A 110,723-nucleotide genomic window follows, 5' to 3' on the forward strand; every position below is an offset into this window, starting at 1 on the left:
CCACAGCTGAGAAGTGCAGAGTTGCTCTGCATGAAATCCCGGCTTTAACACGGTGCTCTGTACCTCCCTGAAAGGAAGGAGCACAGCAAAGCTGCCCCCTGCACACACCTGGCTCCATATAGGTATAGGCAGCTTGTTGCCCCTGTCTGTGGAGAAATGAGAGGCAAAGCCTGTGGCAGGGGTAAGGGAGGACAAGCAGAGGCAAACACCAGTTGGACCTGAGCACCTCGGATCCTGTCCCTGAGCCCTCAAGCCCTCCCATAGCCCATATGTACAGAGTACGTATCCCTAATAGTTTTGTGATAGTGTAACGTGTACTTTCACCACTGTAAAACTGTGCTTTCCAACAATGCATTCAGTCATACAAAATTCTTTCAGGCTTAAACAAAACATGGAAATCTTAGTTCAGAAGTGAGTCACTGGTTTGTTCACATTTTAGCACTGATGTAAACAAGGTGCTTGGAACTTGTCTTGCAAGAAAGCATTTAAATAGCTGACTTGCTTCAACACCCAAATCGGTGATTACTGTAGGTGCGAGCACACAGCAGCCATGGGCTGATGGTGCTCAGCCTGCAGCAACAATGGGAAAATCGCCAGTCCTAAATCACGCTCTGCAGCACTGGCACATTTTCTGATTTATTGCCAAGGAAAAGGAGAAGAAGGAGATGCAACCTCATGGCTTGAGGGCATCTTAATTCTGAATTTCCTTCATGGTAGGTTACTTACTTCAATGCTGTCTAGCATCGCATTTACCATTTATAGGATCATTTGGACTAGCGTCAGTCCCTACTCAAATCTAAAGCTTCATTTTAACTACAAGCTCATTTCAATTTATTTGAGAGCACATTAACAGTGCCCCAACATGACACCAGGGACTGACCTGGCAGTCCATTGTGGGGGCTTTGACTGCATTTGTAATACCTCGCACCTTTTTCTGCAAGCCCTCCTCGTCTTCAAGGCCATTGCATTGCAAGACCCTTAAGCTGAATTTGGCCATACTTATTTTTAAATTACACATATGTGTGGTGGTCTAGGTTGTGGTATTGACAGTCCAGATTTGAGTGACATATTTTTTCCCTACCATTATCGAAAAAATTACCACAGAGAACTTCAGGAGAACTGCAGAATGAAAAGATACACTAATTCCAGAGATTTACAAAAGTCTGATTTCCTTGTCTTTTACGTGTCTTCCATCACTGACATCCAAAGGCTTTTTCAAATATAAGGATTTCCAATAGGCATAATTAAGCAATGCTCTTGTGTTCCCTCACATGTAAATGGAGCTTAAATTCGAGGTGCTAAATTTTGACACTGTGCACTGCAAGACGGGTTTCACAGCAATTTAAGTTCAAAAATGGAACTTCTTAATTAGTGGAATATGGAAAAGAATAACAACATCAACACAGCTACCCCCTGCTGCTTACTTTGATATTAAATTCAATTTCTTTCATGATACCTCCCAGTCATCACACACTCTTGACTCTTACATCAGCTGCACAGAGCTACATTAAAGAAGCTGCAGGGCAGGGAGCAAGCTGGAGATTTCAGTGGGAGCACAGGGGAAGCTAGATCAGAGCTCAGCGAGACAGCAGCAGATAAACCCATTGCCAACACGTTTGTGTAAAAGTCAGCAAATAGTTTCAACGCTTACTGACTCAAGCACTTTTGCACCTATATTCGTCCCGAATATTTTTGAGGACAAACGTTGTTCAATATTTCTCAAACACAAGCTTTAAGCTTACGAAAGCTTAACTGTGAAAGTCCCCTTCCTGCTGCTGCTGCAAGGTGAAGTAATCTTTCTCTACGATTACAAGACCCCAAGGATTTAGGAATATGACTGTGAAGATCAGCCAGACGGTATCTGCAGCATTCACCCATAGGAAGAGAAGTCATGATGTTATTAGTTGATCCTGGCCATCACTGCTGTGCTGGAAGAGCCGTGTCCTTCACTGCTGTCCGCACTGCCACGTGCAGGGGGACGGGCACCCTGCCTGTATCGGGTGCATCATCTGCTGCTGCAGACTTTTACTGTGCCAGTAAACGTAGAAGGTCCTCGGTGGCCTGTGCTGTTGAAAAGAGACGCAGTTTCTTCCTTCCTTTGCTCAAGGACCTCAGACCACTCCAGAAAGCAATTAATATGGATCGCACGCGCAGGTGAGGCGTAAGGAGAATTCAAGCATCCCCGGCGACGGTCCCGTGCTCCTGCAAGGAGCATTTGGCAAGCTGCCACTGGCAGCTGCACCAGAGGAGGCACCAGCAAGGTGAGACGAGCCTTTCTGCTGATGGGCTCTCAGGGTCACAAGCATTTCCTTCGTTCTGCTGCTGGACCAGCTCTTTACAGCTCTGTCCCCAGCCGCATCCTCCCCCGGCGTGGCAGCAGAGCCTGGGAACGCAGCCATGGAGCTTGACCCCAGGAAGGACACAGCCCTTGGCACCTGGGATGGTGCACAGGGGCCTCAGCCTTCCTCGGGGCTGCAAAACTCCCCGTCTGCCCACCGACAATGCACTTCACTACGGTATTTTGGAATGGTGCAGACGGCCAAGGACAATACTGTCAGGGTAACTCTGAACTTCTTTGCTTTCACAGATTTAAATCAAGCTTTAAATTATTTTTAGTAGCTTGTTATTACAGCTTTTGCAACCTGAAGACAGACTACTGCCTTTAATTCATTAGTAATTTCAACAGTTAATCAGAAAATGTCAGGACTGCGGCTCAAAATAAAGCACACTGGAGTTAAATTTAAATTAAAGCATGGACAGAAATGAATGCAGCCTTTGATCCCCCTTCCATCCAGACTGCACCCTGATGGGCACAGCTGGACAGGATAGAAATCGTGAGAAGGGAGCAGTCTCGCCTGTTTAAAAGGGCACTGTCAACTCATTACATCCTCAAGTTGAGCAAATTAAAAAAAAATAAAAATTCACTGGGTTCTTTTGGAGCTCCACTAACGTTTTCTGTAATGGCCACTTCTTGCTTGTTTAATTTTTAAAACAGGCTGATTTTTAGGTGTTTGACTGAAAATAACATAGCCTACTGTTAACATCTGTTTAACCTTCACGGTGGCCCCAGACCACCTTTCTGTTAGCTGAGTGGGAGCCGTGAGCCTAAACAAGGGCATGCACCTCTGCCTGCCTGCCTGCCTGTCTGTCTGTCTTTCAGCATACAGCTTCATGCAAGCTCAGGACCCACTCAGCAGGTGCCAGAGCCCCACAGTGTCAGGGTGAGCTTTGTCCTGGGTGGCACCAGCAGGAATGCAGGCGCTGAAGGCGATGCCTTGGGGCACATGGTGTCCCTAACCCAGGAGGACACGGTGGCAGTGCTGTGCCCCCATTCCATGCATACTGAGGATGGTATGCACGGAACGATTTTTCCCCTTCCGTTCTGCAGTGCAACTTTTTCCCCCCATAAATCCATGTTGTTAAAAAGCTCGCACACACCACGGCAACCTGCGGAAGGCTGGGGTCACCTTCCCTGCGAACAGCGGGGCGCCCCGGGCACCTCCCCGCTTCCAGCTTTGATTCAGGCAGCCTCAACAAAGCTATTTCCTGGACTGCTCACAATTGGCGGGAGACACATTTACCAGCCCTGGCTCATTCGGCGGGGTTGGGACAGGCTGATAATGGCGCGAAATTTGGCCGAGGGTAAAACTAGGGATGTCGTGGCGTCCGAGGGGACCCCAGCTGCTGGGAGCATCGCGCTGGCACAGCAGCCAGCAGCCCAGAAGTGGAACTATGGTGCACGTAGCTACAGGGAATCGATTTTGGAGGCTTTGATAGAAGTTTTAGAGTGAAAGTGGGGTAGGGGAAGGTAGCCAGCTGAGCTCCAGAAGGGTTTAGAGTGAGTCTGCCTCCCTGGTTCTCTTTCCCTACACTTTTCCTTGCCTGAAGGCAGCCCTGGCTGTGCTTTTGTCCCGAATACTTCGAAGCCTGGACTTACACAGGAGGCTCCCAGTTGTCATTCGCTACAGTCGGGAGGGTAAAATGATGATGTTTCTCAGCTCTGGCTTAAATTAGGAAGTTTTACCAGCGTAGCCTTGTCAACGAAAGCTGGTGTGAGAGGAGCACACGGCTCATCAACACCTGTGCCAGCCAAAATCCTATTAGCGCTGCGGTTGGGCTCCTCGGGAGGCAGGGAGCAGAGGGCTTCGGCTCAAGCAGCGTGCAGCGGAGGCGGCACGGCGTAAAACCGCTTCGACGCTTTTTAACGAGTGAAAGAAGAGCCTAAGAAAAATAATAATAATAATAATAAAAAAGAGGTGGCACGGGAGAGCAAGCCCCCTAGCGGGAAAGCAGCCCTACGAGCCGCCAGCGGGGTTTTCGCCGCGGGCAGGTCCAGCAGCATCCTCACGGGGGGTGCTGCGGGCAGGGCGCCCCGCTTGCCCTCCGACAGCCCGCTGCAGGCAGCTGGAAGTCCTTGGGGTGTGAGGGTGGAGGCTGCGAGCAGGCAGGAGGGTGGGAGGGGAGCAGGCGGGGTGGCAGAGGATCGGGGGACCCCATCCGGATGGGGGCGGGCGGGCAGCGAGCCCCCAGCCCCCGAGGCAGGGCTGCGGGGCCGTGCAAGCGGGATGAAATTAGCGGCGGTCCAAAGCGGCGGCAGCAGCAGGAGGAGGAAGAGAAAGAGGAGGAGGAGGAGGAGGAGGCGGAGGCAGAGGGAGGCGCCGTCCCCAGGCAGAGGGGCGGCAGCAAGGGGCCCCCCCCTCGCCCCGCTCCTCCCCTCGGCGCCCTCCGCCGAGCAACTTTGCTGCCGGGCGGCTGCACGGCCGGGGGATGCCGGCGGCGGCGGGGGACGGGCTGCTGGGCGATGTGGCTGGCGGTGGCGGTGGCGGTGGCGGCGGTGGCGGCGGTGGCGGCGCCGTGCCCGGTCCGGTGGCGGCGGAGGGCAGGCTGCTGGCCGCCTGGCTCAGCGCCGCGCCGCCCCGAGAGCGGCTCCGCGACTTCCAGCACACCAAGCGCGTCGGAGGCTACCTGATCGGCAGGAAGCTGGGCGAGGGCTCCTTCGCCAAGGTCCGAGAGGGGCTGCATGTGCTCACCGGAGAGAAGGTAGCCAGCCGGCCGCCCGGCCGGGGAGGGCTGGGCACGGCGGGGAGCGGCGCGGGGAGGGCGGCGGGGCGCGCTGCTGCCCCCCGGGGATGCTCCGCTGAAGGCGCACCGACCCCTTTCCCCCCTCCGGGTTTGCTCGCTTTGAGTGCCGGCAGGGTAAAACCTTCCCCTCCTTTTTCTTTTTCCTCCCCCTCCTCGGGTATTAGTAGGAAAAGTCCGCCGAGGGGCTCTGCTCCTCGCCTCTTCTCCCCAGCCCCTTAGTGGAGCCTCCTGCCCATCGCTCAGGATGTGGCACCCCGCGATAGAGAGCAGCGGGTGCTTTAGTTTGGTCCACCCAGCTCGGGACCCACGGAGGAGTTATCCTGCTCCCGTTAGAGCTGCCCTGTCGGATCAGACCAGGTAACAAAGCTCTGCCTAACGCAGGACACCTTACTGCTACTGCAAGCTCCCTGCACTGCCAGGACCAAGCACCTCCGGCAATTCCCTCCAGCACCCTAAATAAGCTGCCGGTACGGCTGCGTCTCCGTAGTATGCGTTCCTGCACTCCTGGCTCTTTTTTCTTTCCCCTTCCAGTAAGTTTGTCGTGGAGTGAAATTTCGAGTTAGGGCTCTGAATTTCATCGGGACAAAAAATGGTAATGTTAGTGATTATTATCATCCAGGAACGCGAGAGGAAAATAATTTTGTGCTCTTCTGTTACCAAGCGTGTGCTTCTCCTTGGTAACAGATACATCCAATGATCCTCTCGTTGATAAAAGGCACATGCACACACACGTCCTTCCCACCTCCACTTTTTTGGATTGCTACATTTATCTCAGTCTGTTAAGAGGAAAAAATAAAAAGGCCCACCACACGCCCCTCTGTCTCAGCTCCCAGGCCCGCTGCCTTCCTTTTTTTTTTTTCCCCCCCAGTGTCTTGAATAACACATGCTATGACAAAGTGCTGAGCAGAAACTCTAGGAGGATCTCCCTTCCTTCCTGCTGAGCCCCTGTGTCCTTATTCGTGGCCGGGTGCAATGATCTCTGAGCTCTGCCTGACCCGATCTTGTGCCGCGGGGTCAAAGGAGGCGCTCGCTGTCGGCTTCAGCGGGTAAAAGGTCGGTCGCATAGCTCCAAATTCACACATTCAGGGTCCATCTGCCCAGAAAATGCACCCCTTTAATTTCAGGTATTTATGGATGAGTGATTTGAGTTAACGGATGGGAGATAAGGGCAGCTAATGACTTCCTTCAGGTGAGGCCCTATCTCAGCGAGGTGCCTCCCTCTCACCGGAGGGGGGAATGCTTTCCGTCCCACGCGTGACCCCATGTGAGGATCTCACAGAATGGTAGGGGTTGGAAGGGACCTCAAGAGATCATCGGGTCCAGTATCTCTCCCGGCAGAGAGAGCTGATGGACACTCAGCTCTTCTGGGCATGTTCCTCCACCACGCTTTTGCGTGGCCTCCAGCCAAAAGAGGCTGAAACGTGCCCAAACTGGATCTGCCTCGCAGCTGCCGGCAGCTCTGCCTACACGGAGCCCACCACAGGCGACAGAGCTCTGGCTGTAACATGAGGAAGAGAAGAAAAACATCTGCTTACCCGGGCTCCTTTCTTTGGGAGTGCATTTGAGAGGAGGCTGGGGCTGGCAAGCAAGCGTGTGCATTGAATGGGGAGGGAAAGCATGAGGCAGTGGGAGAGCCGGGACCAGCGGCACCGGGTCATGCAAGGAGGCCCTGTGGGAAAAGGCCACCAGAGGCTGAGCACAGACCTCCTCCGGGGTGGAAACCAGGGTCAGGATGGCATTATCAGGGCTGCCTGAGAGCGCATGACTATGTGACAGTTGCCCCTTGACACCTCTCCATACCCACCTCCGCCCCCCAGCTCGGGACATTGCCCTGGAGCGCGGCTGGGGGAGAACATCGCCCTGTTATGGCCTGTCCCCCAGTCAGTGGGGTGAGCCAGAAACCGTCCTCCAGTCCGTTCACTTGCAGAGGAAAAGTTAATCTGCAGGAGGGAGTAGTCAGTGCGCCTGCAAGTGGAGTTCAGCAAAGTGAGCCGTGGAAACAAAGCCTTCTCCTGTGGACAGCCCGCTGGATCGTCCCAGTTGCTGCATTTTTCTAGGCTGATGTTTTATGAGTCTATTATTCCAGGATTAGTGCCTGCATGTATTTTCAGAGGAAAAAAAATAATAATTGACATCTGATTTTTGTTTTGTAAAGCAAAGGCGCTGTCTGAATTTCCATAAAATTGCTGTAATAGTGTGAAGTAGGGGTCTCACTGCTAATGCCTGGTAGCTGGTTTGGCACAGCCCAAGCTGCTACAGTCACCAGATTATCTGACTTCAGCCAGGGGTGCCCAACCAGGTTTTGATTTGCAGCAGACTTTAGCAACTCTGGAGGAGTTAATGCGCATTATTGTTTCAGAAAACTGTGTGTTTAGAAATGAAATCTGTGGATTAATGAGTCCCCAGCTAGGCTCGGATCCATTGCACTGACACAATGCATTGTACAGAATCAAGGCAATGCGGAGTGAATGCCAAAAATCTGCCATTACCTCACCCTGAAATCGCTAGGAGCTAAAGAGGTCTTCAAGAGAGCATGAGATGGTGCATGCTGTGGGCCAAACGCTAGTTGCTTTACCAGCTGCTCCAAGGGCAGCTGGCTGGATTATGCATTTGGAGTACAGCGTGTGGGACTGCAACCAGCAGCCCTTCCGAGCGCCTGAGCACGGGAGGGTGAGCTAAGGTGAGATCTTAAACCTTAGCTGCGAGTGTCTGCAGTGCTGGGCTTTAAATCCAATCCGCTGCAGTGCTTCTTGTGGTTTGTGTTACCATAATGTCAGGCATGTTATTATTTTCTGGGCTTGAAAAATGTTTGGTAATGCCTGATGCAATTAAGTGTATTTTAGCTGAGCGCAGGAGAATGCTGAACAGATTATTCTTTCCGTTGCTTTTGAACAAAAATATCACAGCCTATAATCTAAGATTTTGGAGTAAAAGGCTGATTTGTCAGATCAGCTCAGGCAGTCTTTATTGCCAGTCCTAAGGAAGCGTAGTTTCTCTATGAAGAGCAAGCCAATTTAGATTTAAATTGTGGCTATGAAACCCCACTGAGCTAGCTGTATTGTTATTCAGCTAACTTTTGCAGCCTGTGCACAAGATACTCCCGGATTGTTTCAAGCTTGAGGCTCGGCGTGGTCTATCTCTGGGCAGCAGAAAGCAGGCCATATTGCAAAATGATATCTTTGTGTAGTTTCAGACAGCTGAAATTGGGTTCCTGTCAATGCAGGGGGGTAATATGCTCTACTGGTAGACCGGACGGATTGTGTCATCCTCTGTGGACCCGATGAAATGTCTCAATAACTCCACACAGCATCACAGGATGGCAGTATGTTGAGGGGAGAGAACGGCGTGAGCATGAGCCTTTATAAACAAACTTGACCCGAGATTGCTTTTGTCTACTGTTAGGTACAATCTTTAGCTCGACAGAAAAAAAGACATTGAAGCAAATTGAATCATTTGACTTCTCATCCACCAAAAAACGTGTTTATCAGTTTCTTTAGCGCTATTGTTAAGCTCAAAAAGGAGACATTTTTAGTTACAGTGAATCGAGTGGTTTTCTGTAACAATGCTACTTAGTGGGAAGTGGCTGCTAAAAATACAGTTTACCAGCTTCTATGAAGGCAAAGCAATTAATATCGAAAGTGGCCTTTTCACAAAAGGGTTTGCTTTCAGAATGCGTTTCTGTGTTAAAGATGCTTAAAAAATGAAAAGAAAAAAAAACCTAAAACACTGCATTTGAGATTCCTGGAAGTGCCGGGGCGGCTGCGTGGGCTGTTGCGCCCCAGGGAAGGAACAGGGGAGGTGTTCTCAAAGGGCACCTGGGCAGCAGTCCCGCAGGCTCTGTCCCCTGCTGGTGGCACGTTGCTCTGCCTGCATTTTCCAGAATTACACGCTGGCACAGTGGGTGCATTTCTGCTGGGACATCACGGTCTGTCGTCACCTTCTGAAGCAGATCAGTGGGTGCAAGAGCTGGGGGGAGCTGCACGGCTCTGCACCTCTGCGGTGGGTGCTGAGCCATAGGGCTCAAGCTGCCTGCAGGGAGGCAAAATGGGATGCAGAGGTGTTACAGAATCACAGAATCACAGAATTTCTAGGCTGGAAGAGACCTCAAGATCATCGAGTCCAACCTCTGACCTAACACTGCTGCTGCCCTACACCAGCTGAGGCTGTTGGCTCCTAAAATCCTTGCTGTGGCGGGGAAGGCTGTCAGACAATCTGTACCCTAGTCTCAACATCCCGTTTCTAATCCCTTGCTGGCATCGAGGACATTTGTTGAGTTGCTCATGGGCTCGCTACCAGGAGCAAAGGCTGGAGTGATGCGTTTTGCATAATTCCTATCTTCCAGCAGTGTCCCCTAGGAAACTCACCAACCCTTCAGGATAATATAGCCAGATGGACACAGAGAAACATGGACAGAAGTAATGCCAGCACACATCAGTAGATGTTACAACGCCATACACATTTTATGCTTTGCATTTTATGCAAAGTTAACACATGCTATGGAGTTACATTTGCCTTGAGTAAATTCACTCTTTTCCTCTTATGTTCTGCCATGGACTTGAGGGGATTGGGGCTTGACTTGGTGGCCAAAACCCTTTGGGTGCATCAGCAGGTGAGATTTTGCCTTGTTCCTGCCCTTGATAACTCTGCCAACCCTGCAACATTGCTGCTCTTCCTTTGGGAAACCAAAACCTGATGGGGACTTCACATGAAGGACTTCTGCATCAGGATTTGCCGTCATCAGCTGTGCCTGTATTGCAAGATCCAGGGCTGCCTAAGTCGTAATGCTGGCTTGGGAACAGAGAAATGTGGCTTATACTCATATGTAGTCAGTTCTAGGATCATAACTTTTTGAGTTTGGGGGGCTGTGTGTGCATGGGGGTCACTTCCAGGCCATTTTACCAAGCAAGTGGGCCAGAAAGTTACTTTACTGCAAACAAAAGTTGAGTTTCTAATGTGACCATTGGTCTTTCAGTCCAACCCTTTGTTTTTACTCCCAAATACTGTCAGGCTGCAGATTGTCCTTCCTCCAGTGATACTTGTATATCAGTTTCCTCAATGTGTTTGTGCTCTCACTGCAAGTATTTAATTAATAGTTCTCTTCTTAGCTCTTCCTCTACATATTTTAACATTTTATCTATACCCCCCCCCCCAAAAAAAAAGGTTGCTTAAGAAAGTACTTACCATAAATTTGCATGGTGGCTTTCTTCTGGGATTCTTATTAACAGCTGCCAACTGTTATACCTGGATGATGTGTTATGGTGCCGCTCTTAATTATATGCACTGAGGAAGTGAAATGAGGGTGTTTCTGCAGCCTTAATTTTGACATTTCTTTGCTTCTAAGTGTTTGCTTTCACAGCTTTGACACCATTCTTTTCACAGAGGTTTGTGTACGTGCACGCAGATGCATAATTTGTATTGAAGCCACTAAACACATGCTTTTGTTAACATGAAGTACTTCAGAGAAGGATTTCAAGGGTGCTGTCATGGCTGCAGTGACATGAGTAAGGACTTGGCTGGAAGCAGGACCAGACAACCAGATGCTTTGTCAGCACAAAGTTCTCCAGAGCGTGTTCATTTAAGAATCTGAGCACGGGGCAGAATAAACACCAGACTGCTGATGTGTGCTCACCTGCTCCGTCTCTTGTATGAGCACCTGCTAACAGTTGGTTCATCAGGAGGATAACCAGTTGCAACAGGCACTTGTTATAAAGCCATACTCTTGACTCTAACCCTTTTCTGTGTTGCATGCTTGGAGTAAGCAAGAATAGGCCTGAATAGGCAAGAGCGCCTGTTCATTATTGCAGTCTGCTGCTTCCAGGAAGCTTGTTTTAATATTTATCAGCTGTAGCTTGCAACTTGTTCTGCAATGAGCTGAATTGATGCACATGTGGCAGTTGCTTATCCTCTTGAGATAATCTGCTTTCAAGTTTACATTCAGCAGTTTTAAGGACGTCACTAACAGTGCATGTCAGCAATGTGCTGCTTTTCATACAGACCGTTATAATTTTAGTGGCATAGGCAGGATTGAGGGAAGCTGAGTGTTGAGGCTGAATTGATACCAGGTGTAGTTCTTCTGTGGCACTCACATCTGGATCCCTGCATTTGTTCTCCCAAGTTTTGTGTTTTTAACATATTTAATGATGTGTAAAGCTGCGAGCCTGTTTTTGTAGGCATGCCTTACCTACAAGAGTGTTAGTAATTAAAACACGTCTAGCTTTCCACCTCTTGCAGTTTGCTGTATCCCTTTTTACACTAATGAGCTGGGGAATGCTACCATAGCTTCATGCTTTTCAGTGGACATAACACATTAGGCATCTTCGCCCCTCTGCCCTCGTGAGTTATTTGTTAGCGTGCACTCTGGAAAGTGGATGCTATTAATGAGCAGCACTTACCCTTCACAAGGAAACAACCTCACAAGTAAAGCAGCCATGAGGTGACAGGATGGCCCTGCTGGTGACTGAATTGCAATAATAGCCTAAAAGCCAAGCTGTTGTGTCGTATAAATAACAATAGATAAATAGACTGAAAGTTTGCGTGCATATTATGCTAGTCTTTGAGATCTTAGAGAGGGATCTAAAACCATCCACAACCAGTGGTTATGTAGATATTGGCCAGAAGAAGAGTTACGTGGGTTGCTGTGTTGGTGTTGACCTGGCAGCATGGGGTGCAGCTGGACCAGGATAGATGCAGGCTATCCCGAGTACCTTCTGCCTGCAGTGTGGTCTCACTTTGCACTACTTCTCTTCCAGATTGGCTTAACTACTATTTTCAGCTAAGCTGAAGAGCAAAAACCTCAAACCTCTTCATTCTGTGTCTCTGTAAAACCTTTTCTGCTCTACTTTCCTGATGTGCTTGCTGTCTGTTGGCCAATCTCCTCGAGGGCATGAACTCAGCGGTGCCAGTGTTTTCAGTGGGCTGATGGAGCTGGCGCTGATGAAGAGAGACAGGGAGATTTTTTCTGGTAAGTTTTACTGCAGAAGGAGAGAAGCTGCAACCACTGGCATGACCCCGTGGCCCATGCCAGGACAGAGGTGCCCGTTTCTAAGCTGCTGAGGTGAAGCACTGCCAAAATCGTGTTTGGTATCGGTGCTTGTAGGGAACAGAGTCAAACCTCCTCCTTCCAAAGGGAAAGACCACTTCGGGAAAGAGTGGTTGAGCATTTAAAGTGGTCCCCAAGAGAGATCACCTAGAAAAACGGGTGCTGCCTCAACCAAACCTTTCTTTTCTGAGCATGCTCTGCTGCAGTATTGCGCTGCTGAGCTGCAAGTCTGGCACTTCCAACATGGGTCCCAGTCGAGCTCTTCTCATTCTTGGTGCGAGATCCGGTGCCACCAGGAAAATCATCGCAACAAAGAGAACTAAAAAAAGATAAGTTATATATAATGAAGTTCCTTTGCTTTCTGCCTGTTGTGGAAGATTGTCATGGAAACATTTTCTTTTTTTTTTTTTTTTCAAAGAATAAATTTATTTTCTGTGATTAATGTCCACAGAACTAAGGGAGAGAACATATATATATATAAACTTTATTGGCAACACCCTTAGATTGGCTCCCAATGACTGTAAATATTTTATCTCCTGTATTTTAAATTACTAAACTGGGCCTTGAAAGCAGTGGTTCTTGTTGATCTAACAAACGTCCTTTTTTCTTTTTTCTTCCTTTTCTTCCTTTTTTTTTTTTTTTTTTAATCATAAAGCTGCACTGGTGTTAAGGCACTTTAAATTAGGGACACTTGGTCTTCTGTAAGTCCAGTTATGGATGTGATCACTAAAATGTGAAGCAGGGACTGCTTAATATGAAACATGCCACAGGTCCGTGATCATGCAAGGGGCAAGCGGCATTAGCCGCAAGGTTTCTCCTGTGAGGAGTGGTGCTGGAGGAATGTTACTCGGTATCACTTCTCCGCTTTTGTTTCCCCACAAGTAACCCGAGATCCTCATCCATCTTGCTGTGACAGAAGACGTTTTCAGTGTTAAAAACGCGAGTTTTAGTTTATCAGAAGCAGCTGGATAGGATATGGTTCATTTGTGACCGAGGCATGGAGCATGCCTTGCTCTGCTCCAGCACTCTCTGCTTCCTGTTGTCCTAGCAGCTTACTGGGGCTGTGTCTGGGTGAAGAGGACCTCTGGTTTCCCTGCAGTTATCACACAGCTTCCTTCATGCTTGTTGTGAGTAGCCATCATCTTTTTTTCCATGTAAAATAAGGGCCTTGCTCCTCTTAGCCAGCTTTCCCTCAGCTGCAGCGGCTGCACATCAGGCCCCCATGTGCTCGTGTAACAGGACCTGAAAAACATCTTTCCCTCTAGCTGTTAATACCTTGAGCTCAAAAGAGATCTCGAATTGAGTGATGGATGGTCTTTTAGCATGTCAAAGAGCCCTTTTCTGCAAAATAGCTAATATTTGGAAAGTGATACTGGGCAAATATTTTTACATTTCAATGGCTGGGCAAATCCAGCCATTTCAGGCATTCAGACACACGCTTTCTTCTTGCAGCACATGGCCCAGGCCTGAAGGCTGGTTTTGACAAGCTCATAAGGATTTCTTGGGGAACCTTGGTTTTGCATCCTCATTTATCTCTGCCTCCAGCTTTCTGCCGCCGCCACGTCCATCGGTCTCTGCGTAATCTCTCTTGACTTGTGTAGATATCACTAGAGGCCAGCAAGGTAAAACGTGCTCCTGTCCCTCGGGGAACACTGTTATTGCTACCCCATTAATTAGCTGACCAAGAGAGCAGTGAAAGGTCACTGGAATTGGTTTCTTTCTGCCAAAGGCCAGTCAGATCCCACCCATGACCCACTCAGGACAAGTCGTGTGTCCTGCCTGTAGATGTGCCAGCGCTGTAGCAGCACAGGCTCCTCAAAGTCCTGCATCCATACATCGTACACATTCTGCTGGTTTGGACATAGAGCACCAAGGAAAAGCATAATTTGTGGGTATTTCCATACAGAACACATGGGAAAGGGCAGAATTGCTGCAGCCCCTTACCTCAAAACCATCTCCTGGCAGTCACTGAAGGTCTGGCCGTGTCAGGTGGCAGAGATGCTCGCAGATAAGGTTACTTCATTCAGTTTGAAAATGGAGTGAAGCAGAAGATGAGGGGGAAGAAGGTACTTAGCTTTACGGAAACAGCTAAGCAGAAGTATGTCCAGCAAAGGATAACTGTAGTTACCCATGAAGGATGGCTTGATGTTACCTGTAAATATGGCATGAGGTAAAAAAGCATGTTGAAGAGAAATATGGCTGGGCATGGCTCTCTTCCAGTGAAGCTGAGCTGCTCTGTGGAAATAGACCATGTCGAACAAGGCATTACGTGTGTGTTAGATCAGCAGTTACCTCTGTTTCCTTCCTGACTGACTGAAGGAGGAGGAAGCATTGCAGAGATATGGGGAATGCTGTACCATGTAAAAGGGCATGAAGGTAGATCACGAGGAAGCTCTGACCAGTCTGTGCTCACAGCCTTGCAATATTGACTGTTTTAAAGCCTTCATACGGTCTGCCCTTGCACATAGCGTGGTAGGAGCAGCCCTGTAGTATGTCCTTACAAACACCAGTCCCTTGATACATCAGGACTCTGGCTCCTCACGGAAACACTAATTCGACTGTGCTGATGCAATAGGCAGCAGCAGCAGCGTGGGCGAGTAGGGCTGTCTGCAGGAGCATCAATATTTGCCTGAGTCCTCGTGACACTTCGTGTCTTCTGTGCCACAGAGCTCAGGAAAGGATGTCCGATGGAGCTTTCAACATTTGCATCCCTTGATGTGACTGCTAATTGCTCCCAGACTGCCTTGCCTAGCTCAACTCCAGTCTTCCTGTGCTGTGCCTTGCCCCTGTCTCAGCTGGGACCAGAGATGCTTCTCACCTGTACAATTATTAAAGCTCAAAGGGATCACGGTGGTCATCCGGCCTGACCTCCTGTGTAAGACAAGAGCTGGTATTCTCTTTGGGCGTATCTGTATCAATGTTTTGTTGAGCTATTGCACACTCTGGGGGTGGGGGGATTCAAAATCTACTTTCATCTCTGTAAGATAAGATGTTCCTATCACTGCTTCACTGCACCTGAATAACATGGATCGTGCTTACAGCCTGAGTTTGCCCAACGTTACCTTTTGGGCAGTTAATTTTGTTTTATTAAAAAGCTGTCTGTTATCAGCAGTCCTTTCCTCCTGCAGGTACTTGCAGAAAATCATCATCACTGCTTAGTTTTCTGTTAATTAAAATTTTTGAGCTTCAGTCGGATACTGTGACAAACAGTTCTTGGACCTCAGACTGTTCCTGAAGCTCTTTTCAGAACTCTTTGCAAACTTTTAACATCATTCTTGAAGTGCTTGTGCCAGAACTAGATATAGTAATCTAATAATAGTGCCCAGTGCCATGTACAGGTGTAATTAATACCTTTTCTTACCTTAACAAATACATCCTGCTTATGCTTTTAAGGATTACATTTAAGTTAGCTGTGACATCAAGAGGGTTCATTTGCTTATCTGAATCCTTATGCACATTGCTGGATACTGTTGTCATTGCACTGTAGGTAATGGTAAGATTTTTTTCTTATCTCCCAGTGATTTGATTCCATTCAAGTTACCTTCAATCTGAAGTATACAAATGAGCATACGCTGAGCTACTTTCCTGTTTATAAAAGTTTATTCCCCTTTAGGGGCTGATTTAAAGTTTTCCTGGCTGTCTAGTCTGCCAACAGAGAGAGTGGTCCCCTGCGAACTAAGACATTTATCCTGTACTTATCTCTACAACAGCTGTTTTTATCTCTTGCTAAACCCCAAACTCTTGGCTTACACTGTCATGGACTCTGAAGAGAAGACAATATTTTAACAAAAGTGACTCCTCCCTATGTTTTTTAATTGTTGATTTTACTAATTCCAGAGCAAATACAAATGAAACAGAATATATAATTCAGCTGTCCTGCAAAGAGCAAACACAAAAGTTATCAAAGGCTGAACATCACCACTCAACTGTGAAGCAGAGAGACGATACTGCTTGTTTAACATGAAATCTCAATGCATCTCTAATTGTATTGCTGAGAAGCCTTTTCAGTGCATATACATGCACATGCATGCACGTTTAACTCAGTCTCTGATCCTCCTATTCTATTCATAGCAAGCACACAAGGCAAGTATAAAAGGTATCAGATGGCCATGGTTGAATGGTTGTTCTTTTCTGTCCTTGATAAATAGAACAGATGTCATTCTTGTGGAAAAGTCTGCCTTCACGCGTTGCTGTAGGTTTGGATGATTGCTTACTTCCTTGACGTGAATGGCTAGGCTGTAAAGAGAATGGTTAACAAGCGTTTATCTTGTAATACTTTTAGAAATGCTCTGCAGTCTGCTTTGAGAGCAGTTCTTGAAAGGCAAATAGGATGCTGGCGTTTGTTAAGGAACTGGGCAGCCAAGCAGGATAGCTGAGGGGAGTTCCTCCAGAAGTGCCACCCTGGCACCTCTGAATTGGCTGCTACAGACTGCTGGGTAATTCGGTGAATGTCCAGCATCAAGCCGTGGAGAAAGTTAAGTTTGTGTTTATGTAATGGTGCATGGACTCAGCCACGTCTGACAGTTGAGCAGAAAAGCTCTGACTTCTCCCTGTCCTGAGCAGAGTATGCGTGGTCCTTTCTGCAGGTGTACAGCTTATTGATTGCTGGTATGCATTTACTTGGATGATCCTTTTCTTTAATGCTTTGTTTCTTGAGATGTTAGTACTTATGATCTATGAAAATATTCCCCTGATGTACTATCAAATTTACCAAGCTTTAACAGCTAAAGCAAAGAATAAACACTGTCTAGTGAAAGAAGTTAGCATTTTCTAATCCTTGGATTCAGTTATGAAAAGCAACTTATTATATGCCTGGTTGGTTGGTTGGTTGCCCAACCTGAGATACCCTGAAAGGGATTGCTCTCAAGAATACGCTGAGAACTGGGCAGGCTTCAAAGTTAGGTCTGTTTAGTATGCCCTGAGTTGGCCCCCAAAAATCACCATCCAGCTTTGAAAACTAAGCTCAGAGTTTTGTAGTGAGAGCAGTGGTGATTACAAAGCAAGCTATGAGTGATGCCAGACACCTGTCACCAAAAGGAAGGAAAAAAAGAAAATGAATTCACTGCATGAGTTGTCTTGGTCACCTCAAAAAAAAAAGAGCTGGAGATCAACTTGCTATATGAAATACCTACATGGCCTGGCTCTTTGTCTCATTCTCCTCTAAGCATAAATCAGGATATAAAGGTTTGGTTTATGGTGGAGGCTCAGTCTTTCCCATTGACCGTCCTGGCTGCACCCGGTAACCTGCGGCTCTGAGTTCCATGTGAATGGTCAGGGTGCACTGGGACAGTGCTGAGAACTGGCTCTGCTGCCTGGCTTGGCATCACCTCCAGCCAGGCTGCCACCAGCAGTTCCTGGAAAAAAAAAAGAAAAAGGAGGGATGTGGAAGTGGGGAGGGGAGGAGGTGTCCCTCCAGCAGTCTATAGCTGAAGTTTCTCCTCTTGTGTTGTGTTGGTCTCCTGGCCAAATCCCACAGTGCCTGCTGGATTCTTATTCAAACCAGCTTCCTCTCAGTTCAGCCGGAGCTCCTTTTGGCAGAGATCTGCAGGAACGGGCTTCCTCTTATTAAAAGTTAGGAGCGAATTTGCAGAAGGAAACTATTCAAGTGGCTGGATAAGTGGGAAAACTCTTAAAGAGTCCTCTAAATGTCATACCCTGATTTTGCAAGGTCACGTGCAGTCTTCTGTTCTCTATAAAGTTAAGCATGTTATAACATTTTTTGCTAGACCGGGGCTATTGCTATGAAACTGTTCTTCCAGTTGTTACCGCAAGCGTCTGACATGAGTATTGTTTAAGACCTCTTGACTTCGACTCAGCAAACAGGCCATTGAGAAAACCCATTTTCTGGCAAAGAGGAAGGCTTGCTTCCATTGAGATGCATCCGCCTGCCAAGAGACAGCCTGCGTAAAGGCATCCAATCTGGCGAGCAAGAAACCTGAGGCGAAATTGGGACCTGGGTTCCCTGGGTGCTAACATACCGTGTGACTGAAGTCACTGGTAGTCATATGCTTGCTGACTTCGTTTCATTCGGGCGGAATGATGGTGTGTCGTAACTGGATGAAGCCCGAGATTCACCAGGGAAAAGCTAGGTAGAGAGAGGTTTTTGTTGCAAAATCATAGCCTGAAAAAAACTCTTTGCAGCTTTGGAGACAAACAAAACCCAGTAACTTAAAACACATGCACACAAACACCACCCACAAAACAAACAAACAAACAAACAAACAAACAAAACCACTGTTACCCTCCATCAATTTTGCATGTATTTGAAAATCAACTCCATAGCAGGCTTGGCTTGCCACCCCCTCCAATGTTCTTTTGTTTTGTGTGTTTGTTCAACTTCATTGTGGTATCCAACATTTGGTTTCCCATCAGCAGGACACTGCAGGAATACCTATCAAAAGTATTACTCTTTGACCCATGGTTTCTCTGAATGTCACTGTTGGAGTTACATGCCCCAGAAGGGGCAGGGAAAAGATGACCGTGGGTTATTGCTCTCTACAACTACCTGAAAGGAAGCTGTGGGGAGCTGGGTGTCAGCCTCTTCTCACAGGTAACTAGTGATAGGACTAGAGAGAATGGCCTCAAGTTGTGCCAGGGGAGGTTCAGGTTGGAAATGGGGCAACATTGCTTCTCAGAAAGAGCAGTCAGGCACTGGGACGGGTTGCCCAGGGAGGCGGTAGCGTCACTGTCCCTGGGGGTGTTCAAGGAAAGGCTGGACGTGGTGCTTAGGGACATGGGTTAGTGGGTAACATTGGTGGCAGAGTGATGGCTAGACCAGATGATCTTGAAGGTCTTTTCCAACCTTAATGATTCTGTGATTCTGTGGTTCTTCTGCCCACCAAGCGCTGGGAGGTTCCTCCTTCCTAGCACAACATCCCCATCCTCAGTTTTGTGGGCCTGGCATGCTGTCAGGGCACAGATCTGGGGAGCTGGGACTGCACAGCGTGTCTCTCACAAAGACATACAGGCTGCCCCTGGGCTTCCCTTGGGAGATGGCAGTGTGAGCCCAGCAGAAACCCTTCGTGTGCTGTGTGCTGGGTCAGCCAGAGACAGCGTGTGTTAGAAGAAAGGCAGAGATAGCTTCGTCAGCAGGATACTGGGTATGGGTAGCCTTTTGTGGGGTGGTCTGCTGAGGTCTGTCTGTGGTCAGGTCTGAAGGCAGGGGTCTGTCTGTTGGGCAAGTCATTCCTTCTGTAATAGTTTTTCCCTGCCTTGCATTTGAGGGAAGAATGGAATAAGCAAGGAGGAACAAAGTCATTAATTGTCCTCACTTGGGATCATGGGGAAACTCCAAACACGTCCCCTGAGCCGCCTTCCATGCTTTGTTGCAATTTTATGTGAGAAGGTATGGTTGTTTATAAAGAGCATGCAAAATGTGCTTTCTCTGGATGCTGAAGCCCTTGCTCCCAGCTTTCTCCAGGCAACATCTGGTCCTTTAAACTGTCTCTTCTTGCTTTTTCTCAGGGCCTTGCTGTGACTGTTTTTGTGCTGTCTGGTGCCAGCCAGCTCCACCCCCTGCCTCTCTCTTGCAGCTTCAGAAACCCTCCTGAAGCACTAAGTGGCAAAAATCCTCCTCCCACGTGTGTCAAACGTGTGCCTTTATTTGGGTGATGGCACGTGCCTGTATTTGCCGCTGTTGGTTTAGCCGCTGGGTTCTGCAAGCAATGCAACCGTCTCCTACAACTATCTTTGGAGAATAGTGGTGTTTACACTTCCCCCTCACCTCCGTTCCAGTACATTTTAGCCCAGCCTGAACTATTTTAGTGCAACGATCGAGAGAAGCAGCAATTGCTCATATGATGTGTCACACCATAAACTTCAGGAAAGTAATTCATTCCAACAGTAATTCTAGGACTCTGGAACCAAAAATACGGCCTATTACTCATCTTCGTATCTCATAACACAGAATAACCTAAACCATTTATTTATTTACACAGCAAAGATTTAGCCAAAAGCAATGTGTTGAATGTCAAGAGCCACTGTTGATACATATTCAGAGTAATTACTTGCTTTATCATTTATTTTTATTTCTATGCCAATATTGGCTGGCAATTCAAGTCAGGAGATAAGCGTGATGCAAAGAACCCCCACGTGAAACTTGGGAGAGCAAAACAGAATAATTGTCTTATCTTGAGTAGGTTATGAAAGCTTGAATGTGTTTGCTTTGTGGCTAGCTAGCATCTAGGGTATTTTCTATACTGAATGCTTTTTCCTTCTGCATGGATGACATTTTCAGGTGTATGCGTGCATATGCACCATACATGAGTCTGTGCATATTAAATGTGTCAGGGCACATTCCGTCTCCACTTACCTCAGTGTGACTCTGGATGAACTCAAAATCAAGGATATTGAGCTAAGTCAACCCTGGAGTTACTGAGCGCACATTTTGATCCATGGATTTCCTCTGTATGCTTAAGAATGAATTGTAAATTGGAGAAAAAATCCAAGAAATTCAAACAGGCAAAACCAAAAACTAAAACAAAAAAACTACAACAAAACAAAACAACAACACCAAACCAAAACAAACCATCGGAGCTCTGCCTGACAGTGCTGACTCCCTATCATGGGGTGCATTTCATTTATGAAAGAAAAAGGATCCTACGAGAAAACAAAAGCAAGAAGAGCAGTGCAAGGGAAAGGACAGTGACTAGAAGAGCAAAAGAATAAATGAAAGGAGTTGTAACGAAGATGAGCTGGGATGAAGAGAGATGGAGAGGCACAACAGCTAGAAGCAATTATGAACATCTGTATGACAGTCAATAGGTTGCTTATGTGTTGGGTCAATTGTGTATTCTTTTCTTTAGATATATGGAGATTTCTTTAAAGCTTTTGAGTTGTCCCTGAGACGGAGAGAGAAAATCCATGGAGAGAGAAAAAATATTTTATCCATCTGAAATATTTCTGGAGTACCCTGTGCTGCAGCATGGAACTAGGAGAGGAGGCAAGGTCTTGCTTGCACTGTCCCAGGAGCAAGCAAGGTGTCACAGAACATTGTGTCCTCTCTGATATGGGAAATGCAAGCTTTCAGTACTCTTAATTGGTGTTTTACTCTTCTCTTTCCCCTGTGCAAAGCTGTTGCTGAAACAAAACTGTTATTGCCTCCTTTGTCAGCTGGCTGTTAGCTGTGCTGATGGACTTCTTGGACCCAATGCAAGGGATATTGAAGGTATGGAAAAGACAGCTCAGACTCAAGATGGGGTCTGAAGGCAGCTCTGTTGGGATAGATAGGGTGCCTGACCAAGCATCTGTCAAAATCAAAGAGAAAATTTGTCCTTAAGACATAGATGGCTAATTCTTTGTGATGGTGAAAAAGTTTGCAAGTAGTCACATAGTTGGCTCTGTCTCCTGGGTTCAGGTGTTTGCCCTTGTTCCCAACAGCCATGCTCAGCCCGCGTAGGAGATATGCATGTGTTTAGTAACGTGCTTTTTTTAGTCAATGAGTTCAGGATGACTTCCTGATATGGACAAGAGGTTACTGCTCCATTTTGTTAATAACCCATGTTGTGTATCCTGCAGCTGCAGAAAACAGCAGCATTTTCGTGTGCATTGTTCTCAACTTTTGCAGAGGTTGTGTTGTGCTGCCAGCAAACAAACTGGTATATCATGTTTCTTTTACCCACGAATTTGTTTGTCCTCACCAGAATAGCTTTTGTGGTTTGCTGTCCAAATAATCCATGCAAGCCTCTGTGTTCTTGGTCTTATTTCATTAGATTGAAGAACATACTAATTTAAGACTGTTTCCTTGGTGAATCACCTGAGGCTTTCAAAAATGGTTAAGTAAAGCTCTGATTTGCCTGTTGTCTTATCTTAAAACAGAATGATCTTTCTTTAATGTGACTAGTCAGGAATGTAGCTTCCAGGCATTTATGGCTCTGATGCTGCTCCACATTTCACCCAGGCAGCTGTCATGCATGTGGTGTTTAGCCTTGCCTTCTTATCAAGGGTATTTCATTAGAATCATCTTTTAACAGCAGAAATGTATCCAGCTAATAACGTATGCCATGATGCTGACTTCTATTTGTTAAGACAAACTATTAAGCCCAGACTCCTGTAGTTTTATTCTCCAATTTATCTGCTCATAAAAACTTGACTTTGACTCTAGGAGTTTGTGTTAAACAGTCTGGGCGCATTTTTATTTATTTATTTATTTATTTATTTATTTATTTATTTATTTATTTATTTATTTATTTATTTATTTAATGCTTCTATTTTCTGAAGAAAAAACAAATTGTTTACTAATTCAAACTTTCTATTTCTTGTAGAAAAAAGGCTAAGCTAGCCAAACTGGGAGCTGTCACATGCCTGATGTGACACTTTCTCATGCGGGGAGGGGGCCAGGCATTTTGTGAACAACTTTGTATCCCTGATGCCCAAGACCAGCAGCCTATAATGCCGTGGATTTTAACCATGTTGTTGGCTGTAGCTGGAAGCAAGTGTGTTGTGAGTAGCATGAGGAGGGATGCTGTACAAGATGGAGATGGATGGAAGCCTGTTTGGCTTGAGCTACTCTCTGGATGTTGAGAATGAGCAATCCGGTCAGTAAAACTCCAAGATTTTCCCCATGTTTGTTATTTCTTCTCATCATAGGAGTAAGTTAATGAAGGAGGTCCTCCAAGGCCAAATCAAGGCACGCAGCAAAGATGCAAGTGTAGCATCTTTGTGCCCCCATCAGGGAGGGCAGAGGGATTGTGGCATTTTTTCTGCCTTCTCTTGGACCCGTACCTGTGCAAACGAGAACCTTTCCAACCAGTTTTGTGTAAAATTCAGCATCACACAGGAATACCAAGCACTGTATTCCCCTTCCCTCATCCTGACAAACAACTGTCACTTGGGTAATGATCAGTGAGCCGCTGGGGCTGGTGCATGCGTTAAAGGACTTCCTTTGTTGCAGAGCTCTGAGGAAATGAGGGGCAGGGGAGGAGGATCCAGTGCCTTTTGTTGCTCTGCTGGCATATGCTGTTAAATCATTGTCTGGCGCAGATGACCTGGAAGTCTGCAGCACGCACTCTAAATAAGAAATCTCAATAAATAAGTATCTACAAATCTGAGACAGATAAAGGCAGATGCTAATTAATTGCAATTATTTAGTGCCTCCATTAAAACAGTAAAAGGAATCAGGTTCTTTAAGCATAGAAAAGAGTGATATCCTCACTGGTCTCGTCCTTTTGTTCTCATGTAGTGTCTGCACCAGCAGTAGGAATGAAAGCACTTCAACAGGGGCTAGACTGTGTCATAGGCTGTGGTGCAGAGTCTCTTTGCTTTTATTACATACTTTCATGATGGGCTTCAGTTGACTTGGACAGCTCTGAGTGGTATGCAATTTAGTACCCACATTTAAAAAGAAATTTTTGCCTTCTTGGATTTTGCAGAGTTGTTCAGTTCTAGAAGTAACAAGGGAACTGTCTTTCATGTATGTTTTAAAAGAGAAAAAGAAATGTGCCAAGAGAGTGGTACCAAAACAACTGTGGTGTTTTTGTTTGTTTGTTTGTTTTTGTTTTTGTTTTTTCTTTTTTTTTCTTTTTTCTTTTCAGTCATGTAAAACTAACAGTTGGCTATAATTTCAGGAACTTGTAATGGAAGCAGATCATCTGAAGTCGTATGTCCTAAGCCAGGAAAAGCCAAAAATGACAGTTAACAACTTGTAAATACCAGCTTGGAGACTTTTTGAGATAGTAGATGAAATTAAATGTCCAGCATTAAATATGCTCAGTATTTGGGAGTGGTTAATGAGAACATTGTCTTCCCTTTGTTACCTATTTCCTTGCAATAACTTTTGTCTGTCATCGCACAAGGGAGTAATTGTTAGTGGAGGCTGGGGTTGCAAAATCAGCTGTTTCTCTGACCTGGGCAGCTGTGCCTGAAACATTGGTGTACCAGTTGGGAATTACAGCCATTTATTTATTTATTTATTTATTTTTACTTTTGAGGTTGTTTGTGCAGGTTTAAAGCAATAAATCATCAGTGTGCGACAGCTAATAACCCCCCTCTCCTCTGTTTTTCACTAGGTGGCAGTGAAAGTAATTGACAAGAAAAGAGCCAAAAAGGACACTTATGTCACTAAGAATCTGCGACGGGAAGGGCAGATCCAGCAGATGATCCGCCACCCAAATATAGCCCAGCTGTTGGATATACTGGAAACTGAGAACAGCTACTACCTTGTCATGGAGCTGTGCCCTGGTGGCAACCTGATGCACAAGATCTATGAGAAAAAAAGACTTGAAGAGCATGAAGCACGCAAATACATCAGGCAGCTTATTCTGGCTGTAGAACATCTTCATCGGGCAGGAGTAGTCCACAGGTAATCTTTAAAACCCTCTCTGGAACAAATTTACCTCAGAGCCTCAAAGTGGCGTCTATGCATGTATTTATATAGCAAGGTGACTTCCTTTTGAAAATGTATTACAGCCAGCTTTTGGCTAATTTTTAAGATATTGTTTAGTTGTTCATATTTTAGACAGTAAAGGCATCTCTAGAAAGAACTTATCTAACTGTTTAACTTCAGAAAAAGTGCACAGTAGCTGCATCAACTGCATGTCCTTCAACATAGGCCTGTACTACATCAACATAGGTCTGTACTACACTAGTACTATTTTGCTTCTTTGAAGCTCAGTACCAACATTAACTACTGTATGGTTTCACTGTGTCTTTGAGGAGGTCATGTCTGCTGTTTCACTGGTGGAAATACAGCAGTTCAGGGCGATGAACTGGTTTGTCCAAAGTCTGTCAAGGATGAAGCCTAAATGGTTTCACAGAAGTCCCTTGCTTGTGCTTCTCTGCTCTTTCCACTAATTGTATTGCCCCAATGGGACCTCGCAAGATCGGAGAAAGGGAAGTACAATCCAGAGCATGCAGCTGTTCACTTCATCTTGCAGTGTCTTCTCAGGAGAAATCCAGAGCTGCTGCAATGCTGTGTGATGTGTTTCTTTCTTTAGGACCTTGTTTTAATCAGTGCGTAAGCAGGATGTTTACCTGGGCTCAAGGGGAAACAGGACAAGTTAATCAAATAGAGGTCTGCTGAGGGTTTCGGAATAAGGAATAGCCTTACTGTACCTCTGCCTGAAGCCCATGAGCAGCACCTGGCAGAGGCTGGGAGTGCACAGGTGGAGATACCACACATGATTGCCTGCCCCTATTTCCTTCTCCACTTATGTGCTCTTGGCTGCTATGGAGACAGGAGGATGGTGGGCTGATGTACCTTTGGTCTGACCCAGTATGTCTCTTATTCTGTTCCTAGGTGTATTTATAGGATGTTGTCTAAGAAGGAGACTACACTTTCTAAATTTGGGATGACGGGAGTCAAGTCTGAACTCCCACAGATTTGCCACGTGGCACTGAGCACATCATGTAGGCCCCATCCTCTCGGTAGCAGGAGCAAGGCACCTGCATAATTCTGCAGATCTGGGACTTAATACCACCAGGCTACGCTGCCAGGCCCGGCTCCACACACCCACAAAGATGCTTTTTTTGGTCTCAAGGTCTCTCTGCTTGTTCCCTACAGTCCTTTAGGGGTAGGTGCTACGTGCACCTATAACCTCGGGTGCACTGAGGTCTTATCTCAAGCTAAGCTTCGGGTACCACTGCACCATAAATATTTGAGCAGCAGCCAGGTCTTGTCTGCAGGTTCTCTATCAGCAGCTGAACTGCTGATCTCTTTAAATTATTAACCCTACAGTTTCGGGCATGGAAAAGGAAGAAGTCTATTTATTGCTTTAAAGGATCAATTCATATCCTGTATGTAGTGAGATGAGGTGTGGGGAAAGAAAAAGGTCAAAGTTTCTGAAAAGGGCAGAGAAAACCCTGTCAGGAACAGATGAGGATGTTGAGCTTCTAGCAGCAGCACTGAGTTCAGCAGCAGAAGTACCTATCACAGGGAAATCTGCCCTCTGCTTAATGTCATGGTATCCAATGTGCTTATGGTGGGCTGGCGGGACTGACTGATTCACTTGCTGGTCAGTGGATCCAAACCATCATTACACATCTGGATAACTAGCAGGTCCAATTCTAGTTATACTGATAAAATATTTTCTCTGGCTTAACTGTTAGCATCTTGACTTACTATATTAACAAGGTATGTAGAGCAGCACAGAGACACAAGAAAAACACGGGCAGCCCAATCCAAATTTCTTCTCCCATCCCTCAGTGTGCAATAGAGGGACAAGGACTAGTAGTCACCGCAGGAGTTGTCCTTCAGCTTCTTGGGCTTTTGACCGTGGCAGCTATAAAAACAGACTACTTAACTGAAGAGGGGAAAAAATAGTGCAGAAGTCTGATTCATGCTCACCCTGGATGAAATGACAGTGTTCTGTTGTTGTTATTGTTGTTATTTTTAAAACAGGTAAAAATAACAGAGCTTTCATTGAGGTGGTGATCTGTGGGTGTTCGCATTCGCTGTGTGTGAAACAAAACACAGCATTGTAGGCCAGGAAGCGGTCTGCTGTTTGCCTCTCTCAAAATGTTTTCATCATTCACCCTGAATCAGGCAGAGCATTGAAAAGTGTTCACTGAACCTTTGATTACAAAAGTCACAGGCATTTTTGTCCGCATTATTCAGGGAATAATCTAGATGACTTGCCCTCTTCTATAATTCAGGATGGAAAAAAAGCCAGAAAGAAGTTGCATTAAATTTGGTTACATTATTTGATGAGCATTACTCAGCTGGCTTCATGATTTACAATCAAGACTTGGCATGGCAGAAAAGCACTCTGACAAGAGAAGGGACCCAGAACTCAAAAGAAAAGCCTCTTTTAGGAAGCAGTGTGACATGCAAGCAGTCTAAAGATTTTCGAGAAACCTCACTTTAATTAGAGAGATTAAAAAATTATTTGAGTTTGACCATATTTTGAATTACAAATAGTTCTTCTATGATATATAAAAGCTGCAAGCACCCCAGTGTAGGAACAGCATCTCTGATGAGAGTGTCCAGGTTTCAGTGGCCACTTTCTGGAGAAAGAAATGCAGCTATTCTAAATATAATTCCATGTAATCACTTGTGTTTCATTACTTTTATCAGAAGAGCTGGTTGGTTGCTAAAAATACACTTGCAACAAGCTCGACTGTGAATCAGGTAGGAATATTTATCTTTCCCTCTGACAGAAGAAAACAAACCCAAATGGTAGTATCTGGTGAAGCTTTCTCTTTTCAGAGGGTGTTTACACAGGCCTTCATGCTGTCAAAAGGCAGGATGAACAATAAGCCCCTCGGGAGCATAAGGACAACAGAGAAAACGAAGTGAAAGCCTTGGTGCTTGCAACTGCATCCCACAGGAAATTCTCAACAACCCTTTTAAAGTAATTTTAACAAAATTCAATCCCATTCAGTGCAATTACTGTCAGGATGTCAAAGAAAAGAATTTAATAATGTATTGGTAGCAAAGGTAGCTTTCTGTGTTCCCCCTTTTTCAGTCTTCGTGGCAGTATATTCATACCTTCCACTGCCATTTTTTAATTAAAAGCAGATCAGGAGTTTGAGAGACATAAGAAAATACTTGAGGTTTTGAGTGGAGTTTGTATATTTTTCCATAATACCCTTCTGCTCTTTCCCTAGCACACCAAGAAGCGTAAGGTGGTATGATGATGCAGTTGCTTAGGGTGCTACGGGAGTCCTTCTTTGATACCCACTAATTTGACGTGTGCTGGCTTTGGTAACTTCCATCCCATTAATTTTAAGTGCCAGTAATCTGGCTGCTGATGCAGTATTTATGACAGATCCTGCACTACAGAACAAAGTCTCTATTTGAAGTGCAAAGCTGGTTTGTCTTTCTATTTTATGTCAGATTTCAAAATTACCTTTAGGCATTCTCTCTTGGACTGCTCTGCTGTAAACAAACTAAACATTGTTTTAGTAAAGACAATGGAACAAATTCCACTTTTACAGAGTCAGCCACATTGAATTCAGTGACTTTGTGGCTGATAGAAGAATCAGGCTCAGTAAACAACACTTTGATAACAAAGCAGTGCCTTTGAAATGTGTGTTAACACGATGATGAACCCAAAACTCTGCACCCTTCCCAGCTCTTTCATGGGGCTACAAAGTGAGCTTGTGGGTTGGTAGTTGAGATGTGATTTTTGGTGGCACAAGCCCAAGGTAGTGTGCTAAGTGAAGCAGGTTCGTGTTGCTCTGTGGAGTCACTGGCTTGAGTAGGGGTTTCCGAAGCAAAGCCAGGGAAAAATCAGCTCCATCAACAGAAGAACAAACTCCAAACCTAAACAAGACATCCTATGAATCACGTCCCACTCTGAACTGAAGGTCTCCAGCAACTGCATGTCTTCTCCCCACCTCAGTTCCACATACTGTGGTACGTGTACAGCTGCATGGCCCTCTCAGTCACAAAGCAGCTGTGTCCCGTTGAAAAGTGCAAGCCATTTTCAGAATTACAGGAACCTCTGAGTCTGCAGGGACCTGCATATATGCCTAATGTTTAATTGCTCTGCATCTTCCCATTGTCTTCCAAGAAAGACTTCAAGCATTACGTGTGTCATAGCAAGTAACTCGCATTCTGCCTTGCAGTATACTACCATTAAAAAGCGTGCAAAAAGAAATCTCACCAGAATACATATGGTGGGATGTTTGCTTTTGTTTGTTTGTCAACCCGTTTATAATGTTGTGCATGAAATTCATTGTTCCCTAACTTTTCAATGTAATGGTGCTATTTTTTTTTTCCATTGCAAGGAATTAATGTAAGCATTCAAACAAAGTAGCAACCGAGATAAGCCTGTCTGTAAATAATGATAATCATAATATAGTAATAATAATTAAAACTAAACAAAAACACTTATGTTGGAACCAGATTGAACTAACATAATAAAACATTTAGGAACTTGAGGGAAATCAGTGCTGTCTCTACGGGATGATCCTAAGAGAGACATAAAACCAGATTATACAATCACGCTTTTTGTCAAAAAGCAATAGCGGGTGATTTGGTGTATTGTTAAAATCACTTAAAGTATTCACAGAATAAGCCCTCTGACCAGCAGGCTGTGTTTGCACTCCTGCTGCCCTGGCCATGGGTGCCAGGTTCCTGCCGTACATCGGTACCAGTCATCTATGAGCACTGCTGGTGGCCATCCCAGTGGGATCAGGCTGCGGGGTGGTCCTGCCCTGCGCTCTCTGGATAGTCCATGTCTGTGTAGCAGTGGTTCTCCAGCTATGGTCTAATCTGGCTTTTCTTGGTCTGGTTTTGTACAGCTTTGTGATTCTTAGACAGGTTCACATGGAATCTTTTCGTTAGGTTGTACCAAAGAGTGAAAATATGTTGTCCTAGTTCCCAGCATCACACCAAAAAAAGGGCTTTCATGTTGACGTGGACTGACAAAAATGTGGTATACATGAACTATTAGATCAGCTACTGCTTGGTGGCAAGTCTGCTGAGAATAGACGTATGGGTGAATGGCTTTAATTAACCAGGTCTGATTGCACTCTATACTGAAGCTATATTTATTTATTTTTTCCTCTGATAGCTTTAAGATTCCCTGTAATATTTATCCTTAGTTTTATTTTTTAACCATGAATCCTTTTAAATATCTTGTGTTTATTTTTAGCCCTTCTGTCACTCATTTGTTATTTTAGTTGCTTGCATGTCTTTTCACCTCAACTTATAGCTTTCATCTTTCTATTTTCTTTCCTCTATTTTTAAAAGTTTACCTCTTTTTAGCTAATGTTTAATGTACTCGGAACTTCCAAATTGCCTTGCTTCTTGCTTTGAGAGTTTGTTCTGAATGTTTCAGCGTACGACTCAAAGTCCCACTTGGTTCTGTTCGTTTTTCAAGTCTTCTTTCTTTTCCATACTGTTTTTTTGGCACTCTCTCTTGTTAAATACCTGGCCCCGATATCTTTCTAGAGGCTAATCACCCTGTCTGTGGAAAAATCTCCATCTGCAAGCAATAAAGGCGTGACACGTGAAGAAATAAGCCCTTTTTTGGCAGTGGGGGGAAGTGGAAGTGGGTTGATCTGGATCCATCTGGCAAGGCACGTCACTCTTGTACCAAGCAATTTCTCAGCCGTGGTGGTTACCATACGGCAGAAGCTCCCTTTGGAGGAGGCAGAGAGGTGGGTTTGTAGCGCGTTGCAATGCATGGAGTTTCCTGCAAAGAGAGGAATGCCACCGAATAGCAGAGATTTGCAAAATACTCTTCTTCAATAGATTTATGTATCATTTCCCCTCTTTCTTTTCATGCATGAAGCAAGGAAAATCTGCGAGAAATGCTAGCTAGGGTATGGAAACATCTGTTCAATAGGGAGATGGTCGTTGTGATTGTACGGGTGAAGTGAGTGTCATCCTACATGCAAATATTCTTTTTTCTTAGATTTATTTGAAAGATAGCATGGACATAAAATGAGGGGAGAGGAACATTTAAAAAAAAAAAAAAAGGCTTGGAGTTGGTCACAGTTATTTTTATTTCCCAGATCCTTTCTTGTGAAAGTGCTTTGTTTAGTTTGGTTGGTTTACTTGTCTTATTTTATTAAGCGTATATCTTCATCTGCAATAGAGGCATTCTTCATTACTCCCTCTTCCTTACAAAGGCAAAATAACGTGGATGTCACTGACTTCCCATAATTATAGCTGATGGCTTTATTATCCATTTTTTTCCGAAGTGTACTGAGAGAAACACCACTGGCAGTCTGAGCTATTGATATCCTGGCATGCTAATAGAAATATTTTATGTCTGGACTGTGGAAAAAATTCTTGTAAGAAAGACACAAGCAATTCCTAGAAGTTGTGTGGAAGTTGTGTAGCAACCTAAATGATTTTTCATATTATACTTAATGCTTATACTGTACTTGAACCATTTATTTATTTGTTTATTCATTCACTGTTTTATTTTTAGGGAAAATAATCTTTGTGATATTTTGCTTATGTAGAACATGGTTTAGAAATGCACAACCACATTCGTAAATGATGAAAGAACACATGTAATGTGAACGGAGTGCTCACAAATACATGTCAGCAGACTGGTTGCTTGATAGCTGTTTTCATTTTATCTTCTCTCCCCCCAAACTGGTCTGGGCCCTAGTCTGTGAAGTGGTTCTGGGGAGGTCAAGCAGAGTAGAATGGTGGAGAAAGCACTGAAGTGGCACTCAGAAAACTTGTGTGAGGACTTCTCTCAGCTTTCGTACTAACATACTGGATGGCATTAGGCAAACCATTTCAATCCCTCAGCCTCAGTTTTCAACTCTAGCACATGAGAATCTTAGAATCATGAAATGGTTTGGTTTGGAAGGGGCCATCTAGTTCATTTAGACCATCCAGTTCCAACCCCCTGCCATGGGCAGGGACACCTCCCACCAGACCAGGTTGCCCAAAGACCCATCCAGCTTGACCTTGAACACCTCCAGAGATGGGGCATCCATAGCTTCTCTGGGCAACTTGTTCCTGTACCTCAACACCCTCACTGTGAAAAATTTATTCCTTGTATTATATTTCATCCTTATACTAGCTTTCTAGTGTTGACCACCTCTGTAAAGTGTTTGGATGTCTCATCCCCATGGGGAGACTGATTGTGGTCCTCAGAACTGTAGACAATATCAGAGAAGAGACATTTGGCTCCTCAAATCTCTGCAGTTTATTCTCCAGCTACATCCAGTGAAGTGACTTTGGTTATGAAGAGTAATGAGAAAATGACCTCCAATTCAAAAACATATTTGAAATGTTTCCCATGTACAAGGTTTCTGCAGGCTTATAAGTACACGAGAAATTCAAAGAATCTGATTAATTACAGGATTTACTGACAAATGTTTGTAAATTCTTTCTGTGCATGAAGAGTTGGTGTGAACCTGTATGTGAAAGTACTGGTAATTACGGAGAGGAGACAGTGCATGGGGCTTTCTGCTTTGAATGTGGAACTGTGTGCGCTGCTTTCATAATACCCGTTATTATATATATGAATTTTGTAAATGAACTGATGAGAGTGATGGGAAGTTGCTTCATTATTTCAGAGGCTCACTCAAAATATTTTGTTTCTTTCAGAGACTTGAAGATAGAAAATCTGTTGCTAGATGAAGACAACAATATCAAGCTTATTGGTATGAAACTAGTTCGGCAATTCCAGTAATTAAAATTGGTAGTTTTATAAAGAGAATTTTAAGACTTCATAATCCTCCATGTGACAACTGCTAATGTTGCTGCAAAGAGGGGCTGGGAGAGTATAGATAGCAATCAAGCTGTTCCTGACAGCATCTTGTGAAAAAATGTTCCAAATAATTCAGCTTTAACTGGGTATGGGCATAATCCTTCATCTTCTAACAAGCGGCTTTCCTATTTAAATCAGGTACTTTGTAAAGAATTAGAGAACTGACACCGCAGAAGTAACTTATTTTATTATCTTTATAATTTTGCATTTCCTGAGTTGGATTCTGCCCCCATATGCATATGCTTCCGCTGAAGTTGGTGGGAGTTGCATGCATTTTTAGCATCTAGCAAAATTTGGTCCTTTATTTATATTTGTTAAGTTTGCTTCCAGAACCTGATAAGAAATTGTTTTAGAGGGCTGTTAAAAGATATAAAAAAGATCAACAATAGAGACTTGATTGTATTCAGGTGTCAGTTGTATGCAGTGCTCAATTCATTCAAGTTATGCAGACGTTTTAGATTAATCATCTGTGGTTATAGTCTCTCACTGCCGTTGTGTAACTGCCATTAACGTTAATGTGTGCACTGAAAAGAAAATATGCCCTTCACTAAAAAAATAAAAAAAATAAAAAATAAATATTTATTTCTATGCCTACACTTTTGCCAAAGCAGTGTCTGTGGCTGCAGACAAATTAAACACTTGACTGGCTGTCTTTGAAAAGTTTCATCACCTGAAAAGTGATGAAAAACACTTAGCATTCAGGTCAAATGGACAGTCTTTGTAATGTATAAAGCACATACATCTTGAAACAAGCAAGAAGAGCATGGTTAATGAAATTTGAAATACTCAAAAATTACTCAGGGAATTTGGTCTCTAGAAGAACTACCATGACTTCTAGTCATTACTCTGTAGTGAATCAAATGTCTCTGGGAAAATAAAAGCAAAAGAGAATGCTGCATTACCTCAGTTACGGGTCAGAGGATACTGATATGTTACCATGAATCATTCATCAGTAATGATGGATACCACCCATTATCTTGATTTAGCAGATAAGTGAGACCAGATGGTTTGCAACAGTGCTATATGAACATCTGATAGATTTAAAGAATTTCTATAGCTTTCCTGTTATTGGGTGTTTGATTACACAACAGTATGTGAACTTGACATCCAAAACCAGATCTAATCAGATGATGTGTGTACAATTAAAACTTACATGCCAAAAAATAACTTCAGAGCTGTTCCTGCAGTTTTGTTTGCTTCAGTTGCATAGAAAGGTCTCCTCACAGTGGGTGGTGTGGGACGTATAGAGAAAGAGACAGATCTTCCGTAGCCTAGCTAGCTGAGATAAATTGTCCTCAGGTCTGCAGCCTGATGTTTTGAACAAGGCAGATTGTACACAGTATGTATCTTAAAACAAAGCAATTAAATTGCACCGTCCAACTGGGTATGTTATAAAAAAATAAAGGTTGCTTTATTAGTAATAATTTCACTGTAAGTAAAAACAGTTTTAAAGTCACAGTCTGCTCAAACACTTGTGTTTTATCAACAGTCAGCTTAAGTCAATTGTTTCATCTCCTCCCATTCCCAAAGGAAAACCTCTGATCTAATTTTCCAGAGAAGCCACTATTTTATTAAACAACCCCAAACAGTTAGGATTTGTTTTCCCATGTTTCACACAAGCTGGCTGTCCCGTGTCCTGCTTCTGCACAACTCATGCAAGGGAAATGTTCCAGCACATGTCTGTGCCTGGTGTAATAGACCTGATAATTTACTCCTGTTCCTCCTCCATGCCTGTTCCCTCACTCATCTTGTTCCACATTCAGTAAAATATTTTATGTAGTCTATCTTTCTAGAAATGCGATGAATCAATTGTGTTGTCATGTAGTGCTGCCCAGGAAGGTTCTTCACTAGAGAAGAGTATGTTTAGAGGAATTATGTGCTGCTTGTCATGCTTTCAAGAAGAGACTTTGAGCTACAAAACCAGATGACATTAACTGCTTTGCAGTAGCAGCTTAGTCTCCAGGTTTTGTGCAGCAGCAAACACTCCAGTATCTACTGAAAATGTTGCTCTTGTAATAGCTGTGTAATATAAAAAATAGGAAAAAAAAACCACACACACAAGGGAAACAGAAGAGATGAATGAAAGATGAAAAATGTAGCATAAAGTGACACTGACAGTCCCTGCTCGCTCATGCATTTCAGTGAGAGACGAATCCCTTGAATCCCTTTCTTCACACAGCTGCTGACACCTTGCTTTTTGTTACTCTTTTTAGCTACGTGATAAGATGGTTTAGAATATGTGCTTAGATAGTATTATTAGAAAAATTCCATTTGCTGTGTTAAGTGGACTTGCTGCTAGCTGCTTGGTAAGTCTCAAATCAAGGAACATCAGGATCAGCAATGCTGGAAGTAATTCACTTCCCTTTATCTACAAGCCCATGGTGGTAGGTGTCTGATAAAGATGCCACAAAAGGCCACTCACAGACCATGCAAAGTCCTTGGCACTCTGCTCAAGGACCTACAGCACCTAAAGGACCCTGCCCATAAGTAGCTCTACTGAGGTCTGTGAAGCTCTGCTTCTGCAGACAAAGGTCAACCTTGTCCATGATCTCTCACTTTATTCTAAGGCTTGTGCTCTTAAATACCTTTTTCCATAATCCAACTGTCACAGCTTCAGAGATAGCCATGTATCCATAGCTTAATGTTGATTTCCTGGAGGCGTTGAAAAGTAGTAGTGCAATGCGATACTTCGATAGTATGAAGAGTGGGGGTGGTGGAGCTCCTATGTCATAATATTTACTCTGGAAAACCAAGTGTGGCCTTTGATCTGAATTCTGTAATTAGCTAGGCTTATTGAAAAAAGCCCAAGAAAGAGACAGGAATGGCAGTAAAATTATCAATGCTGGTGGTAATACCATTCTTACCAAGATAAAAACGCATCCTTACTACAAATGACCCTGCGATCACGATGTGCTGCCACACTATTCATAACAATATTTCCATTTCTTTTGCAATAAAATCCCCGTCCCCAGTATGCAGGCATTTGCAGGCATTTTTAATTTCAACAGGAACTAGCAAAAAAAAAAAAAAAAAAAAAGAAAAAGAAAAGTATACCAGCCTGGTTGTAATGAATGAGCTGAGAAAAAGTCAATGAGATGTTTATAGTTTAAGTAAATAAGATAGCGAAAACTTTCACTGGAGGATACCTCCGTTGATAATGATAAACAGATGCTGGTTTATACTGGGTCAGAATATAGCCATTATTTATTTTGAGTGTGAAGCATTATGTTACAGTCAAGTAATTTTGAGGTGTTATGTCACAGTAGGGTAAAGACCATGAGTAATACCCTGCAGAGGTATTATTTCTAGTTTTAAAAAGTATTTTACAGCTGACATAACCCATCTCAGGCCGTAGATAATAAATAAATTAATTAAGTAAATGGATCCTCAGAAGTATTTGTATAAGCCCCAGGGATAATACATATCTAGCAGAGATGATTAAGCAGTGTCCAGAGACAATTGTTTTCCATCAGAGGCAAGGAAATTGCCTTGATCCTCCCTACAGTTTTTACAGTGCTCTCCAACAAACCCCTCTGAGCCTCTTTGGCTGTTTAAATGTGGTGATGCTGGGCTTGCCTCCCTCACAGAGAGCCAGCCAGGCAAGCAGCAAGCACTCTGCAGTCATTTGGACACTCCAACCCACATAGTCATTTTTGTACTTTTTTTTTTTGGTAAACATTATTCATTTTTAGCCCAGTTTCATAAGGGAACAAGGCTTATGTGAACACCCCAGCAGGGTGCTTTTAATATCTTGAGGGACTCTTGTCTAATTTTAGCCACATTTGGCATAGGGTGAATCCTAAAGGACAGGCTGACAGGTCGTTACTTCAAGTCTCATGCAAATATGTAGGCAGATAAGGGAGAGAGACTCTAACCAGTGACTGTGGAGGGTGGCATGGGCTCAGCAGTAGCCTGTTATATTTGGCCTCCAAGATGTAATGCTTTTAGCCCAGCTGGGCAGGTGGGTAGCACACACAGAAGGCTGTTTTATGAGACACGTGGATAAAAGACACGAGTCTCTAGGAACAGGATTCAGTGGTCTGCTTCTCCGGACTGCATTGTTTATGTATAAGACACTTTTCATTTTAAACACACCTACATTTGGGGAATTTTTAAGAAGAGAGGATGAATGAAAAAGGAGATGAACAGATGTCAGTGTTCTTAATACCAGTATTTCTGTTGAAGCTGTCATCAATGGGAGGCTATTAATAAACGTGAACATCTTTTATTGTGACCTCTGTAGATCCTCTGCTCCTGGATATGATGCCCTGCTGCAAAGGCAGACTTCCCAGCTTGTCAGCTTTGCCTGCATCCTCCCCTTCCTTGCCAGTTTGCCTCACTTCTTCCCCTTTATCATGTCAAGTTGCTGCCTTCTCTCAAGACCCTCTGCAACCTCTCCTCACCTTCCCTTGTCATCTCCGAGGCTGTAGTTTCATAATTGTGGGCTACCACTAGACAGAGTGGGCTTGCACACCCCTGCCAGCACATTGCCCCCAGCCTCTTCTGCGGCTGGCGTGACCGAGCTGCAGGCCCGTTCCACAGCTGCTCTCTGCAAATCTCTTTCCTTGCTGAGTGGTTTAATTTTTAAGATCCTTTCTTAAACACAGCTCACCCTGCAGCCATACCAGTGCTGGAGCAGACGAAGGAGGTTGGGAGAGCTCCCTTCTTGGCGCCAGCCTGGGCTTGGGTTGGCTGAGAGCACTTGTGAAACTGCAGCCTCCTCTGGTGCGGAGAGACTGCGTCTTGTTCCTGATCGGTTCATGATGCCAGCCTTTGCCAGTCTCTTGCTATTACTGCCAGCAGAGAACATCAGATACACCCAGGGGCCAGAAATACAATAATTCAAGACAGAAGAGGGGGAGGGAGAGCCAAATCAACACATTCCCCTTCTTGCTCCAAGATCTCCCTTGTGTTGCTTCAGAGCTGAAACGCCGACTCTGCAACCCCATGTGTTTGTGAATCACCACAGTAGTCGCAAGAAAGCAACCTCCCTGCCGTAAATCTGATGGCTCCTTTAACAGATTTAAAGGAAAAAAATGAAGAAGCAACGCTTGGCCTCTTAGTACCAGTACGGAACCCATGACAACCCGAGGCTGCTTTCTGCCCCATGCCCATCATGCGGTGAGGGCATGAGGCAAACTCAGCTCCAGTTGCTGCCATCCAGTTCCCAGTGAAACATAATTGCTTTGTCTGTGAAACTGATGATCACGTGTGTTCTACGATGATTTTTATTGCTTGTTGAAATCTCTTTTTATTTAGCACAAATTGTAAAAATTTTTCATGTGAATGATTTTTTCTTAGACAGTTCGTTGCTTAGCTTTTGAAAAAAAAAAAAAGTGCTTTTTTCCTTGCTGTTTTAGCGCTTTTTTACTGTATCTATCTCTTTCATAACTCTGTCTCTATGCTTTTCACAGACTTTGGACTGAGCAACTGTGCAGGCATCTTGGGTTATTCTGATCCATTCAGCACCCAGTGTGGGAGCCCAGCATATGCAGCCCCTGAACTTCTGGCAAGGAAAAAATACGGGCCCAAAATAGACGTTTGGTCCATGTGAGTTACTTCTCTAGCTTATAATTGTTGTTACTTGTCATCATTACCCATTGCTCAAATGAGAAATAAGCAAGAAAATCTGTTTAATTAGCATGACTCTGTGAACTAAATTGCACCCATATTTTGATTTGAAGTAGAGCTGTACGTAGATTGGTAGAACACATAGCATGGCAAAGCTGCAGTAAAGTACAGCTTCATCAATGACTTTGAGGCACAGTAGAAAATGTGGCTCTGGCACAAGAGGACCAACATTGTGTTCTGTTTTCCCCAAAGGATCTTCAAACTTTCACATGGTCTCCATGCATTATCCACAGTCACATCTAGCAGGAAATGTGAAATCTAGTCAGGTCATCCCTTTGAAAGCATAGTAGTTAAAAGGGAAGAAGACATGGCCAGAAATTGTATGAGCCTGAGCACTTAGTAACATTCAGGCAAAAGAAGAGGCAAAAATTACCTGTGCCAGAGATAGAGAAAGCTATAAAGGTGTTCAGGAGTCAATGAATTTATCTGCGGTACTTTTTTAGACTGTGTAATTCCCACTACCCTACTGTTGGCCATGGCCATGGTGTCAGTTATTGTCTCTCCCAGAGAGGAATTAGGTGAGATTAGTTGAGTTTTAGCTCTTGTATTAGGATCTGAATATTTTCCCTCACCAGTGAACTGGGGATAGTAAAACACAAATCAATTTAAATGAAGTAATAGATTATAGTGGTTCCCTAGTTGAAGTATTTGGAATACTCTGAAAGTGCTGTATAAGTGCTACTACTGCTAAGAAAGGTTGGCCATAGTTTACATGTGAGACCAGGACCTGCGTCAACTTCATCTCTCAGGCTGATCTGGTCAGCACCCTGTGACACCATAATACTCTTGATCTGCAGTCTGTGCTCCAGGAGACCTGCACCTCACCCATCACATGGCTACTTCACTTCTCACTCCAGCAGTGGGCCATCCCTCCACATCAAGGGGGAGATTATCAGCCCTGAGGAATGCAGGCACTCTTACTGGGACTGGAATGCAGACAAACAGAGCACAGTCATTCCTGTAAACCATTTAAACTTCTCCAGTAATAATATCCTGCTTTTTTTTTTTTATGTAAGAAAGAAAAATACAGTTAACCCTACCCTTCCTTGTAGCTGAACAAATGCTTGCTGTGATCATGGTTCGTAATAGCACAATGGTTTAGATTCTTTCTGTTCACATACGTTTATTCAGCAGACTGGGGAAACAAATTCCCAAAAGGAAGGAATTCCACTCACTTGAATTTAAAGTCCTTTTGTGGGAGAGAAGAACAAGAGTACCCAACCCACTTTTCATCACTGACTCTGTTGGGTAAAAATAAGCAATAAGTTTTCTGCTATGAAAAATTTAATTGTTCACACCTGATCTTTGTGCTGCACCAGAGGCCAGTGGAAGCCTTTCGGTATCAAGCCAGGACTTGCGATGTACCCATGGACATGGGCAGTCACACCACACCCAGGGCAGCAGCGGTATAAGGCTCCTGAAAGCACTTTAAGTATTTATGCAGCCTGAGGAGAGACATAATTGTGGACTGGCATTTAGCTGAGAACTTGCCTAACAGCTGGACTCGGTTCTGTGACTCCCAGCTTATGTCTTACACATTGTGCGACCCTCCATGAGCAAACCTCTGTAAACTCTTGCCCAAATCATTGTGTGCAACAGAAGGAGAACATTTTCCATCCTGTTTAGTAGTTGTTAGGCATTTAAAACAAAGTACAGTCACTAAAACCTCAAACTAAGTTTTTCCTTGTTCCTGATCATTTTGGTTTCTTTTATTGTATGTTTTCTTTTAGTGGGGTAAACATGTATGCGATGTTGACTGGAACATTACCTTTTACTGTGGAGCCATTCAGCTTGAGAGCTTTATACCAGAAAATGGTGGACAAAGAAATGAACCCTTTTCCCACCCAGCTCTCTACAGGTAATCAAAGGAATATGCTTGGACCTATTCAGATCCAGTTGGTTGGAACCATTGCATTGAATTCTTGATTGTGAGTCATGCTACCAGCATGGCACACTAATCGTGAAAAATGTTCTTTTTCATTTTGTTCTCCAAAAGATCTGCGGGTGTTGGTGTAGTATAACTCCTTTTGTTTTGACTTTTGTATGTAAGCTGGAGAAGTGCCAAGTTGTACTGAATATAAGAGGAACAAATCTGTGAAAATCTGTGAAATTGCTTTCAGAAAATAGCTGGTCAGTTTTGCGTGGTCGGATGATTTTAGTGTAGGGTATGGATGCATGAACTCATTATTTTGGAATAACACGTTCCTGGGCATTATCATGATTAAGGTTGAGTGATAAGCTACCTTGAATGACCTCACATTCATTATGGAATAATGACATGCACTCAGAAAGTTATTTTGGGGCAGTAGCCTGTGATAACCTTCGTGTGTTCAGAAAATGCAAAATTGTCATTGCATTAATATTAGAAATATTAATTCCTTCTTCAAAGCCATGTCACTAGGCAACAGAATCATGTTTCAGCTTATAGCAAGACTGTGTCAGCATTTGGAACAAACTATGTTTTGTACTTAGGTTTTATTTTTGTATGCTAAATTTGATGCTCATGGAGAGCTTCTGTTCTTATCTGCAGACAGTTTGCAAGGGACATTCAATAGGTTTAAAATACTGCAAATACGAAAAATTTGAAAGATCATACACTTTCACTTAGATCACTAATAATGGCAAACCATTGCCATGGGGTGTAAGAAAAAAAACTTTGAAAGTTGTGTCGCAAGATGAATTCTCCAAGGACAGATTTCCCGGCATGTAGAAGAAGTAGATAGTTAAGGATTTTCTCACATGGTTTATCTGTGAAGCAAGTGGTGTACGTTGTTTCTCATTTGCTCAGCATCTGTATTAAGTACGTATTTTCTGCCAGCAGCTAATGTTGCTGCCATGTTGTAAAGTGGTAGCTTTACAAGTGAGCTGGGATGCTTCAAGTCTTGCCATGTATTTGATGCAGTTAGAGTGTTTGGTATTTCCATTCTGAGGACTCCCCTGTAGGATTCAGTTGCACAAAATTGCTATTTTAATGTTCTAGCACATGTTCTAAAGCCCCACTGAGTAAATTAAAAGACGGATTATACTGTATAAAGCAGATGACTGCTTCATATTGTATTGATCTGGAAGCCAAATCCTACATCAATTGCAAAGTTACTCTTGAATTCAGGGACTTGGATATAGTAGTAAAGATTTGCCAAGTTTGCCAAATATTTTACCAAATGGACCTCCCACAGTGAGACTTTTACCAAAAACTATCTGTTGTATCATGACTATACAGTCACTTTGATACAATGTACTGTTTCCCCAATCATTTTATTTCAACCACAGTCATTTTTTACGTGGGAGGTTTCACTGACTTTACGGGGACAACTCCTGTGTTAAAGTCTGAATCACCCATGAAAGGCCTGTGGAAGACCAGACTTTGTGTAGCAAAAAAGATAACATTATTTTTGACAGGTTTCATTTAACTGTTTCAGTCATCCTACAATTTTATCGTGGAGATCAAATTTTCTAAGTCATGTCTTTGTAGAATTTGTGGCTCACTAACAATATGGTCTCCTGTGACAACAATATTTTGTTTATCCTGTGAGAACAACAGCAGCTTGAACTTTCAGAGATGATGGAAAATTAATGGGATAGATTTAAACATGTTAACCTTTACTCACTGTGAAAAAGGCATGCATCGGTTCTTGGTTTAAGTCAACAGGCTTGCACATTCACCAACATGGCAAGCTGTGATTTAAGATGACATTTGTTCTTGACACACCTAGGCTTTGGGTCAGTAGGTAGAAAATCTTCTCCTCTGCCCTGAAAATTGTTTCATTAGTTAACTCCTTAGGTATACGCATCTTTTTCTTAATTCAGGTTTTCTTTTTCTGTTAATTCACAGAGATCGCAGAAGAGATTTTTTGCAGTAGTCTGTTTTGTTTGTTCATTATGTTCTCTTTCAACATTTAATTTCACAGCTACTGAATGCAGGGTTTGTTGTAAAAATAGCTATTCTTATCACTAAACAAGAGTATATTTTATTTGTATTAGTTACAGTTTTGTGTGACCATGGACACCCAAAGCAACTGTGTAGCAACAGGGAAAATTTGGGGTTAGTATTTGATTTTCCCACTTAGGAAACTGTTTTTCATTAAGCTGCATAAACAACACAGCTATCTGATTATTGATTTTACGTGAGCTGAGTTCAGTTGTTAAGGAAGTTGGTATTCACCTTGCACACATTATTTTTTTTCTCAATGTACTGCTTCTGTGTGTTTATGGTCTTCCTTTTGGAACAGAGAAGTGCTGTGGAGATTAGAAGAATCTCTCTAAAAAAAGGGTTTTTTTAGATCCTCAGCTCCTTTACTTGATAAGTTTTCTGCATGGTTGATGTCTTTTTTTTGTTACAGAAACCCATGTCTTTCATAGCTGAGAGTCTAAAAGGTAGCATCAACTGATGTTACTTTCTTGTGATTCCCTTTTTAAAGCCTATCAGACACTAACTACTGCACATGTTGCCACGTATTCCATGCTTTTGGAGCAGAAATGAAGTGTCACTCTTTACGAGCATTCAGAAGTCGATCATTTAAACTCCAGGAATATGTGGATCATCTGATGACTTGTATTTCCTCTGTGAAGTACAGATTAATTGCAAACCAGTGATCAAGTCAGTCCTGGGAAGTTACTGCACCTCAGCTAGATGTTACCACTGTCAGGAGTAAAGAGGCAGTGTTGTCAAGCCGAGGTCTGTGTAAATTCTTAAGAACAGCAAGCAATCATCTGCCCACATCTGTAGTTCTGAGCTTACTTATGGCTTTGTGAAGTGAAATGACCTTATTTCATTCTCTCTGGCCAGTTTTGTAAGCAGCACCTGTATACCTATTTTAACCAGGGCCCACTCAAAGCATGGCATTCTCTAAACAAGACACTAAGCTGGTTTCGTTCATGTCAAAGCAAATGAAAGTAGCAGAGGTCTCGTAGTTCATACCTGAAGCACTCTGTGTTTCTGTTCATTACTGAACTCAATACGCTAAAGGAAGTTTAAAGGGAGAGTTGTTTTTCTCATGGTCCTGGTCTGTCATTTGTCAAAAGAGCAAACTTTGCCCCAAAGTTACACCATGGAAACAAAATTCCATCAAGTGCAGGTCACTGGCTAATCAGATTAGTGCTGTCCTCGAGTTCATTGTAAATGAGGCCCTCACATTCCCTCACATAATGAAGCTTTGGAGGGATAATTCACAGTGTCCTTTGTTCATGAAGCTACTTGGTTCAGCATGAAAAGCGGCTTCAGATGCAGTGGGTCCAAAAATCGATTCATTATCTTCGTGTTTGTTTCCTGGGGGACTAATTTAGCTGTCCTACAGCTGCATGGCTAACTGAAAAAGACCCAGTCTTCCTCACACCATCTAACAGCTCAGGTGAGCAAAGGTGCTGTTAAAAATCCCTACTGCATCACCTGGGACTGGCTGGTGAGGGAATCTCCCTGGAGGGCTCCCCTCTCTGGAATCAGTTTCTCTGCTCTGAATCTGCTGCACTTTGTAATGCTTCACAAACCTCATTTACTTTGTCTTTTGACAAGGGGGAAAAAAAAATCAAGGTTTTTAAGGAGCCGTTGGCTGATTTGGGGGCTGAGGGCGTTGGCAGTCGGTTTGGGGAGGGATTGCTTTGCACTGAGAAGCATGCTCTGAGCCCGTGGGATGCATGCGGCTCCTAACGGGGCAGTACTGGGAAGAGAGGAACTCAAATGGCAGAACAATGGGGCGATTGTTTCCCATAACAGGGGTCTGCGCCCAAGATGTGTTGACGTGCCGGCTTTCAGGGTACGCAGGGAGCAGTCCTAACATCGGCTTCCAGGAGATTTATGAACTTGGATGTAGTTTCTTCCTGCTGTTTCCACAATATTGCTGTCATAGGAAAATAACAAAAATGTTGGGAAAGATTTAAAGTGAAGTACCTCACATAAATCAGCTATTTGTGAAGACAGAGCTTAGAAAAAAAAATGAGCTCGTGCCTAGCTGAACTGGTAAATACATAATCATAACTCTCTCTCTTCCAAATATAAACTTCTCAACACTAGGCCTGCACTGAAACAGATATCCTCTAAGGGCCTTCCCTGGCTGATGTTTGATGGTTGCAGGATGGTGAACACAGAGGTTACCCAAGCTGCTAGGAGTCAACACCTATCACGTCTAACTTTGATTTATTTGATGAGAAACCTTCCCTTCCTCTCCTGCTGCTCTGCTCTGGCACACCAGCCCATCCAGCCTGTCCCTTGTTGCGGGTGGGCTTGGAGACCTGAGAATGCTTGGGTAGACAACCAGGCAAACATGAAGAAGTCTCATAGAAAAGAATTTTATTCTTAAAAGGCAGCGGTGCTGTGTCTGTGCAGAGGCTCTGTCCGTGAGAGGAGCAGTGCATTTCATATACCTAATCAGCAAGGCAGTTCTGGCAAAACTTTTACATAACACAAGACTCTATTTAATCTAAAACACTGTTGTTAAATCCAAAGACTTGAAGTAGGGTTAAATTTTTCAGTCCTCAGAAACCCTACCAAGCCTCAGGCAAAGCATAGCAGTGGTCCTGTGCTGCTACTGCCCAAGGTCTCCATACAAGGTCTCTCCAAGGTCTGGAAATAAGTAGATAAGACACGCTCAAGAGAGTCTGGGAGGGAAGCTGCAGCTCTACTGCAGAATGAGGTCGAAAAAAGCCTCTAAGATGCCATCCATACGAGTTGGAGAAAACTGCTGGAAGCCATCACTTGTGTCCTTTGTTTGCCATTGACTTTGTTCAGGGTGCACTCAGCATCTCCACTGGACTGTTTCATTCTGGTTTTGGTTTTCCCAGAATTAGGTTTCTTTGTCTTTTGTTTAGAGAATGATAGAGGATATAGTTAACTCTTTATTGTTTTGTATCTAATAAACTAAATCTAACCTTGATAATTTAAGGAGTAAAGACCAGGAATATTTAACATAGAGCTTATTTTCAGCTCAGATATTCACTTCTTGTGAGTCTTTTAGCAAATCTCTTGACTTCATTGTCCATAACCATATAAGAAGCACATTGTTTACAAATATTGGAAAATTACTTTTGAGGCCTGTCGTAAGAAAATCCCAAGGTGTCGTGGAATGTCATTGAAAGTTGAAGCTATGGTATTTGAAAACAGAATAAAGACCATTAATTTTACTGTACTCTTTTAATTTTGCTAAAATCTCCTGCAACTGACTGTAGTTTAGATGGAAATTGTAACAGGATTTCTCCCCATGTCAATGGGGGCAGAAAACCCAATTCTCCATGTCTTCCCTCCCAGCTCTTCGTCCCTTCCCTCCCCTCCACTCACTCCCAGTCACTCTCTTTCTACTCTAAACAGAGTATGAGTGATTTCCCTCTAATCTCACTCCAGTCTCCTGTCCTCAGACAAAAACTTTGACTAGCATACTCAGAAACTTCAAACAAGCTCTGAAACAAAAAGTTCTTTTTCTCCTCTCCTTTATGACTCTATAAATCTTCGTTTATTTTAGTTACTAATCTCTTATCAGGCTTTCCTTTTTCTCAAGGACATTTGAGCATACTAGAAGGAAAAAGTTGATTTTTAGTATATTCTGGGGTCAGGCTACACAGCATAACATCTCAACTACCGTGTTAAGTCATAAAGCATATGACATAGCTCTTGTTTTTTCTTGATTTCTTCACAGCGGCCGTAAACTTTCTACGATCTCTGCTAGAGCCAGATCCTGCAAAGAGACCAAACATCCAGCAGGCACTTGCAAATCGGTGGCTTAATGAGAATTACCCTGGGAGAGCACCACCTAATGTAACATATCCAAACAGGTACTGTGTGAAAGAGCAGAAAAAAACAGCCAGTGTGTACTGATGTTAAAATGTGAACAGTTTCATTCTTTGTGTGACAGTGTCCCACTGCATTTTTTGGGATTGCTTTTCTGACTCAATCCTTAAAGCTGTTTTTTTTTTTTGGATTGGCCATTGAATATGTGTTTCCTGAAATGACCAAAAACAAACCTTAAATCAGAAGCTGGCATATGATGCATTTGGGGGGTGGTCCAGGGTACAGATCAGGTGATTAATTGGCTGCAGGCCTTAGAATAGATGTTTGTGAAGATAGTTTATCAGTTCTGATCTTCTCCTTGTTTGTCAGTAGACCCATACTACTTTTCCAGTAGAGGCTATACCTATTCGTGATACATATGGCAGGTTCCGTGGATTAGGTAAATATGCAAACAGTAGTGAGAATGATCAGAGTTCAATGACCTTCATTTGTTGGTTGTTGATCTTGAATACCTGTGCAACGCTAAATGCGTGACTACATGCAAACAGGTAACAAATCTCATGGTTAGTCAGATATCAGTCTAAAGAAAAAAAGAAAAAAAAAAGGAAAAAAGAAAAATACTTCTGGTCCACTTTGGTTAGAAATAATCTTGCTTGACTTTCAACACCCCTCAGTATAGAGTCTTCACATGGGCTCTCATTACAGTCAATGGAGAAAAATAAGGGCACAGTTTACAGAATGATTCATCTGACTTCTTTTTGATTCTGTAGTAGGATGACATTGTGCCCAGGAGATCTGAGTTTCTCTCCCATGAATGTAAATAGAGCCTCAGGCAACTCACTTAGAAATATATGTCTATATTTGATCAGACAAAACTTCCTCCCTGCATCAAAGCCCTTCAGCACACACAATCTATTACCTGCGGAGGATTCCTTGTAGTAGTTACTAGCTCTCAGACAAAGATCCAAAGCAGTGCTGAGGCAAAGACAGCAACTTAAAGCTTGATTTTGATGCTTAAAATTTGATAGTGCCCCAAAATTTCATTCTTAACTCACTAAGAGCCAAGTCCCTAAGAGAAGAGCCTAACTTCTACTCCACAGTTTGTTCAAGTGCCAGGTACCTGATGTAGCATACACCTAGGGGCGTGACAACCTCTCTTTGTCTGAATGCCTGAACCATTGTCCTCTACCCAATATGATTTCATGTTCATCAACTAGGCCACCTCTTTGTGTTAGTGCCTTGACAGTCTCAGTGCCTAGGCAAGCTCAGACCATGCAAACAGAGCATTCACTTGAGCATTCACTTGAGGCCACAAAACTGCCTCCCCACCTGCCCTCCCCTCTGGTCACCTGCTAGTCAGGCGAATAGATGTAGGTCCAAACCTTGTGGGGTTGACAGGCACCTACAGTGCCAATCTCTTACTGCTGAAGCGCTTGATACTGCTCACAACTGAGCTCAGGAGATCAAATTGGGTCCCAAAACTCACGACAGCCTTCATGAATTTTTGGAGACTTTTCCTTTCAATGTTGCTGTCAGCTGGCTTATAGGTCACAGTCCTGTCTGCTACCCATGTGCCCTCTATATGTATAGGATAGTTGAGGTGCCCTCATTTAGCAGCAGGCATTTCCCTTCCTGAGTTAGCGTTTTAAGTATTGCTTTGTGGAGAATTGCTTCAACTATGCATTTCTTTGGCCTGAGGACAGTAATGTCTCTCACTCTCAAAATATGGCTGGATAGTTGTTAAGCAGCTTGGATGGTTGTTCTCCAACGGGTGCCATCACTAGAGCCATCCGCTGAAGCAATTGTGAGGCTGGCTGCATGCGATCCTCAGATCTACGTGGACAGAGTATAAAAATGGCCCATAAGAATGATTGTTTTGCAGGGAATAAGATAGAGAACAGACAGACTCATTATCTCAACATTACTGCCTGAAATTTAAGGGCAATTGAGTTAATTTGAGTAGTGTGCTGTGCAACAAAAGGAAATCTGAGTTTCCATGGTGCTTTGGACTGTACCGAAGTGCACTGTACATATGAACATTGTATGGTAAAGAAAGGGAAAACAAGTGTAAACTGAATGAGTCGTTAAGCTAATGAAATCACTGTCATAATGAGCCTAATCAATCTGCTAAACGTGGCATCTGTTAAGTGAATGTAAGTGTAACTGAGAGCTGTATGGGTGATTTAATTCTCTTGCTGCGTGTGTCTTATCTGCAGAAGAGGAAAAAAAAGAAATATGGCTTAAGTGTGATTTCAGAAATCTTTTGAGTTTGTAGGTACATTTTAATGCCTTGGTTTCATGACTTGGTTAGCTTGAAATTATCAGCCCTTAGACAGGCTGTGGTGGAGGTGTCACTTTAGAGCTTGCTCTCTAGTCCAATTAGGTCGGAGACTTAGGAGAGAGGCCAACCTCTATTAGTGTGCAGTGCTGTTCATGGAGTGCCCATTAATCATCCCCTTCTAACAGCAGGCAAATGAAATGTAAGAATGGAAGAAAATGCAATACTGAACTATAGAGAGAGCATATGTTTGCTCATGAATATATGTGGATACAGTGATGATCATAATCCTTACTTATTGTAAGCACTTTTAAAGGGAGTATCAATGTGAAGAGATACCCTTTGCTATTAAATAAATCAGCTACATTTTTTTTTCTCATTGCGTATTTTTTCTTATCTTTTCTATTTGAAAATAAGAGAAAAATAACTACTTCTTTCAGAACACAGGTTTTATGATGAAGTCAGTGAACCTGTAAAGGATAAAAGCTATCATGATTCTGTCTTTTTTTTTTTAATAATATTTCTTTATTTTTAATTTGATTCAAAAAAATTAAATAATTAGCTTAATTAGTTTATGCCCAAAGCTTGACATTCCTAGAATTTGTAGAGCTTTACTAAAGCCTTATTGGGAAAATGCTGTAAAGTTTGAAATATTTAAAAGACATGATTTGCCTCCTTTTGATTGCCTCCAAAAGAACCTCTAGAGTCAGCTTCAATAGGGTTTCTTCAAGTTTCTGTTAGTGTGCAAATGTGGGTAAGATATTATCTGTTCTGAAAAATCAACTACCAAATATGCTAGGAATCACTTTCTTTCTTAATCATGCTTTTTATAGCACAAACAAGAAACTGTTCTGTTCTTGCAGTTCTCTTCTACCATTTTAAGGTAACCTCCATTGTTTCCAAGGCAGCAACATTGTAGGAAAGGGGAGAACATGAAGATAAGGTAGAAGAACAGCAGAAAATACATTTTCAGATGAATAATTTCTCAGGGTTTTTTATGAGCTTGTTTTTGTTAAAGAAGCAAGGAAATATTTCCCATTTTGCTGTGCACTTCAAGTAGAAACTGCTTGAATTCCTTTTGCCATCCAAATGCCTTAATGTGCAATGGCTAAGATAAGTTTTGCTTATGAACTTAAAAAAAACCACAACACTCAAGCTTTTTTTTTTTTTTTTTAACTGCAGAATGAATCTTCATTAGCATGCTGAATAAAGGAAAACAGTTGAGATTTTCCAGACTCTGTTTTTCATCTTGTCTAAGTCCTTATGTCAGATCCAGACTGCTCTCAGGTGTACAGGACAGTGGTATAGGAGAGCAGGGGTGAGAAAGGTAGAGAATTATCCTTTTGAGGGGGGAAAGTAGGTTGTAAAAAAGCTCATAACCTAAGCTTCTGTTAGTTGCCTTAGCCAAATATTAGGCTTGATACTGGGAGCAAAGAATATCCTTTAGAAAGCAGACAAAATCCAGCATTTCTTTGGAGATGGATGGGAGCTGACAGGTACATCTGGGAATCTGGCCAGCATATTTAGATGTCTAAACAGGAGCAGAGTTCTTTGGAAAAATTGTTTTCAACTTACACTGTGAAAGTGCTTTGCTATTTCCACAGCCTGCTGTACTGCACTTCTCACCTTGGCTAAGTCTATTATGGACTTTACAGAAAAGAACATCCATAAACTCATGTTGTATTTCTGCTTCTAACCAATATGAGTATAGCAGCAGTTTTACCATTTTGGGAGCTGCTGTAATAACCCTCCCTGTGTGTCACCTTTCTCTGGGGCGAAATGCTTTAGCTACCTAGTGCATAAATATTGTGCAAAAGGTGAGGGGTGAAGCTGAACACTGCGGTGTCTTTTAAAGAGGTGTTTCAGAAAGGAAAAGGTAGCCACCTAAGTTGGATTTTACATCTTTTCCTTCAAAACCAGGTGAATAATCTTGACAGTCTTCACTGGTCAGATCTAGGGTGACAAACGGAGACATCCTGGGCATTGTGGTGCCATTTCATTTCACGGTAGGATGTGAGGTCACTTTGGCTTGGTTTGTTTGCTACCACAGCGTGCACATGGTTCCCAAGTAGTCTGCCTTTCTCATCACAGCCATGTATCTGAGCCTTTCAGGTTTCTTCTCTGCCATTGTTATCAAGGCTCTGCCACTGGGAGGACAGTGCAAGCAATGTGCTTCCCCTCTCTTTCTGCAGAATCCACCTGGAGGACCTCAGTCAAAGTGTGCTGCTCCATATGACTGAGAAGCTCGGCTACAAGAACAGCGATGTCATCAACACTGTGCTCTCAAACAGGGCAAGTCACACGCTTGCCATCTACTTTCTGCTTAATAAGAAGCTGGAGCGCTATTTGGCAAGCCTCAGGGTAAGTTCTGCTTGGTGTTGATTCTTTGGCCAAGCAGGTGAGAGGGTAAAAAAGTGCTTAAAGATTCCCTGCTCGCTGGTATTTGATCTCAAGGTATTGCCTGCATTTTTATTCCTTCATACTAAAAGCATTATTTCCAATGATAATTCCCCAAGCTGCTGAGGTAATTGCTTATAGGCTTGATGTCTCATGATTCCATGTTTTTGAAGATCTTTCCATAGAAAACTAACGGTACAGTTGCCACCCCAAGGTAGGCTGTTGTGCAGGCTGTGCCTAGCGTGGTATGCAGTTCGGCCTGCTTGACTTTGCAAACATTCTCCCAGGTCATTTTTTCTCTTCTTTAGTGCTGCTCTCCTTAAAATCCAGTGACAGTGCTAGTGCTGCACAACTGTCCAGCTCACGTAGCTGGGTGCCCATTTGTTAGGATGGGCAAAGAGCACCAAGGCAAGCTGCAATCTCTCTTCCCATGGCTATCTCTCCACACAGCTATCTGTGGTCTGGCGAGGAGTCTTAAAAAGTTAAGAGTCTGTAGGCTCCTGAATGAGTTGCGTAGTCAGTAGGGTGGGCTGTATTTTGTTTGAGCAACCTGGTCTATTAGAAGGGGTTGGAGTTAGATGATCTTTAAGGTCCCTTCCAACTCAACCCATTCTATAATTCTGTGTATGGAGTTTTATTTTTAACGTATGTTTCTTTGAGAAATTATCCCCAACAGCACCTTAGTTTTTCTCTTCTCAGTTCTTTTAGCAAGCGTGTTTTAACAATGATGCCATCAATGATATTTAAAATGTAATGGACCAAATTCACCACATCCGTAAGCTGGTGAGACTCTGCTGAACGCCAAGAGTGGATATGGTCCATTAAGCAGTAGCTAAACATTAGCTTTCTCTAATTATCTTATATACTTTGATTTTCTGTGCTTCTCTCTCCACAGAAGTCTGAAGGCCAGGACAACATTTGCCACAAGAACCAGCTATACCAGATAGAAAAGTACAAGGCAAATAAAGACTCCTATGAGGTAAAGCTCATTAAAGCTTCTTAAGGTACTTTGAAAGCAGGCTGAGTTTGAGGATCCCCAGCTGTTGGGATTAAGACAATGAATTTCTGGAGCTGTGAAGAAAAAAAGATCAGCGGTCTTGGCTGCACAGGGCAATTCTCCCAATTTCTTTTTGAAGGAACAAATAGCAGCCCCTTAGGGCGAAGTTTAAAGACAACTTTCAGCTTTCATGAGGAAACTAAATGCTCTATTTAGCAAAATAACACAAACTTCTTCAGGGAGAACCTTAGTTTCATTATGATGTGCAAGTTGCTGAAGAAGACTCTAACTGCATTGCCTCGAGTCTAAAGACCTTGGTGGTGCAGGGCAGAGCTGTGTGACTGCCAGGGTTCCCTCTCCCCGGTGACTTGCCATAGATCTGCACAGCAGAGTGCAATGTCCTGACTACTAGAAAATGTAAAACTGTATTAGTACAAAACTCTGTCTGGGTGAAAATTTTCGCTTCTCAGCAGAACTGATGCAGAACTAGCCCACTGTGTTGTGACACACTTCCCTTGGCCAGAAAAAAGATTTAACCAAATCACCCTTCACTCTGTCTCCAGTCTTTTTTCCTGCAATAGAGGAAGTGATTTATTAGAGGAATCCATAATAGATAATAGGAAGCTTCTTCTGTGTGGATTTCTCTTCTTTGGCTGTTTCTTTGCCAAGCCCTAAAATTACAAGGGTTGCATGAACTGTGCAAGTCCTATCTAACAACATAAATAGCAGTATTCCTGAAGAGTTTACCTGTTTCAAAAGCTACTCTCCAGTGTTGGATTGATGATCTAATTGCAGGGACAGATTTCTATTATGGCTGGGTTTGTTTATTTTAGAGACTGCTTGCAAATTTCATAGAAAAGCTGAATTGCAAGCCAGATGGAAATATCAGGGCAAAGTACTTCTCATTCTTTCCTTACATAAATCAGAACCACCTCACTTAACGTGTGTCAGCAGTGGGTAGGCTCGATGAATACTGTATTTCAAAACACTCTGTGGCAGTTTACTTGCATGGCTGGCTCACTGTGTCTGCATCCACGCCACATACAGGCAATTCTGCAGCAAGGCTTGCCTGGGCACCTGCACATAGCCAGGAGAGAAATGCATGCTCTGTTTTCGTGCTCTTCCTGTATTCCCCACACCCCTGGAAGGGAGCTGATGTTTGACTTCTGTAAGGATCACTGAAAACTAATGATGGTGTCACTGTATGACCCCAGTTTTGTTTGTATGCACAGTTAGGGATAAAGGCTCCCTCCAAAACCTCTCCTGCGTTCAGTTAGTCCCAGTGTAGCTATTTAGGGGATGAGGGGGTGTCCTTTCTTTCCTGAAATAGTTATCTTGAAGCAATTGCAGCGCAGACACTGTGGTAATAATACAGTATAATATCTTTCTTCATGGGCATAGCTGAGTATAAAACATGTTTATATCGCTTTAGCTGTGTTTACATGGGGGGATTGTACCAGGACATTTAAAACAGCACGCTTGGGTGAACACAGACTCTGAGATGCTCCTGCCACTTGTAATTGTGGGAGACGTTTCTTCAAAAATGCCTTCAGGGGGTGGGAACCCAGTCATGGAAGTGTCTGAATCGTACTGCTGGGATCAGTGGGTGCCTTTGGGACCCAGAGATGCAGAATTCATAAGCTCGGAGAAATTTGTGGGCTGTAGGTAGGGTCCCCTTACCCATCCCCTGTTTCCAGACTGGGACTGGGAGGTATTGGTCCCTGGACAGATAATGCAAAGGAAGCATCGCTGTGTGTTGCCATGGAAATGCCATGGAGAGAGGTGGTCGGGTTCAGCAGAAGCAGCCGACTGAATTTCTCCCACCTCACTCCCGCCATGTGAAATGAGGACTTTCCTGGGGGCCAGGGGCTGCCTGCCAGCAGCGCTGTCTGTGGCTGGGGCAGGCAGCACAGCATGCATGCAGCAGACATACCCAGACCCTCTTTTCCCAAATCGGCATGGTAGCAGTGGTGTGCTGGGGCTGAGGGTGCGGATACGTGCTGTCAGGGCTAAGCAGACGGGTGTTTTTGCAGGCTGGCTTCACTTGAGCACTCAGGGCACTGGGGCAGTGTAGGAGTATGGAGAGAGACAGCCGTCTGGCTGCCTCTTTTTGGTTGCAGAGAGCTCAGGTGATGAGCAGTCATCCCTGCAGCAAAGCCAGGGGACCGGTACTGGGGGTTTCTGCTGCCCTCCGAGTAGCTGGTGGGCTCAGGCTGGAGGAATTTGTAATTATAGGAACTCGCGTCGTTGTCCTATCACAATATTAGGCAAAGCCAAGGCAAATACCCATTATCTTCCTTCCAAGTCCGTTGCCGGGACTAGGATAGATTTTAGGGTCGAGGTCAGGACAGGAAATAGCAGAGGCTGATGTAATGCCGAACCTATTCAAGTATAACATACCGGCACAACTCTTTCATTGTGCAACAGCAGGCCATTGCACGGCTACGTACAGCACGGTGAGGAGTGAACTTTTATAACTCCCCTGAAGGATCACTTCCTTTCCTTTTTAAAATATAATAGCACACGGCACCTTGGGAGTTTAGGATTTTGGCCGTTTCCCCTCCCACCACTATCATCAAAGAGAAGCAGTCTTGGTAAATGTTAAAAATAAGGCTATTTACAACATTCATCCAGGGTAAAGTAATTCATTGCTAATGCCGGATGCGTGGATTTGCTTTTTCATCGGTGCTTTAATTGTACGGTACAACTGTGTTACTGCTGCTTATAAAACATTACAGCAGTGTGAAAGCAAAGCCAGGGGCACGTGGCACGTGTTTGAGAGGAGGGCAGTGAGGAGTTCTGGCTCGGCTCTCGCACCATTAGCCTAAAATGATCGCAGCACTGCAACGTCCTGCGTTCTGACAGATGCTGCAGCAGCCAAAATGCAAATTCTTTCCTCACCTATCCAAAATAGCAAAAAGCCCTTAAACAATCGTGATTGGCTCCTGTGGGCTTTATATAGTCACCACTTGGTCTCATCCTCACAAGTACCTTTAAAGACAGGGATAGTTGGTAGAACCCAGTCTCTGCTGGACTTGGCAGCAGAGTTTTACAGCCTTGAAAGAAAAAAATAGTTTGGTGGGCTCAGAATTAAATGCACAGCTCCCACTGACTTTATTGTTATAGTCTGTTATTCACACAGCATTATTGTTATTACTGCTATTGTTGTTATTACTGTTGTTATTATTTCATTGTCATCAATAGTGACTGTGCTCGCCAAGATAGCGTCTGGGACTGATCAGACATTGCATTGTTCCAGGCATAGCACAGGCAGGGAGGTATAAATGCTCCGTGCCTGATGTGGCTACAGCCCCTTTCTAAAGGCAAGGGGGAAGACATCAGGTGAACAAGGAGATATAACGCAAGGAAAGCGATGACAGCTCCAAAAAGTGTTGGTTTGTTTCTGTGGAAGAGTTAGCCAGCTTTAGATGGCTAAAGGAAAACAAACTGGAGGGAATAAGGGATATATGGAGAGAAGGCTGGGGAAAAAATGGGTGTGGAGGGGAGGAAGACAGGGAGGAGTTCCCAGAGGATCCCTGGTTCTCTCTCTCTCCCCAGTCACTTCACAGCTTCTGTAATAAAACTAAAGTCTTAGTTTGTGATTTCCTGAAGCTCTTCCTTCTGACTCAGCAGCTTCCGAAAATTCAAAGATCAATGAGCCCAGCAGTGCCCAGACACCATCTACTCAGTGCCCAGTTCTGTCTGATGTGGCAGTGATCAAAATGGGTGCTGCCTAGTTATTTTCCCCTTATGTGTCTTAACATGTTTCCAGAGTTGTTTAATGGATGAAACAAACAAAAAAGAAAATGTCTTGTACATCCTTATTTCCCTCTCTTGCATTTATGCACATCACCTTGCATCACACAGGTGCCCCTCTAAAGAAACAACCCCAAAGCAACCAAAACAAAAGCCCCACTTCTTTGAGATTCACATCTAAAACCAAAAAGCACACGAGTTTGTTCAAGAAAAGTGGGAATTTCTTGAAGTCTTTGAGTGACAGCAAAATACAAGCCATAAATTGGATGCCTGAGTTTTAGAAGTAGAATAATACCGTTGGCTGCCTCTGAAATCAGTGGCCAGTGAGGAGCATTATGCAGCTTACTGAACCTAGTGATTCCTGTTGAAAAGAAACAGTGAATTTTTACTGTAAAACAACTCTTCAAAAGCTGGAGCATGGGTACAGTTTTCCCTCTGTCATCACTGGACATCAAAATTATGTTTTCAGATCTCCATGTTTGCAATCCCGACTTTGTTGCTGCCTTACAGCGTAACACACACGTAGGATCAGAGCCTGTGGATGCACAGCAAAGGCCACGTTCCTCAAGGTCTTGCCCAGAGAGGAGATGAGTGACTCAGAAAGTCTGAACTTCTTTAAAGCTGTGCAGCTCATCTTTTGAAATATCAGAGGAAGTGCAATAAACAGGAATCAAAGACCTTTTTCTGTGTTTAAATGGGCAGGCAAATTTCAGATCTGAAGGAACACAAATCCTCATGTACTTGGTTGAATGAGGTCTCCTAGAACAAATGACCTCCGAACAGAAAGCTGTCCTTTTTCCTTAATTTTCTGAAAGCACCTTTTCCTCTGTGTGTCAGCGCAGATGGGAACCCTGACACCATGTCAAACGGGTCAGAGGAAAATGTGATGTGGAAGCTGCAGTTATTTTGAGTAACCTGTACAAGTTCCTTGTAAAGATATTGTTTTCAATATGACTTCAGTGAGTGGTGTGCTTATAACTCGGGGGGGGTGTAGGACATTGAAACTTCCTGAAGTAAACCAAATTGTTCTTGTTTGTTTTACAACCTAAAGGACAAAAAACTCAAAGAGCAAGAAAAGAAAGGGGAGATTCTTCACCGTCAGCTCCCAAAGAAAGCTGAGAAAAGTCCAGTTTCATATAGACAGCCTTCTTCCTGTCTTATCTCACAGATACAGAACACCAAGGCTCTGCTGAGGGACCGAAAAGCTACCAAGGCTGGAGGTGCAGAGAAAGGTCAGTGAGAGAAATACCAGCGTGGCTCTGTGCGCATGTGCCTTCCCGTGAATGTGCTTGCATGGGTCTGCCTGTACCAATACGAGTGTCTTACGTGGCATATGGTTGTTAGTAAATAGTCGTGTGCTTGCGTTTGCTGCCTGCTCTGGAGGTGGTGATGTGAACGGGGATGGAATAATGTAGTCAAACTTTGAACAAAACATCCTGAGGAAACCATGACAATGTTCAGCAGTCATGAATCCTCACTTTTACTTCTCTTTTTATGTGACAGAATTTCCACTGCATTTAAAAAAAAAAAAATGTTTTCCTATTTTTATGTGCTTGTACAAAATCATCTGTACTTCACATTGGCACTTTGAAAGCATCAACACCCACCCCAGATTAGTGCTGGGCTGCTCACTGACAAACCAAAGCTGATAGGGAAACTTCTTTCTGCCAACAAATGCATTTTGCTCAGAGAGGAATAAGGGGCAGCACAGAATGAAATTGCTGACCCTGAGGAGAGTGCTGGTACCTGTGGCCACCTTTGAGAAGCAGTGGCAGCAGCTGATGGTGGAGGAAGGGGAGATGGGCAGCCAAGAGGAAAAGTGGCAGGCACTGCCTACCATTGTGTATTTCAAGCAGTGAAAGGAGGAAGAAAAACATTAACAGGAAAAGATGAGACAGACGTAGAAGAGAAAACATAAATAATGTAGGGAAGGAGGCAGCCTGGGGAGTGCTGGGTGGGACCTGCTCTGAGGATGGCAGGACAAAGGAGGAGGGGAAAAGAGCAGTCAGCAGGGAAAATGGGGCTGCAGGAGTGCATATGTGGGCAGGACGTAGAGGGGAGCAGGAAGGTGACGTAGCTGGCTGCTGAACAAGGGAGGGTAACTAAAGACCAGCATGGAGAAATACAGTAACTTAAAATGTTAATTGTGGTGTCAGGCAGTTATTTAGAGCCTTGGATTTGGGTGATTTCATGGCCTTTCTCCTAACTTCATAACTTAGCACTTGATGCTTTCAACGTGAAGTGTCAAAATGTCATCTGGCAGCACGGGCACCTCTGCTGTAAGGCAGCAGCAATCTGTAGAGATGGTCACAAATAGGACATACTTTTTTTGTGAAAATAAAAAAAAAAAAAAAGTAAAAAAATCTGTTTTTCAGAATTTGCCACTACTTTTGGGCACGTGGCACAGCTGGCAATAAGCAGTTGATATTTTTTCCTCTCTAGGCTTCTCCCTGCTTTTTTGAACTGAAACATGAAAATCACCCAGACCTCAACTAGAGCATTTCTTTGCTTATGGAAACTGTGTTTTGATGCTTGTTAAAGCAGTCAAATAATCTTGACCAGTTTTGGAAAGAGACTAGTCAGATTAAACCCGGTCTGCCTTTCCCAAGCTACTCTCAACGCATGTGATTTCATCCCATACACCCATTATTGACGTATCAACCTCTGCCAAGACCATCTCTTTCAAAAGATATACACGTGAGATTTGTGGCTGCAGACCTCAGTAACTTTCTATCCCCTGTTCTCTCAGAGTGAGGGTGGGAGAAGTCATGCACAGTGATGAACTGCCAGTCTGCTATTCTTTCCATCAGGGGGAATCTAGCAAAGCAGACTCCTTGGCTAGCTTTTCCTAAACGCAGCAAAATGTGGCGTTTTGTTGTTTTTTTTTTTTTTTCTTCTTGCAACTAGCTTGGCGTGAGTGCCAACATTCTGTAGAAACTGAGTAGATCTTCTCCATGGGCTGTTTTGTATTACTGGGCCAAATCCTGAAAAGATTGTTCCATTTATTTTCGGTCCTTGCTTGGGGAAGATTCTCGCTGAAGTCAGTGCAGCAAATCTGTTCCAACTGTAACAGCCTGAGTCTGGCCAATGCAGTTACTCCGTATTTACATGTGGGAAACCAAGAACAGATTTTGTTCCAAAATGCAAGTAGAGGCATTAGGAATTAACTCACTGTTGTTCCCTATGTCTGTAGGTATGTGAGTGAATACAGTACACAGACCCAGCTAAAAAAGTGCAAGGGAGAAATGTGAGATTTCTCAGACATTGCCTTAGAGGATATAATTATTACAAACAGCTGACGACATCAGTGGTTTTCTTTTTCATGTCCTTGTCTTACTCACTTTAAGCGCCCTTCCTGCATTTGAGGAAAGTGGCAGATAAATTACCCATGAAACAACAGCGTGAGTATCAAAGAAGGATCAGGTTCTTCGGTGCTGCACTGAGTGTATCCCTCAGACCATTTGTTTTAGCTGGTGCATTTGTCATGCAGATTTGTTAGAGGTGATGTCTGATGCTGTCTGCCATGAGGCAGAGAAGGTAGCGCCATTGATTGCCATTTGCTCTTCTGGTTCCTTTTCTGGTTGCTTTGTAGACTCCACTGGCGGGTTAAGCCCTTTCCACGAGCCCGTGGCGACCAAGACGGGCTGCGTCACATCCAGCTCCCTGGAGTACCTGGAGGTCCAGCCACCGCTGCCCAGGACCCCGCGGCTCCTGAAGAGGCAGGATTCCCCGCAGCAGGAGCCAGCCCGGGCCGGGGGCCGGGCCAAGGACTCTCCTCTCATCCTGAATATCGTGCACTCCTTCGAGTCCGTCGACAGAGAGGACCAAACAGACCAGGTTTCCCCCTCCCACCAGTACAAGGTTTTAGGCTCGCCCATGAATTTCCCGTACAAAAGCTCAAGTGAAAGGACACTCTCCCCGCTTTTTCAGCCAGGAAGTACGTCCCCAGTCCACCCCACCCAAGTCTCTTTCACGTACGAGGAAAAAGCATATCCCACAAAGGAAGAAGCTGTGTCCCCTACTCAGCTCTTTTCCAACAACCCCCTGGGAAGCCCTAACTGTGTTAAAAGCAGGGGCAGGTTCCCCATGATGGGGATTGGACAGATGCTGCGGAAGAGGAACCAGACGATGCAGTCGGCGAGCGACAAGCCGCTGGAAGCACGGATGCCTCAGCTGCAGCAGATGAGCCCCACGCAGATCACCTTCAATGCTGCAGACGCCGTCAGCGGCCAGTGTTAATCTGGCAGGCCAGGATTTGTACTGCTGTTGTCTGGGACCTAGCCTTTTTAATTGTTAAAAAGAGGGGAAAGCCACAGGCATGTTACCGTTGCTACGTAATACACTACAGTTGTCCAGCGTAGAAAGTCAGAGATCTGCTTGTAAGGAAGGGGTTGTCCTACGTAATAAAGCTGAAAGAAGAGGGCTCTGCTTGGGCTGTTAAGAAATATTAGCATTTGGCATCTGACTGTACAGTAAAACATATTGAAAGAGCCATGTCAGTCTGTGTTTTCACTGCTGTGATCTAGTATTGCGGTAAGTAGGTTGGAAGAACGCCGAGCATTAATGATTTGATTCATCAAGGTAATTGGTGTGGTGCCATGAGTGCTGGTCCCATCAGGACTCCGTGCTCCACCTGCCTGTGCCACACTGTATGTTGTGCTCTTACAGGTATTGCTCACGTGGCTCGACAAGTGGAAAAACTCGAGATGCTGTTTCCAAAATCAACTTGCTAAAAAGCACTGCCAAGAAGATAAAGTTGGTAGAAGCTTGAATAAAGACATGGGCGATCTAAACATTTAGAAAAAGTGGGAATGTTGAAAGTCAAAGCAGCTCTTAGTTAATTACATAAAGTAGCTAATAATGGAATCAGTTTTTTCTAAGGAAAATGATTTAATGATGTCATTCAGAAGAAACACAATTATTTTAAAACAAGGTACATCCCATGGAGATTCGATTTACCATACTGAAGGCCCGTTCCTTTCATGTAATGGGTTTGCAAGTGGATGCTTTAGGCAGTAATCCCAATTGCAACACGCTGTGTTTAAACAACCCAGTCACCTCCAATTTTTGTAGCTGTACTAGCTCCACTCCTGTGTGCAGGATTACAGTAGCCCCTGTTACAGCAACACAGCACTGGACATACCTGAAGGCTTTTCTGAGAGACTGCAGTGAATTAAAGAGACTAATAAAGGACATGTGAACCTGTACCAATGCCGTTTTATACTGCAAGATTGGTAATGCAGTGGTTACCAAAAATTTGGTATCATTATGAGCTGTGAAGATTAAGTTTCTTAAAAGGCAACATGTTCTGCATACTGGTCTTGTTTTTCTAAGTAAATGATACATTTGAGGGGTTGGCAACATCTTTTGGTTCTGTTTTTGTGTTCTCACCATTTCCTATAAACTAGAAGGTTTAGCCAAAGACTATGCTTTTATTTCGTCTGTACTGCGCTTGCATATGTGTTTGTGTATACAGGACATCTCAGCAAAGCTTGTACTAATCTGGTCCCCCCCTGGGTACCCCACTGCTACCCACCCACCTCTCGCCATTCCACAAATGGGGCAGCAGAAGCATTGCCCTCTCACTGGGGTCTTTACTGGAATATAGGGATTTTGCATCAGTAGGAACCCACGTCCTATTTTTATCAGTGTTATTGCAAATGATTTTAGAGCCCCACTGCTTTGGTTTCTGTACGAATATGGAGAGTTTCCCTTGTTTGAAAAGCTTTCCTTCCAGTTTCATGAGGTGCAGAAGGACTGGGGGAGTGGGGCCACCAGAGGCGGTGAAAGGGTCCCCAGCAGAGCCCATAGCTGAGTGCATATTCCTCATTTTCCAAAAAAAAACAAAAAGGTCATCAGTCCAAATACTAACAGCGTGGATAATTGGACTGTTCAGTATTTTGAGTGCTTGCTGGAAAAACCAGCAGAGCATGAATGCTCATCCCTGCAGATGGGACCTTCACCTCGGCTTCAAAGCAGCCTGTCAGGTTGTACGGGGGAGTCTGCGTGCTTCCTACTGTACTCTTCAGGGTAGTGAGGACGCACGCCTCTGTGGTACTTAATGCAGCTCTAAAATTATATACATAGAAATCCTCACTTATTAAGAAAGCCCTGAAATACTTTTGCTTGTCTCGAGATTGAAAGTTGCTATCTTCTATTTGTACGAAACATCCGTGTATCCCAGGGGTCCATTTTATCTCTTCCTTTTGTTTAAAAACATCAAACCATTTTCTTTTCTTTCACACTAAGAACACGTTTGCGCTGCAAAGCTAGTGAGCAGGGACAACTGAAACACCGTCGTGTGTGTGCATCAGGCTCGTGTGCCTGATGGCAGATACTGACTTGAATTACAAACTCAGGTTTATTTGGAACCCAATAAAAGGTTGGGGGAGGCAGGAAAGAGACATGTATTTTTTGTGAAAACCCAGTAAATATATGTAAGAATCAGAATGAAAACAGAAATGTTAAATCTTTTATTATATTTATAGAGAATATATGAGTACTACACTGCTAAAACATAAACATGTATCCAGCTTAGACAGTAGCTATGTACAGTCAAACCGCAGTGACCATGTAAGGGACTAATTGAAATACAGTAGTGGAAATTCCAGGGGAAAAAAATGTATTTGTTATCATTATTAAATATATGTACTTTTTGAACAAGATTGCCATGGAGTGCTGACTTTGTTTGCGAGGTCACTATATAGCAAGGAACATGTAAGTACAAAGCAACCAGTGAAACATCAAGGTGACAAGAGGATTACCAGTGACTTTACATTCTCCTGTCAAAGGCTGTTCCTTTGCAAGGGCTGCTGATTTGCCTATAAACTCTGAGTGAGCTAAAAGGTGGATGACTATACAGGGTGGGATTTCCCTTGCCTAACATTAGCCCTCTTCAGGTTGCGCATCTCATCTGTGTTCATTATCCAAGCTGTTCGCCACCAGTGCAGGCTGATAGGGAACTCCAGTTCTCCTTACCTTAAAATAGAGGCTTGAAATAGGGGAATGAATTGCTCCCCAACAGTGCCCAGCTGTTTGAGTTACAAGAACGGGAAGAGTCGATGAGTTCAGATGGGAACTGAGCTCTTGGGCATCCAGGTGAGTCCCACAGATAAGAATTCACACTGATACAAACAAAAGTATTTGCTGATCAGCTTTCTGTGCCTCTAGATTATATTGTTTTAAGTTGTAGGGACCTTTGCTAAGTTCAACACAGCCCTGCAAACAGACTGTCAAGCTTGCAGCTTCAGCTTGAGCATTTCTGTTGTTGATCTCACTGTTTTTGTAAGGACTGTTTCTTCCTCCTCCTACCTTTTTGATTTTATTTTTTTCACACAGCAGCTATTCTGAAGACCTCCAAAATCAGTAGAGGTCTCTTTCAGATGTCTGCAGCAGGCTTGGCACCAAGCCCATGATGAACCCGTTTGATAGATCTGAAAACACACCTTACACTTCATGTCATGCCCTGGGGGAAAGAGAGCACTTCTGAGCTTTAAGAGCAAGGGGAAAGCACTGTGGTTAATGGGGCCTTTTTGAGGTACTATTTGTGTCCACAACCCAATGGAGTCAGTGGACCAGTGGTGAAGCACTTGAAGGGCTTTGCAGACTAACTGATCACCGGGCAACAGCTCAGGATCTGTAGTAATAAAGTGATTTTTAGACTTTACTGCCTAGAGAAACTGGTGTCAAATTTATTCAGCAAGACAAAGAACACAGCATCTGTTGCTAAAGGTGTTGTTCTTTGTCATTGCCTTGTAGGTAGGCTGATAAATATTAAAACTGCAGAATAATGAGGTTTACAAATACTTAAAGTAGCTAACAGTTCCTTTCATGCTTTTGCACTTTACCTCATTTGATCTTCGCAACAAAATCCCTCTGCATAACTGCAAGATGATGGGGTCATGTTTTCAGGTGACTCCTAAATCCTCAGAGCACCAGTAAAATGTTTTGTCAGTGCCACCCCAGAGACAGCCGGGCACAAATCTGGTTAATGTGATTCCGGACCTTGTTTATCAAGAAGAAAGCAGAAATTTCAGGGAAGCTATTTCTGTGTGCAGTAGATTTGCAAAAAAGCTTCTTCCCTGCTTTTTCAAATACTCAGTGAACTTTCCCCACATACCTTCTTGAGCATAACAAAACCACTGGGTATAGCAGCAATACCTGTTTTTCCTATTAAAAAGCTATCATAGCTCTGTGGAACGAGAACTATAAATCACAAATACAACCGTGTGGCAAATTCATTCATGGATGTGACTCCTATGGTCCTTAAGCAAGCTCCCTGCCTCCTGGTTGCGTGGCTTATTCACATCTCAGTCGGCCTCCAGTAGGAACAGTGTGGGGGGACACCGGGAGATGGTTCAGCTTAGTGTCCTCATTGTTCATCAAGAGAAGCATGCTCCCTCAGAAGGGAGGGAGCATATTATTTGCAGCAGGTTTTCTGTCAAGAAAGCTTCTTGAGTATTCATTCCTAAAACACTCTCAAACACTGGCATTGGCATGTGTTTCCTAGGACATGTGTGCATTACATGTACCTGTCTTTCACAAAGATGGCTTGCAGATGTATGTAGAGGGAAAACGGGTTACATCATTCTGAGTCTTTTAAATATTTAGTATCAAATGAAGCTTGTAATATGATGCTTTCTATTATTTAGGTACAGGCAATTAGCTGCTGTTAGCAACAAAGGGTGTCAGGACAGAGCCTGAAATAGGATTTGGAGTTCATATGAGCTTCCCTGCGGTGTGGCCGCTGATACTGGGACAGTGAAATACCCAAGAGAGAAGAAATAAGAAGAGGTTTATTGAATAAAAGTGAGGTGCTGAACTTGTTTCAAAATTTTGGTTAATATTCTAAAAACAGGACTAATGCATTTTTGAGATGCTAAAGAAATATGTTTATTAATGTTGTATGAATACCACTCCTACTTATAAATGTAAAAATACCTCAATTTATTGTATTTCCTGCAACCAGTAAAGATAATACACCATCTAAAACAAAGACAAGAAAAGAAAAGCCACCAGAGGCTGGCTTTATTTCAAAATAGTTTCAGCCTTTCACATAAGGAAACAGAGAAGGAACCATTGTCTTGTGCTCATAGCACAGGGCTGACTGTTAGACTAAAAGGTTTTTCTCTTCCATCTCTACCTGTCCCAAGACAATTTGTTCCCTGCTTACCTGTCCATGAACTTGAACCCATATTTTCTGTGTGTCTTCCTGAGCTAATTTGGGTCTCCTTCTGTAGCTGGTCAGTGAGCCACATGAGATCCGTGGGAACTTCGAAGACCTCTTTTGGCTGAAGGCAGCCAGGAGTGTTCAGACCTCATTTGGGAGAGACTGATGGATGGATGGGCAGACTGATCTGTGATATACTTGTGAAATACCTTTTCCACCCCATGTGGACCTGAGTGTTATTTTGGGAAGGTATCTGACACATAGTGATCTCCAACAAGGGAAGCAGCTATTGCTTGGGCTCTGGTGCAGCAAACTTCCCTTGCATGGGCTGTGCACACAGGCAGGGCTGTGAGCACTGCTAAAATTTTAGCCACTTGAAATCACTTTCCTTTTTTTTGACTGCTACAGTCTTTGCTTTTAAAACACTGTTTTAATTCAGCTATAACATTTCTGCCACTCCTGAGGACTGTGTGTGTGTGTGTGTAGTGGGGGACTACATATTTACAGTCACCAGGCTCACAAGCTCTTGCAGCTTCTTTCTTTGACTACAAAGGAGCTGTGGGTGGCCTTTGTGCTGAGAAGCCGTCTGTCTGTCCCCCTGAGAGCCACCCACATCCCCCAGTGATGGCCAAGTAGAAGCTGGGGGGCGGACAGCGAGCTACCGAAGCCTTTGAAGGAAGGATCAGAGAGTTTCTGCAGTGACGCTGTGTGCGAAGGATGCTCAGTGCCACCAGGGCCACCAAGCAGTGCCCATGGGTTCTGGAGCTCATCCTGTGAGAGGCCACCTCTGCAGTTTGGGAGACCTGGACAGAGGTGCATCCGAGAGGCTATCCTTCAAAAACTCCTGCACAGGGAAATGGGAAGTCACCCTTGAAGACAGTGCAGGCTAGAAGTTCCCTGGGTACCATCTCTGCAGCACTAGGAGCATCTAGGTACACTAATACTTTCATCGGGGCACTTGCCGTCATTCCCCCAACAACAGCTCCTCTCTTTTATTGATCATTGCTTTCCAAGGAGCAATTAAGTGAAACATTGGTGCAGAACAGTTTCAGAGGAGGGAAGAAGTCCATTTTCACAGTATGTCTCCTCAGTACAGGAGTTAGCTATCCCAACAGAAAATGTCTGAAATATGTGCTTAACTCTTCGGTCCCTGCAGAGGCCAGCAATTTGCTATGGTTTATGGATTAATTAGATTTTACTTCAGACCCCAGGGCTATTGGTAAAAACTTCAGGCTTTTTACTGAGGGGTTTAAAGCTTACCTTCTTAATAACCACACACAATGCAAAACTCCTTATTCAGTTCCTTAAGCATGCAGCAAAATTGCAAGTTACAAAACCAGCTTTTATTTACGAAAACAGCAGCATAGTGGGTGTTGTGGCCAACATTTTAACATACACAGCTGTTTTCTCATGTTCTTTTGAAGAGGATAGAAGGGAAGAAGCAGCAGCCTCTTTTCCCTCACGTGGCAGGCAGCATCTCCAGAAGGCTGAGGGGAGCGGCCCAGCACTGTGTGCTGGGGGCAGCTCTCCCATGGGACTTTCCTGGTCTTTGCCACTCCTCAAACAGGCCTTAGAACAAGCGTGTTGGTGAAGTGTCTAGAGGGCAAGACGTATGAGGAGCAGCTGAGGCCCCTTGGTTTGCTCAGCCCCAAGCAGAGCAGGCTGAGGGGAGGCCTCATGGCAGCCTGCAGCTCCCTCAGGAGGGGAGGGGAGTGAAGTGGAGGGGCAGATGCTGAGCTCTGCTCTCTGGGGACTGCAACAGGACCTGAGATATTAGCAAAAAGTGTGTCAGAGGAGGTTCAGTTTGGATGTAAGCGATCTGAGCAGGTGTGAGGTCAGGCGAGAAGGACTGGTGTGATGTGGCTGTGGGGCCCCTTAGAGCACAGAGGACAAGTCACAGCGTGGGGGCTGTCATCAGGGACACCAGCTGGTAGTGTTGCCACACTGTGGCCTTGGCCGTAGGTGATTGTGGCACACGGCTTCTGCATGCCATGGCTCGAGTGATCTTCCTTTCGCTGTCTGTGCTGGGCATCACCCAGAGGCCGTAGTTGGTGACTGACCACATGGATGTGGATGTGCACGAGCACATGAGGCAGTGTGCGGAGCTGCTGAGACAGGACATGTCTCAGCCGCTGCACAAGGTGGAGGAGAAGAGCCAGGAGCAGAGTGGGGTGGCCCCAGGAGCCCTCTTCTTCACTGCCTTGCAGCAGCGGCAGCTCCGGGCCTTTGATGGCCTCCTTATACTGCTCTTTGGGCTCTGCTGGTGGCTCAGGAAGAGGAGCCGTGAGCTGGGCAGCAGCAGCAGCAAGAACAGCAGGTCCACAAGTAAGGGGAAGAAGGAGGAGGAGGAAGAAGTCAAAGAACACAGTGACTGATGACACCTGTAAAGTGGGCAGAGTTTGGGCTGATTACCTCCAGTGGCCAGCACCATACAAAGCTGGCATGTGCAAGGTGGTGGAGGAGCTGGTGGATGAGCTTCTTGGTGCCTGCCAAAGGCTCTCCAGGAACACCTTCAATCCACAGATGCAGCCAGCAATCGTCATGGGCTGCCTCTACAAAGGCTGAAATGCCCAGGAAGACAACATCCTCTACTGCCTGCTCATGCCCCTGAGGCCTCCCCCTGGGTGCCTGCCTTCCACCCAGAGGTGGGCACTGTGGGGGAGATGCCAGCGAGCAACCCCAGCCTGTGCATGGAGATGCAGTGCACCTGCAGTAGGGAGAAGCTGATGGGGGACACGCTGTGCTTCCTTCACCACCCTGAGAATGAGCTGAGGAAAAAACAGGAACTCAGCCGGCTACTACCTGAAAGTAGTAGCTCCGGCTCCTACCTGAAAGTGGAGGAAACCACCGGCTGCTTCCAGATCTCACTGAATACAGCCTGGGAGCTTCTGCCACAGTCATGCCACTGCTGCCTGACGATGCTGCCCTCCTTATCCACCGAGTGGATAAGGAGGGCAGCATCGTCAAGATTCAAGATTCAAGATTACCAAGATTCAGTAGATAAACTTCAATTCTTTTCCCATTCCTGCTACAAATAAATGTTATTACTTCCAAATGAGCCACAACAATATCAGTTCTTTTATAACGATGAACAAACCCCACCCTGCCATGGGCAGGGACACCTCCCAGCAGACCAGGCTGCCCAAAGCCCCATCCAGCCTGGCCTTGAGCACCTCCAGGGATGGGGCACCCACAGCTTCTCTGGGCAGCCTGTGCCAGTGCCTCACTGTCCTCAGGGTAAAGAATTTCCTCCTCATATCTAATCTAATTGTACCCTCTTTTATTTTAAAACCATTACCCAAGAAAGTTCTGTCACTGCACTCCCTGACAGAGTCCCTCCCCAGCTTTCCTGCAGGCCCCCTTTAGGCACTGTAAGGTCACTGTAAGGTCTCCCCAGAGCCTTCTGTTCTTCTGGCTGAACAACCTCAGCTGCCTCAGCGTGTTTTCACAGGAGAGGTGCTCCAGCCCCTTCGTCCATCCATCCTTGGGGCCCTCCTCTGGACTCATTGTCATACTTGTGTGTCCTTCTTGTGCTGGGGGCCCCAGAGCTGAGCACAGGGCTCCAGGTGGAATCTCACAAGAGCAGAGAAGAGGGAGACAATCATCTCCCTCACCCTGCTGCCCACTCTGCTTTTGATGCAGCCCAGGATACAGCTGCCTTTCTGTGCCTCAAACCCACACTGCTGGCTCATGCTGAGCTTCTCATCAAACCAGCAGCCCCAGGACCTTCTCCTCAGGGCTGCTCTCAATCCATTCTTCACCCAGGGCCCAGGCGCAGGGCCTTGCACTTGGTCTTGTTGAACTCCATCAGGTTCTCACAGGTGCACCTCTTGAGCCGGGTCCCTCTAAATGGCATCCCTTCCCTCCAGCATGTCGACCGCACCACTCAGCTTGGGCTCACTGGCAAACTTGCTGCGGGTGCACTTGATCCCACTGCCCATGACACTAACAAAGACATGAAAAAGCAGTGGTCCCAAGACTGGTCCCTGAGGAACACCGCTCATGACTGTTCTGCACTTGGACATTGACTGCAATTCTTCAAGTGCAACCATCCAGCCAGTTCCTTATCCACCGAGTGGTCCAACATTTCTAGAAATATCAATATTTTAAATACATATCCTTTCATCAGTTCTGGACTCTGCTCTCTTGCTTTTCAGGGATGCCTCTCCAAAGCACTTGATTTCTCAGCACCTTCATGAATGTTAGCTCAGAAATTTAAGCACAGGTTGTTACTGCCTGGCAATGTAGGGCCTTTCCCTTGTAAGCATTCATCCTACTATGAAGGTGACATTCCCTTTCTGAGTCTTCTCTAATTAAAATGCTGTTATTTAATTAGGCTTTCTCAACTTGCCCTCAGAAGCCATCATTAGGAAGAGCATCCTCGGTGCATGCCAACATCACCCAGTCTTTTACTCTCTACAGCTAAGTACCTAGAGCTTGACTGTTACAGAAAACCATCACATTGATGTCAGAACAGTTGCTTGTCCTTCCTTCTGAGGAAAGAAATGCAAACTCAATCTGAGGTTACACCATAAAAATGTATATAATAATAATAAATGGACACAGGAGAACTGTAAAAGGTTTATTATGCAAACAACTGTTTTCAGAACAATCAGCCTATGAACTGTGAACAACTCTGAACAACTCTGAACCTGGAAGTGGGTGCCGCTCTCCCTGCTATCCCTGCGCTAGTGGGTCCTGCGCTAGGGTGCCGGCCCATCGCCTGCAACTGTCCTGTCTGAGCCGCAGGTGCAAGTTGGGCAGTGTGGGGGTGCTGAGGGCTGCCAGTCGGGTGGATTTGGCATGGCCGTGGCAGAGGCTGCTGCCAGCCCGGGACTTGCAAGTGGAGGTCTGGCAGCCCAGGGAAAGCGCGCAGCTGCCGCGTTTCGGTGCATAGGTGGCAAGGCGGGTCCCATGAGAGGCAGAAAGTGGTAGCGTGTGGGAGTAGGAGAGGCAGGTGGGCTCTGGCTGCTGCGTGCTGGCAGCTGGGGGGAGGCCGGAGGCTGTTGATTGTCCCTGCCTGCTGCCTCTGCAGCGGGGCCTGGCAGGGAGGGAGCATCCGTGCATGAGGCTGGATGGGCACCGCTAGCCTGGGGGGGGGCTTTTGCCCGGCGCTTTGGGAGAGGGGACCCTGGGGGGGCTGCTGTCTGCGTGTCTTCTTCTGCAGCTTTTTCCATCCCGTCCTTCTCCTGCCCAGCATCTGCTCCCCGCCCATGCTGGATGCCTGAGCTGCTGCTGCTGGGGCACTTTGCATCCAGATCCGCCTGTGTTGCAGGGGCAGCCGTGGCTTTCCTCTTCAGGGCGGCACGGCGATTGCAGTTGATGAGCAGGTGGGGAGAATACCTCTTGAAGTTGGGGCTGTGGTAGAGGAGTAACTAAAAAAATGCAAAGGAGGAGAGTTAGTTGCTACCATTTCCCAAAAATAATAAAAAATCGTTGATTGAGAAACCCAGCTACCATGACTCGACAGATGCTTCTGCGTAGCATTAACATAGAGGTAAAGGTAAGACTACCCTGCTAATATGCATCCGACAGTGGAAACAAGAATTCAGATATTGCACAGCAAGAGATCTTGCAACTATATTAAACTGAGTAGACTCCTCATAGCCCAATTTATTTATATTTCCATTCCATTAATTTAAACTCATTGAGTATAACCCAAATATAGTGTATCCACATTTCTACCACTCATCAATGCCACCTGACAAATACCTCGACACCAGCCTGAGAAAGACATTAAGTTTAGAACATTTACTGTCGTCCTCACCTCCTCTATTGCCAAGGCCTACTTTATTTAACCCCCCCTATCTCCCACTAGAATATCGTGAGTGTTGGTTCATGTGCGGAGCAAGTGATGTACCTTCCTATGAGCAGAAAACGCATCTTCTTCTGCCAGGAATTCGGGAAGCGAGGCAGATCTTTGGAAGTCCCATTTCATTTTGGTGAATCCGTACAGGTTAAGTTGACGAATGAAACTCTTCATATTGCCAGTCTCAAAAATTTTCTGAGGCCCGGTCCTTCCCAGCACTTCTACTTTAAACATTTCCTCATCGATCACAATACAGTTTCCACAGCGACCCCACCAAATGGTCTTAAACTCGTTGCTTTCAACTAGGTACCACAGTTTCGTTGGGAAACTGAGGAAGGAGAAGACATTGGTTTTGACAGCACGCTCCTCAGAAGAACTACCGCGTCTGCTCTCACGGTTATCAGTGGAAGCTGGGCAATCCTTTCCTCCCTCCGTTGATGCTGCAGCACCATCAGAAGCTGCTCCTCCATCCTGTCCCGGAGGCTCAGCAGAAGGGGACTCTGAGGATTCAACCGGCTTGTCTGGAGCAGCAACGGGTGAAGTTTCTGCTGGAAGCGGCTCCCTTTTAATTTCTTTTGTCTCATCTTCACTGAAACTTCCGCCTGAAGCCATTTCAGTGGCCAGCTCAGTCTTCGTCCTGCCAGTCAGCAAGTGAGACCCAGCTGGTCTGTCTGGGCGTTCTGGTGGGAGATGCTTGAACATCACCGTGACACCCGCAGTCACCACAGTGACATCACAGTGGAACGGCCAGAGCAGATGTTGCTGCCCAGCACTTGTTGCTGGTGCTGTACCACGGGTGTTTCCACTCCAAAGAAGCACATAAAGCTGTGTTGAAAGGGGATCGCTTCTTCCCTAGACCTTGCTTCCCCTTCCCCGTGTGATAGCTCCCTTCTGGCCTCCTTGATGTCCCTCTACGTTTTCCAGCTGGGGAGGGAAATCAGTTGCCCGAGCAATGTGAACTAAAGAATGTAGCAATCTCTTCCTAGTTTCCTGCCACTCCTTGAAAATGCTCTGTGATTTCCACAGCACCGCTTCTGCAAGGGAATAGCTGTGTACCCAGGCGATGCTCCTCAAGGTCAGCAGTCTCCCAGAGGCTGCTCTGCAGGTCCAACCAGAATAAAACCTATACAGATTTTGCTGATGACATAACAGAGTAGATGTACAACCCCTTGTTTCTTTGATCGGCTTCCTAGGCTTTGATTTGATATTTTAGCAGTGTGGAAAGCAACTCAACAAAACCAGTGACGTTCTCCAAGCCTTTTAAATCACACCCCTCTCTACAGGGTCAAATGGGTCCCTTTTTGGAAAGGAAAGGTTCGATGTCGAGGTAGTGTCTGGATGCACTATGGATGGAATAAATCCTAAGTTTGCAAATCATACTAACTATGAGGAGATGTGAGCTCCCTTGCGTATAGACAGGCCTTGTGGCGAGATCTTGACAAGTCCGAGTGCCAGGCAATCACTGACGTATGAAGTTTAACAGGGACAAGCGACAGATTCTTCACCTACATGTAGGTTGGGGCAACATTGCCTATGCATACAGAGTGGGGGATGAGCAGCCCTGCAGCAAGGGATCTGGGCACTGTGGTCAGTGGCAAGTTGAATAGGTATCAACAGCGTACCCTGCGGCCAGGAGGGCCACCCATACCCTGGGCTGCATCAGGCACGGCATTCCTAGCCAGCTGAGGGAAAGGATTGTCCTGCTCTGCTCTGCTCTGCTCTGCACTGATGTGGCTTCACCTCAAGCACTGTGTGCAGTTTTGGGTGCCACAAAATAAGAAGTACTGTTAGAGAGCTGTTAGAGAGTGTCCAAAGGAAGCTAGGAAAATGGTAAATGGAAGGTCTAGAGGGCAAAACGTGTGAGGAGCGGCTGAGCTCCCCTGGTTTGCTCAGCCCCGACAGGAGCAGGCTGAGGGGAGGCCTCATGGCAGCCTGCAGCTCCCTCAGGAGGGGAGCGGAGGGGCAGGCGCTGAGCTCTGCTCTCTGGGGACAGCGACAGGACCCGAGGGCACGGCATGGAGCTGGGGCAGGGCAGGGTCAGGCTGGGGGTTAGGGAAAGCTTCTGCACCCAGAGGGTGCTCGGGCACTGGGACAGGCTCCCCAGGGCAGTGGTCACAGCACTGAGCCTACAGAGTACAAGAAGCGTTTGGACAATGCTCTCAGACACATGGTCTAAATTTTGGGTGGTCCTGTGTGGAGCCAAGAATTGGACTTGATGATTCTGGTGGGTCGCTTCCAACTCAGGCTATTGGGTGATTATTTTATGATTATATACAGGAAGTGTAGCTCGTGTCATGTTGGAACTACAGCAAAAAGCAAAGTCAGCTCATGCAGGCCCACAGTTGCACCATTGCATGGTGCTTCTTATTAGATCAGCTCTTGAATTAAGTAAGCAACCTGGAGGTGAAAACCTCTTTTCTTACTTACCACTTCAGCAGTCCAGTTAACTTCAGTTTAGGCATTTTCCTAAGTGCTGCTTTTGTTTGGAGAAGAACATTTATTCAGTGTTTCTTTCCATTCCTAATATTTCCGGTTCCTAAAGGAAGTCACTGCTGGTCAATGATTGCACACTCCAGGCCCATTCTTTGGAAGGACAGTGGCCAAAAAGGCAGCCAGAGCAGATGTTGCTGTCCAGCACTTGTTGCTGGTGCTGTACCACGGGTGTTTCCACTCCAAAGAAGCACATAAAGCTGTGTTTCAAGGGGATCGCTTCTTACCTAGACCTTGCTTCCCCTGCTACTACCTGAAAGCAGCAGCTCCGGCTCCTACCTGAAAGTGGAGGAAAGCACCCGCTGGTTCCAGATCTCACTGAAAGCAGCCTGGGAGCTTCTGCCACAGTCCTGCCACTGCTGCCTGACGGTGCTGCGCTCCTGCTGCTCCCGCAGGCTCAGGCTGACCGGTGCCTCCAAGAGCACTACATCAAAAGGATGCTTGGTGTGCAGCTAGATGACTCAGACACCTCCCTGAGCATCAAGTAGGCTGCAGCCAGCTTCAGCAGCAGCACGGCACCACCAAAGAGTTGTGCTGCAGCAGAGATGCAGTTTGTCAGGCACATGGCCAGGCATGCCTGCCACCACTGCTTCCACCTCAGATGTCTGCAGATCTGCACCCGCATGCTGGTGGGCAAAGGCTTTTCTCCCCCCATGCCTTGAAGAAGGTTGGGTTCCAGCACCTGACGCCAAGAGCTCTGTCTAGCCTGGTGCAGGAGAGATTGCCCCCTGTCGCCGGTTGATCCTCCTGTGGCACCTCTGCTCTTGCCTTGACCACTTGCTGTTAGGCAATGAGAGGGTGTCTGAGGAGATGCTCTTGTCCCCAGCCTTCTGAACAGATGGCCCACTCAACTTCTGCTAGCTCCTGGCTCCTGGAGCTGCAAGATGGGCTCAGCAGAAGGTTCCTCCTCCTCCACTGACATTGGAAAAGGTCCTCTCACATACAGTTGGGTTTGCAGGGCTCACAGCTGGTGGCAGATGATGACCTGCTACCAGAGGAAGAAGAGGGCAGGATGCGGGAGACAGAAAGGAGAGACAAAGCCCTGTGAAGCAGCCTGCTGACAAGAGAGGCAACGTTCTCCCCTGTGCAGAAGCTGGCAATAGCTGTGATCTTGTAGCCAGCATAGTCATTGATTTTCACCCTGCCTTCCTCTCACGTGGCCTGGCACAGCCTGAGTGGCCATTTTGCCACAGGCTCAGACATTTCCCCTCGCAGCTGCAGCTGCTCAGGGACCACGCGAGAGGTACTGCTGATAAACTGCGTTGTGCTTGCTGAGGGCTGGGCAATCCTGTGCCTTGGGCACATCAGACATGCAGAAGACACTGCTCAGCAGGCAGTGGCAATTACTCCCACACATTTTCTCCACAGTCAAACCACAGTTTGGGGAGCCTTATCCCATGCAGTGGAAGAAGATAGTGCCGGGAGGCTTGCAACAGAGACAGCTGTTAGCACCCGGGCACTGACCACTCAAACTCTTGTTGAGAGTCCATTCCCACTGGCAGTTTCAACCTGTGCACAGGTGCCAATAAATTGTTCACGTGAACTAACGCTCGAGGGTCCTTGAGTATCTGTGCAGGACTTTGTTGGGGACACATTGCATCGGGTGCTGTGTGCACTGCTGCCGCAGAACTGAGGAGCATTTTCCAGAAATAGAATAACAGACTGGTTGAGGTTGGAATGGACCTCTGGAGGCCACCTGGTCCAACCCCTCTGCCCAAGCAAGGCCGCCTAGAACAGGCTGCTCAAGTCCACGCCTAAGACCTGATGAACACATGCCTGTTGGTCTCACTTCAGTGCCTGGTAAAATTACAGAGAAGATTATTCTGGGAGTTACTGAAAACACGCTTGAGAGACAATGCAGTCATTGAGCAGAGCCAACACAGATTCATGAGGGAAAAGTCCTGTTTAATTACCTGAATTTCCTTGTATGACAAGGTCACCCACCTAGCTGACCAAAGGAAGACAGTGGATGTAGTCTTTTTTGCATTGCAGCAAAGCTTTCAGGACTCCCAGACTCCCTCCAAACGCCCCAGAGCCAGCAGGCTGGGAGCGGGCAAGAGATTGGGAGGAGACATCACCTGGGAAGCTGACCTAAACCCACCAAAGTGATATTGCACAGCATGTGGTGTCACCCTGCAACAAAAGGTGGGGAAGGGGAAGGGGTGAGGTTGGAGGTGTCTGTGCATGCAGACGTCTGTCCTCCTAAACCACCACTATATGTATTGAGACCCTGCTTCCCAGGATGGGCCCGAGCATTGCTCATTGATGGGAATTAGAGAATAATTGTTTTTTCTCCTTCCCTTGTTGCTTCCATGTGGCCTTAGCTTGTTTTCTTCTTCTTCCTTTTCACTTTAATTAAAATATCCATCTCTTTCCCCCCCTCCCCACTTTTTTTCCCCCCCTTTCCATCATACTCTCTTTCTGTGAGAAGGGGGAGTGAGAGAGCAGCTGAACTGGAGTTCAGCTGCCCGGCGGGGTAAAAACACCACAATTAGTTAGGCCGCAGCATTTGAGTCCATGTGTTACCAAGAGTGAATCAGATGTTATTGGTTATTTTGTTCAACACCACTTGCACTCCAGTCAAGATTTCAAATTTTATGCCGGAAGTTTGTTCTTCTATGAACCTAGACATGAGTTCAGTATGGTAATCTGAAAATAGAAAGTAAGATGAAACTAAGGAGATAAAAGGGGAAAAGTGATCTAATTTTCCTTCTAATCTTTTCTATTTTTTTTAACTCCTCACTAAGTCTAGCATCATCCTAACAATCAGAGGAGGTACAATTTTAGGGAAAAAATTAAAAGTAGGCTGAGATAAAAAAAAAGTCCCAAAACTCAATGATCTCCTTCTACCTCCCTCCCCCGCAATGTTAGCAATCGAAGATAAACTGTTCAGTAAAGACTTTCTCCATAAATACAACAGAGATTTAATCAACATAATTATCATTACTGGACTAAGTACAAATTCAAGTATATAAGAATTCTTCAGATTCTTCTATTTCCTCTCTTAATGACATTACCGTCACTCCCTCTTAACAACTAACTCTCTTCAAGCCTGTGTAGGTCTAATTCTGTTTGACCATTGTTCTCCCTGAACAGGGTTTTGTTCAAGTGCATGAAATCCAGTTTCAGTTCTGCTAACCAAGGCATCCTTCCCCTGTCATGCCCTGCCCCTATTCTGGAGAGGGTTGGAGATAAAATCGTTCTAGTGTTATGGACTTCAAATAAAGCGCAATGCCTTCAGTGGCTTGCTTTACCTTGAATCGCTGATACCCATTCCAAAGCAATTTCTGGAAGTCTTTACACATCTTCAAATTGTCATATCCCGTTTTGTCACGGAACAATTTCCTAGTTGTGAAAACCTTCTTTGCACTAGAGTGCAAACCTGCAAGAGCTAATCTCAAAATAATGCCATTTTCTAGGCTAACAAAGTGTTAGTGAATCCGATTTTTCTAAATGTGCATCTCTTAAAACTACAGGAATCATCAAGTTCTATTCTGATCTTCCCTAGTGCAATGGAGATGAACTTCTTCAGGTCAGTTTCAGATTGGAGAGAAGAAAAAACAACTGCATAGCACTTACCTTTTAAGGTTTAGTGACAAAATCAATCTTGTAACTGTTATGAAAATAGTCAAAACCTTAAAATGGCAACTAGAGGATGGTGACCAATTTGGTAACACTTAAAAACGATGCTCAGAAAACTGTAAGCACAGAACTGTGGAAAATCAAGCCCTTTAAGATTGGCCACCTTAGATATCCATAAGTGACTAAGCTCTACGTGTTAATCTTCAAAAGCTTGTAGTTAGGTTGTATTTTATTCTCTACTCATTTAAATTAAAGCATTACCAAGATTCAGCAGATGAACTTCAATTCTTTTCCCATTCCTGCTACAAATAAATGTTATTACTTCCGAATGAGCCACAACAATATCAGTCCTTTTATAACGATGAACAAACCCCACCCTGCCATGGGCAGGGACACCTCCCAGCAGACCAGGCTGCCCAAAGCCCCATCCAGCCTGGCCTTGAGCACCTCCAGGGATGGGGCACCCACAGCTTCTCTGGGCAGCCTGTGCCAGTGCCTCACTGTCCTCAGGGTAAAGAATTTCCTCCTCATATCTAATCTAATTGTACCCTCTTTTATTTTAAAACCATTACCCAAGAAAGTTCTGTCACTGCACTCCCTGACAGAGTCCCTCCCCAGCTTTCCTGCAGGCCCCCTTTAGGCACTGTAAGGTCACTGTAAGGTCTCCCCAGAGCCTTCTGTTCTTCTGGCTGAACAACCTCAGCTGCCTCAGCGTGTTTTCACAGGAGAGGTGCTCCAGCCCCTTCGTCCATCCATCCTTGGGGCCCTCCTCTGGACTCATTGTCATACTTGTGTGTCCTTCTTGTGCTGGGGGCCCCAGAGCTGAGCACAGGGCTCCAGGTGGAATCTCACAAGAGCAGAGAAGAGGGAGACAATCATCTCCCTCACCCTGCTGCCCACTCTGCTTTTGATGCAGCCCAGGATACAGCTGCCTTTCTGTGCCTCAAACCCACACTGCTGGCTCATGCTGAGCTTCTCATCAAACCAGCAGCCCCAGGGCCTTCTCCTCAGGGCTGCTCTCAATCCATTCTTCACCCAGGGCCCAGGCGCAGGGCCTTGCACTTGGTCTTGTTGAACTCCATCAGGTTCTCACAGGTGCACCTCTTGAGCCGGGTCCCTCTAAATGGCATCCCTTCCCTCCAGCATGTCGACCGCACCACTCAGCTTGGGCTCACTGGCAAACTTGCTGCGGGTGCACTTGATCCCACTGCCCATGACACTAACAAAGACATGAAAAAGCAGTGGTCCCAAGACTGGTCCCTGAGGAACACCGCTCATGACTGTTCTGCACTTGGACATTGACTGCAATTCTTCAAGTGCAACCATCCAGCCAGTTCCTTATCCACCGAGTGGTCCAACATTTCTAGAAATATCAATATTTTAAATACATATCCTTTCATCAGTTCTGGACTCTGCTCTCTTGCTTTTCAGGGATGCCTCTCCAAAGCACTTGATTTCTCAGCACCTTCATGAATGTTAGCTCAGAAATTTAAGCACAGGTTGTTACTGCCTGGCAATGTAGGGCCTTTCCCTTGTAAGCATTCATCCTACTATGAAGGTGACATTCCCTTTCTGAGTCTTCTCTAATTAAAATGCTGTTATTTAATTAGGCTTTCTCAACTTGCCCTCAGAAGCCATCATTAGGAAGAGCATCCTCGGTGCATGCCAACATTACCCAGTCTTTTACTCTCTACAGCTAAGTACCTAGAGCTTGACTGTTACAGAAAACCATCACATTGATGTCAGAACAGTTGCTTGTCCTTCCTTCTGAGGAAAGAAAAGCAAACTCAATCTGAGGTTACACCATAAAAATGTATATAATAATAATAAATGGACACAGGAGAACTGTAAAAGGTTTATTATGCAAACAACTATTTTCAGAACAATCAGCCTATGAACTGTGAACAACTCTGAACAACTCTGAACCTGGAAGTGGGTGCCGCTCTCCCTGCTATCCCTGCACTAGTGGGTCCTGCGCTAGGGTGCCGGCCCATCGCCTGCAGCTGTCCTGTCTGAGCCGCAGGTGCAAGTTGGGCAGTGTGGGGGTGCTGAGGGCTGCCAGTCGGGTGGATTTGGCATGGCCGTGGCAGAGGCTGCTGCCAGCCCGGGACTTGCAAGTGGACGCAAGGGAGGTCTGGCAGCCTCGGGAAAGCGCGCAGCTGCCGCGTTTCGGTGCATAGGTGGCAAGGCGGGTCCCATGAGAGGCAGAAAGTGGTAGCGTGTGGGAGTAGGAGAGGCAGGTGGGCTCTGGCTGCTGCGTGCTGGCAGCTGGGGGGAGGCCGGAGGCTGTTGATTGTCCCTGCCTGCTGCCTCTGCAGCGGGGCCTGGCAGGGAGGGAGCATCCGTGCATGAGGCTGGATGGGCACCGCTAGCCTGGGGGGGGGCTTTTGCCCGGCGCTTTGGGAGAGGGGACCCTGGGGGGGCTGCTGTCTGCGTGTCTTCTTCTGCAGCTTTTTCCATCCCGTCCTTCTCCTGCCCAGCATCTGCTCCCCGCCCATGCTGGATGCCTGAGCTGCTGCTGCTGGGGCACTTTGCATCCAGATCCGCCTGTGTTGCAGGGGCAGCCGTGGCTTTCCTCTTCAGGGCGGCACGGCGATTGCAGTTGATGAGCAGGTGGGGAGAATACCTCTTGAAGTTGGGGCTGTGGTAGAGGAGTAACTAAAAAAATGCAAAGGAGGAGAGTTAGTTGCTACCATTTCCCAAAAATAATAAAAAATCGTTGATTGAGAAACCCAGCTACCATGACTCGACAGATGCTTCTGCGTAGCATTAACATAGAGGTAAAGGTAAGACTACCCTGCTAATATGCATCCGACAGTGGAAACAAGAATTCAGATATTGCACAGCAAGAGATCTTGCAACTATATTAAACTGAGTAGACTCCTCATAGCCCAATTTATTTATATTTCCATTCCATTAATTTAAACTCATTGAGTATAACCCAAATATAGTGTATCCACATTTCTACCACTCATCAATGCCACCTGACAAATACCTCGACACCAGCCTGAGAAAGACATTAAGTTTAGAACATTTACTGTCGTCCTCACCTCCTCTATTGCCAAGGCCTACTTTATTTAACCCCCCCTATCTCCCACTAGAATATCGTGAGTGTTGGTTCATGTGTGGAGCAAGTGATGTACCTTCCTATGAGCAGAAAATGCATCTTCTTCTGCCAGGAATTCGGGAAGCGAGGCAGATCTTTGGAAGTCCCATTTCATTTTGGTGAATCCGTACAGGTTAAGTTGACGAATGAAACTCTTCATATTGCCAGTCTCAAAAATTTTCTGCGGCCCGGTCCTTCCCAGCACTTCTACTTTAAACATTTCCTCATCGATCACAATACAGTTTCCACAGCGACCCCACCAAATGGTCTTAAACTCGTCGCTTTCAACTAGGTACCACAGTTTCTTTGGGAAACTGAGGAAGGAGAAGACATTGGTTTTGACAGCACGCTCCTCAGAAGAACTACCGCGTCTGCTCTCACGGTTATCAGTGGAAGCTGGGCAATCCTTTCCTCCCTCCGTTGATGCTGCAGCACCATCAGAAGCTGCTCCTCCATCCTGTCCCGGAGGCTCAGCAGAAGGGGACTCTGAGGATTCAACCGGCTTGTCTGGAGCAGCAACGGGTGAAGTTTCTGCTGGAAGCGGCTCCCTTTTAATTTCTTTTGTCTCATCTTCGCTGAAACTTCCGCCTGAAGCCATTTCAGTGGCCAGCTCAGTCTTCGTCCTGCCAGTCAGCAAGTGAGACCCAGCTGGTCTGTCTGGGCGTTCTGGTGGGAGATGCTTGAACATCACCGTGACACCCGCAGTCACCACAGTGACATCACAGTGGAACGGCCAGAGCAGATGTTGCTGCCCAGCACTTGTTGCTGGTGCTGTACCACGGGTGTTTCCACTCCAAAGAAGCACATAAAGCTGTGTTGAAAGGGGATCGCTTCTTCCCTAGACCTTGCTTCCCCTTCCCCGTGTGATAGCTCCCTTCTGGCCTCCTTGATGTCCCTCTACGTTTTCCAGCTGGGGAGGGAAATCAGTTGCCCGAGCAATGTGAACTAAAGAATGTAGCAATCTCTTCCTAGTTTCCTGCCACTCCTTGAAAATGCTCTGTGATTTCCACAGCACCGCTTCTGCAAGGGAATAGCTGTGTACCCAGGCGATGCTCCTCAAGGTCAGCAGTCTCCCAGAGGCTGCTCTGCAGGTCCAACCAGAATAAAACCTATACAGATTTTGCTGATGACATAACAGAGTAGATGTACAACCCCTTGTTTCTTTGATTGGCTTCCTAGGCTTTGATTTGATATTTTAGCAGTGTGGAAAGCAACTCAACAAAACCAGTGACGTTCTCCAAGCCTTTTAAATCACACCCCTCTCTACAGGGTCAAATGGGTCCCTTTTTGGAAAGGAAAGGTTCGATGTCGAGGTAGTGTCTGGATGCACTATGGATGGAATAAATCCTAAGTTTGCAAATCATACTAACTATGAGGAGATGTGAGCTCCCTTGTGTATAGACAGGCCTTGTGGCGAGATCTTGACAAGTCCGAGTGCCAGGCAATCACTGACGTATGAAGTTTAACAGGGACAAGCGACAGATTCTTCACCTACGTGTAGGTTGGGGCAACATTGCCTATGCATACAGAGTGGGGGATGAGCAGCCCTGCAGCAAGGGATCTGGGCACTGTGGTCAGTGGCAAGTTGAATAGGTATCAACAGCGTACCCTGCGGCCAGGAGGGCCACCCATACCCTGGGCTGCATCAGGCACGGCATTCCTAGCCAGCTGAGGGAAAGGATTGTCCTGCTCTGCTCTGCTCTGCTCTGCTCTGCACTGATGTGGCTTCACCTCAAGCACTGTGTGCAGTTTTGGGTGCCACAAAATAAGAAGTACATAGAGCTGTTAGAGAGTGTCCAAAGGAAGCTAGGGAAATGGTAAATGGAAGGTCTAGAGGGCAAAACGTGTGAGGAGCGGCTGAGCTCCCCTGGTTTGCTCAGCCCCGACAGGAGCAGGCTGAGGGGAGGCCTCATGGCAGCCTGCAGCTCCCTCAGGAGGGGAGCGGAGGGGCAGGCGCTGAGCTCTGCTCTCTGGGGACAGCGACAGGACCCGAGGGCACGGCATGGAGCTGGGGCAGGGCAGGGTCAGCCTGGGGGTTAGGGAAAGCTTCTGCACCCAGAGGGTGCTCGGGCACTGGGACAGGCTCCCCAGGGCAGTGGTCACAGCACTGAGCCTACGGAGTACAAGAAGCGTTTGGACAATGCTCTCAGACACATGGTCTAAATTTTGGGTGGTCCTGTGTGGAGCCAAGAATTGGACTTGATGATTCTGGTGGGTCGCTTCCAACTCAGGATGTTCTGTGATCCTATGATTCTATGTTTCTGCATGCTTTTTGCAACTTCTGTGCTAGCTCAGGGCAGTATTTACCATTTCTTGCCCAGCATCAAATATGCAGCTTATCCTCAGGAGAAAGCACAAAATCAAATTGTTCCTATATGAAAATTAACAAGGGCTCCATGGGGCTCCCTCCCTGCAGCTCATGCCTTGACCTAGATACGTGCTATATGCAGACTGGTGAGTGCCTGATGGTGGGCATCTCCTAGGCAAGAAGTGCAGCTTCCAGCAGTGGATGTCTAGGCCGATGGGTGTTGCTTGGCAGGTGACATGGGATGTCCTCACTGCAAACCACTCACCCACGCTTACCCGTCAAATTGAGCCTGTCTGTGGTGCCTCAGGAGCCGCTGGAGGCAAATGGAGCCTGGGAAATGCCAAAGGAGAAGTTAATAAGTGACACTTCCCTCGGAGATTGAGTGTCCTGAAGAGAGAGGTTGTGTTTGCACAAACGACCTCAGGGTATAATCTGTGTCTCTGAAAGAACTGCTGAATGCCAGCTTTTTAGCACAGAGCAGGTAGAGATGTCCTTCATATGTGCTTATTTTTTGTGTTAGGTGGGAAAATGTAACTTTAGCCTTCAGCCAGCTCTATACTACTGATCATGGATAAGCCCCATGTCGGTGCGTGTGGTTACATGCAGCAAAGGCTTGTTAGAAGCCATCTCAACAGACAGCCATGTTTTGCTCTCTCCTAGAGTCACTGCACTAATTATTAACTAAGAAAAACAAACACAGAGTGGCAGGCAGAGGGAAGACAACAAGTAGATAAGAAGCAATTCTCCCATAGCTTGAACCTCTCGAAAGCAGGGCTGCAGCTGGATCACCCAACTCTTTCTTCTCCAGCCCATCACCCCCCTCCAGCTCTGCTGACTTGTTTTCTGCCCTCTCCCACCCTGGGGCTGTTTTTTTGGCACTTCACAAGGAATGACTTCAGGAGCTGACCCAGCTGAAAAATAATTAACTTATTTGCCAGGCTGGTTTTCAGCTAGAGCAGCTCCCTTAGCCCAGACAGTTTCTCATTTAAGAGAGGGGACAGGAGGGCAGAGGTGGAGTGCAGCGTCCCTGTCCCCTCCCAGCTCCCACAGCCAAAGCCAGGTCCTGCAGAACTGCACCCCCAGACGCTCTTCTCCCAGGTGGGACCTTTCAGGACAGCTCACAAACAGAAATCAAAGGCTTTGTTCTTTGTCTCAATGTGAAAACAGGTTTCAGATGTGAAAGTGCACAAATCTCTGCACATGCTTGCTTCAGTAAGGGGTCTGCCTCAGCCCTTGTAGCAGACCTTGCTCAATACTTCATGTGCATGTCCCCAGAGGCAGCAAAATCTCTGTTTCCTGTGTGTGGGAGAACAAGGACACAGTGAGCCTGTGCTAAGGTGTAATCACAGTTGGCAGGAATGGAGCCGAGCTTTGTCAGTGCGTGGTGGTAGCTGTGACAGGTTACCAGTGCTTCTCTCCCAAATCTCTGAAAGGTATCACTGCTATTAACATTTCTGCAGTCTTGGGGCTCTGGCAACTGCACTAGGTGGCTGGGTGCAAAACCCCATGTGAAAAAACGTTGATGCCTGGGCAGTGAGAGTGTTTGAGAATATAAAGCTACCAAAACAATGTGTCCTGGATGATGCTGTGTAGCCAAGAGAATTTCATATGCAGAAACATGTCTGAATAATTATTATTTAGTCATTATTTCCTATAACAGAGTGAAACAATTCAGAAAAAAAAGACTTAAAAAAAAAAATAATCAGCAAAAACTGCCCAGAACTAGGAGGAAAACACTTGTTTTGTGTGTGTAAGTGTATCACAGTACATAAAAGAAAGACAGCTCTTTGCCTCACCAGTGGTTTTTGTTCTCCCAGGCTTTTGTTAGGCCAGTTCTGATGCCAGCATGACCTCTTCGTTTTGAAGGAACATGTAGCAAGGCAAAGCCCCAAGGACATCTGGGGCTACTGCAACCTCAGTGACCCATGGCCCACATCTGAGGGCATGGTTTAGATAAAATGAGAATGCGTCTGGTCCCTTTCCCAAAACTGAAACCAGTTACCCTTCATGAGCTTGGAAAATAGTTGGAACTGCTGCTTTTAAAGCCATGCCTTATCCATTCCAGCAGCTGTGTTATGGGTTTCTCTTCTGACGTGTGTGTTCCCCTGGGCTCAGGTGCCTCTGGGCAGAAGCAGGAGGAGGTGGGCTCTGCAGCCTCCCCTTGGGGAGGGACTCGGTGTGCCTCACAGCCAAAACTGCACTGTGGCAATCTCGGCAGATATTTCAGTGTCTGTCCTATCAAGAAACCACCAGGAAAGGGAAGTGGGAGGATTATTTGGGGTCTACATCTGCTGTCTTTACTGTACATCCATGGAAATGGAACTGGGGCAAAGCAGAGCTCCAGAGCAGGACTGGTTGTCTTGTGCATGATATATTACCATGCCCCAGGGGCTCCTTTCACAGCTTTTCATTTAAATATTTATCCATGGATGCATCTGGATGTGACCCCCCGTCCTTTTGTGGCGGCTGGGTGAGGAAGAGAGCCTTTGGGAGCACCGGGAGTTTCACTTGGAGCTGTGCTGATGGCTTCGCATCAGCAGCACCTGGTTAAAAAATACTTGCCTTGTTATCCTGGGATCCCTCTGGACACAGTTATTCATCACTGGTGCTTCACAGAGCGCCTGTCAGGTTGTAGATTCAGCTCCTTAAGGCTGCTGAAATGAGGCATAAATCCGTGCAGTTGTTATCCACGGCTGTCGCTCCGCTTCTCCGCCGGCTCCGATGTCACGCTGACTTGTGGAGGGGGCAGGGACAGGGCAGGGCTGTCTGTGCGAATTCAGCAAGGAGCTGACAGTGCTGTGGTACGGTTTCTCTCTAATCTGGCAAATCCCATGGATGCTCAGGGTTTTCTTTTTTGTCAGAGCTGTGCCCTCTTTTCCAAGTGGAAAAGATGACATATTTAGGTCTGCTCTCCAGAAGGACACTTTAAACTACCTACAGCTGACTGCAGTCCCCGAGTTTTCATGTGTGGAGCCACCAGCAAAGGAGTCACAGGTCTAAGGTATGTGCTGGCCTCAGCTCCAAGACATGTCTGAGCAGAACTGTGGCCTGACCCCTGCAATGCTCATGCCTGGAGCAATAGGTAGAGTGATGAGAGATGCTTGTGCTCCAGCCTCTCCGTTTGAGGAGCGAGGCTGGCAGATGGCCTGGGGCTGTGATTAGAGCATGTAGCACACTCACTGTGCCTGCGAGTGACAGCAAAATGCTCCCTTCCCCCTCAGCCCAGGTTTTTCCTGGGTTTGTTCTTGCATTTCAGATTCTTCACTTTGGACAGGAGAGGCAGCGCTTCTCCCCAGGGGCTGCACACCCAGGCATGCCTCAGCTGCTGAAAGGCACAGCGTCTCACTCAGCAGATCCTGTGTGACGGTGCTGATGCTGCTACCTGGCCTCAGGTCCAGATGCAGCTGGGAGCCCTGGGATGGGAACGTGAGGTCTGTCTGCACCCAACCCTGCAGTACCTGGGGACGCCGCATACCCGCAGCTCCCACTGCCTTCTCTGCTTGTGGAGATGAGTCCCTGAATGAGCCATCACAAGGCTTTAAATATAGCACAGTTTCCTGTGGGGATGAAACCCTCTGTAGCACAAAGAATTGGAGACCTTTCATGTGAATCTGAATCCAGACATTCCTCTGACGAACAAGCCCAGACTCCCACCGCCTCCACCAGTGACAGGGGCCTGATCCATGTTGTGAGGGTTTTCCCACTGCAGGAAATCCCACCTGGCCTGTGCACTTATTTTTAGTTGTGAGGGAAAACCTCTCTTTGCCTTCAGACAATTCACATCAGCGTGAATAAAAAGCTTTCCAGAAAGCCACCCAGCACCTGTTGCTTAGTGCTCAGCTGAAACACTAATCCCAAATTGGTGACTTTGCAACAGTCTCCATAGTGATTAATTGTAATTTGCAGACAGGGCACGGTGACTTGACAAGGGAAATTGGATGCAGAAGCAGGAAGACTTCTTGCTTATAAAAACTGTGGAGGGACACAATTGATTCAGTGCATCTGTTCTGTGTTATTTATTGCTGCTGCACCTCAGCCTTTCCTGCTCTGTGGAAGGGGTTTGGGCAGCACCACAGGGCTGATGCAGAGATGGAGAATTCCCTCTGTAACCCAAATGGATGAGTTAATGCAAGACAACACTCGCCTACCTGCTGCATCTGATTCAAACATGTGAGTAGGGCAAAGACACAGGCTGACAGCACCAGAGGATGAAAATCCTTGTGGTGCTGGCAGCAGCATATGCTGAATGTTCATCCCAGGAGATGGGGATATGACATCCCCCTAATACCACTCGCTGCCTGTACTGTGGGACAGCTGGGCAAGCTTCTTATGAGAATGATTCAAGGATGGCCAACTGTTATGGGGAAGAAAAGATATCATAAGGCAAGTTTCCTCCACTTATTTTGTCTTTGCAAACATCTTCTGGGAGACTCCAGCATCTATCTGCACACACAGACAACTCCTCTTCTTTCCAGCTCATCCTTTTCTCTGGGTATTTTCCGCTTCCCAGATCATGGTTGCCAGGAGAGCAGTTGCATGGATCGTGTCATCTTCAGGGAGTCCTGTCTCATCATTATTCAGTTACCTACAATCCTCTGATTGAAGATGCTAAATCCCTAGCTCACAGTCAGATTAGAAAAGTGATTAGTTACCTGTGCATCCCACGTTAGAAGTATAGGATTATATGGCAATTAAAAGGGATCAGACTCAGCCTATTTAAAAGGATGCTGACATCTTAGAAATATTTTTTACAAGCATTTTACACTGAGCCTCCTTACCTCAAATCTTTTCAGGCATGTTAAGTGAAATTTTGAAGTTGGTTTCTTAAAACCATTATGTTTTGTATTTCGTGCTCAAGTGATTAGGGACAAGGAAGGCAAACTGCTGGCAATTACACTTGTCATTGAGGTCTCAAGTCCCAGGCAGTACCCTGGTGATTACACTGCTTAGGCCCAGGTACTGACCAGGAAACACGATAGGGCTATGTGGTTTTTCCCCTATAAAAGACAAATTAACTGATGTGTTGGAGCTGCTTCAGAGTTTTAAAGATCTACCGACTATAGAATATTTTTAACAGCTACTGATGTATCTTGAGGGTTACAGTCGTGTATTCATGCGTTCTTACCATATGTAAATGTTATTGTATGTGAATATATAACCCACAGGTGAGGGTGTGTTACCTGATTCACCCAGGCTTGCACCATAATTAGCTTTTTTCTGTCCCTCAGTGTGTCTGTCTGTCTTCTCCAGTTATTTCTGCACTGTTGGCCAAGCTGAGCCACAGCATAGAGGGATTCAAGCAGTCACAGAAATCAGATGGTTCCTTAAAGTTTCATGAAAATACACAGGGAGGTAGAGGAGGGAGCCTCTGCTTGTCCCCACAGAAGGGCTGCAGATTGCATTCAGCTTGTAACACAAGTTGGATGCCCACCATGAGCACCACAGCCATGGGCAAGCTTCAGTCAAAGCCCACGTCCCATTAGGCTCCACAGACCCTGGCCATGGGACTGGTCTGTGGGCGGCCTGGCTTGGTTACTCCCACTGCTCATGCAACTACTCTACCACTCTTTTACTTTTTCATGTAGTGATCTCCATCTCCACACCTCTAAAAAGCAACCAGCTACTTCCAGCTGGCAATTACAGTTGCCATCTTGATCCTTTTCAAATCCTACAAAAAAAAGGGGGGGTGGGGGGAAGGGGCTTTTCTTTGTTTTCTCCTTTTTTACCTTTTATCTTTTTTTATCTTTTTTTTTTTTCTTTCTGTAATTCAGATTCTAAAAATCCTTGTGCATAACTTCTCAGTATTTCTCCCTAATCTATATTTATTGTATAAGCTGCTCCCTGGGGAGCAAGTAGCTGTGAAGCTGTAAGATGCCTCCTAGGGAGGCGGGCTTTTCCTGGTGATGGGGAGCTGTGATTCTAACAGTCACGAAAAGGGAGATAAGATCAAAATTGACTAATGCCTTCTCTGTTGCTCATCAGGCCTCTAACTCAGATGCATATGCTGATGCTGACCAGCACAGGCTACAGGAAATGTTCCTAACTGGCACCAAAGCACTTCATTTAGCCCATGAAATTCGTGAGTGAAGCTTCTCTCCCAGTCAATGGGGAGAGGCAGGCTCCTGCTCTGAGTCAGCCGATGGAGGAACATGACTGAAGTGATCTGAATTGCCCTCGGCAGGAGCCGACCTGTCTCTGCTGACTGAGGGAGGCGGCTGAGTACCTCGGTATATGTCTTCAGAGAAGTTGCAGCTTCTATTAAAAACTGCTTCTTTAGCAACGTTGAGTCAAGTGCACTCAGCCTCCTCTACAGCGGGCCTGTTCTCCTGCAACTTTACTCCTTGTATCAAGCATAGCTGTATAAACAATGCAAAAATAGCCCGTCTTGTAGCAAAAAGGCCTTCCAAAGGCGCAGTGCTTGAAGACAGGACAACGGGAAGGGGCAGAAGGAACAAGCTTTGTTTATTCTTCTTTACCTGTTTTCCAGTACTTTTCCTTCTCACTTGTTTGGGAGGGGAGAAAGGGGAGAAGGTAGGCAGGCTCTGAAAGGGCTGCTGTGAGCAGTGACTTGCAGGGTCTGCAGGAAGCTGAGGAAGGAGAAACAGATCCCGATGGAGGAGGTCTAGTAAGGCTGAATGAGGAGGAGAGTCCCCAGGTGGTTGGTTTTGTGGCAGAGCTGGAAGGGTAAGGCTAGGACTAGAGTTAACAGCAAGACAAAGGCTGCATGAGGCCTTGAGATGAGACCGGGGTCAGTGAGGTTGCTGCAGCAGGAGTGGAAAGGGGAGTTATGGCAGCAGGAGGTGGGACTGGTGGGGCAAGAGGGCGAATATGGATCAAGGATGACCTCTAAGAGGAGAGAGGGGATTGTGTTTCTCAAGATAGGGATGTAGCAGAACCTGGAGGGAAAACTGAGAAACCAAAACCATAATTTCTTTTCACACATGAAACCAGAGTACCTTTAAGAAAGAAACACACGTACACCAACCAACCAACCAACAAGCTCAAAAGCACAAATGCTATGGAAAATTCGATAGTCCTGGCAGAGTTTTCTCTAAAAAGACACCTAATGATGATAGACATGTTAGCACCATGAGCAGACATCTGTCTTCTTCCTGACAGGCATCTTTTGAGAGAGAAATGGTGTGCTTCTCCCACAGCACTGGCACCCAGAAACATCTGAAACCCACACCCTTGTCTGGCCATTCCTTCCTGTAGGAAGGAGCTGCATATGCATTGAATGCCAGCAATCACTCTTGCATTACAGCAGCAACTGAAGAGAACAGCATGGGGTTTACTGGGCAATAAACGTCCAGCTGGCACATTATCTTGCTGTGAAGTGTCAGACCGATGACCCAGGGACACCGCTGTTTTACAGCAGTCATTCCCGGGGAGAGAAGCCAAATCAGCCAGGAGATCTCTCACCCCCAAAGCGCAGTGGGATACCAGTCCCTGAAACATCTTGCAGTACAAGTAGAACTGGTGTATTGCTATGCTTTAGGCTACAGGATCATCCTCCCTCAAATAGAGAGAAAATAGCAAAATAAGTAGAAGTATTTTCACTCAAATACCAGCTGGAAGAAATCAGTGCTGCTTCACTGAACTCAGTGGACTTAAAGTAACCCACAGCTCGCCACAGTCGTGAGCCAACAGATCTGATCTTGGACTCAGGCTCTGACCCAGACTCAAACATAGGAGATTTGTTTTTATTGTTGTTTGTTTTAACTGCTTCCTTCAAGAAATGGTATAGAACTGTCTGGGAAAAAAAAAAAAAAAAAAAAAAAAAAAGAAGGATTAGGAATGGCTCTTCTTGGATGAGGAAAGCTAATGGTTTTTTTTCTATTTTTGTCTTTCCTTTTGTTCTCTAATCTCTTGCTGATGCTAATGGTTCTAGTGGTATAGGTTGCTCTGTGTGCCTCTTGAGGATAGAAGGACTGCTCTTATCACATGTCTAAGGTGTCACAAGGCTTGGCAGAAATCCTTATCTTCAAGGGTTGGTGTTATTTACATACATACGTCTTTATCTGTCCTTAAACTGATGGCTGGAGTATCTGTGAAAATGGTTGTTTCTGCAAGAATTTAGGAAGTTTCATGATTGACAGTTTTTAATTCATTCCTCCTCCCCTCTCCCTCCATAATTAGTGCAAATCAGGTATATAACTATATTTTACATAAAATGAATATTTACATTTTTAAAATCACGACTTCTTAGACCCTAGCTAAGAGAAGCAAATATTGTGCCAGCTAGTGGAGATACTCTCACCGCTTACATGTACGTCAGGATCTGGGGGAAGGTATGAAAGGGGGTGAAACAGGGGGGTAGCTCGGGACATTGCAGCTGTGCCTGTCTGCAGCATGCAATGCTAAGGGAAAAAGAACAGTCATGGGCTGTAAACTTGCTCCAAATGAAAAGCAGACAGCTAGAGAGGCAAAATTCAAGAAAAATACGTGGACAATCAGAGCAGGGCAAGATACTGCTCTGTTGCTAGGTGATAGATCTGTTATCATGCTAATGACAATAAAAGATGATACTGGTACCAATAAAGCATCTTTCATCTGAGAATTACCAAGGGTTCTCCAGACAGCAAGGCTGTATTATTCCCATTTTCCAGAGGCACAGACGGAGATGAATTGATTTGCCAAAGGTCACCCAAAGCATCACCGACGGATTTCAGAATACAAAATTGTCCTATTTTAGTTCTGTTAGGCCAATGACTGTCATAAAACCTTTCTTTGCAAGCAGTCCCTCCCCCCTCACCTCATCAATCACCCCCATGTCCCGCTCTCCTGAGGGGACATCCTCCCCTGTCTTGTTTGTGTTTCTGGTCTTGTTTAGATTACAAGATCTTCTGGCCCAGGAGTGTGGTTTAAAAGGGACTGAAGGGCAGAGCAAATGCATGGGCCAAATTGTTCTGTTCTACATACATACCTGGCACTTCTCTGTCCTCTGGCACTGGGAAGTGAATACGCTGTGATAGGCCTGAAAGTTTCTTGTCAGATACTAGCTTGTTTGCCCCAGGCCCCTGACTTATAACAACAAATGGTGTTAAGCACCCATTTCTCCTGGATATTCTGACCAGCTGTGACTTCTGTGTGAAGGACTTCTAGGTTGCCCCCCATGACTTTGTGTTAGACAGTTATCTGCATCGAAGGCCATGAAATGCCAAGGGGCTGTATTCAGAGAAATGCAAATGCTCCTGAACCCACTGACAAACAGCCTTCTCTATCTGCACGTCTCTTCCCAATACTGGGGCTCCTTAGGCATGAATCAGTGAAGACATGAGTCAGGCGTGATTTTGTCTGTCATTGTTTCCCGTTAGAGATCGTGAGGAGCACACAAGTGAATCTAAATTATAGCACTTGTAGGAAAACAGCATTTCTGATTTCCATCTGAAGAACAGAATTTCCATGATGACGAGGAGTAGTCTCCAATTTGCTGATGAGCTGATACAGTCTAGCAAGGACAGCGGGGCTAGAAACACAGAGGGGATGCCTACATGAGTGATTTTACTCTGAGTCATTGTTCCCTCAGGGGTCTGGGCTGTACATATATTCCACCAGGTGTTTCCTATGGTGCTTCCAAAGGTACACCCCCAGCAGTCTCCACTATATCTAAAACCCAGGCTTTTAAAACCTGTATTTCCCTTTCCTCATGTGTAAAATAGGGATGCATCTCTTTTGTCCCTGACTGTCACTGTGAAAATTTAGCTAATCTTTCTACAATTCAACAGAGATGCAAATTGCAAACGCAGTAGGTGCTAAGCATTTTAATGACTCCTCTCTCCTGTTTTTCCTACCTCTCAGAGTCTTGGCAATTTTTCTCAGTCTCAAGTGTTTCAGCACAGGAGGACACAGCCCCAAAGCAACTGAAGCACAGGAGACACACAACAGCTTTGTGGGCTTTGTTCAAATTATGTAAAAGACTAAGACAATTTAAAACCTCAGGGCATGTCTGTAAAATAGATCCTACTGGAGTGCTAAATCCTCCAAACTGATGTAAGACTGCCACTAACTAGCTAAGAAGAAGTCCCAGCCCAGTAAAACATTCATGTGCTTTACTGGATTGGGCCTTTTTCCCCTTTCCATGGGAAAAAAATAAAAAATAAAAAAATGTGAAATGGCACTTTTTAGGTAAATGCACACTCTGGCCAAGTAGAGATATTAGCAGCAGTGGAGCGTGGAAAGACCAGCTAAGGAAAACCCTGCTGGCAGCCTCATGGCATTTGCAGTGTAAGTACTGCTCAAAGATTTCATGTTATGCTTGAACCTGTTTTACAGGGGAGCCTGAAAGCCCTGAACAGGATTAACTCCTTCTAAAAGGTGGAGATGCCGCATGGATGAGTAAAAGCTGCTCTGCTTGAAGCACTCCAGAATGTTGCCTGGATGTTGCCTATCACCTTTGCAGGTGTTAGCTCAGTTCTGCAGATAACAGCTGCAAACAGATGTGGTGTCTTTGGTGAGCTGCGTCCTTTCCATTTCTCCAAAGATTGAGTGGCGTATCCTCATGGAAAGACTGCTGGCAGCAAGGCTTAAGTAGGTAGCATTTTAGTCATTGAATCTGGTGAGGGAATCAGGCAGTCACCTCTTCCAGCAGCTTCTGGAGTTTCCAGTTTCATTGAATGCCAGTGTACACCACTCCGTGGCCCAGGGAGTGTGAAGGGGCTCGTCCCAGCTAAAGACCCTTGAGAGAGACACTTGTTGCTTTAATGTATTACTTGAGTAGATGACATGCCTGGAAGACTCAGTCAAGGACCTTAGGCAAAGAATTTAGGCAAAGCCCTGCGCAAATATGTGCTAGGAAGATGGCTCTTTTCTGAAGGATACTGCAGCCTATAGCAAATGGAGAGGGACAAAGTAACAAGGAGTTAATTTTGGTTAGCGCAAAAAAACGTCATCTCGGCATCCAGTGGCCAGAAGCCATGCCTAGTTTCTGCAGGCCCCGCAAAAGGAAGGGTTTATGTGGGGGCTAGGAGGAAAAGGCTAAATTAGTTTTACAGAGAACTTCCCCTCAAGTACCACGGGGAAATCAGGCAGGGCCTGCTTGCTAATGCAGCACATGTAGCTCTCCTGGCAGCCTCCTCGGAGGTGGGAGACGGCCCACCAGCACCGAAGGGAGGCAGGAGGCTCGGGCAGGGCCGCCAGGCCTCGCGTGTGTGGCGTCGAGGAAGGGAGGCAGGGCCGGGGGGTGGGCTGGCTCCTACGTTCATCTCCCTCCGCTCCCCACGGGGACCGCGTAATATATCAGTCTGCTTTGCATCAAACAGCTGTCTGACAACAGCCTTCCTGAAAGCGAAAAGGGGAAAAAAAAAAAAAAAGCAAGAGTCCTTAAAATTCAGGCTCTGGCTCTTGCTTTTGTCAATTGTCCTTGTCAAAGCCCATTTGTCAGAGGCTGTGCTCTGCAGGCTGTCACGTCACACAGCTCGGCACCCATGGCTCCTCCGCTGTCCCACAATAACCTTCACAGCAGATGAAAGACTGAGCCTTTCTTCCTCCCCATCTCCTTGCTTTTTTTCTTTATATACCAACACTAATTTATTAAACCAGAATTTATACAGAAAAATTCCTACAGTCACATGAATGTACTGGCTTCATGCATGGTGATGCAGTAGGTCTAGATCTGCACTAGCGTTTTAAAAGAGTCCACAGCAATAACACAGAAAGAAAGGATACACTAGAAAAATAATCCCGGGTATGGCATGGATTATAAAATGCTGCCACTTGTTTCATTGACTTGTGTCAGCCTCGCATGGCCACACACATGCCAGCCTGCACTGAAAGACGACTTAAAGGCATTATGGTCTCAGCTTCCCCAGCAAACGATGGCCCCTGGCAAATGTTTCTGAATCCAAATGTCTTCTGTCACCAAAGACTGAAAAATCCCTCCATGGTACATCGTGCATCTATCTGCCTCTGGCTAATTTCTGCTATCTGTTTATTATTTTTGTTTCATATCCTCGTGTTCTTCTGAGCATGATAGGTACAACACAGGCGTAATGACATTTTTTGCGAATTCTGCATTTAACAGAAGAATGCAACATTGCTCTGGGTAGTTTGTTTGTTTGTTTGTATGTTATGATGGCGATTTCTTCCCTTGGAGGAGGAAGGATGCAAATTCCAATGGCTCACATAATTCACTGTTGTCTTTTTATTTTTTAAGTCACAAATTAAAGTGGGAGGTTCTGATACTACACACTCTTACTTTGGGTCGAGTTCCTACTAATTTACAGTTTTGTCTGTGGAGTAGCCCAGTGCAAATGGGATGTCTAACCTGGGTGGAGCCTTTCCAATTTGGCATCAGTGGATTGTGTGAAATCTCAGTGAAGAAACCTGCAGCACCATCAAGCCACGTGCAATGATCCTGTTAAAATCACAGGAAGGCTTGCATAAAGACTGAGGACTAGACCCAAGATGGATATAAACCACCTCATCAGAGCCAGCATTGTTGGCACTGAGTAGGAACGTGGCCTGAGCACCAGGTGGCCACAGGATGACCCTACACATGTAGGGTCTTCCCCTTTGGCTGACTAGACCGGGTATCCCTGTACTAGCACAAGGAATGAATTGCTGTGAGGGCATCTAGTCACAGAGATGTGTCTGGCTGAGCTCCTGTGAGCCAGGCTGAGTTGATTTCCTCACAGCCCTGTTTGCCTGCCAGACCCCTCAGAGCAGTGGCTGTGGGCTGGGTGGCATGCCACTCCTCGGCCACCAGTCCTCTCCTGGGGGCTGATGCAAATTGCATCAGACCAAGGGGCACACCACCTCCCCTTCTATCCCTGCATCAGGGATGACAATTTCCAGACCAGGAGCAATAAACTTTTAGATCACCCACCACAAATGACCAGGGGCTGGCTGGAGGCAGCCTTGTTTATCAGTAATTATCTCTGGTGTAGGTTTCTTTCCCAAAGGCTCCATGTGGAGGGCTTTTGTCTTGTGCAAGGTGTCACTTCCACAACCAGGAGGTGACAAGCCCAGCATCCTCCCTGCTGTGTCTCTGCACCAGGCTCCTTCACATCCCCAGTGACTCCCAGGTTAAACTGCTGCATGCTGTGCTTTTGACAGCACTGTATGGCATCAAAAGCCACAGAGGCATCTTTACCAGACCAGTTTATGGTGTTCCTCCTCTAAACACAGGAAAAGCTGTTTGCCTTCTGCTCAGCAGAGGGGTTTTTAAATAAAATGGACTCTCCATCTTAAATACATCATGATGTTTGTAGGACACGTTGGTATTACAAATCCCACTTGACATGAGTCATTTCAGGTTGCAGTTAAATAAGAGTGGCTATATCTTTCCTGAAAGCATAAGTCAGTTAAATATACCCTGTGGTTACTGCTTTGAAAATGCCTTAAAATCAACTTAATCTGATGACAGTCGTGACAGTCACATCAGAACATCCAGCTGCAGAGCACGCCTGCATGGAGGTCAGTCCCTGCACATGACTGGCAGCAGGACTTGCCATGAAGAGAGGTGGGCTGCCTTTCTGAAGCCCCTGCAGCAGCCCCCCTGGCCCTCGAGCTGCTCTCACTACTTCTCGGGCTGCTGGCACAGAAGCAGATGCTGATGCCTTCACAGAGACATGTCCAACACCACCGGTGTCCAAATGCAGGACAGAACATCTCTGCCTTGGACTCACACCACATGTTTGAGCTATAAGATGTGCTGTTTCCAGCCATGGATCCAGTCCCGGTGCCTCGGCCTCCCCAGTATGCAAACTACACCCTAGCCCCAGCTGTGAACCTTTTCCTTTACAATTTACTTCTTCCAGAGCTCTGCAAAGACAGCTCAAGACACAGAGAGGCTTTGTGAGAGTTTCAGAGCAAACTGCTGTTTTTCCATAAAGAGAAAGAACTCAGGTCATAGATCTTTGCAGAAAGAGCAAGTTCCCCCAGTGCTGGGCTTCTCGGCTTCCCTCCGACCTCCCTCCGGAGGCTCAGGTTGCACGCTGGAGCCTGAGCACCAGGTTCATGACCTGTCTTCTCAGGTCCTGTACATTTGTCTCTCCTCGCTACAAAAGCCAGCTCAGCCATAATGGGGACCCTTTAGGTCCCCCTGGGGGCCCTTGCATGCCCAAACGTCCCTGAGTGACCTCATTTTGGACCCCCATGCATACCCTCCCCATGGGTCTGGGAGCCCCATTTCAACTCCATGCTGCCTCCCAGGCCCTGCCCCAGCCAGTCCTAGCTCACTCACTGGGCTTCATGGGTGGGCCAAATGGGAATGATTTTACCTGTTGGCAGGGCTAGTTTGATCTTGGAAAACACATTGGCAGAGCTGGTTTTCAGATTTGTCATTTTTCCTTCCACACTGTACACTCACTTGCAAACAAGCTCCTACTTTTCCTTCCCTTTCAAAATTTAGTAACTAAAAAGGGGAGAAAAGTTACTCATAGGATAGTGTATCTAATGCAGAGAATGAGCAAAGCCATTTGTTATCATCTCACCAACACTGTGTCACAGGCTGGGTAATACAGAGGAAGCTAAAACCCATTCAGCTCTGTTGAAGGGTATAGCAACTTCCAGAATCACCACTGACCATCTTTCTATCATCTGACCCCCTTCTGGCAGGTTTAGAAAACATCACAAGCACTACAAATATGAGCATAGCCCCACAAAGTGTTTTGTTACCTTGCCTGGGAGCCCTGTTCCCCAGCAAACATTGCAGAACCGAGAGACAAATGCATGCTGATGATGTTTATAAGCACAGCAAAATCTCCTTCCTCATTAAACAGCTGAAGCAGCATCCCAGTTTCCTTCCAGCTGCTGCAATCCCCTGTCACTAAAGGCTACCAAATCACACGAGTCTTTCTAGAAATCATCAGGTGGGATTAGCCCCAGCCCCTCTCACCACTGCCCTGGCTGGGGGCTGAGCTTCCTCCAGCCAGGGTCACCTCAACATTGCCCCTGGTTCTGATCAGCTCCAGGGCTTGAGGCCAGAGTGTTTACACTCTTGCTGTGGGGGATTCCTCCTGCCAAATGCTTCACACACCAGCATGGTTTGTGCACTGCAGAGCAAGCTGGAAGCCAGTCAAGTCCTCTGTTCATCTTCCTGGAGCAAGAAGCAGCACGCTGTCCACCTGGCTCTGTCATAGTTCATGCTACTGTAGCTCACAGGGAGGAGAGCCTGTGGGATGGCTGGACCCTTTCCAGTGCCTTTTGGTGACACAGGTACAGCCACGGCTCTACCTCCCCTCTCTGCTCCCACTGCCCTCCTGCAGCAGGCTGGTGGCTCAGGCTGGCACGTGGCTATTGCATGGCTTCAAAGGGATCGTGCCAGCATTGTCCTCTGAGAGCCCCACAGGCACCTACAGCAAACCTGGTGAATTTGCAACGTCTTTATGCTCCTGCTGCCTCCAGCAGCAGGCTCGCTGCCCTCCAGTTGCTCCGTGCCTTCCACAGGGGAGGATATCAAACAGTCCTGGTGGGAAGCCACCAAGAGCAGTAGGAAGATGAGCACAGTCCTAGCATCATTTTCCTTGTTGTGCTCATAGCCAGCCTCTTTCATTCACCAGCTAATTTTTAATGGCTGACATTAGGGTCATCTATAAAACTGGGCACTAAGCAGACTTTCTGCATATTGATAACTCTCTCTGAGGGTCTGTTTTGTCCAATGAGTAAAGTCTATTGTGCAGAGAGTGTTTACTGAAGAAGTAACTGGTCACTCTAGAAAAGAAAATTCATTATTCCATTCATTTAAATTATTAAAATTATTTATGAAGCCTTAGGCTCGTAAATGACAAATATACAGCCAAAAAATTGTGTTTTCTCTCACGCAACTCTCGTGTTGTATGACACACAGATCCATGAACATTACTTCTTGGGAAAAGTGGAGTGTGTTTCTACTATCATCATGATCATCTAAGTCACAGAATGGCATTTGGTTGCTCCTAAGTGTGTTATAAATATAGCCACCTGCAAGGTCCCAGAGCTGATCTGTGGATTTTCCTTCGGCTCACAGTAGGAAAGAGGGGCCAGCAGAAACTCTGAACCCTGAATTCCCCTGGAGTCTGGATGCATTTATAACCACTGATGCAATTGCACTCTCTCTTTCACTGTACATACAGAAAGCGCTAGACGTAGACTCCAACCCCAAGCTCTTCTCAGAACCTCTCCTACTGAGGCTAAGGGTGTAAATCCACTCCTAAAAATAAATAAATAAATAAATAAATTTGATTACTTAATCAATTAATTTAAAAATAGTAAGAACTGATGGAGCCACTCTGAATCATAGCTCAGTGGATCTCCTGTCATTGCCGTGCTGAAGAGTGGATTAAGACCCTACCAGTCTCTGAAGCCGAGTCAAGACACACTTACAAGATGGCATCTTACAGTGAAATTCATTTTGACATATATATATTTATTTATACAACTATATATACATATACGTATATATACACAGACATATTAAGGGGAAATGAAAATACTCCATGTCAGCTTCTTACAAAAGGACGCGTTAATTCACATATGAAAATCTCCTGGCTGTTCAAGTGAAGCCAGGATGCTGACTTAAAAACCCACCCCAAACAAAGAAACTCTAGCAGCTCTTGAAAAGTCACAGACGCGGTCAAAGGCCCTCATGTCTTATTATTTCCACACACACGTTCGTAATTTCACTGGGCCAATTGCTTTTGATTGATTTCACTTCTCTGAGACACCACACATCTGGAATTATTCAGGACGTTACTGTATATAATGTTATGCTAGAATAATTGTTCCATTTAGCTTTATCCCCTCTGCTTACAAAATCTTAGAGGAACTTAAAATGCTCTTAACATTTGTGTGTGCACATTGGCCTGTTTGGTTTATGAGTCTGAATGACAGCATGAAAATGACACGCGTGTAATACTTAACCAAAGGCTGACTCTGTACACACAATTCGGGAGAATTCAGATTTAATACTCTTACAGCAGTGTTAATGTTCTTTAGGTATATGTCTTCTTATGATCCGTGCTTTGATATCCTCATTTGCACAGCCCAAGATCTGGTGCCAGGATTCCGCTCTCTGAGCTCTGCAAGCCTTTGCTTGCTGCATTAGGGACTTACTGTAAGTAACAGCATTGCAGATCCACCCCAGGACTGAACGCTGTGTCCTGTCCAGCTTGCCTGTCAAGGAGGTTAAGGAAAAAATGTGCTGGTTTAATAGACAATGATGCATACCTCAGCTTATTTATAGAAGAACAGGAAAAGGAAGATACAAAATACACAGAACAAATCTCCTATGGTGACGTAGGGTTAACTTCTGCATAGTTAGAGCTGAACTGACCGGAAGGAAAAGGGTGTTTGCACTTGCTATAGATTGTGTGCAGTGAATGAGGGTGATGTCAGGGTACTTGTTTGGTATGTGTATTAAGGGAAAAGAGATTGCTCACGCCTTGCTATGGGAAATGTTTGGATTCCCCAGTCTGTTTTTCTGAGTGTGCCTTTGGAGGACAGGAAAACCTCCCTGAGCTCCAGCTTTCATCATAGAGAGAGGTGAACAGACACTTTAAAAAGTGTCCTGAATTTGTCAGAAAAGCTGGCAAAAAAAGATGAGAGAAAAGTCTGTCAATGGTATATCCACTGTTTTTTTCACCATGGCATGGTCACTATTGCTTTTGATTCCTAAGGGCCTACCAACTATCCCACCTCTAAAAGCAGTGTGAGTAAAAACTTTGTGTTATTTATAATAGTTTGGTGAAGAAAGAATGTCTATGAAGTCTCTTAGGAGATATAAATTGTTACAATTCCATCAGTGTGGAAGAGGAGCCATGCCAAGTGAGGACATGCAAAAATGTTAAAGATTTCACTAACCATTGCCAGTTGCCTTTTGGATTTTTTCTTCTTCCAAATTTAACCCCGTCACACTGAAAATTAACACGTATCTATGGTGGAAAGGATTTCCTAAAAGGCCCAGGTGATAGCTCTAGCATACAGCTGACTGGCGTATTTTTGCTGACAATGTTTTGTACAACCATGTAACACAGAAATTGTTCCTACTGTACCCTTAAGAACTTATGCAAAGTTGAGGCTGGTTTAAGATGCACTGCTCGTGCCATGTTGTCACAATGCAATCTGTGCTGCTTTTTGTCAGGTTAGTTTGTTTGCAAAGCCCTGCCTGTTTAGCTGAGACCTGGGCTGGCTGGAGACTGGATTTGTGTGACAGGGACTCCTTCGTACAGCTGAAGTTACATTCGTGAAAATGTATTTTATGGCTACTAAATAATCATTAGAGATGCACTGGTGGTTATGGGCACCTTTATGCCAGTACAGCTACATCTGCGTTAAGGACTGTAGAAATGCCACTATTTTGGCAGAAAGTGCACCGCTCATCAAAACTGTATTACCAGAACAGAAGGCAAGCATCCAGCAGCCATCAGGCTCTTTGCAGCTGATGGGCACTCCCAGAGCAAACTGATGGAGCACAGGAAGAGGAATTATTCCTTTTTTTCCTTGCCTCTATTTTGAAAGGATTTGATTAACATTTAAATAAAAAGTTAAGCAGTTGCCCTGTGTTGTATATCATGCACATTTGCAACCACCTCCTGTTTAAGTTAGTTGACTGTTCAACCTTTTGCCTTTCTTTTTTATAGTTCTCTTGGTAGCTTCCTTACCTCATTAGGCTTTTGAATTCTGAAATAAAAACTCAATGCTTGACTTCTCTGTCCCGGGTCTGTTTTTAAAGCCCCTTTTGAGGACATTAAATCAAGATCAGAGCCAATAACATTCTGCTTTAGGAGCACAGAGTGACTATTTAAGGTGTTTGGGACCTCCATATGATCATTTATCATAACATTATTCCAGTTCAAATGCTTAATTATAGAATATTTTCAAATCCCTTTCCAGAAGCTCTATAAATACCTCAGCAACATCTAAAGACCAGTTTGTCTGCCAATAACTAAAACTGTCTCTTCATACAAACTAGCCTTTTCTTTCTCCTCTGCTAACACGTCTGTGTTTTGCAAGTAGGAGCCCATAAATGCTGTGTCCTTTCTTCGGTCAGCTTTTGCTGGGTGCCACCAGGGGCTGAGCATCATGCTTTGCAGACTTTGCTCTGTTTCTCTCTCACTCCTCCAAGGTGGAAGGCAAAGGACCTTCAAGGCAGGGAAAGGTGGAGATTGAAGTTTCTTCCTGTCCTCCTCCATTTGTGCTTGTCTCTGCTGTCCTCGCCACTTCCTCATCACTTAGTTCCTCATCACTTCCATCCCATGTGAGCTGCCATACATGAAACGAGGGCACAGCACACTGGAGGAAGACGCACCTACCTGATGGTGTTGCACTCAGTCACAAGAAGAACAAGCCAGTGTTGGACAAGGACCCCACAGATGTAAAGCTAGCAAAGGGAAATACTTCCCCATTAACACACATTTTGCCAGAAGAACACAATGCCATAAGTATGACCAAGGCAGAATTTTTGCTATGAGTCTAAACCATGAGTCAGACATGGAAAATAGCCATCGTTATCCCAGAAAAGATTCTGGAAAACACTGCAAAACATTTAGGATTCACCACCTTGGTCAACTGCCCACCCTCAGCCCTGTCAGCAGGGATTTCAAGATGCTTTTGCTTGAAAACCAGTGCCAGGGGGAGACATTTTGGGGTTATAAGCAGGGTGACTTTTCCCTTTCTCTTTCCTTCCTGTGCAAGCATAATGGAAATCTCACACAAAGTAAGAAAACAAGATTTTTTCTTCCCTTTCCCAGAGCACTGCAGTGAGGGAACCTGTATGCTTTGTGGCCTCAGGGCATTTGGTCCCCCTTTGGCCCCTTTCTGAGGTGGCTGAGACCCCACATGCACCTGGCTGCTCCAGCCCCACTGAAGATGTTCAGTGGTCAAAGCAAGTCGTCTTAAACCCAGCTTCACGGACACTAGCTCTGCTGGACTTACTTGTTTTCACTGTCTAGAGCACTGGAAAGCAACTTAAAAGCAGACATTTAACACATGGATGAGTGATATTTATAAGACTCTGTGTGAGACTGGGGCAGAGCCATGTATATATATTGGCAAATAGTAAATTCATTGAAAAATGTGGCCTCAGTATTTCTGGAACCATCAGTGGCTTTAGAACTGTTTGGGCTGGAAGTACATTTATTTTGGGAAAAGATTCATAAAACTGCCTGCAGGCTGGGAGACGGGATTCAACTCTCCTCAAGCAGAGGAAGGAAAAGAACTAATTTTACCCGCAGCCCAGTGAGTCCTTTCAGCCCTGGGATGGTGAGAAAAGGGGGATATTTCTTCTTACAGTTGTTAATACCCTAGCTTTTCATTTTGTTTGCTTTTCTTCCACAAGCCCAGAAATCAGCATTTTGCTGAGGTTAAATGGGTTATTTTGTGCAGAAAAGAATGCTTTCTTCTTTTTGTTCTTTTTTTTTTTTTTTTTCCCCAAAAAAAGAAGGGAATTTGAAAATCTTTCATAACTTAGTTCAATCCAGAGGGATTTTCAGTTGATTTGCTTTGTTTGGCTGATGTACTGAAAAAAAATCACTTTTATTTTCTTAGCCCTAAGCAGCGTTCAGTGAGCTCTTTGGCAATGTTCTGTATCTAGTCTCATCATTTAATAGTGAATCTGAAGAATTAAAAAGATAAAGGAGCACTTTTCTCTTTCAATTATATTTACAGTTTAATTGCCGATCCTCTGCCTTTGACAGCTTTGCATGCCTTTAGCTGGTACAGTTGTGGCTACACCCCTCCAAAAAACACACAGATAACATTTAACATACTACGCAATGTTTTCCTGCTCAGGATAATACAGACTCCAGATCAGACCTAAAATTAATATAGGTGTCTACCCTGAAATCCTTATCACATGACAGTAGTAAAGTAACAAGAAACTGGAGTGGCACCGATTATGAAACCAAATCAAAATTTCTATCATGCTCGAACACCAACAAAACACTGAGATTTTCAAGGTGATGTAGGGTAAGTTGAAACCGTTTGTAGAAAAAGTGTGAGGTTAGAGTTAAGTATTTGCACCTTCGGTTGGTGAATCGTAGTCCTGGCACTGGGAAACTCTGATTTCCAAGTGAAGTCAAGCAAGTCATAGCAAGTGACCGTGTTTACAGAGATGGCTGCATCGACTACTTCGGCAACATAGTCTAAAATCTTTAAAATGTGATTGTAACCCAGGGCAAAACTGAGCAGTGGGAGGTGCACCTGGATCTCCATGGCCTGGGAAGGGTCCTGCAGTGCCCTGCAGGGTACGTCTCACCTCAGCTGGAATCAGATTTTGGCAACAGTGCAAAAGCGCTACAAAACCTATACGCACTTACCCAACTGATACTGAAAACAAGAAGAATAAATAAAAACTAAAAAAAAAAAAAATCTAATAATCCTTCCTACTGCTCAGAAGATGTCAAGCTGCTCTGCTTAAAACCTTGGTGGCAGCTAAGGGAATGATACTGAAACCTCACACCCACCACACTCCAACCCCACAAGCATTTTAAGATGGGGTTAAAAGTTCAGTGTGTGAGCAGGTCCTACTGATGCTGAGCTCCTTTATTTTGTAATTCTCGAGTTGCTTTTACTCACCTTTCTGAGAGTCTAATGCCAAAATTTCTCCTAGTGGCATGACTTAGCAGGTGTGACTGTTTCTCCTGGGCTTATTCGTGGTCTTTTTAGTAATTTGCTGTGATTTTTCTGGTCAACTGTGTTGCACCTGGCGGGTGGAACACATCATCCCACAGACTGTAGAAAATGAGAGAGATGTTTGTGCTGAGCTGCAGAATAAAGAGAAGAAATAACCCTTGCTAGAAAGCCAAAATATGAGTGTGCTTGAGTCAAGGATGACACCATCTCCTGGCCCTATTTCGACTGGCTCTTTTCCAAGACCACCCACTTTCAATCCTTGGTCTACATAATTGGCCAGCACCCAGCAGACTTGCTTTAAATCTTTGCCCCTTTTGGTTCCCCAAACCTCTGCCTGACAAACAGCTTTAAAATTCCCATCAATAACTCTGCACTTAACCATAACAGTGCATGCAGGTTCCCTTTCTCACATGCGCTAGAGGACCTGGAGAGAGCACAGGTAATAATTCAAGCACCATCCGTTTTGGTGGTCCCCTCACACCTCCAAAAGAGGCCCCCCGGGTTGTGCTGGGGTCCAGAAATACCACCCGATAAGCAGAGACTTTCTGAAAGGCTCCAGCTCTGCATGCTCACTGCAAAACCACTCTATGCGGTGAATAAATTCCTAGAAAAGATGGCGAAGCCTGCAATAGGAGATGTGGGGTGTCCTCAATTGCTGTATCAGCGTTTTTCCATGGCCAGGAGCCACCCTTGCACACCATGGGGAGGCAGGAGGCAGCTCCCAGGGCCTGGCTGCTGCATGGCAGCACAGGGTGAGGCTGGGCATGAGGCTGGGTTTCAAACTTCTACCACATTCAGTTAAATTCAGGATTTTGGGTTTTCTGCTCAGAAAACATATCTCTGTCTTTCTCTCCACCTCAGTATCACTGCACTAATATATGCTGGGGGACACGAGTGTACTGCTCAGCATACCGTGGTGACTTCAGGGATGTCTAGTCACCTAATTGCAATTAAACAGTAATTTCCATTTCTGCCTAAGCACATTCAGTGTATAACTACATACCTACAGTCAAGATTCCAAGTCCTGTGGTGACTTTTAGATAACTTTAGGTTATTCCCACGTGTAAGAGTTCCAGGACTGAGACCTGTATAGACACGGAAACACTGAAAACACAAACACAGACTTAAAATACTGTCTGGAAGTTTTATTGCTGTTTTTGTATTAGCTTAACGTAACTCTGTATTCAGAACACATATGAGTTTGTGGGATGTAAATCTCTTAAAGTTGCTGACAGAAGAAGGGATCCCTCATACTCATCCTGTTGGCTATTTACTGGAGGCTTTAAATTGTAGGCAGAAGAGATTTGGATCAAAGTTATTTAAAGTTTCACTGGAAAAAAATCTTTTCTGTTGAATATTCACTTAATGAAATAAGCATATACAGTTTCAGGCTATTGTTACTGCAGAAAACTTTCCTTGACAGCCCAAACTCTCCTTCTCCAACCTCCTTTCCTTTCAGTACTGGCAGAGACTAGAAGAATTTGGTACAGCCTCATATCTTTATCCAGCTGTGAGTTTGTCTGAAGGACAGCACGTCATCACTTTAAATCAGGTATGCATAATTCCTACCTATGAGCTGTGAATTTATTTTTTGTCCAGCCATGATAGCAATGAATAGCATACTGCTAAGGAAGTCTTTCTGGTTAGTAGCATGAGGAAACTGTAAAGACGCAGCTGGGATGCCGGTAACAGCTTTTATTGGGTAGGTATATAAACAAACACAGCTTAGCTCCATCTGCAGCTCTGAGCTGTGGTGCCTTCCATGCTACAAAACTGGGAAATGCAGCAGGAGGTCCCAAAGACACCATGAACCCCCCCACTCTGCAGTGCAGGACTGCACCCAGGAGCTGCTGGGATCAGGTCCCTGTAGCTCAGTGCTCATCCGGGCTGGCTGTACCAGGTCCTGAAGTCTCTCAAGGCTTCAGGGTGCATGGAGACAGATTTCCAATGTTGTAGGGTTCAAGTTCAAGCAAGGCAATGCCTAAGCCCCTTGCAGTCCTAAATTAAAATAGGGTTAATGTTGAAGGAGCAAGAACATTTTACATACATATTCAAGCACACTAATATGTCCAAATTTGGCCTGAAGAAGGAGAGAATGGCTGCCTCCGCAGGGCTTTCCCATGTGGGCTTTGCTGGGGAGTGAGGTGACTTCAACACAAAGGCAGGGGATGAGGTTTTTACCCCACTAACACCACCCTGCCTGGAGGAAAGTAGTGGCCCTGTGCAGCCACTTTCTGCTGCCACTGTCTCTAATGGATGTTTAGGCAGCATTTTTACTGAAACAGACACTTTCTTACGGCATTCCTTGCAGGCGGACACAACCAGACATGAAAAGGGGCTTTTGAGGAAGAAAGAGTGAACTTAGGTCAATATGAACTTTGGAGCTATTTTTGATATATTTTTTTAAATTAGAATAAAACGGGTTATGAGTTGCCTTTTGGAAATACGCTATCTTTCTACATACTCGCCTAGAATTTGAGTGGAAAAAGAAAAAAGAGAAAAAAAAAATCATGATGCTTGTATTTTACCGAGGTCAAGTCTCTACATAAAGGAGAACAGTGTGAATGATATATATGTAAACAGACGGCATTCCCAATGTATGGACCTTCGAGTCCGGGAAATTAATGACAACTCAGAACCCCATTCCTCTCCAATTTCCTCCGCTAATGCACACGAACCAGTTGGAGCGCACAATTAGGAGAAGGCTGCCTGTTTCCAATTAGGTCAGAAGAGAGGACCTGCCTCTTTCCTAAATGAATTGCAGATAAAGCTTGCCAGGAGTGGGCCTCCTTCTGTCCATGCTGGCATAAATCAGGGACAGCAGCAGCAGCCTGCAACATCACACCGGGGCAAAGCGGGGTCCAGCCTGCCCCATGTGTGCTGCCTGCCTGCCTGAGGGTCTCATCCTGCTCTGGAAGGGTGGCCACGGTTTGGTCTGACTGGCTTTGTCCTCCTTTTTTTTTTTTTTTTTTTTTTTTTTTTTTTTCTACCATTTTCCACCATTCCTGGGTTTATAATGCTTAACACATCTGTATTTCATTCCCTGCCTTCAGTCTAGAGGGTCGGTGTGGGGGGAAGGTGGTCTCGCTTTCAAAATCCTTGTCAAGAAAATGAAGGCGCTGGAGCAATTTGAAGGGGAATGGCAAGTTATTTTTGTTGACAGGATTTCAACAAGTAACAGTTCTGGCTAATTACACTGTAATTGAATTGGCATGTTAGTACGGACTTCGAGGGACTCTCTTTAGTTTTTTATCCATTACAAAGGGATTTTGAAATACGGGCTGTTTTGCTTTAAAAAGAGAAACAAAGGAAATAAAATTGAGCAATTGAATTAATTTGCTCAACTCCCTCAGGCCCAGGCAACAACAGTTACCACTGGAAAACCAGATACTCCCATATGAGGAGCACTCAGAGAAGCTGTAGGAAAGCAGACCAGGGTAACTGGGCGCTGACTGCTCAGCATTAGCTGCAGCCTGGTTTCCCCTACCAGTCATGACAGAGGTTTTTTCTGTCCTTTTGATGACCTAAAACCCTTGTTTCACAGTAATTTTTTCATTATTATTTTGAAAAGGAGAGAAAATATCTGTGTATTCATATGGGAAAGAAAAATCTCAGTTTCAGATCCAGATTAAGGAGAATTTATAAAAGTTCAGCCTTTCTTCCTCTTCCCCCTTATATTTCAGAAGTGAGGCCAACTGGTGCTTCAACCTAATACTGGGAGAAAGATTTCCTCTTGTCCAGGATGTTCTAAAATTGTCCAATCCTCCTTCTGCAGCATCTGGCATGGGTCACTTCTGGCAGTCAGGCTATAAAAGATGATTCTGAACCTAAAGAAATGATAGAAAAGCTCTGTTTGTATGACAATGTATCAACATTGTTTCTATAAAATGCATGCTCTACAGTACAGTAAAGTTTAATTTGACTGCCTGTAGGTGTTCAGCCTAAACCTCACGCACAAGAACAACATGTCTGTACTTTGGTTAGTACATGTCCACACAGTATAGGAGACCTGCGTTATACTTTCCTCTAATAATAAATACATTCAGTGAGGCTTAAAAATACGACGTCAAAATCTGCACAGACTTCCAGCTTCCCTTACAAGGTACTGTGGTTTTAATGTGACAACCTTGTAGATACAACACAGTATGCTGATTTAGCCTTTTCCTTAATTGCCTCCAATGACATCGTCTCCCAGAGGCTCTTTTACACAGTAGGTGCTTCACTTTCCCAGTTAAATGCCACCCAACATAATCTCAGAGGAAACAGTGCTTTTATACTGAAACAATCCCAGGTGAAAGCATGGTATTTCTTTTGTCGTGACATACAGTAAAATGCTGTATTTGCAGAAGAGAAACTGTGAAAGCTGCGGCATGGTTGCACTTAGGGTTTGGACATGCTGGGGACCTGTCCCTGTCCTTACCCAAAGCACAGTAGTGCCTGCAGTCCCGAGCTCTTGAGCCCACGGCCTGGCTTCACCCTGCTGCAGTAGGGCCGTGGTTCAGTGGGGCCGACCTGACCCCACTGAGGTACCAGGGTGTATCACACACAGCTCACACACTGCTCTGTCCAGCTACCCCTCGCAGTACTCGATGTTGGCATTAAATCTGACGTGAACTCCTCTGCAAATGATGGATGGAAGGGAAAGAAAGGGAGCTGGGGCCTTTTGTGTGAGCTCATGTTCAATGACTTAACATGGCTCCTACGCCGAGTGCCAGTGCAAAGAGTCTCTGAAAACACATTCAAAACACATTTCAAGGGCCTCTGAGGTGCACAGGCCTTTTGTGGATCCTCTGCATGGGGTGAGCTTCATGATCTCTGAGTTATCCCTAGAAAAATAGCGACTAGACATAGCCCTCAAAACACTGCGGCGTTGTTATTACAGCGGGATGTATGGTGTAGTTTGATGTATGCATCCACTGATAGCAGTGGAAAAACTTCCATTCAATGGAGTGGGCTGGAAGCCAGGCCCACAGTGAAGCCTTGTCTGTAGCTGTTACTGTGATGGTGGATTCTATAACAACTGTATCATAAAACACTTTACAAAAGAGTCATGAACCCTGGGAAAGAGTAGGGCTTACAGAGTCTATTTAAACAGAGGAAGTTGCTCAGTGACTTGGCAGCAAAGCATGACCCCCAGTTATGGGTAACTGAAGCCAGCATCAGAGAAACTACATAAGCAGATAGTTAATATCAAGGCTCACATCTTTCCAGTCTGTTACTGATTCTGAGCTGGGCCTAGAGACGGATAAGAGGAAAATAAAAGTGATGTGTGATGAGGGTGACAGCCCCCTGCATGCAGAGAGCCCGGGCATAGCTTTTTGCAGTCTGTCAGGTCACCGTTTGAAATTGCAATTTTGGTGAAATTAATAGCTAAATTCCTCTTCACATCAGTGGGGCCTGAGTTTCCCATTTTGGACCAATAAAACGTCAAAAGGTGAAGTAAAGTAGCAATCGCAGAGAGAAAGAATGCAAACATAAATAGAAGGGGGATGAATTAAGAGCTAACAAATATTCTCTCCCAGTCATGTGGAAGATCTGGAAGAAAAACACAGTGTAAGGAATAAGTTAATCCCCAGGTTTCTGGTTTTGGATGATAAATAAATGTCTGAATAAAAGGAGAAAGAGGAAATGAGAGGCAGAAGCACATAACTTTTCACTCAGAAGGGTCTGAATCTTGGCTAGGAGAGGGCTATAGCGTAAAATCATTTTCTTTTATTCTCAGGCCAAGGTTTGATGGAATGGAGGCTTTAGTGACAATATTGACTTAAATAGGTGCCTTTCCTGGCCTCATATTTCCACGCCTGAGCAGCAGCACACTGTTCCCGTACTTCATTGTTACAACTGTTTGTGGAGCCATGCTGTAAACACACTCAAATAACTGATGGGTTAAAAAGGAAAAGCTCTAGGAGAATTTGTTGGCAAGACGGTGATGCTGTCTGCCCTGGAATGGGCATGGGCTTGGTGGCACCAAGATGCTTGATCCATGTTTAGATGTTCTCTGATTAGCTGGGAAAAGCAGTCTTCCTTCTACCCATCCTCCTTACCGCAGAGGTAGGTTTCACTTGCATGGTGTGGTTAGGGCAATGGGTGGTACATTGCCCTGCGCGAGCTGTAAACTTGATTCATGTATCTTATTTTCCCCTTTCTCATGTACCAACTCTTCTTTTTGCTGTGATTTGTTCCTCACTTTCTCCACTCCAGGCTTATTCCAAATCCATCACTATATACTTTTTCTTCATTTGGCCCAGTTTTGCTTCATCTGTACCAATTTTAATATTTCTGATATTATTATCTGGGTGATATGTTGTTCTTGGCCTTGCAAGGTCCTACTCCCCAAAGACTCCCTGGTGCATCCCTCTGGCTATCTGTGATTTTGGGCCTTTACTAATTAACAACTCCTTAAATAATCTGTGAAATCCAGGCACCACTTATGGGCACTATCTGCAACTTTTGCCAGCTTCTCATATTTTACCTCTCAGGTCCGGCAATTTTTCATGTCCTCACAAGTAATTTTTCATGTCCTGTTCTGTTAATTTAACTAGGCCAGGGCTAAGGCCTTGACATCTGCCTACAGCCCTAATAAATAAATAAATAAATGAGGAAGGAAAGCAAAGACAATGAGATAACAGGTCTCAGTCATTCACTATCAACCTGGGAGACTGTGCTCAGCTGGGTTCTCCAGGGACCTCTCCTGGAGCCCCTGCTACTCAATATTTTCTGTAATGGCTGATGAGATCGATAGGACACTTACAAATAAGCAGATACTGCAAAGTTGTGCAAGACTGTAAGCCAACTCAAGGACTGGCACAGAATATAGATTAATCTTGTCCAGCTGGGGAACCAATCTGGAGAAATGTTATTTGCAATCCAGCATGGAGAAGCACGCTGCTCTATGTGATGGTAGGGGCCATCCACACAATTACATGATGGAACAACCAGTTTTTCTGAAAAAAAAAAAAAACGTTGGGTGGTTTAGTGATTACAGGATGATCTTGGACCTGTAATGACAAACTGCTGAGAAGAAAGCACCCAGTGGTGAGAGATATGGACAGGAATGCTGTGCTTAACACAAGCAAAAATAATCCCTTTACCCTGTTGGGTCTGGTTGTGAAGATTTTGGTTGGATTGCCCTATAACCCCAAGCAGAACTACAGGCTGGGAGAGGAATGGTTGGAGAGCTGCCAGGCAGAGAAGGACCTGGGAGTGATGGTGGACAGTCGGCTGAATATGAGCCAGCAGTGTGCTCAGGTGGCCAAGAAGGCCAACGGCATCCTGGCTTGTATCAGAAACAGCGTGACCAGCAGGGCTAGGGAGGTGATCGTCCCCCTGTACTCAGCTCTGGTGAGGCCGCACCTCGAGTACTGTGTTCAGTTTTGGGCCCCTTGCTACAAGAAGGACATCGAGGTGCTTGAGCGGGTCCAAAGAAGGGCGACGAAGCTGGTGAGGGGCCTGGAGAACAAGTCCTACAAGGAGCGGCTGAAGGAGCTGGGCTTGTTCAGCCTAGAGAAGAGGAGGCTCAGGGGTGACCTTATTGCTCTGTATAAGTACATTAAAGGAGGCTGTAGTGAGGTGGGGGTTGGTCTGTTCTCCCATGTGCCTGGTGACAGGACGAGGGGGAATGGGCTAAAGTTATGCCAGGGGAGTTTTAGGTTAGATGTTAGGAAGAATTTCTTTACTGAAAGGGTTG

At 45.2% G+C, this 110,723-nt stretch overlaps 3 protein-coding genes and 1 long non-coding RNA gene across 7 annotated transcripts; 2 read left to right on the top strand and 2 right to left on the bottom strand.

Moving 5' to 3' along the window:
• Window positions 1-4,684: 4,684 nt before the first annotated feature.
• Window positions 4,685-61,685, top strand: HUNK (hormonally up-regulated Neu-associated kinase). 3 transcript variants are annotated; one of them, XM_027449202.3, is made up of 10 exons: window positions 4,685-5,040; window positions 24,127-24,419; window positions 32,085-32,140; window positions 37,662-37,797; window positions 39,609-39,736; window positions 45,501-45,636; window positions 50,063-50,231; window positions 51,163-51,246; window positions 56,072-56,252; window positions 58,613-61,685. In XM_027449202.3, exons 1-10 carry the CDS (start codon window positions 4,768-4,770, stop codon window positions 59,257-59,259), a joined length of 2,103 nt encoding a protein of 700 aa, XP_027305003.3. In that variant the 5' UTR covers window positions 4,685-4,767; the 3' UTR covers window positions 59,260-61,685. The 3 variants fall into 3 exon arrangements, with proteins under 3 accessions (XP_027305003.3, XP_027305004.3, XP_071882478.1); XM_027449203.3 differs by having other exon boundaries at window positions 56,189-56,252; XM_072026377.1 differs by lacking the exon at window positions 4,685-5,040 and adding an exon at window positions 7,743-7,762.
• Window positions 61,686-68,831: 7,146 nt separating this feature from the next.
• On the bottom strand, window positions 68,832-71,168 carry LOC140001455 (uncharacterized). Its single transcript, XM_072033063.1, has 2 exons — window positions 70,050-71,168; window positions 68,832-69,564 (listed from the first exon to the last, which is right to left on the bottom strand). Exons 1-2 carry the CDS (start codon window positions 70,698-70,700, stop codon window positions 68,893-68,895), a joined length of 1,323 nt encoding a protein of 440 aa, XP_071889164.1. The 5' UTR covers window positions 70,701-71,168; the 3' UTR covers window positions 68,832-68,892.
• Window positions 71,169-77,947: 6,779 nt separating this feature from the next.
• LOC113842342 (uncharacterized) lies at window positions 77,948-80,294 on the bottom strand. Its single transcript, XM_027449200.3, has 2 exons — window positions 79,214-80,294; window positions 77,948-78,728 (listed from the first exon to the last, which is right to left on the bottom strand). The coding sequence occupies exons 1-2, from the start codon at window positions 79,862-79,864 to the stop codon at window positions 78,048-78,050; spliced, it is 1,332 nt and encodes a 443-aa protein (XP_027305001.3). The 5' UTR covers window positions 79,865-80,294; the 3' UTR covers window positions 77,948-78,047.
• A 5,008-nt stretch (window positions 80,295-85,302) lies between these two features.
• Window positions 85,303-91,156, top strand: LOC139999197 (uncharacterized). Of its 2 annotated transcripts, XR_011804421.1 has the most exons (3): window positions 85,370-85,654; window positions 85,744-85,867; window positions 87,467-91,156. It is a non-coding gene; the product is annotated as an uncharacterized lncRNA (long non-coding RNA). The 2 variants fall into 2 exon arrangements; XR_011804420.1 differs by having other exon boundaries at window positions 85,303-85,867.
• The last annotated feature ends 19,567 nt before the right edge of the window (window positions 91,157-110,723 follow it).

The sequence above is a fragment of the Anas platyrhynchos genome, chromosome 1 (genome assembly GCF_047663525.1).
Source record: "Anas platyrhynchos isolate ZD024472 breed Pekin duck chromosome 1, IASCAAS_PekinDuck_T2T, whole genome shotgun sequence".
Classification (NCBI taxonomy): Eukaryota; Metazoa; Chordata; class Aves; order Anseriformes; family Anatidae; genus Anas; species Anas platyrhynchos.

Coding starts and splice junctions, on each gene's coding strand:
- HUNK (XM_027449202.3), top strand. CDS start 4,768: ATGCCGGCGGCGGCGGGGGACGGGCTGCTGGGCGATGTGGCTGGCGGT. Junction 37,798..39,608: donor AAAATAGACGTTTGGTCCAT/GTGAGTTACTTC, acceptor GTTTTCTTTTAG/TGGGGTAAACATGTATGCGA. Junction 56,253..58,612: donor GGCTGGAGGTGCAGAGAAAG/GTCAGTGAGAGA, acceptor GTTGCTTTGTAG/ACTCCACTGGCGGGTTAAGC.
- LOC113842342 (XM_027449200.3), bottom strand. CDS start 79,864: ATGTTCAAGCATCTCCCACCAGAACGCCCAGACAGACCAGCTGGGTCT. Junction 78,729..79,213: donor CATTTTCTGCTCATAGGAAG/GTACATCACTTG, acceptor GCATTTTTTTAG/TTACTCCTCTACCACAGCCC.
- LOC140001455 (XM_072033063.1), bottom strand. CDS start 70,700: ATGTTCAAGCATCTCCCACCAGAACGCCCAGACAGACCAGCTGGGTCT. Junction 69,565..70,049: donor CGTTTTCTGCTCATAGGAAG/GTACATCACTTG, acceptor GCATTTTTTTAG/TTACTCCTCTACCACAGCCC.